The sequence below is a fragment of the Salmo trutta genome, chromosome 28 (assembly GCF_901001165.1).
Source record: "Salmo trutta chromosome 28, fSalTru1.1, whole genome shotgun sequence".
Classification (NCBI taxonomy): Eukaryota; Metazoa; Chordata; class Actinopteri; order Salmoniformes; family Salmonidae; genus Salmo; species Salmo trutta.
The window spans coordinates 12,521,579-12,646,232 of NC_042984.1; the positions used below are offsets into that span (position 1 = coordinate 12,521,579).

General features: G+C 46.4%; 3 protein-coding genes across 6 annotated transcripts; all 3 read left to right on the plus strand.

Moving 5' to 3' along the window:
- Positions 1-63,715: 63,715 nt before the first annotated feature.
- On the plus strand, positions 63,716-74,957 carry LOC115165498 (photoreceptor ankyrin repeat protein). 2 transcript variants are annotated; one of them, XM_029718662.1, is made up of 6 exons: positions 63,716-64,174; positions 69,282-69,674; positions 70,191-70,320; positions 70,585-70,725; positions 72,296-72,475; positions 72,775-74,957. In XM_029718662.1, the coding sequence occupies exons 2-6, from the start codon at positions 69,417-69,419 to the stop codon at positions 73,449-73,451; spliced, it is 1,386 nt and encodes a 461-aa protein (XP_029574522.1). In that variant the 5' UTR covers positions 63,716-64,174; positions 69,282-69,416; the 3' UTR covers positions 73,452-74,957. The 2 variants fall into 2 exon arrangements, with proteins under 2 accessions (XP_029574522.1, XP_029574523.1); XM_029718663.1 differs by lacking the exons at positions 63,716-64,174; positions 69,282-69,674 and adding an exon at positions 69,990-70,039.
- Positions 73,737-84,829, plus strand: LOC115166470 (paternally-expressed gene 3 protein-like). The gene is made up of 3 exons (XM_029720367.1): positions 73,737-73,852; positions 83,554-83,669; positions 83,832-84,829. Exons 1-3 carry the CDS (start codon positions 73,737-73,739, stop codon positions 84,524-84,526), a joined length of 927 nt encoding a protein of 308 aa, XP_029576227.1. The 3' UTR covers positions 84,527-84,829.
- LOC115165499 (serine/threonine-protein kinase receptor R3) lies at positions 81,690-121,683 on the plus strand. 3 transcript variants are annotated; one of them, XM_029718664.1, is made up of 11 exons: positions 81,690-82,407; positions 92,560-92,631; positions 94,319-94,348; positions 94,980-95,216; positions 103,025-103,224; positions 103,414-103,513; positions 104,697-104,843; positions 105,014-105,289; positions 108,528-108,725; positions 119,822-119,952; positions 120,698-121,683. In XM_029718664.1, the coding sequence occupies exons 2-11, from the start codon at positions 92,562-92,564 to the stop codon at positions 120,842-120,844; spliced, it is 1,536 nt and encodes a 511-aa protein (XP_029574524.1). In that variant the 5' UTR covers positions 81,690-82,407; positions 92,560-92,561; the 3' UTR covers positions 120,845-121,683. The 3 variants fall into 3 exon arrangements, with proteins under 3 accessions (XP_029574524.1, XP_029574527.1, XP_029574526.1); XM_029718666.1 differs by having other exon boundaries at positions 81,692-82,407; positions 103,028-103,224; XM_029718667.1 differs by lacking the exon at positions 94,319-94,348.
- The last annotated feature ends 2,971 nt before the right edge of the window (positions 121,684-124,654 follow it).

Sequence of the window (124,654 nt, forward strand, 5' to 3'; positions counted from 1 at the left end):
CCAGGTTCCCTTGGAGAGTTCATCAATGAGCTTGATGCCTTGATAAGTTCCTTTCCTGAGGATGGCTCACCCCTCACAATTCTGGGTGACTTTAACCTCCCTACGTCTACCTTTGACTCATTTCTCTCTGCCTCCTTCTTTCCACTCCTCTCCTCTTTTGACCTCACCCTCTCACCTTCCCCCCCTACTCACAAGGCAGGCAATACGCTTGACCTCATCTTTACTAGATGCTGTTCTTCTACTAATCTCACTGCAACTCCTCTCCAAGTCTCCGACCACTACCCTGTATCCTTTTCCCTCTCGCTCACCTCCAACACTACTCACTCTGCCCCTACTCAGATGGTATTGTGCCGTCGCAACCTTCGCTCTCTCTCTCCTGCTACTCTCTCCGCTTCCATCCTATCATCTCTTCCCTCTGCTCAATCCTTCTCCAACCAATCTCCTGATTCAGCCTCCTCAACCCTCCTCTCCTCCCTTTCTGCATCCTTTGACTCTCTATGTCCCCTATCCTCCCGGCTGGCTCGGTCCTCCCCTCCTGCTCTGTGGCTCGACGACTCATTGCGAGCTCACAGAACAGGGCTCCAGGCAGCCGAGCGGAAATGGAGGAAAACTAGCCTCCCTGCGGACCTGGCATCTTTTCACTCCCTCCTCTCCACATTTTCTTCCTCTGTTTCTGCTGCTAAAGCCACTTTCTACCACTCTAAATTCCAAGCATCTGCCTCTAACCCTAGGAAGCTCTTTGCCACCTTCTCCTCCCTCCTGAATCCTCCTCCCCCTCCTCCCTCTCTGCGGATGACTTCGTCAACCATTTTGAAAAGAAGGTTGACGACATCCGATCCTCGTTTGTTAAGTCAAACGACACCGCTGGTCCTGCTCACATTGCCCTACCCTATGCTTTGACCTCTTTCTCCCCTCTCTCTCCAGATGAAATCTTGCGACTTGTGACGGCCGGCCACCCAACAACCTGCCCGCTTGACCCTATCCCCTCCTCTCTTCTCCAGACCATTTCCGGAGACCTTCTCCCTCACCTCACCTCGCTCATCAACTCATCCTTGACCGCTGGCTACATCCCTTCCGTCTTCAAGAGAGCGAGAGTTGCACCCCTTCTGAAAAAACCTACACTCGATCCCTCCGATGTCAACAACTACAGACCAGTATCCCTTCTTTCTTTTCTCTCCAAAACTCTTGAGCGTGCCGTCCTTGGCCAGCTCTCTTGCTATCGCTCTCAGAATGACCTTCTTGATCCAAATCATTCAGGTTTCAAGACTGGACATTCAACTGAGACTGCTTTTCTCTGTGTCATGGAGGCTCTCCACACTGCTAAAGCTAACTCTCTCTCCTCTGCTCTCATCCTTTTAGACCTATCTGCTGCCTTTGATACTGTGAACCATCAGATCGTCCTCTCCACCCTCTCCGAGTTGGGCATCTCCGGCACGGCTCACTCTTGGATTGCGTCCTACCTGACAGGTCGCTCCTACCAGGTGGCGTGGCGAGAATCCGTCTCCGCAGCACATGCTCTCACCACTGGTGTCCCCCAGGGCTCAGTTCTAGGCCCTCTCCTATTCTCGCTATACACCAAGTCACTTGGCTCTGTCATATCCTCACATGGTCTGTCCTATCATTGCTACACAGACGACACACAATTAATCTTCTCCTTTCCCCCTTCTGATAACCAGGTGGCGAATCGCATCTCTGCATGTCTGGCAGACATATCAGTGTGGATGACGGATCACCACCTCAAGCTGAACCTCGGCAAGACGGAGCTGTTCCTCCTCCCGGGGAAGGACTGCCCGTTCCATGATCTCGCCATCACGGTTGACAACTCCATTGTGTCCTCCTCCCAGAGTGCTAAGAGCCTTGGCGTGACCCTGGACAACACCCTGTCGTTCTCCGCTAACATCAAGGCGGTGACCCGATCATGTAGGTTCATGCTCTACAACATTCGCAGAGTACAACCCTGCCTCACACAGGAAGCGGCGCAGGTCCTAATCCAGTACCTTCAGGCTCTGATCAGTCCCTACACCCAAAGAAGGGCACTGCGTTCATCCACCTCTGGCCTGCTCGCCTCCCTACCTCTGCGGAAGCACAGTTCCCGCTCAGCCCAGTCAAAACTGTTCGCTGCTCTGGCACCCCTATGGTGGAACAAGCTCCCTCATGACGCCAGGACAGTGGAGTCAATCACCACCTTCCGGAGACACCTGAAACCCTACCTCTTTAAGGAATACCTGGGATAGGATTAAGTAATCCTTCTAACCCTCCCCCCCCTACCCTCCCCCCCAAAAAATATATAGATGTACTATTGTAAAGTGGTTTTTCCACTGGATATCATAAGGTGAATGCACCAATTTGTAAGTCGCTCTGGATAAGAGCGTCTGCTAAATTACGTAAATGTAAATGTAAATGTAAGCACCCTGTCAGTCTGAACCTAGCTCCTGTCTGTCTGTACCTAGCTCCTGTCAGTCTGTACCTAGCTCCTGTCTGTACGTAGCTCCTGTCAGTCTGAACCTAGCTCCTGTCAGTCTGAACCTAGCTCCTATCTGTCTGTACGTAGCTCTTGTCAGTCTGAACCTAGCTCCTGTCAGTCTGTACCTAGCTCCTGTCTGTACCTAGCTCCTGTCTGTACCTAGCTCCTGTCAGTCTGTATCTAGCTCCTGTCAGTCTGTATCTAGCTCTTGTCAGTCTGAACCTAGCTCCTGTCAGTCTGTACCTAGCTCCTGTCTGTACCTAGCTCCTGTCTGTACCTAGCTCCTGTCAGTCTGTATCTAGCTCCTGTCAGTCTGTATCTAGCTCCTGTCAGTCTGTACCTAGCTCCTGTCTGTACCTAGCTCCTGTCTGTACCTAGCTCCTGTCAGTCTGTATCTAGCTCCTGTCAGTCTGTATCTAGCTCCTGTCAGTCTGAACCTAGCTCCCCTCTCTCTGTCTGTCTGTCTCTCTGTCTGTACCTAGCTCCTGTCTTTGTCTGTACCTAGCTCCTGTCTGTACCTAGCTCCTGTCTTTGTCTGTACCTAGCTCCTGTCTGTACCTAGCTCCTGTCAGTCTGAACCTAGCTCCTGTCTTTCTGTCTGTACCTAGCTCCTGTCTTTCTGTCTGTACCTAGCTCCTGTCAGTCAGTCTCTGTCTGTCTGTCTGTCTGTCTGTACCTAGCTCCTGTCAGTCTGTACCTAGCTCCTGTCAGTCAGTCAGTCAGTCAGTCTGTCTGTCTATACCTAGCTCCTGTCTGTACCTAGCTCCTGTCTGTACCTAGCTCCTGTCTGTAGCTAGCTCCTGACAAAAGGAAAACAAACAATGATACATTAGTCAATTCAATTCAAGGGGCTTTATTGGCATGGGAAACAAATATTAACATTGCCAAAGCAAGTGAAGTAGATAATACACAAAAGGGAAATAAACAATAAAAATGAACAGTAAACATTACACTCACAGAAGTTCCAAAAGAATAAAGACATTACAAATGTCATATTATGCATATATACAGTGTTGTAACAATGTACAAGTGGTTACAGTACAAAAGGGAAAATAAATAAGCATAAATATGGGTTGTATTTACAATTGTGTTTGTTCTTCTTTTCTTGTGACAACAGGTCACATCTTGCTGCTGTGATGTCACACTGTGGTATTTCACCCAATAGATATGGGAGTTTATGAAAATCAAGTTTGTTTTCAAATTCTTTGTGGGCCTGTGTAATCTGAGGGAAATATGTGTCTCTAATATGGTCATACATTGGGCAGGAGTTTAGGAAGTGCAGCTCAAATCAAATCAAATTTATTTATATAGCCCTTCATATATCAGCTGAAATCTCAAAGTGCTGTACAGAAACCCAGCCTAAAACCCCAAACAGCAAGCAATGCATGTGAAAGAAGCACGGTGGCTAGGAAAAACTCCCTAGGAAAAACTCCCTAGAAAGGCCAAAAACCTAGGAAGAAACCTAGAGAGGAACCAGGATATGAGGGGTGGCCAGTTCTCTTCTGGCTGTGCCGGGTGGATATTATAACAGAACATGGTCAAGATGTTAAAATGTTCTTAAATGACCAGCATGGTCAAATAATAATAATCATAGTAGTTGTCGAGGGTGCAACAAGCACGTCCGGTGAACAGGTTAGGGTTCCGTAGCCGCAGGCAGAACAGTTGAAACTGGAGCAGCAGCATGGCCAGGTGGACTGGGGACAGCAAGGAGTCATCATGCCAGGTAGTCCTGAGGCATGGTCCTAGGGCTCAGGTCCTCCGAGAGAAAGAAAGAAAGAGAGAATTAGAGAGAGCATATACAAATTCACACAGGACACCGGATAAGACAAGAGAAATACTCCAGATGTAACAGACTGACCCTAGCCCCCCGACACATAAACTACTGCAGCATAAATACTGGAGGCTGAGACAGGAGGGATCAGAAGACACTGTGGCCCCATCCGATGATACCCCCGGACAGGGCCAAACAGGCAGGATATAACCCCACCCACTTTGCCAAAGCACAGCCCCCACACCACTAGAGGGATGTCTACAACCACCAACTTACCGTCTTAAGACAAGGCCGAGTATAGCCCACAAAGATCTCCGCCATGGCACAACCCAAGGGGGGGGCGCCAACCCAGCTCAGTTTCCACCTCATTTTGTGGGCAGTGTGCACATAACCTGTCTTCTCTTGAGAGCCAGGTCTTCCTACGGCGGCCTTTCTCAATAGCAAGGCTATGCTCAAACAGTCTGTACATAGTCAAAGCTTTCCTTAAGTTTGGGTCAGTCACAGTGGTCAGGTATTCTGCTACTGTGTACTCTCTGTTAGGGCCAAATAGCATTCTAGTTTGCTCAGTTTTTTGTTAATTCTTTCCAATGTGTCAAGTAATTATCTCGTTGTTTTCTCATGATTTGGTTGGGTCTGATTGTGTTGCTGTCCTGGGGCTCTGTGGAGTCTGTTTGTGTTTGTGAACAGAGCCCCAGGGCCAGCTTGCTTAGGGGACTCTTCTCCAGGTTCCTCTCTCTGTAGGTGATGGCTTTGTTATGGAAGGTTTGGGAATCGCCTCCATTTAGGTGGTTGTAGAATTTAACGGCTCTTTTATGGATTTTGATAATTAGCTGGTATCTGCCTAATTCTGCTCTGCATGCATTATTTGGTGTTCTACGTTGTACACGAAGGATATTTTTTGCAGAATTCTGCATGCAGAATCTCAATTTGGTGTTTGTCCCATTTTGTGAATTCTTGGTTGGTGAGCGGACCCCAGACCTGACAACCATAAAGGGCAATGGGTTCTATATCGATCTGATTCCGTGTTGATAAGTCTCTCTCACACGCACTCTCGCGCAGTCTCTCTTGTTCTCTCTCGTGCTCTCTCTCTCGCTCTCTCTCTCTCTCGCTCTGTGTCTGTGTAAACATCAAACCATCAGCATACAACATCATATGCTACAGTACACATATAATATCACAACTAAAACTACAGTAATCTCTCAGTACATATCAGCTGTCAGCAAGGTTAAACAAAGTCCTGACCAACCACCCCATCTACAAACACTGTGGGAACACAGACTGCCGTTCTCCCTCTCTTTCTCTCCGTCTCGGCCTTTCTGTCTGTGTGTGTGTGTGTGTGTGTGTGTGTGTGTGTGTGTGTGTGTGTGTAAGCTTTAACGTTTTCTTACTGCCTTGTCTCTGTCTCTGCTTCTGTTGCTGCTATGAGATCCATCTAGAAAAGATAATGTGTTTAAAAACATTCATTCATTTACCTCAGCATTGCACTTTACCAGTTGACCAGCAGAGGGAGTTTAGACCTGTCAAACAGACTTATGGACTAAATGAACATTGACTTTGTCTTGAGAGCCGTGTGTGTAGAGTCGGGAATGTCAGTGGAAGTATGGAACAATTGCATTCTTACACTAAACTGCGTTTCCAGTAAAAAAGAGGGATGAAAGGAGGGATGAAAGGAGGGATGAAAGGAGGGCAGATGACAGGTGAAGCGTGCATTGACTCCCATACATCTTCCCATTTCCTTCTCTCTATCTCTCCTCTCTCTATATATATAACTCCCTCTCCATATAACACCCTCTCCTCTCTCTATATAACACCCTCTCCTCTCTACCTCACTCTCTCCATATAACTCCCTCTCCTCTCTCTATATAACTCCCTCTCCTCTCTCTATATAACACTCTCTCCTCTCTACCTCACTCTCTCTATATAACTCCCTCTCCTCTCTCTATATAACACCCTCTCCTCTCTACCTCACTCTCTCCATATAACACCCTCTCCTCTCTACCTCACTCTCTCTATATAACTCCCTCTCCTCTCTCTATATAACTCCCTCTCCTCTCTCTATATAACACCCTCTCCTCTCTACCTCACTCTCTCTATATAACTCCCTCTCCTCTCTCTATATAACTCCCTCTCCTCTCTCTATATAACACTCTCTCCTCTCTACCTCCCTCTCTCTATATAACTCCCTCTCCTCTCTCTATATAACACTCTCTCCTCTCTACCTCCCTCTCTCTATATAACTCCCTCTCCTCTCTACTTCCTTCTCTCTATATAACTCCCTCTCCTCTCTACCCCCTCTCTATATATCTCCCTCTCCTCTTCCTATATAACACTCTCTCCTCTCTTTATACAACTCCCTTTCCTCTCTCTATATAACACCCTCTCCTCTTCCTATATAACACTCTTTCCTCTCTACCTCCTCTCTATACATCTCCCTCTCCTCTCTACCTCCTCTCTATACAACTCCCTCTCCTCTCTCTATATATCTCCTCTCCTCTCTCTATATATCTCCCTCTCCTCTCTACCTGCTTCTCTCTATATATCTCCCTCTCCTCTATATAACACCCTCTCCTCTTCCTATATAACACTCTGTCCTCTCTACCTCCCCTCTCTATAAAACACCCACTCCTCTCTCTATATATATCCCTTTCCTCTCTCTATATATATATATAACTCCCTCTCCTCTCTACCTCCTCTCTATATATCTCCCTCTCCTCTCTACTTCCCTCTCTCTATATAACACCCTCTCCTCTCTCTATATAACTCCCTCTCCTCTCTAGTAACGCCCTGGCCATAGAGAGGGGTTTTTTGTTCTTTATTTTGGTTAGGCCAGGGTGTTACATTGGGTGGGCGTTCTATGTTCGTTTTCTAGGTTTTTTGTATTTCTTTGTTTTGGGCCGTGTGTGTGGCTCCCAATCAGGCACAGCTGAAGTTCGTTGTGGCTGATTGGGAGTCACACATAAGGAGCATGTTTTTCCTTTGGGTTTTGTGGGTAATTGTTTCTGTTAGTGTTTGCACCTGACAGGACTGTTTGGCTGTCAGTTTTCTCGTTTTGTTTTGTATAGTGTTCTTTCTGCTATTAAATATTCAATGATGAACACTAACTCCGCTGCACCTTGGTCTACTCTCTCTCTCACGACAGCCCTTACAAAATTACCCACCAAAAACGGACCAAGCAGCGGAGGAAGGAGAGGCACCAGGAGAAGAAAAGTTATCTGGAGTCGTGGACTTGGGAGGAAATCCTGGATGGGAAAGGACCATGGGCTCAAGCGGGGGATTATCACCGCCCGCAGTGGGAAATAGAAGAGTCGAGAGCTGAGAGACGCTGGTACGACAAGAGGGAGCGCAACGGACACGGGAGGCAGCCCCCCCCAAAAAAATTTTGGGGGGGCACACGGGGAGATTGGCGGAGTCAGGCGGTAGACCTGAGCCAACTCCCCGTGCTTACAGGAGGCAGCGCAGTTCTGGTCAGACACTGTGTTATGCGGTAAAGCGCACGGTGTCCCCAGTACGCGTTCAAAGCCCGGTGCGCTACATACCAGCCCCCCGCAAGTGCCATGCGAGGGCAGGCATCGAGCTAGGACGGGTTGTGCCAGCTCAGCGCGTCTGGTCTCCAGTGCGCCTTTTCGGGCCAGGGTATCCTGCACCGGCTCTGCGCACTGTGTCTCCAGGGCGCCGGGAGGTTCCAGTTCGCCCAATGCCTGCTCTCCGCCCGTGCCGGGCCAAAGTGGGCATTCAGCCTGGAGTATGGGTAAAGAGCGTCAAGTCTAGAACTCCAGTGCTCCCCCACAGCCTGGTTTATCCTGTGCCTCCTCCTCGGACCAGGCCTCCAGTGGATCTCTCCAGCCTGGTCCGTCCTGTGCCAACTCCCAGGACTAGGACTCCAGTGGGTCTCCCCATCCTGGTTAAGCCTGTGCCGCCTCCTAGGACTAGGACTCCAGTGGGTCTCGCCAGTCCAGAGCCGCCAGAGCTGCCCGCCAGTCCGGAGCCGCCAGAGCTGCCCGCCAGTCCGGAGCCGCCAGAGCCGTCAGAGCCGCCCGCCAGTCCGGAGCCGCCAGAGCCGCCCGCCAGTCCGGAGCCGCCAGAGCAGCCCGCCAGTCCGGAGCCGCCAGAGCCGCCCGCCTGTCCGGAGCCGCCAGAGCCGCCGGCCTGTCCGGAGCCGCCCGCCTGTCTGGAGCCGCCAGAGCCGCCCGCCTGTCCTGAGCAGTCAGAGTCTCCCGCCAGCCGATGAGTCCTGTGCCTGCGCCTAGGGCCAGGCCCCTTACATGTCTCCTCAGCCTGGTGCCGCCGGAGCCGCCAGGGACGCCCGCCAGCCGGGCGCAGCCAGGGTTGCCCGCTAGCCGGACGCAGCCATCACCGCCCGCCAGCCGGGCGCAACCAGGGTCGCCCGCCAGCCGGGCGCAACCATCACCACCCGCCAGCCAGGCGCAGTCAGGGTCGTCCACCAGACCTTCGGTGCGGCCAGGTGCGCCGCCTAAGATGGTGACGCCGAGGGTGGAGCAGAGGCCACGTCCAGCACCTGAGCCGCCACCGTAAGAAGGCCCACCCGGACCCTCCCCTTCAGTGTGAGGTTTTGCGGCCGGAGTTCGCACCTTGGGGGGGGTACTGTAACGCCCTGGCCATAGAGGGGTTTTTTGTTCTTTATTTTGGTTAGACCAGGGTGTTACATTGGGTGGGCGTTCTATGTTCGTTTTCTAGGTTTTTTGTATTTCTTTGTTTTGGGCCGTGTGTGTGGCTCCCAATCAGGCACAGCTGAAGTGCGTTGTTGCTGATTGGGAGTCACACATAAGGAGCATGTTTTTCCTTTGGGTTTTGTGGGTAATTGTTTCTGTTAGTGTTTGCACCTGACAGGACTGTTTGGCTGTCAGTTTTCTCGTTTTGTTTTGTATAGTGTTCTTTCTGCTATTAAATATTCAATGATGAACACTAACTCCGCTGCACCTTGGTCTACTCTCTCTCACATCTCTCTATATATCTCCCTCTCTACATAACTCCCTCTCCCCTCTACCTCCTTCTCTCTATATATAACACCCTCTCCTCTCTCTATCTCCCTCTCCTCTCTTTATATAACTCCCTCTCCACCTCCTTCTCTCTATATATATCTCCCTCTCCTCTCTATATAACTCCCTCTCCTCTCTACCTCCTCTCTATATATCTCCCTCTCTATATAACTCCCTCTCTACCTCCTCTCTATATATCTCCCTCTCCTCTCTCTACATAACTCCCTCTCCTCTCTACCTCCTCTCTATATATAACTCCCTCTCCACCTCCTCTCTATATATCTCCCTCTCCTCTCTCTATATAACTCCCTCTCCACCTCCTTCTCTCTATATATCTCCCTCTCCTCTCTCTACATAACTCCCTCTCCTCTCTATACAACTCCCTCTCCTCTCTATACAACTCCCTCTCCTCTCTATATATAACTCCCTCTCCTCTCTACCTCCCTCTCTCTATATAACTCCCTCTCCTCTCTCTATATATATCCCTCTCCTCTCTCTATATATCTCCCTCTCTTCTCTACCTGCTTCTCTCTATATAACTCCCTCTCCTCTCTACCCCCTCTCTATATATCTCCCTCTATATATCTCCCTCTCCTCTCTACCTCCCTCTCTCTATATAACACCCTCTCCTCTCTCTACATAACTCCCTCTCCTCTCTACATAACTCCCTCTCCTCTCTATATATAACTCCCTCTCCTCTCTACCTCCTCTCTATATAACTCCCTCTCCTCTCTACCTCCCTCTCTCTAAATAACTCCCTCTCCTCTCTACTTCCTTCTCTCTATAATATCTCCCTCTCTTCTCTACCTGCTTCTCTCTATATAACTCCCTCTCCTCTCTACCCCCTCTCTATATATCTCCCTCTCCTCTTCCTATATAACACTCTCTCCTCTCTTTATACAACTCCCTCTCCTCTCTCTATATAACTCCCTCTCCACCTCCTTCTCTCTATATATATCTCCCTCTCCTCTCTATATAACTCCCTCTCCTCTCTACCTCCTCTCTATATATCTCCCTCTCCTCTCTCTATATAACTCCCTCTCTACCTCCTTCTCTCTATATATCTCCCTCTCCTCTCTACCTCCTCTCTATATAACTCCCTCTCTCTATATAACTCCCTCTCCTCTCTACCTCCTTCTCTCTACATAACTCCCTCTCCTCTCTACATAACTCCCTCTCCTCTCTATACAACTCCCTCTCCTCTCTATACAACTCCCTCTCCTCTCTACCTCCTCTCTATATAACTCCCTCTCCTCTCTCTATATAACTCCCTCTCCTCTCTACCTCCTCTCTATATAACTCCCTCTCCTCTCTCTATATAACACCCTCTCCTCTCTACCTCCTCTCTATATATCTCCCTCTCCACTTCCCTCTCTATATAACTCCCTCTCCACTTCCCTCTCTATATAACTCCCTCTCCTCTCTACCTCCCTCTCTCTATATAACACCCTCTCCTCTTCCTATATAACACTCTCTCCTCTCTACCTCCTCTCTATATAACTCCCTCTCCTCTCTACCTCCCTCTCTCTATATAACTCCCTCTCCTCTCTCTATATAACTCCCTCTCCTCTCTCTATATAACTCCCTCTCCTCTCTCTATATAACTCCCTCTCCTCTCTCTATATCTCCCTCTCCTCTCTCTATATAACTCCCTCTCCTCTCTACCTCCTCTCTATATATCTCCCTCTCCTCTCTACCTCCCTCTCTCTATATAACTCCCTCTATATATAACACCCTCTCCTCTCTACCTCCTTCTCTCCTCTCTCTATATAACTCCCTCTCCTCTCTCTATATATATATAACACCCTCTCCTCTCTACCTCCCTCTCTCTCTATATATATATATAACTCCCTCTCCTCTCTACACATATACACACACACATATATATAACTCCATCTCCTCTAAACATGATTCATCCTTACACACATCGTCAAGCATGAACACAGACGTCTAGACGAAGCTGGCAAGCATGCTGAGCACGCTGAGGGAAGAAGGGAAAATCTATATAATGTCCATACTGGAACACACTACATATACACTAGTCCAAACTGGAATAGACACTACATATACACTAGTCCAAACTGGAATAGACACTAATATATATATACACACACACACACACACACACACACACACACTAGCCCAAACTAGCCCAAACTGGAATACACACTACATATACACTAGTCCAAACTGGAATAGACACTACATATACACTAGTCCAAACTGGAATATACACTAATATATACACACACACACACACACACACACACTAGCCCATACTGGAATATACACTACATATACACTAGCCTATACTGGAATATACACTACATACACAATAACCCATACTGGAATACACACTACATACAGTGCATTTGAAAAGTGTTTAAATTACTTCTTTCCCCTCTTCAATCTACACACATTACCCCATAATGACAAAGCGAAAACAGGTTTTATATTTTTTGGAAAATGTAAAAATAATATAAAACAGAAATACCTTATTTACATAAATATTCAGACCCTTTGCTATGAGACTCGATATTGAGCTCACACCACATATATTACATATACCCCATACTGGAATACAGACTACATATACCCCATACTGGAATACACACCACATATACTACATATACCCATACTGGAATACAGACTACATATACCCCATACTGGAATACACACTACATATACCCCATACTGGAATACACACTACATATACTACATATACCCATACTGGAATACAGACTACATATACCCCATACTGGAATACACACTACATATACACTACCCCATACTGGAATACACACTACATATACACTACCCCATACTGGAATACAGACTACATATACACTACCCCATACTGGAATACAGACTACATATACACTACCCCATACTGGAATACAGACTACATATACACTACCCCATACTGGAATACAGACTACATATAACCCATACTGGAATACAGACTACATATACCCCATACTGGAATACACACTACCCCATACTGGAATACACACTACCCCATACTGGAATACACACTACCCCATACTGGAATACACACTACATATACACTACCCCATACTGGAATACACACTACATATACCCCACCCCATACTGGAATACACACTACATATACCCCACCCCATACTGGAATACACACTACATATACACTACCCCATACTGGAATACACACTACATATACACTACCCCATACTGGAATACACACTACATATACCCTACCCCATACTGGAATACACACTACATATACACTACCCCATACTGGAATACAGACTACATATACACTACCCCATACTGGAATACACACTACATATACACTACCCCATACTGGAATACACACTACATATACCCTACCCCATACTGGAATACACACTACATATACACTACCCCATACTGGAATACGCACTACATATACACTACCCCATACTGGAATACGCACTACATATACACTACCCCATACTGGAATACACACTACATATACACTACCCCATACTGGAATACGCACTACATATGCACTACCCCATACTGGAATACGCACTACCCCATACTGGAATACGCACTACATATGCACTACCCCATACTGGAATACACACTACATATACACTACCCCATACTGGAATACACACTACATATACACTACCCCATACTGGAATACGCACTACATATGCACTACCCCATACTGGAATACAGACTACATATACACTACCCCATACTGGAATACACACTACATATACACTACCCCATACTGGAATACACACTACATATACACTACCCCATACTGGAATACGCACTACATATACACTACCCCATACTGGAATACAGACTACATATACACTACCCCATACTGGAATACACACTACATATACCCCATACTGGAATACACACTACATATACACTACCCCATACTGGAATACACACTACATATACACTACCCCATACTGGAATACAGACTACATATACACTACCCCATACTGGAATACACACTACATATACCCCATACTGGAATACACACTACATATACCCCATACTGGAATACACACTACATATACCCCATACTGGAATACAGACTACATATACCCCATACTGGAATACAGACTACATATACACTACCCCATACTGGAATACAGACTACATATACCCCATACTGGAATACACACTACATATACACCATACTGGAATACAGACTACATATACACTACCCCATACTGGAATACAGACTACATATACCCCATACTGGAATACACTGTAACGAGCGTCATATAGAGGGGACCAAGGCGCGGCGTGTTGAGTGCTCATGATTATTCGTTAATGAAAACTAAACACTTTTACAAAGAAACAAAAACGACAGCAAACAGTTCCGTCAGGCAACAGACAACAAAAGGGAAAACAAATACTGTTACGGATCCCTTTTTGGCCCTGCAGTCTAGGGGGGATGGATACGAGACCCGTAACATAACTCATGCAAATTACAATAGTGACAAGTAACAGTGAGAAAAGGGGCTGAGCTGGACCCAAGCAAAGAAACAATAATCGAAAACACCCCAATGCTAGACTAGCCTACCTCAAGAACAGCTAGCTAACTAACCAAAAATACAGTGGGTGGTCCGCCAAGTTCTAACTAGGGTACTTAGACAAAGTATTCCTACGGGTAATGTATGCCCATGGGCGACTTGTCTTGGTACCCCCTTTTCCCACCAAACAAACAAACAGTCAAACAATAAAACAATACTCACAGGTGGGATGGACAAAGTGACATGTAGTTGCAAAAACAAAAGGGATCAATACAGAGAGAGAGAGAGAGAGAGAGAGAGAGAGAGAGAGAGAGAGAGAGAGAGAGAGAGAGAGAGAGAGAGAGAGAGAGAGAGAGCGCTTGAGAGAGAATGAACACAGAGAGTGAGAATGAGCTACAGAGAGATTGATCTGGGGAGAAAACAACTGTCTGGGTTTTTAAACCAAGGGAAGGGGGATGTGATTGGTGGAGGGAAAAAGAACAGGTGTCTTCTGATTGGGGACTGATTGATGACTGATTGGGGAGTGATGATTGTCACCTGTGAGGAGGAGAAGGAGAGAAAAGATATACAAATACAGGATACACACTACCTGTATCCGTAACAACTACCCACAAAACACAATAGAAAAACCCCCAACTTAAATATGATCTCCAATTAGAGACAACGCGAACCAGCTGCTTCTAATTGGAGATCATCCCAAAACTCCAACCTAGAAATAGAAAAACAAGAACTAAACATAGAAACAGAAAACATAGAATGCCCACCCATATCACACCCTGACCTAACTAAACAGAGAAACAACAGCTCTCATTAGGTCAGAGCGTGACATACACACTACATATACCCCATACTGGAATACACACTACATATACACTACCCCATACTGGAATACACACTACATATACCCCATACTGGAATATACACTACAAATGTACACTAGCCCATACTGGAATACACACTACATATACCCCTACTGGAAAAAAACACTACATATACCCCATACTGGAATACAGACTACATATACCCCATACTGGAAAATACACTACATACACACTAGTCCATACACAGATCTGGGGAAGGGTACCAAAACATTTCTGCAACATTGAAGGTCCCCAAGAACACAGTGTCCTCCATCATTCTTAAATGGAAGAAGATTGGAACCACCAAGACTCTTCCTAGATCTGGCCGCCTGGCCAAACTGAGCAATCGGGGGAGAAGGGCCTTGGTCAGGGAGGTGACCATGTACCTGACACTCTGACAGAGCTCCAGAGTTCCTCTGTGGAGATGGGAGAACCTTCCAGAAGGACAACCATCACTGCAGCACTCCACCAATCAGACGGAAGCCACTCCTCAGTAAAGGCACATGACAGCCCGCTTGGAGTTTGCCAAATGGCACCTAAAGGACTCTCAGACCATGAGAAACAAGATTCTCTGGTCTGATGAAACCAAGATTGAACTCTTTGGCCTGAATGCCAACCATCATGTCTGGAAGAAACATGGCACCATCCCTACGGTGGAGCATGGTGGAGGCAGCGTCATGCTGTGGGAGATGTTTTCATAGGCAGGGACTGGGAGACTAGTCAGGATCAAGGGAAAGATGAACGGAGCAAAGCACAGAGAGATCCTTGATGAAAATCTGCTCCAGAGCGCTCAAGACCTCAGACTGGTTCGGTTCACCTTTCAACAGGACAACATGTGGAAAAAGTCAAGGGGTCTGAATACTTTCTGAAAGCACTGTATACACTAGTCAATACTGGAATATACAGCTACATATACACTAGCCCATACTGGAATATACAGCTACATATACACTAACCCATACTGGATTATACAGTTACATATACTCTAGCCCATACTGGAATATACAGCTACATATACACAAGCCCATACTGGAATATAAAGCTACATATTTTTTTATTTTTTTATTTTACCTTTGTTTAACCAGGTAGGCAAGTTGAGAACAAGTTCTAATTTACAACTGCGACCTGGCCAAGATAAAGCAAAGCAGTTCGACACATACAACAACACAGAGTTACACATGGAGTAAAACAAACATACAGTCAATAATACAGTACAAAAACAAGTCTATATACAATGTGAGCAAATGAGGTGAGATAAGGGAGGTAAAGGCAATAAAAAAGGCCACGGTGGCGAAGTAAATACAATATAGTAATTAAAAAACACTGGAATTGTAGATTTGCAGTAGGTGAATGTGCAAAGTAGAAATACTGGGGTGCAAGGGAGCAAAATAGATAAATAAATAAATACAGTAGGGGATGAGGTAATTGTTTGGGCTATTTATAGATGGGCTATGTACAGGTGCAGTGATCTGTGAGCTGCTCTGACAGCTGGTGCTTAAAGCTGGTGAGGGAGATAAGTGTTTCCAGTTTCAGAGATTTTTGTAGTTCTATCCAGTCATTGGCAGCAGAGAACTGAAAGGAGAGGAGAGGCGGCCAAAGGAGGAATTGGCCCTGGGGGGGACCAGTGAAATACACCTGCTGGTGCGCTTGCTACGGGTGGGTGCTGCTATGGTGACCAGCGAGCTGAGATAATGCGGAACTTTACCTAGCAGGGTCTTGTAGATGACCTGGAACCAGTGGGTTTGGCGACGAGTATAAAGCGAGGGCCAGCCAACGAGAGCATACAGGTCGCAGTGGTGGGTAGTATATGGGGCTTTGGTGACAAAACGGATGGCACTGTGATAGACTGCATCCAATTTGTTGAGTAGGGTGTTGGAGGCTATTTTGTAAATGACATCACCGAAGTCGAGGATCGGTAGGATGGTCAGTTTTACGAGGGCATGTTTGGCAGCATGAGTGAAGGGTGCTTTGTTGCAAAATAGGAAGCCAATTCTAGATTTAATTTTGGATTGGAGATGTTTGATGTTAGTCTGGAAGGAGAGTTTACAGTCTAACCAGACACCTAGGTATTTGTAGTTGTCCACATATTCTAAGTCAGCACCGTCCAGAGTAGTGATGCTGGGTGGGCGGGCAGGTGCAGGCAGCGATCAGTTGAAGAGCATGCATTTAGTTTTACTTGTATTTAGGAGCAGTTGGAGGCCACAGAAGGAGAGTTGTATGGCATTGAAGCTCGTCTGGAGGGTAGTTAACACAGTGTCCAAAGAAGGGACAGAAGTATACAGAATGGAGTTGTCTGCGTAGAGGTGGATCAGAGACTCATCAGCAGCAAGAGCGACATCATTGATGTATACAGAGATAAGAGTTGGCCCAACAATTGAACCCTGTGGCACCCCCATAGACTGCCAGAGTCCCAGACAACAGGCCCTCCGAATTGACACACTGAACTCTAAAAGTAGTTGGTGAACCAGGCGAGGCAATCATTTGAGAAACCGAGGCTGTTGAGTTTGCTGATGAGGATGTGGTGATTGACAGAGTCAAAAGCCTTGGACAGGTCAATGAATACAGCTGCACAGTATTGTTTCTTATCGATGGCGGTTAAGATATCGTTTAGGACCTGGCTGAGGTGCACCCATGACCAGCTCTGAAACCAGATTTCATACTGGAGAAGGTACGGTGGGATTCGAAATGGTCGGTAATCTGTTTGTTAACCTGGCTTTCGAAGACCTTAGAAAGGCAGGGTAGGATAGATATAGGTCTGTAGCAGTTTGGGTCAAGAGTCCCCCTCCCCTTTGAATAGGGGGATGACCGCAGCTGCTTTCCAATCTTTGGGATTCTCAGACGACACGAAAGAGAGGTTGAACAGGCTAGTAATAGGGGTGGCAACAATTTCGGCAGATCATTTTAGAAAGAAAGGGTCCAGATTGTCTAGCCCGGCTGATTTGTAGGGGTCCAGATTTTGCAGCCCTTTCAGAACATCAGCTGACTGGATTTGGGAGAAGGAGAAATGGGGAAGGCTTGGGCGAGTTGATGTGGGGGGTCCAGTGCTGTTGACCGGGGTAGGGCTAGGGGTAGCCAGGTGGAAAGCATGGCCAGCCGTAGAAAAATGCTTATTGAAATTCTCAATTATAATGGATTTATCGGTGGTGACAGAGTTTCCTATCCTCAGTGCAGTGGGCAGCTGGGAGGAGGTGCTCTTATTCTCCATGGACTTTACAGTGTCCCAGAACTTTTTTGAGTTTGTGTTGCAGGAAGCAAATGCGTGCTTGAAAAAGCTAGCCTTGGCTTTTCTAACTGCCTGTGTATATTGGTTTCTAACTTCCCTGAAAAGTTGCATATCACGGGGGCTGTTTGATGCTAATGCAGAATGCCACAGGATGTTTTTGTGCTGGTTAAGGGCAGTCAGGTCTGGAGAGAACCAAGGGCTATTTCTGTTCCTGGTTCTAAATTTCTTGAATGGGGCATGCTTATTGAAGATGGTGAGGAAGGCATTTTTAAAGAATAACCAGGCATCCTCTACTGACGGGATGAGGTCAATATCCTTCCAGGATACCCGGGCCAGGTCGATTAGAAAGGCCTGCTCGCTTAAGTATTTCAGGGAGCGTTTGACAGTGATGAGTGGAGGTCGTTTGACCGCTGATCCATTATGGATACAGGCAATGAGGCAGTGATCGCTGAGATCTTGGTTGAAAACAGCAGAGGTGTATTTAGAGGGCAAGTTGGTTAGGATGATATCTATGAGGGTGCCCGTGTTTACGGCTTTGGGGTTGTGCCTGGTAGGTTCATTGATCATTTGTGTGAGATTGAGGGCAACAAGCTTAGATTGTAGAATGGATATACATTAGCCCATACTGAAATATACAGCTACATATACACTAGCCCATACTGGAATATACAACTACATATACAGGAATACACACTTCTAAGCCCCCAGGAATGTCTGGTCGTCTGTCTTGTCTTTAGGAGTCTGAGAGGGAGAAGACATAATTTCCGTCTGAGGACATAGATTCTAGAAGGTAGTGATACAGTGATACAGGTTTAGAGGCAGATACAGTGCTTTTATGAGAAACCATCAATCTCTGTTACTACATGTTCCACTGTATGGGTGACAAGTGACAGGTGATTGGAATGTTGCACCCCCACCCACAACACACACGCTATTTCTACTCTGTGTCCTTATCTCTCTCATACAGACTAATGCCACTCTGCAAAGAAATCTGCACTCATTTGCTCTGTATGTTCTATGTCTGTATATTCTATGTCTGTATGTTCCATGTCTGTATGTTCCATGTCTGTATGTTCCATGTCTGTATGTTCCATGTCTGTATATTCTATGTCTCTATGTTCCATGTCTGTATGTTCCATGTCTGTATGTTCCATGTCTGTATGTTCCATCTCTGTATGTACCATGTCTGTATGTTCCATGTCTGTATGTACCATGTCTGTATGTTCCATGTCTGTATGTTCCATGTCTGTATGTACCATGTCTGTATGTACCATGTCTGTATGTTGTGTGTTTTTAACATGTATCACATGTACACACTGCAACCACACATGGGCAATGGCATACATGCATTATGAACATTACCACTAATCAAGCAAATGTAGTTTGTTATTCAGATTACGTCTCCTCACCCCTACCGTCAACCCCACCCCCTCTCTCCAATGCACAAGTCTCTCTCTCACTCTCCCTTCCTCCCACCACATTCCCCTGTTGAATGCCATCCAAGAAATGTGCCTTTTTATTATTAGATTTCATATTTTTACTCGGTATCTCATCACTTCACTCGCTGAATGTCTTTGGAGGGAGGGAGGAATGTGCTGTATATCTGTGTGTATGGAGGGAGGGAGGGAGGGAGGAGTGTGTACATGTCCTGTTCCATCCTGTACCTCCCCCTGCCCCTCCCACTGTCCTGTTCCATCCAGTACCTCCCCCTGCCCCTCCCACTGTCCTGTTCCATCCTGTACCTCCCCCTGCCCCTCCCACTGTCCTGTTCCATCCTGTACCTCCCCCTGCCCCTCCCACTGTCCTGTTCCATCCTGTACCTCCCCCTCCCACTGTCTTGTTCCATCCAGTACCTCCCCCTGCCCCTCCCACTGTCCTGTTCCATCCTGTACCTCCCCCTCCCCCTGCCCCTCCCACTGTCCTGTTCCATCCAGTACCTCCCCCTGCCCCTCCCACTGTCCTGTTCCATCCTGTACCTCCCCCTGCCCCTCCCACTGTCCTGTTCCATCCTGTACCTCCCCCTGCCCCTCCCACTGTCCTGTTCCATCCTGTACCTCCCCCTTCCCCTCCCACTGTCCTGTTCCATCCTGTACCTCCCCCTCCCCCTGCCCCTCCCACTGTCCTGTTCCATCCAGTACCTCCCCTGCCCCTCCCACTGTCCTGTTCCATCCTGTACCTCCCCCTGCCCCTCTCACTGTCCTGTTCCATCCAGTACCTCCCCCTGCCCCTCCCACTGTCCTGTTCCATCCAGTACCTCCCCCTGCCCCTCCCACTGTCCTGTTCCATCCAGTGCCGAAGGTTTTCAACCCCCCTTCACCGGCCCACATACTTCACTTCCTGTTGAAATCAGAACGAGAGAGAGCTCAGTTTGTTTTTTTGAAAGTGTATTGGAAAGTTTCTTTGTAGCTAGATAACTTTTTTGTTTGGATCCCGTGACGCAGTTGGCATCAGTTGCTGGGACTTCTAGTCTCTTTCCAGTTATCCTGTCAACCAAGACCGGGTCTGAGAAGCTATTTGACATAGCAGCTAGCCTAACTGCTAGCTAGCTGCCTGTCAAGCTAGCAGGGTTTTCTTGAGGGCTTGAACACAGCCCACAACGTGGTTAGCCATTGTGGCTGGGACCGCAGATTGTCCCGGGTTTGTCGCTGTCTGGATCCCTGCTGTTTGTTGTTTTTAATCTTCCCTGTGACCTGCCATGTCTGGAACTGTGAGGAGTAACAGCATAACCTACGTTGCTAGCTACCATGACAAAGACCAAAGCCAGCAGGACTACCGTTGAGGACAGTGGTGCCTCTCTATCACAATTGAAGGATCTTTAAAATGAACAAAAAGAGTTAAACAAGCAGTTGTTACAACAATAAAATAGCTTCAAGTGTTTTGTACAAATACTGGTGGATTCAACTAATAAAAGAATAGACACCCTGACCAGAGAGATCCAGGACCTGAAGAACAGTTTGCAGTTCTCCCAGGGTCAGCTCGATTATTTAAACAGGAAAACGGCAAGATGACAACAATCTTTAAGTCATTGAGAGAGGACATCATTTTTGTGTGTGAATCCATGATAACAAAGACGGATAAATCAGACTCGAGGGACAATCAATGCGGAATAACATGGTTGAGGATGGAATTGCAGAATCTCCACATGAGACCTGGACGGAGTCTGAGGACAAAGTGAGGGAAATTATCTCTGAGAAATTGAACATGGACCACAGGGAGACTGAGGTGGAGTGTGACAAGAGGACTGGAAAACCCACCACCAGCCCAGGTGACAGGCCCAGGTGACAGGCCCAGACTGATAGTGGTCAAGTTCCTGAGGTTCAAGGACAAGGTGGCTGTTCTGGAAAGAGCCAAGAACTTGAGAGGAACGTATATCTTCCTCAACAAGGTCTATCCTGAAGCTGTGCGCCAGAAGAGGAAAGAACTGATCCCAGCCATGAAAGCTGCCAGAGCGCGTGGGGACATTCCTTACATCCGCTATGACAGGCTCATTGTCCACCCTCCCTCCGAGAAGACTAGAAGGGATGAGAGCCAAGCCTATGAGTTTGTAGCTTCAACCCCGTAACACACACAAACACACACACACACCAATTGATTAATGGACTGCTGAATGTATATTTTTTTTATCTTTCTCTGTTTGCTCTTTTCCATATGATGTCTATCTCTAATAAACTAACCTGGAAAGGGCTGAAAATAGCCCATGTTAATAAATGTAGCCTTACAAATAAGGTTCATGAAATTAATAACTTGCTAACATCAGATAACATTCATATATTAGCCATTTCTGAGACTCACTTAGATAATTCATTTGATGATACAGCAGTAGCACTACAAGAATATAACCTATTTGGAAGAGACAGGAATGCATATGGGGGAGGTGTTGCTGTATATATATTCAGAACCATATCCCTGTAATTTTTTACATATATGTCACACCCTGACCTGAGAGAGAGGGTTTGTTTCTCTATGTGGTTAGGTCAGGGTGTGGGGTGGGCATTCTATGTTTTTGTATTTCTTTGTGTTGGGCCGAGTATGGTTCCTAACCAGAGGCAGCTGTCTATCGTTGTCTCTGATTAGGAACCATACTTAGGCAGCCTGTTTTTCCTTTGGGTTTTGTGGGTAGTTGCTTTCTGTTTAGTTGTAAGTACCTGACAGAACTGTCGGCTGTCATTTTTGTTTCATTTGTGAAGTGTTCATTTTTGCATTAAAACCTCTTGACGGTCGCCTAGGATAGGGGGCGCTACAGCGATTTTTGAAAAAAATTCGTGCCCATTTTAAACGGCCTCCTACTCAAACTCGGAAGCTAGGATATGCATATAATTAATACTTGTGGATAGAAAACACCCTAAAGTTTCTAAAAATGTTTGAATGGTGTCTGTGAGTATAACAGAACTCATATGGCAGTCAAAACCCCGAGACAGATCGCAACAGGATGTGGAATTCTGAATTGCGGACTCAACTTCATCACTTTGCCTATAAATCACACCGTGAGCAATGGTTCATTGAGCACTTCCTATTGCTTCCACTAGACGTCCCCAACCTTTACAAAGTGGTTTGAGTCTCCTACTGTGAAACTGACAGAATGAGAGGCTGTGGAAAGTGGTCACATGAGGAGGGCCATCACCATTATGACGCCGGCGCCCCTGGCTACCCTCCCCTTTCGAAACGTTTAGAAAGACAATGCAATCGTCCCCCTTGAATCTTATTCGAGCTCTGGTTGAAAAAGGCCCTAAAGATTCATGTTATACAACGTTTGACATGTTTGAACGAACCTAAATTTAAAAAAATGCATTTTATTGAAAGAGGAGTCCCGCGGCCGACGGAACTTTTGGAGCAGCCTTCAGAACGCGCTAACAAGAACAAGCTATTGGGACGTAAAGGATGAACTTTTTCGAACAAAAATACATTTGTTGTGGACCTGGGATACCTGGAAGTGCCTTCTGACGAAGATAATCAAAGGTAAGGGATTATTGACAATAGTATACAAGAGTAGATTTGATATGCGATTGTTCCAAGATGGCGCTGACCTGTAACGGTAGCCTATTTTTCTGAGTATCGCATCCCCTTTTATCGCAAAGTGTGATTACCCAGTAAAGTTATTTTTAAATCTGGCATTACAGGTGCTTTCAAGAGATATTCATTTATAAATCTTAGATTGACAATATTACATTTTAAAAATGTTTTCGAATAGTAATTTAGTAAATTGTAGCGCTGTTTCACCGGATGCATTTGAGGGAACATAGTTAGTCAACGTCACGCGCCGATGTAAAATGCTGTTTTTATATATAAATATGAACTTTATCGAACAAAAGAATGCATGTATTGTGTAACATGATGTCCTAGGAGTGCCATCTGATAAAGATTGTCAAAGGTTAGTGCTGCATTTAGCTGTTTTTTGGTTATTTGTGATGCATGTGGTTGGTCGGAAAATGGCTATGTGGCTACTTTTATGATATACTCCTCTAACATAATCTAATGTTTTGCTTTTGCTGTAAAGCCTTTTTGAAATCGGACAACGTGGTTCGATTCAGGAGAGGTGTATCTATAAAACGATATAACATAGTCCTATATTTGAAAAAATATATATTAAATTTCGTTATGCTAATGGCGATAGGATTTTTCGCTGGATGTCCTTCCCGCATACGGGACGAGCCCGTCAAGAGGTTTTAAACGACAAGATGAACATATTCCATGCTGCACCTTGGTCTACTCATTCTGACGCCCGTGACAATGTATTTATTTAACCTTTAACACACACACACACACACACACACACACACTGCCTCTGGAACACACACACACACACACTGCCTCTGGAACACACACACACACTGCCTCTGGAACACACACACACACACACACTGCCTCTGGAACACACACACACACACACAGCCTCTGGAACACACACTGTCTCTGGAACACACACACACACACACACTGTCTCTGGAACACACACACACTGTCTCTGGAACACACACACTGTCTCTGGAACACACACACACACTGTCTCTGGAACACACACACACTGCCTCTTGAACACACACAGACTGCCTCTTGAACACACACACACTGCCTCTTGAACACACACACACTGCTTCTGGAACACACACACACTGCCTCTCTGACAGTCTGTGGAACATGGCTGTGTAGCGTACATACACCAGAGCTGTGTTTGAGTGATGAATGTGTCGAGGGTTTAAATCTGAACTAAAACATCTCCCTGAAGGAGTGAACATTAGCTAAACACTGTTATAATGTTCAGCCGCCTAACGTTGACCACACATGAAGTGTAAAGACCTAGGCAGCCCTTGTCATTTACTTTAACCAGAACCTTTTCTACAAACTGTTATAAAAGGGAAATTAGTCAATAGGTGTTTTTCCTTCACTCTCTGCCATTAATAATGTATTTGTTCCAAATCTTGCTCTGGTAGATAAAGTTTATGTTGAGGGTAATTTTTTAAAATTATAATCATGAGTTGGAACCGGTTCAGGGAACAGAACAGAAAACCAGAAAAAAAACAGAATTCTTCGAGGAACAGAACCAGAACCGAGAACGAAAGTGAGCTATACTGTTCCAGAGCAGAACCGTTATTTTAAAAGCATGGGAACCGGTTAATAACATGCTTTTCGTTTCTAGGGGGGGGGCAACAAAGTGCCTAGGCAAAGCCCTCACTGTCACTCAGAAACGTATTCCAGTGTCTGCCTGCCGGCTGAAAATATTTGCCATTGTGTGGAGGCTACCTAACCCTCCCCCTCACCCTGAAGCATGCATAGTCTACTGTAGCTACTGACGTTACAGGAGTGATTCAGAAATTAGGGAGAGAGATTTTTTATTAGAGAACAATGGATAAACTTTTTCAATGCTAGTTAAGGATACTATATTTATCACGTTTCACTTTGGATTTATTAACTACAAAAAGGCAAGACGTTATTTTCTGGTGCTGCTCTGCACACAAGCTTGTTAGCTAGCTCTGGTTTAGCTCTCGAAAACTCTAGGCGGCATTATGTGTAATGGAACTGAGAGTCATGATCAAGGGCTAGCTCTGGTTCAACGTTAGTTAAGCCAACTCTCTGAAGTTCAAAGACATTCAAAGTTACTTCATAGAAGCCACTTCTCCATAGGTATAATTCTGTGGGCCTAATTCAGATAACGCATGTCATAACAACAAGATGCCCAGCGCTTCATGCTCAGCCCCCTCCTTACCCGCAAAATTTCCGTAAAATGTAAAATGTCGCACACTTACACTTGTCTGTCCAATGCATATACATAGCTTGCTCGCTCAATAGCAAGCTTCTCTATCCATTAATGAAGTAATTTAATGTTGAGCTAAATTAAAAAATGTATATATTTCAGAGGTTTAAAAAGGAACAGAAAGTAACGATATAAACTGTTACTTTTTTGGGGTTCGAATCAGTTCAGAACTTTATTTTGCTGGTTGGAACAGTGGAATGTAACAAATAAAATTGGTTCTGTTCAGAATCAAAACGATGTAAAAATGATTTCAGTTCTAGCCCCTGATTACAATGCAATCAGCTGAAAAAGTTACGTTTTTTTTCTTTACTTCCCATTAAAGAAATGCAGATCTAAATGTCAGCCGTATTCTGGAGCTCTGGATAAGTGGTCTGTAAGGAGGTATTTTCTCCAATCAGCTGAAAAAGTGTAACTTTTTCAGCTGATAAATAATTCATCCACCTGACAGGTGGGGCATTTCAAGAAGCTTATTCAACAGAATGATCATTACACAGGCACACCTTGTGCTAGTGACAATAAAAGGCCACTCAAAAACGTTTGGAGGGAGTGTGTAATTGGAATGCTGACTGCAGGAATATCCATCAGAGCGTTTACCAGAGAATTGAATGTTCATTTCTCTACTATAAGCCACCTCTAAATTTGGCAGTACATCTGTGATGGAACATTTTATCATGTGAAGAGACAGCCTTGAAAATGTTCATATTTTCTTAGTGTCAAAAATTAACCTTGGCTCCTGCCTGTGCTTGGGGGGGAGGGGGGGTCGGCATGACCCCATCCTTAGGACCATCTGGCAGAACGCCTATGTTCTATAAGTTAAGATAGGAGACGATGCCAAACACACACAGGAACCAACCGTATGTAACTTGTCTGTGTAAGCAGTATATAAGAGCTCTAACGGGACTGAGTTCACTTCAGACCGGTACTTTATGCATCTAAAGTTTGACTGTGACCTCTCCAGCTTGCTGTTAATAAACAATGATTAATTTAAGATTGACTTTGATTGTCCCAAGTGTAGAATTTACACGACAATTTGGCATCAACGAACAGGATGATTGATTCTGCCTGCGGTGCTTTCAAGTGACAGTCTGCGAGGAAAACCAGTGGCGCATTTCATGAAGCGTAAGGGAAATTCCCATCAAACCAAAAGAGGAAGAGGACCCGCTCAGACCAGACCCTTACTGTGAGCTGCCCAAGAGGAGACGAATCATCCGCGAACAATTGAGGGACATGTCTTCCTAACTTCAGTAAGTTAATTTAAATGAATTTGTATAAAAATGTTTAAATAACATGATAAAACCAATAAAATTAAAGCGAGTAACACATAAAAAGGTACCCATAGTCTTATAAGAGAAAGCTATTTACTAGTCTAATGAGAAGACTAGAGCGAGAGTGTAATGGTACTATGGAAAGCCCCGCTGACAGCTGTCTGTTGGCATTTATAAGAGAAGTGTCTACGTGGTCTGCAGCCACTACTAATAGCACGTGGTGTTATTATATATGTATGTGAAAGATACTTCCTATGCACCATATGTAATGACAGAGAGTCATTGAAGATGCACATCGTGTAACAGGGGAGATTATGGAATGTGGTTGAGAATAGTACTAAGTGAATGAAGATATGAAAGTTGTGTGAGTGTGGAAAGGATTGGATATTAAGATGATTGAAATTTGGATAATAAGAGATTTGAAATGTACCTATTTAGTACTGAGTGAATGAGAGCTGTCAGGGCACTAGCTCTGGTGTGGAAGAGGTCTGAATGAATACCCAAACCAGTTCTGTATGAGCTGAGTTTTCCAGTTCTGTGTGAGCTGAGTTTTTCGATCTCTAACATTATCTATGGTTCTGTTATCTAGAGGTTCCGTCCACCACCTCCTATTGTAGTCTGGGACTACTAGCACGAGGTGTTATTGAGCACGGGATATTTTATATGTATAGGAAGTAGTGGCAAGAACCATTGAAGATACATATGGTGCATAGGATGTAACGATAGAAAAGTCTACGTGGTCTGAACCACTTATAATAGCACAAGGTGTTATTGTAGGCGTTTAGAATCGTTGAAGATGCACATTGGGTGGTGTGGATGTAAATACCGAAGTCCACCACCGCCCGTCGGATCTACAGGTAGAGGATAACATGTCTCAGGATCTCAATCGAGGGTAACGTCTCAGAGGATAACATGTCTCATTAGTAATGAGGATAACATGATAACATGTCTCATTAGTAAGGAGGATAACATGAAAACATGTCTCATTAGAGGATAACATGTCTCATTAGAGGATAACATGTCTCATTAGTAACAAGGATAACATGATAACATGTCTCATTAGAGGATAACATGTCTCATTAGAGGATAACATGTCTCATTAGTAACAAGGATAACATGATAACATGTCTCATTAGAGGATAACATGTCTCATTAGTAACAAGGATAACATGATAACATGTCTCATTAGAGGATAACATGTCTCATTAGTAACAAGGATAACATGATAACATGTCTCATTAGAGGATAACATGTCTCATTAATAACAAGGATAACATGATAACATGTCTCATTAGAGGATAACATGTCTCATTAGAGGATAACATGTCTCATTAGTAACAAGGATAACATGATAACATGTCTCATTAGAGGATAACATGTCTCATTAGTAACAAGGATAACATGATAACATGTCTCATTAGAGGATAACATGTCTCATTAGTAACAAGGATAACATGATAACATGTCTCATTAGAGGATAACATGTCTCATTAGTAACAAGGATAACATGATAACATGTCTCATTAGAGGATAACATGTCTCATTAGTAACAAGGATAACATGATAACATGTCTCATTAGAGGATAACATGTCTCATTGGTAATGAGGATAACATGTCTCAGAGGGTAACATGACTCATTAGAGATAATGAAGATAACATGTCTCATCAAATCAAATCAAAAATCAAATCAAATTTATTTATATAGCCCTTCGTATATCAGCTGAAATCTCAAAGTGCTTTACAGAAACCCAGCCTAAAACCCCAAACAGCAAGCAATGCATGTGAAAGAAGCACGGTGGCTAGGAAAAACTCCCTAGGAAAAACTCCCTAGAAAGGCCAAAAACCTAGGAAGAAACCTAGAGAGGAACCAGGCTATGAGGGGTGGCCAGTCCTCTTCTGGCTGTGCCGGGTGGATATTATAACAGAACATGGTCAAGATGTTAAAATGTTCATAAATGACCAGCATGGTCAAATAATAATAATCATAGTAGTTGTCGAGGGTGCAACAAGCACGTCCGGTGAACAGGTCAGGGTTCCGTAGCCGCAGGCAGAACAGTTGAAACTGGAGCAGCAGCATGGCCAGGTGGACTGGGGACAGCAAGGAGTCATCATGCCAGGTAGTCCCGAGGCATGGTCCTAGGGCTCAGGTCCTCCGAGAGAAAGAAAGAAAGAGAGAAAGAGAGAATTAGAGAGAACATATTTAAATTCACACAGGACACCGGATAAGACAAGAGAATACTCCAGATGTAACAGACTGACCCTAGCCCCCCGACACATAAACTACTGCAGCATAAATACTGGAGGCTGAGACAGGAGGGATCAGAAGACACTGTGGCCCCATCCGATGATACCCCCGGACAGGGCCAAACAGGCAGGATATAACCCCACCCACTTTGCCAAAGCACAGCCCCCACACCACTAGAGGGATGTCTACAACCACCAACTTACCGTCCGAAGACAAGGCCGAGTATAGCCCACAAAAATCTCCTCCACGGCACAACCCAGGGGGGGGGCGCCAACCCAGACAGGAAGATCACGTCAGTGACTCAACCCACTCAAGTGACACACCCCTCCCATGGACGGCATGGAAGAGCACCAGTAAGTCAGTGACCATCAAACTCATCAGTGGAGTTTGATGGTATAACGTTATTATGTATGAGGAGATATGAAAGGAGAAAGTACTATTCCCGAATATGCTGTTACTAGAGAACACTAGAGTAAATATTTAAACGCTTGTATGAATAGAACACCAGTGTAAAGGAAGTATAATGGGTTATTAGAGATAAAGTAGCATATGAAGAGTATAATGAGTTACTAGAGATTTGATGAAGTAACAATAGAAAAAATTATAATAGTATACAACTTGAACACCCACACATAGACGTGGGTAAGTGGTATAAAAAGTATTAAGAGAAATGAATAGTATAATGGGTTACTATATTTGATAAAGTAACAATGTATGAATGTATAATGGTTACTAGAGTTGAACTAGAGTTGAAATTACTAGGTAACCCGCCATCTCGGTAACTTGCTAGGTAACCCGCCATCTACAGGGGACTGATAGACAGTGCCAGCACAGTTTTAATGCATGTTGATCCAAGAAAGTGTCTCTCTTCCATTCTGAATTGGCCGATGCATTTTATAAATTCAGCGCATTACATATGAATCTAAAAAAAAAAATAGACATTTAATACATGTGAATCAGAAATTGAATGTCCAACAGAAATAGAATAAGATTGAAGACTAAAATGAAAACAATGCCTTCCAATACAGAGAAAGTTCTCATGTTTGTTTTGTTTTTAAGCCTTGCAATAGGGGGGAAAGTGGAACATTGTTTGGGAGTGATCCGTGTGTATTAGCAGTAGTGATTGAGAAGGTCTAACTATTGGGAAGAAGGGTCCTAGTTGAAGGAAACAGATATGGAGACTAGTGAAAGTAACAACATGAATGGAAATATTAGTGGCTTTCAGATTGCACTCAATAATGCAATATCTTAGTATTTTGAAGATGTAAATGTTTTATACAAGGTCACATGACGAACAGAGGGACTGAGCATTTGAACTGATATTAAATTAGAGATACGTTTGGTGTGGAATAATAGATTGCAGCAAGTACTCACTGAACTCAAACAGACACCATTTGATGTCGACATCCACTGGCTACGCTAACTGTGATGTCGACATCCACTGGCTATGCTAACTGTCTTTCTTTGATCTATGTTGCTTCTTCTGACTCACCATTATTATTATGTTGTTATTCCACCCAGGGTTGTGTTGTAATGTGTTGCAGGGTAGCTGAGACTATTACCATAGTATTTTATAATCTATCATATTCAAACCAGAGAGGAATCCTAAGATGAAAGACAACAGAGGGCCCAGATGTTTTAAGTACTTTGTAAAGTATAGAAGTCTTTATAAAGTTGCATGGATTTAAAATCAGTGGAGGCTGGAGCTATAGGAGAATGGGATTTGTGTACTGGCTGGAATGGAATTCATGGAACGGAGTCAAACATGTGTTTTACATATGTTTGATGTGTTTGATACCGTTCCATTTATTTCATTCCAGCCATTACAATGAGCCTGTCCTCTTATAGCTCCTCCCACTACCCTCCACTGATTTAGATAGAAGAATTCCCCAGACTACCATTGACAACATGTCTTGATACTACTCTGTAGCATACATATTCAATGGCTCTGTAGCCCATATTAAACATCTGATGAAAATAGGTTATAGGAGTCTGTGTATTCTCTGCTGCTGTTGTAACTCTCCACCATTACTCTGTGCTATACAGATCTATCTACCATAATACTACTTGTTACATATCAGTTTGGCCTTCATACGTCCTGTATGTCATCACTATGTCTGTTCTGCTGGACCTTAAGCTACATGAAGTCATGTGTGCTGTATCTGTGTGTGTGAACACTTTGCACTGGCTACAGGTCGACTGTGAGCACTTTGCCATGGTTACGGTTCAGGAAGAGGACATGGAGGAAAAGAGAGGAAGGAAAGGAGGGAGAGAAGGAAGATGAGAGAGAGGAAGGATAGGAAAGAGAGGAGGAGTTAATGGTAGGAAGGAAAAGAAGAAGTGGAAAGGGAAGGAGAGTGAATGTCTCTTCCTCCTATGTGCTGCGTCATGTGATTGTGGTTCCTGTGAAGCCACCAGATGCTTCTCATGTCCTCTCCTTTCCTGTCCTCTCTCCTCAACTCCAGTCCTCTCCATCCTCCTCTCCTGTCCTCTCCTGTCCTCTCCCGTCCTCTCCCCTCCTCTCCCCTCCTCTCCTTTTCTCTCCTCTCCTCTCTCATCCTCTCCCGTCCTCTCCTGTCCTCTATGACCTCTCCCCTTCTCTCCCGTCCTCTCCTTTTCTCTCCTCTCCTCTCTCATCCTCTCCCGTCCTCTCCTGTCCTCTCCTGTCCTCTCCTGTCCTCTATGACCTCTCCCCTCCTCTCCCGTCCTCTCCTTTTCTCTCCTCTCCTCTCTCATCCTCTCCCGTCCTCTCCTGTCCTCTCCTGTCCTCTCCTGTCCTCTATGACCTCTCCCCTCCTCTCCCGTCCTCTCCTTTTCTCTCCTCTCCTCTCTCATCCTCTCCCGTCCTCTCCTGTCCTCTCCCGTCCTCTCCTGTCCTCTATGACCTCTCCCCTCCTCTCCCGTCCTCTCCTTTTCTCTCCTCTCCTCTCCCATCCTCTCCCGTCCTCTCCTGTCCTCTATGACCTCTCCTCTCCCCTCCTCTCCTCTCTGTTCTCTGAAACCCCACATAACTAGAGCACACACACAAAGGGTGAATGGGCAGAGGGACACACGTCACTAAGAATGTAATCTTTATAATGCCAAGGTGTAAATATGGGATATTGTGTCAGTTATAAAGAATCAGGTGACAAAAACTATACAATGGACCAGACCGGGGTTCAAATAGTATTGTTCCGTGCTGTGATTGAGTTTACCTGGATCAATGGAGCCAATGGAATAGTTACAAAAGTGCAAACCCTACCAATCTGACACCCCAGACAAGGTCAAGCAAATGCCCAGTACTTAAAATTATATTTGACCACAGATCTGCAATGGACCAAAACAGGACTGGCACAAACAAGCAACCACCCAGCTCTAACTGTCCTCCACACATCCATCCATGGACTATGAAGCCATGCATTTCTGCCCTCTCCTGAGGGGGGGCTACGATAATATTGGGCTGCATTAGCTTCGCCAGCACAATCCGTGTAAGTACAGCCATAACATATAAACATCGCTGACAGCTTCCTCCTCTGTCTCTCACACACACACACACACACACACACACACACACACACACACACACACACACACACACACACACACACACACATGCACACGCATAAACACACACACACACACAAACTCGCACACACACCAAACAAACGTCATGTTCTGCTCTGCACAGGACTTAGTGGTTTGGTTTCAGCCACATGGTAGTACGGTAGACAGCCACCCACCCCACACACCCCAATCCTCCATCCAGCTACAAAGCTCCTTTTGTTCGGTTGCACTCAAGGAAAATGGGAATGCATACAAACCTTCTCGGATCTAAGTCAACCAAGAATGGCTGCCTGCAACCAATAGTGGGATTTTCCTCAACATTTTCCCACATCTGGAAACAGTTGGCCACACATCCTCACTACTCTGGCACACACAAACACATGCTGGCACGCAAACACAAACACACTGATTCCAACTTTCCTATATGGTACATTAACCGGGTTAACTAGGCTCCGATCCTCCCATTGGTCAGATTAGGTCCTCTATCGTCCTATCAGTGCTAACACTGCAGATACAGGGAGGTAGTTCATTACCTGCTAACCACCAAGCTTCAGGAAGCTTCGGGTGACTCCCATCTGATTACACACCTGCTCATTATGTAAAAGGAGGTCAGATAGATGTATTTTGGGTACACTTACAAGCAGGGATGTAATGGAGGGTAAACACGCGAACGTAGTACAAGACGTGCACACAAGACAAGTGGGTGGCAGAAATTAAATCCTAAGAATATTCTAGTATTTCTCAACAGGCCAGGCATACTTTATGAGGTGATTGTTTGGTCAACCAACTTGCTTTTTAATGTCACTGAAAGGACACCTGAAACCCTACCGCCCTGGGCATTGGAACAAGGAGCAGACCAGAACATGGTTGGATGGAGCTAGACAGGTTAGGTGAGGCCACTGTTTGGCCTGGCAATTGTCTATAACACTGTGTGCCATAGACAACTGCCAGGCGACACAGAGACTGACTTCAAAGGACAGAGACAGTCTGTCAGGTCTCACCTGTTCTGTCTCGTCCTTCTTTCCTCTCCAGGTTGTCTTGGGAGGAGGACCCCTGCTCCCAGTCCTCTAGCCCAGCCGGTTTCCACTGTGCTGGACCTGAACCTGAACCTGCTAACCCCTCTTCTTCCCTTGGCTCACTGTGGGCTCTGCTGCTACATCACTGTTCTCTGCAAACTGGACATGGAGAGACACAGTCAGGAGTATCCCTAATAAAGAAGACTCAACAACTAGCCTGGTGACAGATGGTGTCATGCCAACATTTGACAACCATCGTAGGAGTTGGCTATGCAGAACAAACAGATCTGGGACCAGGCTGGAAAATAATTGCAAGACTGTAAAAATGTGTACATTGAGATTTTACTGTTACCTGTCGATCGACGATGGTAAGACTGTACAAAGTGCTTTAAAACACATATCCCTATTCTATACAGAACTTTGTTGAACCTAGGGAAAGCATTTTCTAAGGCACATTCTTATTGGTCCTGGCAGAGCCTACTGAAGGTTAATGGAGATGGACACCATGAGGTATCACTCCTCTTCAGCGAGAGAGAGAAAGGAGGAGGAGTGAGAAAAGGGCAGCGAGAGAAGAGGGGTAGAGCGATACAGAGAGAGGAGGAGAGAGAAAGAGGGAGATCGAAGGGGAGAGACAGAAGGAGAGAGAGGAAAAGAGAGAGAGAGAGAGAAAGAGAAAGAGAGAGAGGGATCATAATCATGTAGTCAGTCACCACACCCGCGAGAAAAGAACAAGAGGAGAGAGGGAGGAGAGGAGGGAGAGAGAGAAGGAGGGAGGGGAAGAAAGAGGGATCATAATTACTGATGTATTTTTTGTACCATCTCTAGGGGAGGAAATAATTTATCTGAATAGATAGATAGCCACTTTGTGTTCTCACTAAACACATGCTCTGTTTCTAAATTATGGCTGAGGTTGGAGCGTGCCCCTGGCTATCCGTAAATAAAATAAAATTATGCCATCTGGTTTGCTTTATATAAGAAATTTGAAGTTATTTATACTTTTACATTCACTTTTGATACTTAAGTATATTTAAAACCAAATACTTTTAGACTTTTACTCAAGTAGTATTTTACTGGGTGACTTTCACTTTTACTTTAGTCATTTTCTGTTAAGGTATCTTTCATGCACCGGCAGAACAGAGACGCTACCTCGAGTAAGACGAGGGGTGGGAATGTGTGTCTATTTGTCAATAACATCTGGTGTGCGATGTCTAATATTAAAGAAGTCTTGAGGTATTGCTCGCCTGAGGTAAAGAACCTTATGATAAGCTGTAAACCACACTATCTACCAAGAGAGTTCTCATCTATTTTATTCGTAGCCGTCTATTTACCACCACAGAATGAATCTGGCACTAATGTTGCTCTCAACCAACTCTATAAGGAAGAAAATGCTCACCCAGAAGTGGCGCTCCTAGTGGCCGGGGACTTTAATGCAGGCAAACCTAAATCAGTTTTACCAAATATTTTCCAGCATGTCACATGTGCAACCAGAGAAAAAGAATCCACGACCCCCTTTACTCCACACACAGAGATGCATACAAAGCTCTACCCCGCCCTCCATTTGGCAAATCTGACCATAATTATATCCTCCTGATTCCTGCTTACAAGCAAAAAACTAAAGCAGGAAGTACCAGGGACTCGCTCAATACGGAAGTGGTCAGATGACGCGGATGCTACGCTACAGGACTGTTTTGCTAGTACAGACTGGAATATGTTCCGGGATTCATCCAATGACATTGAGGAGTACACCACCTCAGTCATCGGCTTCATCAATAAGTGCATCGACGACGTCGTCCCCACAGTGACTGTACGTACATATCCCAACCAGAAGCCATGGATTACAGGAAACATCCGCATCAAGCTAAAGGCTAGAGCTGCCACTTTCAAGGAGCGGGAAACTAATCCAGGCGCTTATAATAAATCCCGCTATGCCCTCAGATGAACCATCAAACAAGCAAAGCGTAAATACAGGATTAAGATTGAATGGTCATGACTCACATCAACAGCATCCTCCCGGACACCCTAGACCCACTCCAATTCACATACTGCCCCAACAAATCTACAGATCTCGATCGCACTCCACACTGCCCTTTCTCACCTGGACAACTGGAACACCTATGTGAGAATGCTGTTCATTGACTACAGCTCAGCATTCAACACCATAGTGCCCACGAAGCTCATCACTAAGCTAAGGACTCTGTGACTAAACACCTCCCTCTGCAACAGGATCCTGGACTTCCTGATGGACCGTCCCCAGGTGGTAAGAGTAAGTAACAACACGTCTGCCATGCTGATCCTTAACACTGGGGCCCATCAGGGGTGTGTACATAGTCCCCTCCTGTATTCCCTGTTCACCCACGACTGCGTGGCCAAACACGACTCCAACACCACCATTAAGTTTGCTGACGACACAACAGTGGTAGGCCTGATCACCGACAACGAAGAGACGGCCTATAGGGAGGAGGTCAGAGAACTGGCAGTGTGCTGCCAGGACAACAATCTCTCCCTCAATGTGAGCAAGACAAAGGAGCTGATCATGGACTACAGGAAAAGGTGGGCTGAACAGGCCCCCATTAACATCAACGGGGCTGTAGTGGAGCGGGTCGAGAGCTTCAAGTTCCTTGGTGTCAACATCATCAACGAACTATCATGGTCCAAACATACCAAGACAGGGGTAAAGAGGGCACAACAAATTATTTTCCCACTCAGGAGACTGAAATGATTTGGCATGGGTCCCCAGATCCTCAAACGGTTCTACAGCTGCACCATTGAGAGCATCCTGACCGGTTGCATCACCACCTGGTATGGCAACTGCTCGGCATCTGACCGTAAGGCGCTACAGAGAGTAGTGTGAACGGCCCAGTACATCACTGGGGCCAAGCTTCCTGCCATCCAGGACCTATACAATAGTTGGTGTCAGAGGAAAGCCCATAAAATTGAGACTCCAGTCACCCAAGTCATAGACTGTTTTCTCTGCTACCGCACGGCAAGCAGTACCGGAGCGCCAAGTCTAGGACCAAAAGGCTTCTCAACAGCTTCTACCCCCAAGCCATAAGACTGCTGAACAATTAAGAAAATAGCCACCGGACTATTTACATTGACACCCCCCCTCCGCCCCCTCCCTTTTTGTGCACTACTGCTACTCGCTGTTTATTATCTATGCATAGTCACTTCACCCCCACCTACATGTACAAATTACCTCAACTAACCTTTACCTCCGCACTGACTCAGTACCGGTGCCCCCTGTATATAGCCTCGTTATTGTTATTTTATTGTGTTACTTTTTATTATTACTTTTATTTTAGTCTACTTGGTAAATATGTTTCTTAACTCTTCTTGAACTGCACTGTTGGTTAAGGGCTTGTAAGTAAGCATTTCATGGTAAAGTCTACACTTGTTGTATTCGGAGCATGTGACTAATAACGTTTGATTTGATTTACTTTTACTCAAGTATGAAAATTGGGTACTTTTTCCACCACTGCTTGTTTCATTGTAAATAAGAATCTGTTCTTAACTGACTTGCCTAGCTAAATAAAAGTTACATAAAAACATTTTTTTTAAATCTAAATAAAGGTGAACAAAAAATATTAAACAAATATAAACAAATACTGGGCTATATTGTATGACCATGTTTCTGTTGTTGTGTCACGTATCCTCCCTCTTCAGCCTCTAGGTCATCAGGCTGCTGATTATACTCCCTCTTCAGCCTCTAGGTCATCAGGCTGCTGATTATACTCCCTCTTCAGCCTCTAGGTCATCAGGCTGCTGATTATACTCCCTCTCCAGCCTCTAGGTCATCAGGCTGCTGATTATACTCCCTCTTCAGCCTCTAGGTCATCAGGCTGCTGATTATACTCCCTCTTCAGCCTCTAGGTCATCAGGCTGCTGATTATACTCCCTCTTCAGCCTCTAGGTCATCAGACTGCTGATTATACTCCCTCTTCAGCCTCTAGGTCATCAGGCTGCTGATTATACTCCCTCTTCAGCCTCTAGGTCATCAGGCTGCTGATTATACTCCCTCTTCAGCCTCTAGGTCATCAGGCTGCTGATTATACTCCCTCTTCAGCCTCTAGGTCATCAGGCTGCTGATTATACTCCCTCTCCAGCCTCTAGGTCATCAGGCTGCTGATTATACTCCCTCTTCAGCCTCTAGGTCATCAGGCTGCTGATTATACTCCCTCTCCAGCCTCTAGGTCATCAGGCTGCTGATTATACTCCCTCTTCAGCCTCTAGGTCATCAGGCTGCTGATTATACTCCCTCTTCAGCCTCTAGGTCATCAGGCTGCTGATTATACTCCCTCTTCAGCCTCTAGGTCATCAGGCTGCTGATTATACTCCCTCTTCAGCCTCTAGGTCATCAGGCTGCTGATTATACTCCCTCTCTGACCTCTAGGTCATCAGGCTGCTGATTATACTCCCTCTTCAGCCTCTAGGTCATCAGGCTGCTGATTATACTCCCTCTCCAGCCTCTAGGTCATCAGGCTGCTGATTATACTCCCTCTTCAGCCTCTAGGTCATCAGGCTGCTGATTATACTCCCTCTCCAGCCTCTAGGTCATCAGGCTGCTGATTATACTCCCTCTTCAGCCTCTAGGTCATCAGGCTGCTGATTATACTCCCTCTTCAGCCTCTAGGTCATCAGGCTGCTGATTATACTCCCTCTTCAGCCTCTAGGTCATCAGGCTGCTGATTATACTCCCTCTCCTGCCTCTAGGTCATCAGGCTGCTGATTATACTCCCTCTTCAGCCTCTAGGTCATCAGGCTGCTGATTATACTCCCTCTTCAGCCTCTAGGTCATCAGGCTGCTGATTATACTCCCTCTTCAGCCTCTAGGTCATCAGACTGCTGATTATACTCCCTCTCCAGCCTCTAGGTCATCAGGCTGCTGATTATACTCCCTCTCCAGCCTCTAGGTCATCAGGCTGCTGATTATACTCCCTCTTCAGCCTCTAGGTCATCAGGCTGCTGATTATACTCCCTCTTCAGCCTCTAGGTCATCAGGCTGCTGATTATACTCCCTCTTCAGCCTCTAGGTCATCAGGCTGCTGATTATACTCCCTCTCCAGCCTCTAGGTCATCAGGCTGCTGATTATACTCCCTCTTCAGCCTCTAGGTCATCAGGCTGCTGATTATACTCCCTCTTCAGCCTCTAGGTCATCAGGCTGCTGATTATACTCCCTCTTCAGCCTCTAGGTCATCAGGCTGCTGATTATACTCCCTCTAGGTCATCAGGCTGCTGATTATACTCCCTCTTCAGCCTCTAGGTCATCAGGCTGCTGATTATACTCCCTCTTCAGCCTCTAGGTCATCAGGCTGCTGATTATACTCCCTCTCCAGCCTCTAGGTCATCAGGCTGCTGATTATACTCCCTCTCCTGCCTCTAGGTCATCAGGCTGCTGATTATACTCCCTCTCCTGCCTCTAGGTCATCAGGCTGCTGATTATACTCCCTCTCCTGCCTCTAGGTCATCAGGCTGCTGATTATACTCCCTCTCCTGCCTCTAGGTCATCAGGCTGCTGATTATACTCCCTCTCCTGCCTCTAGGTCATCAGGCTGCTGATTATACTCCCTCTCCTGCCTCTAGGTCATCAGACTGCTGATTATACTCCCTCTTCAGCCTCTAGGTCATCAGGCTGCTGATTATACTCCCTCTTCAGCCTCTAGGTCATCAGGCTGTTGATTATACTCCCTCTCCAGCCTCTAGGTCATCAGGCTGTTGATTATACTCCCTCTCCAGCCTCTAGGTCATCAGGCTGCTGATTATCCTCCCTCTTCAGCCTCTAGGTCATCAGGCTGCTGATTATACTCCCTCTCCAGCCTCTAGGTCATCAGGCTGCTGATTATCCTCCCTCTCCTTCCTCTAGGTCATCAGGCTGCTGATTATACTCCCTCTCCAGCCTCTAGGTCATCAGGCTGCTGATTATCCTCCCTCTCCTTCCTCTAGGTCATCAGGCTGCTGATTATCCTCCCTCTCCAGCCTCTAGGTCATCAGGCTGCTGATTATACTCCCTCTCCTGCCTCTAGGTCATCAGGCTGCTGATTATACTCCCTCTTCAGCCTCTAGGTCATCAGGCTGCTGATTATACTCCCTCTTCAGCCTCTAGGTCATCAGACTGCTGATTATACTCCCTCTCCAGCCTCTAGGTCATCAGGCTGCTGATTATACTCCCTCTTCAGCCTCTAGGTCATCAGGCTGCTGATTATACTCCCTCTCCAGCCTCTAGGTCATCAGGCTGCTGATTATACTCCCTCTCCAGCCTCTAGGTCATCAGGCTGCTGATTATACTCCCTCTCCAGCCTCTAGGTCATCAGGCTGCTGATTATACTCCCTCTTCAGCCTCTAGGTCATCAGGCTGCTGATTATACTCCCTCTTCAGCCTCTAGGTCATCAGGCTGCTGATTATACTCCCTCTCCTGCCTCTAGGTCATCAGGCTGCTGATTATACTCCCTCTTCAGCCTCTAGGTCATCAGACTGCTGATTATACTCCCTCTCCTGCCTCTAGGTCATCAGGCTGCTGATTATACTCCCTCTTCAGCCTCTAGGTCATCAGACTGCTGATTATACTCCCTCTCCAGCCTCTAGGTCATCAGGCTGCTGATTATACTCCCTCTCCTGCCTCTAGGTCATCAGGCTGCTGATTATACTCCCTCTCCAGCCTCTAGGTCATCAGGCTGCTGATTATACTCCCTCTCCAGCCTCTAGGTCATCAGGCTGCTGATTATACTCCCTCTCCTGCCTCTAGGTCATCAGGCTGCTGATTATACTCCCTCTCCAGCCTCTAGGTCATCAGGCTGCTGATTATACTCCCTCTCCAGCCTCTAGGTCATCAGGCTGCTGATTATACTCCCTCTCTGACCTCTAGGTCATCAGGCTGCTGATTATACTCCCTCTCCTGCCTCTAGGTCATCAGGCTGCTGATTATACTCCCTCTCCAGCCTCTAGGTCATCAGGCTGCTGATTATACTCCCTCTCCAGCCTCTAGGTCATCAGGCTGCTGATTATACTCCCTCTCCTGCCTCTAGGTCATCAGGCTGCTGATTATACTCCCTCTCCTGCCTCTAGGTCATCAGGCTGCTGATTATACTCCCTCTCCTGCCTCTAGGTCATCAGGCTGCTGATTATACTCCCTCTCCGGCCTCTAGGTCATCAGGCTGCTGATTATCCCACACACCTGTCACCATCATCTCGCACACCTGTCACCATCGTCTCGCACACCTGTCACCCTCATCTCGCGCACCAGCGCTTCATGACACTCACCTGGACTCCATCACCTCCTTTATTATCTTCCCTATATCTGTCACTCCCCTTGGTTCTTTCCTCAGGTGTTATTGACTCTGTTTTCATGTCGGTGCGTTGTTTGTGTTAATCGCAGGATTTGCTGTGATTAAATGTGATTAATCACAAATTCTGAATTTGCTCAACTTAAGCTGTAATTGAAGATTTTTCATACAAACAAGATTACAAGAATATTGACAACTTGATTTTGTCTAAAGTAATGTTTAGCAAAATTGGGTACATTTAGTAAGCACACTTTCTTTAACCTCCATGCTAACTTTTCAAGACCTCATTGCACTGTTGTATTTAGCTGTATAGATTATGTATTTGGATGTTTTCAGTGTATTTTGAATGCTTTCAATCAATGCAATTCATCACAGCCCTAATTATTTAATATAAAATGTTATACTAATACTAAGACCTCTTCTCCCTCCTACGTTCCTGTAGCCGTTCATCGATCCGGATGGTTAAGGCGATGAGTGAGTCGAGATCCGTTGGTAGTTCCCGGGCTGCAAGCTCGTCCTTTACTTCCTCCGATAAACCATGCAGGAACGTGTCAAACAGCGCTTCCGGGTTCCAGGTACCCTCCGCTGACAGAGTGCGGAACTCTACCGCATAGTCTGCCACACTGAGGGAGTCCTGCCGAAGCTAGAGTAACTTCCGGGCAGCCTCTCTCCCGAACACCGGAGCCTCAAAAACCTTTCTCACCTCCGCCACGAATACCTCCAGACTGAGGCAGACGGCGGGATGGCAGGCAGGCTCAGGGTCAGGGGCAGGCAGAGTGGTCAGGTGGGCAGGCTCAGGGTCAGGACAGGCAAGGGTCAAAACCAGGAGGACGAGAAAAGAGAGACTGGGAAAAAGCAGGAGCTGATACAAAAACCGCTGGTTGTCTTGACAAACAAGACAAACTGACCACAGACAAACAGAGAACACCGGTATAAATACCCAGGGGATAATATGGAAGATGGGCGACACCTGGAGGGGGGTGGAGACAAGCACAAGGACAGGTGAAACAGATCAGGGCGTGACAAAGACAGATATTTTGTTGGTCACAGATACCTTAAAAAAAGCAGGAGCGTGGATCAGAAAACCAGTCAGTATCTGGTGTGACCACCATTTGCCTCATGTAGCGCGACACATCTCCTTCGCATAGAGTTGATCAGGCTGTTGATTGTGGCCTGTGGAATGTTGTCCCACTCCTCTTCAATGGCTGTGCGAAGTTGCTGGATATTGATGGGAACTGAAACTCGCTGTCGTACACGTAGATCCCAAACATGCTCAATGGGTAACATTTTCAACTTCCAGGATTTGTGTACAGATTCTTGTGACATGGGGCCGTGCATTTCCATGCTGAAACATGAGGTGATGGCAGCGGATGAATGGCCTGACAATCGCCCTCAGGATCTCATCACGATATCTCGTGCATTAAAATTGCCATCTATAAAATGCAATTGTGTTTGTTGTCTGTAGCTTATGCCTGCCTATACCATTATCCTACCACCATCATGGGGCACTCTGTTCACAACGTTGACATCATCAAACCCCTCGCCCACACAACGCCATACACGCTGTCTGCCATCTGCCCGGTACAGTTGAAACCGGGATTCATCTGTGAAGAGCACACTTCTCCAGTGTGCCAGTGGCCATTGAAGGTGAGCATTTGCCCACTGAAGCCGGTTACGATGCCAAACTGCATTCAGGTTCCTGGTGAGGACTATGAGCACGCAGATGCGCTTCCCTGAGTCGGTTTCTGAAAGTTTGTGCAGAAATTCTTTGGTTGTGCTGTCCGGGTATCCGGGTGGCTGGTCTCCGACGATCCCGCAGGTGAAGGAGCTGGATGTTGAGTTCCTGGGCTTGCGTGGTTACACATGGTCTGCGGTTGTGAGGCCTGTTGGACATACTACCAAGTTCTCTACCATGCTCCCTCAAAACTTGAGACATCTGTGGCATTGTGTTTTGTGACAAACATACTCATTTTAAAGTGGCCTTTTACTGTCCCCGGCACAAGGTGCACCTGTGTTATCATCATGCTGTTCAATCAGCTTCTTGATATGACACACCTGTCAGGTGGATGAGAACTGCTCACTAACAGGGATGTAAACACATTTGTTCAGAAAATGTGAGAGCTCATGAAACATGAGACCAACACTTTACATTTTTGTTCAGTGTATGTTGTATTTTTTGGGGTTGATTCTTCATCAAGGGTGCCAGAGGGGTTGGGTTAAATGCAGAAGACACATTTCAGTTCAAGGCATTCAGTTGTACAACTGACTTTGTATCCCCCTTTCCCTTTCCTTTCCAATAATTGTGGAGGTGACTGTATAGCATCGTAGTTACAGTGTTCAGCTATCTCCTTTTTCTTTTTCAGCTCATTATCTGCCTTGTTAGCATCACAAGACTATTTTAGGACTTCACTTCCACCCTCATAAAACAGTACTTGATAAATATGTGGGTGGGGGGGGGGGCTGGCGCCTTAAAGAAGTGTCCAGACCACTCGGGAGTTTGGTGTATCCGGAATGACATCCTCAAGAGGACATCTAGTTAGAATGTAATAAGTGGCGCCAATGGCAAACATGTGTTTTAAGGATATACAATAAACAATCTTAGGTAGTCTTTCAGGGCTTATACAGGTGGGTAATTATTGTGGGTTTAAAAAGAAAGTTGAAACCATCAACAAATCCCCTTTCTTGGTTCAATCTCAATGGAACCTTCTCTTGATTTACTGTGTCAAATTTTTCGACTGAGCTGACAGGTTTCTATGTAGAGACCTAAAGCAGTTGTGTGTTTATAAAATAGTCATGTTGCTAGGTGTGTCAGAGAGGGAAAGAGGGAGAGAGAGGGGGAAGATGAGAGAGAGGGACAGTGAAAGGCTAAGAGAAGGAAGGAGGTAGGTGTCAGGCCCTCATGAGTTTGTTTATGGTGAGATGTCTTAATCAGTGCTACTCCACTTCCTGTGTCTGAGACACATGCAAGATTCCTCCTAACTAACGCTTTGTTTACAATCACTCTCTATCACTGTCAGTCTCTCTTGCCCTTTCTCTCTCTCTCTCTCTCTTTCTCTCCCTCTCCTCTCTGCTTGCTCTCTCTCCCTCTCTCTGTTCTCTCTCTTACTGTCCCTTTTCTCTCTCTCTGCTTGTTTGACTAGAGTTATGATATGTCTAATTTTAGCTTGATGTTCCTGTTGAGAATGTAATATGACCGATGTCATTGACTGATCCTGATGGGGTCACACACACAATCTCATCTGTGGAATGTGTTTGTCAACAGTCCATTTGATGTTGTCTGTGTTGATCGCTATACAGATGAGGGTTAGGGGTCGTGCCAATATGGTTCCTGGAAACTTTGGACACCATACCCGCTAGTATTGTTCTAAATAAAGTCTCCACTGTTATCTCCTTTCACATGAACAGGGGTTTTATGTTTCTGATATGAAAGAAGTGAGGTCCTCATCTTTATTGTCTTTTGATGAACTTGTATGACCTAGTCGATCATTTTAAGATAGAACGACGGATATTTCCAAAACCATAAGAAACAAATAACGCATTATAACTGTGCTCTGCTGGACTAAAACATTTCTATTTCAAACATTTCTATTCTACCTTATCTCTAGGAGGCACCAAAGAAGTGCTGAATGTGAAGAGACTAATTCAACAAAATAAAACAACATCAATTAAAAACACTGCCACCAACCAAAACTTTGTGTCACTCACCCACAGTTGATTGGACAATGCCAAGTAAGTCAGCATTTCAGCAACAGCACCCAACATCTGGTCTGTCCGTCCCTGGATCTTCTGAAGAGCGTTCATCCTTCCTTCAAAACCTCTCTTATTCTACTTCTCCCTCTCGTTCTTCCTTTCCCCTCCTGAAAGTCCTCTGTTTTTGCCCATCTCTCTCCTCATTCATTCTCTCTTGTTTTCTCCTCCTCTCCTCCACAGTGTCACTATTTCTCTCCTCCTCTCCTCCACAGACCGTATCAAACATATAGAAATCCACGTTTGATTCCATTCCATTTCTTCCAGTCATTACAACCAGCCCGTCCTCCTATAGCTCCTCGCACCAGCCTCCTCGGTTCAAATGAAAACCGAGATGACTGCATTCAAACATGAATAAAGTGGATCTACTTCAATAATATTGAGTTCTATTTTGCTACTTGTAGGCTACTGTATAATTTGTCTCACTATATTTCATAATGTGTAGGCTAACATGACGCAAATCTGGGATTTGGGGCATTTTTGTTGGATAAGCATTAGAATAAGCCACCTCAATATTTGCAGCCGTATGTGGTAATATGTCTCTAGGAGCTGATCCATCGTCAGTATTGTGAAATCATTATAATGTTAAGGTCAGATGTGAATGGATAAAGCTGATCTGAGAGCAGCGCTCTCTTTCTTTCGATCCTATCAGTATCAACACATGTTCCAACGACGCACTTAGCGACCGTTCTCTCTGCATGCTATTTTGAAAAACGCCTTCAGCCGTTGTTGGAAAGATGCATCGTTAAAACACAAGTAAGCCTGAATTCCATCGCTGTCGGGAAACCAGGCCCAGGACCAGTAACGTAGCTTAATCATGACGGGCCCAGGTGCCCAAAACAATTACGGGCCCCTATCACCACCCATATTTCCCTTCAAATTAAAATAATGTTGTTGGTAAGGCTGTGTGTTAATATTACTAAGCATTGTAACAGCAGAGTAGAACCTAATCTAAGGGCACATTTGAAGTTGTTACCAGAGAATCCGCAATATAGCCAATAGATTCAGCACCATGGACGGCGGTCAGAAATTGACCCGTATAAGTCGATCAGCACCAAGGAAAGCACAAAGCAGTCAAAAAACATCCTATTTTATCTGCAAATAATAGGCAATAGCCTATATTATAAAACATAAATATATAGATCAATCTCTTGACAGAAACACCGAAACACAGCTAATGACCCAGAACATTTTTAATTTTTATTTGACCTTTATTTAAACAGGTTTTTCTCATTGAGATAACATCTCTTTTCCAATAGAGACCTGGTCCAATAGCAGCAGGGGGAACAACGTTTCAGACAAAACGTTTCAGACAAAACAACTTACATACACTAACACAACATTAAACACAACTATAAACACACATACAATACAACAAAAACATTTGATGTTAAAAACACAAAAGTCTTGACAAAAACAGCTGGCCTAAAAACAATTACACTCTTCTATGATATATACATCGATCAAGTCTTTGATTTGATTTAACGTTACTTTAGCCTACATGCTACACTAGTATAGTTATAAATTATATAGCTGTCGGCTATATTAGCCACGACTTACCGTTCTTTGTGCAGCTTCAAATGAAGACACAAAGTTGGAAATTGTTCCGGCTCCGTCTGTCATTTTCTTCCCGCATGTTTTGCAAGTTGCAATCCATTTTTTGTTGATACAGCGTCATCTTTATATCCAAAAATAATAATTTTGTGTGTATGTCATGACGTTGGCCTGTGGGTAAGGTTTATGGACCCCCCCATAAATACCTTTCTCCCTTCCCGTCTCGCTCTGACCCTACTGAAGGACTGTTGAATTGCCTTTGTTAAATATAGAGAGTCTGGAAACATCAAACAAGTGGGTGAAAGGAACCATATTTCGGTAATAGAACCAATTGGAAATATGCGTTGGAACTTAATGAGTATGGATGTCTGTTCGGTTGTCATCTGAGACATTATGACTGATGACAGGACGACATAAACTGTACCTGGGAAAGTTCCAACATTCTAGTTATCAAAGTCACATGGAATTGTTGTGCAATTTAAATGTTTGATATTGAGATAGTTTGTTAGGAGATTAAAAGTAATTTTAGCTTCCAAATGAGAGAATTGGGTTTTCATAAGGAAAGAGCCCTGCTTAATCAGTGGCCCTCCCCTGTGAAGAGACATGGGTTATAAACGATGAAACACACCCTTCTCCCCTCTCCACTATATAAGACAATGACACAATGTAACCAGGGTTCCACTACCTGAGGTCTGCAGCCTCTGCGTTAAAAGGACACACATGTCAAGTACAGAACTAAGCCAACCTCTGTGTGAGCTTTGGTTGTGAATGGTATGAACTTTGAACTTATTCACTACAGAAGTGATACTTCCTAGCCGTTGAGTTAGCAGCGGCCGCTGTAGATGTGGGCTAGGAAAGGACGGACGACGGATCCAGTCTAACACACAACGAAGATACTACAAAGTATCCAATTTACCACCAGAGACATTCTTCCGAGGACAGGAAGATCTCTGTTGGCCAATACGGCCAACATCTACGACCAACCTACCGAAGCGCAGCTCAGAGTAAATATTTATTGCATTTTCCTTTACCAATTGGGCGGTGATTTAGAATGCATAAGATACTGTATTTACGATGGCATAGCTGCTTTCTTTGTTCCTCAGTCTTCACGCTCTTTGATTCAAGCCCAACCCCCTTTCTTTGTGTAACAAGCCGCCATGTCGGCTCCGTCCACCAGGGCCGTTTTCTGTATGACATAATTTGCATTCTGTGTATATGGAATTCTGTGTGATTAGTTTAGGTATTTGGTAAATAAATAATTAAACCCAATTGTGTCTTGCTGATTCAACTTGTTAGCCAGACAACCAAGAATTTACAACTTTCATTATGAGACTGAAAATAAGACGACTATCGATGTGAAATATTACTACGTTTTTAAGAGTTTATTCGGAAGATAACGGCTCTATAAACACTCTTCCGTGGTGTCCCGACATTCTAGTTATCATTTACATGATTAGCTAATCAGGTGATATTAATTACAGAGAAAGGATTTTATAGGATAGCATGTCATATCACTTAATCCGGCATAGCCAAAGACACGACAGGTATCATCTTTCCAAGGGTTCCGTCTGAATTCACCCACCGACATTCCTCTGCACTGCCACGCACAACTTTTTCTCAGCTGGCACAATTTGATTGACTGTTGTCCGATTTAAACTATAATCTGTTAAGGAGAAGTATATCTATAATTCTTTCAATAACTGTTGTAAATTTTATCAACGTTTATGATGAGTATTTTTGTAAAATGATGTGCTCATTCACCGGAAGTTTTTGGTGGGAATACTTTTTCTGAACATCACGTGCCAATGTAAAATGGGTTTTTTGGATATAAATATGAACTTTATCGAGCAAAACATACATATATTGTGTAACATGAAGTCCTATGAGTGCCATCTGATGAAGATCATCAAAGGTTAGTGAATATTTTAGCTGTATTTTTGGTTTTTGTGATGCATGTCCTTGCTTGGAAAATGGCTGTGTGGTTTTTCTTGTGAAGTTTATGTCCTAACATAATCTAATTTTATGCTTTCGCCGTAAAGCCTTTTTGAAATCGGACAATGTGGTTAGATTAACGAGAAGTTTATCTTTAAAATGGTGTAAAATAGTTGATTGTTTGAGAAAATGAAATTATGAGATTTTTGCTGTTTTGTATTTCGCGCCATGCTATTTCGCTAGCGTCCCACCTAGCCCATAGAAGTTAACAGGTGTGCCTTGTTAAAAGTTCATTTCTGGAATTTCTTTACTTTTCAATGCTTTTGAGCCAATCAATTGTGATTGCCCTATTTGGTAAAAGACCAAGTCCATATTATGGCAAGAACAGCTCAAATAAGGAAAGAGAAATGACAGTCCATCATTACTTTAAGACATGAAGGTCAGTCAAGTCGGAAAATTTCAAGAACTTTGAAAGTTTCTTCAAGTACAGTCACAAAAACTATCAAGCGCTATGATGAAACTGGCTCCTATGAGGACTGCCACAGGAAAGGAAGACCCAGAGTTACCTCTGCTGCAAAGGATAAATTCATTAGAGTTACCAGTCTCAGAAATTGCAGCCCAAATAAATGCTTCACAGAGTTCAAGTAACAGACACATCTCAACATCAACTGTTCAGAGGAGACTGCGTGAATTAGGCCTTCATGGTCGAATTTCTGCAAAGAAACCACTAGAAGAAGAGACTTGTTTGGGCCAACAAACACGAGCAATAGATATTAGACAAGTGGAAACCTGTCCTTTTGTCTGATGAGTCCAAATTTTAGATTTTTAGTTCGAACTGCCATGTCTTTGTGAGACGCAGAGTTGGTGAATGGATGATTTGTGCATGTGTGGTTTCCACAGTGAAGCATGGAGTAGGACCTGTGATGGTGTGGGGGTGATTTGCTGGTGACACTGTCAGTGATTTATTTAGAATTCAAGGCACACTTAACCAGCATGGCTACCACAGCATTCTGCAGCGATATGCCATCCCATCTGGTTTGCACTTAGTGGGACTATCATTTGTTTTTCAACAGGACAATGACCCAACACACCTCCAGGCACTGTATGGGCTATTTGACCAAGAAGGAGAGGGATGGAGTGCTGCATCAGATGACTTGGCCTCCACAATCACCCGACCTCAACCGAATTGAGATGGTTTGGGATGAGTTGGACCGCATGAAGGAAAAGCAGCCAACAAGTGCTCAGCATATGTGGGAACTCCTTCAAGACTGTTGGAAAAGCATTCCTCATTAAGCTTGTTGAGAGAATGCCGAGAGTGTACAAAGGCAAAGGGTGGTTACTTTGAGGAATCTAAAATCTAAAACATTTTAATGTAACACTTTTTTTGGTTACTACATGATTCCATATGTGTTATGTCATAGTTGATGTCTTCACTATTATTCTACAATGTAGAAAATAGTAAAAATAAAGAACAACCCTTGAATGAGTAGGTGTGTTCAGGGAGGGACCAGGAAATCTGGTCACAATGCAGAGAGAGTGGACGGAGACACTTCAGAGTTTCCTAGTTCCAACTAGCATGTGAATGCGGCAACAATTATATTTTAATACCATGTGTAAATGCAACAAACCTTGATCAGATAGCTGTTCGCCTACTAATCTCAATGCAACCCCTCTCCAGGTCTCTGATCACTACTTTATTTCCTTCTCTGTCTCCTTTCCTCCAACCCTAACCACTCAGCCCCTAACCAGATGGTCATGTTGTTTCCTTCTCTGTCTCCTTTCCTCCAACCCTAACCACTCAGCCCCTACCCAGATGGTCATGTTGTTTCCTTCTCTGTCTCCTTTCCTCCAACCCTAACCACTCAGCCCCTACCCAGATGGTCATGTTGTTTCCTTCTCTGTCTCCTTTCCTCCAACCCTAACCACTCAGCCCCTACCCAGATGGTCATGTTGTTTCCTTCTCTGTCTCCTTTCCTCCAACCCTAACCACTCAGCCCCTAACCAGATGGTCATGTTGTTTCCTTCTCTGTCTCCTTTCCTCCAACCCTAACCACTCAGCCCCTACCCAGATGGTCATGTTGTTTCCTTCTCTGTCTCCTTTCCTCCAACCCTAACCACTCAGCCCCTACCCAGATGGTCATGTTGTTTCCTTCTCTGTCTCCTTTCCTCCAACCCTAACTACTCAGCCCCTACCCAGATGGTCATGTTGTTTCCTTCTCTGTCTCCTTTCCTCCAACCCTAACCACTCAGCCCCTACCCAGATGGTCATGTTGTTTCCTTCTCTGTCTCCTTTCCTCCAACCCTAACCACTCAGCCCCTACCCAGATGGTCATGTTGTTTCCTTCTCTGTCTCCTTTCCTCCAACCCTAACCACTCAGCCCCTACCCAGATGGTCATGTTGTTTCCTTCTCTGTCTCCTTTCCTCCAACCCTAACCACTCAGCCCCTACCCAGATGGTCATGTTGTTTCCTTCTCTGTCTCCTTTCCTCCAACCCTAACTACTCAGCCCCTACCCAGATGGTCATGTTGTTTCCTTCTCTGTCTCCTTTCCTCCAACCCTAACCACTCAGCCCCTACCCAGATGGTCATGTTGTTTCCTTCTCTGTCTCCTTTCCTCCAACCCTAACCACTCAGCCCCTACCCAGATGGTCATGTTGTTTCCTTCTCTGTCTCCTTTCCTCCAACCCTAACCACTCAGCCCCTACCCAGATGGTCATGTTGTTTCCTTCTCTGTCTCCTTTCCTCCAACCCTAACCACTCAGCCCCTACCCAGATGGTCATGTTGTTTCCTTCTCTGTCTCCTTTCCTCCAACCCTAACCACTCAGCCCCTACCCAGATGGTCATGTTGTTTCCTTCTCTGTCTCCTTTCCTCCAACCCTAACCACTCAGCCCCTACCCAGATGGTCATGTTGTTTCCTTCTCTGTCTCCTTTCCTCCAACCCTAACCACTCAGCCCCTACCCAGATGGTCATGTTGTTTCCTTCTCTGTCTCCTTTCCTCCAACCCTAACCACTCAGCCCCTACCCAGATGGTCATGTTGTTTCCTTCTCTGTCTCCTTTCCTCCAACCCTAACCACTCAGCCCCTACCCAGATGGTCATGTTGTTTCCTTCTCTGTCTCCTTTCCTCCAACCCTAACCACTCAGCCCCTACCCAGATGGTCATGTTGTTTCCTTCTCTGTCTCCTTTCCTCCAACCCTAACCACTCAGCCCCTACCCAGATGGTCATGTTGTTTCCTTCCCTGTCTCCTTTCCTCCAACCCTAACCACTCATCTCCTACCCAGATGGTCATGTTGTTTCCTTCTCTGTCTCCTTTCCTCCAACCCTAACCACTCAGCCCCTACCCAGATGGTCATGTTGTTTCCTTCTCTGTCTCCTTTCCTCCAACCCTAACCACTCAGCCCCTACCCAGATGGTCATGTTGTTTCCTTCTCTGTCTCCTTTCCTCCAACCCTAACCACTCAGCCCCTACCCAGATGGTCATGTTGTTTCCTTCTCTGTCTCCTTTCCTCCAACCCTAACCACTCAGCCCCTACCCAGATGGTCATGTTGTTTCCTTCTCTGTCTCCTTTGCTCCTACCCTAACCACTCAGCCCCTACCCAGATGGTCATGTGCCATCACAATCTTCACTCTCTCTCTCCCACTACTCTCTCCTCTTCTATCCTATCATCTCTACCTTCTGCTAAATCCTTCTCCCTCCTGTCTCCTGATTCTGCCTCTTCAACCCTACTCTCCTCCCTTTCCGCATCCTATGACTCGTACTGTTCCCTTTCCTCCCGGCCTGCTCGGCCCTCCCCGTGCTCTGTGGCTGGGTGACTCATTACGAGCTTACAGAACAGGGTTGCAGCTGAGCGGAAATGGAGGAAAACAAATCTTCCAGAGGACCTATCATCCTTTCACTCCCTCCTCTCTACCTCCTCCTCCTCTGTATCTGCTGCTAAAGCCACTTTCTATCACTCTAAATTCCAGGCTTTTGTCTCTAACCCTAGGAAACTATTTTCCACCTTCTCCTCACTCCTTAATCATCTTCCCCCTCCCTCCTCCCTCATTGTGGACAACTTTGTCAACCACTTTGAAAAGAAGGTTGACGACATTCGCTCCTCCACACACAGACTCACTCCTAATAGTTTGAAGATTATCCAAATGTATGTCACATCACTGATTCCTTCCTCTTTGCATCTGGGCTGGAGTCAGGAAGGCACATACTTCCTCACATAACTCTACACAGACACAGAGCTCCAAAACCCTAGTTTGTTTACATCACCCTTCCACTGCCAGAGCCTCCTTGACATTGACAAATGTGGGTCTGATTTCTCTAACAAACCGATTCTCCACTGGTGATGCTGTAGAACACTAGACTTGTGGCTCTGCTCTTCAGAACCAGAGGATGAGTAATGAGGGTGGAGGGGAAGGAAGATGAGGAGGGGAGGGGAGAAGGAGAGTATGGGAAGAGTGGGATGAGGAGAAAAGGTGAAGGGAGGAGGATGAGAGGGTAAAGGAGGGAAGGGGATCGGGAGAAAAGAAGAGAAGGGGAGGATGAGAGGACAGGAGAGATGTGGGTGAGGAGAGGAGAAGAGAAAGGGGGAGTCTGTCAGCCAGGCACATAGCTGAAAATACTCTAGCAGATCCCTGGAAGCCCGAGGCTGGCAGAGTTAAGATCGGTCCTGGACACTGCCAAGAGTCTAATGTTAGCCCTGCACATGGCTCTCTTAACAACCAGTTCTGTGACACTAAACTTAGTTCTCCCATCCCAGGTCTCCTCTTCTAAATCTCCCCCTATTTCTGTCATCTCCTTCTATCTCTCCCCCTCTCTCTGTCGCCTCCTTCTATCCCTCCCCATCTCTCTGTCACCTCCTTCTATCCCTCCCCCTCTCTCTGTGGTCTCCTTCTATCCCTCCGCCTCTCTCTGTCACCTCCTTCTATCCCTCCCCCTCTCTCTGTCACCTCCTTCTATTCCTCCCCCTCTCTCTGTCGTCTCCTTCTATCTATCCCCCTGTCTCTGTCATCTCCTTCTACTCCTGCCCATCTCTCTGTTGCCTCCTTCTATCCCTCCCCCTCTCTCTGTCACCTCCTTCTATCCCTCCCCCTCTCTCTGTTGCCTCCTTCTATCCCTCCCCCTCTCTCTGTCGCCTCCTTCTATCCCTCCCCCTCTCTCTGTAGCCTCCTTCTATCCCTCCCCCTCTCTCTGTCGCCTCCTTCTATCCCTCCCCCTCTCTCTGTCGCCTCCTTCTATCCCTCCCCCTCTCTCTGTCGTCTCCTTCTATCCCTCCCCCTCTCTGTCATCTCCTTCTATGCCTCCCCCTCTCTCTGTCGTCTCCTTCTATCCCTCCCCCTCTCTCTGTCGCCTCCTTCTATCCCTCCCCCTCTCTGTCGTCTCCTATCCCTCCCCCTCTCTGTCGCCTCCTTCTATCCCTCCCCCTCTCTCTGTCGCCTCCTTCTATCCCTCCCCCTCTCTGTCGTCTCCTTCTATCCCGCCCCCTCTCTCTGTCATCTCCTTCTATCCCTCCCCCTCTCTCTGTCGTCTCCTTCTATCCCTCCCCCTCTCTCTGTCGCCTCCTTCTATCCCTCCCCCTCTCTGTCGTCTCCTTCTATCCCTCCCCCTCTCTCTGTTGCCTCCTGCCTCCTTCTATGCCTCCCCCTCTCTCTGTCATCTCCTTCTATTCCTCCCCCTCTCTCTGTCACCTCCTTCTATCCCTCCCCCTCTCTCTGTCATCTCCTTCTATCCCTCCCCTTCTCTCTGTCGCCTCCTTCTATCCCTCCCCCTCTCTCTGTCGCCTCCTTCTATCCCTCCCCCTCTCTCTGTTGCCTCCTGCCTCCTTCTATGCCTCCCCCTCTCTCTGTCATCTCCTTCTATTCCTCCCCCTCTCTCTGTCGCCTCCTTCTATCCCTCCCCCTCTCTCTGTCGTCTCCTTCTATCCCTCCCCCTCTCTCTGTCGTCTCCTTCTATTCCTCCCCTCTCTCTGTCGCCTCCTATTCCTCCCCCTCTCTCTGTCGCCTCCTTCTATCCCTCCCCCTCTCTGTCGTCTCCTTCTATCCCTCCCCCTCTCTCTGTCGTCTCCTTCTATCCCTCCCCCTCTCTCTGTCGCCTCCTTCTATCCCTCCCCCTCTCTCTGTCGTCTCCTTCTATCCCTCCCCCTCTCTCTGTCGCCTCCTTCTATCCCTCCCCCTCTCTCTGTCGTCTCCTTCTATCCCTCCCCCTCTCTCTGTCGTCTCCTTCTATCCCTCCCCCTCTCTCTGTCACCTCCTTCTATCCCTCCCCCTCTCTCTGTCGCCTCCTATCCCTCCCCCTCTCTGTCATCTCCTTCTATTCCTCCCCCTCTCTCTGTCGTCTCCTTCTATCCCTCCCCCTCTCTCTGTCGCCTCCTTCTATCCCTCCCCCCTCTCTGTCGTCTCCTTCTATCCCTCCCCCTCTCTCTGTCGTCTCCTTCTATCCCTCCCCCTCTCTGTCATCTCCTTCTATTCCTCCCCCTCTCTCTGTCGTCTCCTTCTATCCCTCCCCCTCTCTGTCGTCTCCTTCTATCCCTCCCCCTCTCTCTGTCGCCTCCTTCTATCCCTCCCCCTCTCTGTCATCTCCTTCTATCCCCCCATCTCTCTGTCGTCTCCTTCTATCCCTCCCCCTCTCTCTGTCACCTCCTTCTATATCTCCCCCTCTCTCTGTTGCCTCCTGCCTCCTTCTATGCCTCCCCCTCTCTCTGTCGTCTCCTTCTATCCCTCCCCCTCTCTCTGTCATCTCCTTCTATTCCTCCCCCTCTCTCTGTCGTCTCCTTCTATCCCTCCCCCTCTCTCTGTCGCCTCCTTCTATCCCTCCCCCTCTCTCTGTAGCCTCCTTCTATCCCTCCCCCTCTCTCTGTCGCCTCCTTCTATCCCTCCCCCTCTCTCTGTCGCCTCCTTCTATCCCTCCCCCTCTCTCTGTCGTCTCCTTCTATCCCTCCCCCTCTCTGTCATCTCCTTCTATGCCTCCCCCTCTCTCTGTCGTCTCCTTCTATCCCTCCCCCTCTCTCTGTCGCCTCCTTCTATCCCTCCCCCTCTCTGTCGTCTCCTATCCCTCCCCCTCTCTGTCGCCTCCTTCTATCCCTCCCCCTCTCTCTGTCGCCTCCTTCTATCCCTCCCCCTCTCTGTCGTCTCCTTCTATCCCGCCCCCTCTCTCTGTCACCTCCTTCTATCCCTCCCCCTCTCTCTGTCGCCTCCTATCCCTCCCCCTCTCTGTCATCTCCTTCTATTCCTCCCCCTCTCTCTGTCGTCTCCTTCTATCCCTCCCCCTCTCTCTGTCGCCTCCTTCTATCCCTCCCCCTCTCTGTCGTCTCCTTCTATCCCTCCCCCTCTCTCTGTCGTCTCCTTCTATCCCTCCCCCTCTCTGTCATCTCCTTCTATTCCTCCCCCTCTCTCTGTCGTCTCCTTCTATCCCTCCCCCTCTCTGTCGTCTCCTTCTATCCCTCCCCCTCTCTCTGTCGCCTCCTTCTATCCCTCCCCCTCTCTGTCATCTCCTTCTATCCCCCCATCTCTCTGTCGTCTCCTTCTATCCCTCCCCCTCTCTCTGTCACCTCCTTCTATATCTCCCCCTCTCTCTGTTGCCTCCTGCCTCCTTCTATGCCTCCCCCTCTCTCTGTCGTCTCCTTCTATCCCTCCCCCTCTCTCTGTCATCTCCTTCTATTCCTCCCCCTCTCTCTGTCGTCTCCTTCTATCCCTCCCCCTCTCTCTGTCGCCTCCTTCTATCCCTCCCCCTCTCTCTGTCGCCTCCTTCTATCCCTCCCCCTCTCTCTGTCGCCTCCTTCTATCCCTCCCCCTCTCTCTGTCGCCTCCTTCTATCCCTCCCCCTCTCTCTGTCGTCTCCTTCTATCCCTCCCCCTCTCTGTCATCTCCTTCTATGCCTCCCCCTCTCTCTGTCGTCTCCTTCTATCCCTCCCCCTCTCTCTGTCGCCTCCTTCTATCCCTCCCCCTCTCTGTCGTCTCCTATCCCTCCCCCTCTCTGTCGCCTCCTTCTATCCCTCCCCCTCTCTCTGTCGCCTCCTTCTATCCCTCCCCCTCTCTGTCGTCTCCTTCTATCCCGCCCCCTCTCTCTGTCATCTCCTTCTATCCCTCCCCCTCTCTCTGTCGTCTCCTTCTATCCCTCCCCCTCTCTCTGTTGCCTCCTGCCTCCTTCTATGCCTCCCCCTCTCTCTGTCATCTCCTTCTATTCCTCCCCCTCTCTCTGTCACCTCCTTCTATCCCTCCCCCTCTCTCTGTCATCTCCTTCTATCCCTCCCCTTCTCTCTGTCGCCTCCTTCTATCCCTCCCCCTCTCTCTGTCGCCTCCTTCTATCCCTCCCCCTCTCTCTGTTGCCTCCTGCCTCCTTCTATGCCTCCCCCTCTCTCTGTCATCTCCTTCTATTCCTCCCCCTCTCTCTGTCGCCTCCTTCTATCCCTCCCCCTCTCTCTGTCGTCTCCTTCTATCCCTCCCCCTCTCTCTGTCGTCTCCTTCTATTCCTCCCCTCTCTCTGTCGCCTCCTATTCCTCCCCCTCTCTCTGTCGCCTCCTTCTATCCCTCCCCCTCTCTGTCGTCTCCTTCTATCCCTCCCCCTCTCTCTGTCGTCTCCTTCTATCCCTCCCCCTCTCTCTGTCGCCTCCTTCTATCCCTCCCCCTCTCTCTGTCGTCTCCTTCTATCCCTCCCCCTCTCTCTGTCGCCTCCTTCTATCCCTCCCCCTCTCTCTGTCGTCTCCTTCTATCCCTCCCCCTCTCTCTGTCGTCTCCTTCTATCCCTCCCCCTCTCTCTGTCACCTCCTTCTATCCCTCCCCCTCTCTCTGTCGCCTCCTATCCCTCCCCCTCTCTGTCATCTCCTTCTATTCCTCCCCCTCTCTCTGTCGTCTCCTTCTATCCCTCCCCCTCTCTCTGTCGCCTCCTTCTATCCCTCCCCCTCTCTGTCGTCTCCTTCTATCCCTCCCCCTCTCTCTGTCGTCTCCTTCTATCCCTCCCCCTCTCTGTCATCTCCTTCTATTCCTCCCCCTCTCTCTGTCGTCTCCTTCTATCCCTCCCCCTCTCTGTCGTCTCCTTCTATCCCTCCCCCTCTCTCTGTCGCCTCCTTCTATCCCTCCCCCTCTCTGTCATCTCCTTCTATCCCCCCATCTCTCTGTCGTCTCCTTCTATCCCTCCCCCTCTCTCTGTCACCTCCTTCTATATCTCCCCCTCTCTCTGTTGCCTCCTGCCTCCTTCTATGCCTCCCCCTCTCTCTGTCGTCTCCTTCTATCCCTCCCCCTCTCTCTGTCATCTCCTTCTATTCCTCCCCCTCTCTCTGTCGCCTCCTTCTATTCCTCCCCTTCTCTCTGTCGCCTCCTTCTATCCCTCCCCCTCTCTCTGTCGTCTCCTTCTATCCCTCCCCCTCTCTCTGTCGCCTCCTTCTATCCCTCCCCCTCTCTCTGTTGCCTCCTGCCTCCTTCTATCCCTCCCCCTCTCTCTGTCGTCTCCTTCTATCCCTCCCCCTCTCTCTGTCACCTCCTTCTATCCCTCCCCCTCTCTCTGTCGCCTCCTATCCCTCCCCCTCTCTCTGTAGCCTCCTTCTATCCCTCCCCCTCTCTCTGTCGCCTCCTTCTATCCCTCCCCCTCTCTCTGTCGTCTCCTTCTATCCCTCCCCCTCTCTGTCATCTCCTTCTATGCCTCCCCCTCTCTCTGTCGTCTCCTTCTATCCCTCCCCCTCTCTCTGTCGCCTCCTTCTATCCCTCCCCCTCTCTGTCGTCTCCTTCTATCCCTCCCCCTCTATGTCGCCTCCTTCTATCCCTCCCCCTCTCTCTGTCGCCTCCTTCTATCCCTCCCCCTCTCTGTCGTCTCCTTCTATCCCTCCCCCTCTCTCTGTCATCTCCTTCTATCCCTCCCCCTCTCTCTGTCGTCTCCTTCTATCCCTCCCCCTCTCTCTGTTGCCTCCTGCCTCCTTCTATCCCTCCCCCTCTCTCTGTCGCCTCCTTCTATCCCTCCCCCTCTCTGTCGTCTCCTTCTATCCCTCCCCCTCTCTCTGTCACCTCCTTCTATCCCTCCCCCTCTCTCTGTCGTCTCCTTATATCACTCGACCTCCCTCTGTCATCTCTTTCTATCTCTCCCCCTCTCTCTGTCACCTCCTTCTATCCCTCGACCTCCCTCTGTCATCTCCCCCTATTTTGTAACCTCAATATTCATTAGGACTCTGAAAATAATTTTTATCCAGACAATTGAATCTGCATGAATGGGAACATCAGGAAATATCTGGTTTGGAAGATGTTTGCAAAAATGTCCTCCCTTGGAAAAATATAGAATAGAATTCACATGCTGAACTGTATTTAATTTTCTTCTCAACCAGTAAAATCCCCAATTTTCAGTTAGTTTCCACTGTGAAAATGTTAACATAGACTATATGGTTAGTGCAGGTGGACTATACTCTGCTGCCACCATCTGGTACTGGTTGGAATTGCAGTATGTAGTGAATAGGGTGCCGTTTGGGACTCATTTCATGTGTATTTTGGCCTCTTCACTGCTCCCACTTCATTATATGCAAAAGCCAGGCTGGTCCTACCTAGATTTACACTTGGATTGCTAGATTCAGAGTCCATAGTTCTAACCATTAGGCCATAGAACCAGTTGGTGATAGTATCCAAATAGTACCTCTGTCCATAGGGACTACCTCTGTCCATAGGGACTACCTCTGTCCATAGGGACTACCTCTGTCCATAGGGACTACCTCTTATTGTGGTATGGAATTTTTAGTTTACTGAAAATAACAGCATTATGTTATTTTGAAAATTGATCTGACAGAACAGCAAAGGCAGCTTTTTATAAGCTGTGGAACATCTTCAATGCGGTGACATCACCTGGTTTAAATGTCTGTAGAGACAATATCTCTCTCATCATTACTCAATGCCTAGGTTTACCTCCAATGTACTCACATCCTACCATACCTTTGTATGTACATTATGCCTTGAATCTATTCTACCGCGCCCAGAAACCTGCTCCTTTTACTCTCTGTTCCGAACGTACTAGACGACCAGTTCTGATAGCCTTTAGCCGCACCCTTATCCTACTCCTCCTCTGTTCCTCTGGTGATGTAGAGGTTAATCCAGGCCCTGCAGTGCCTAGCTCCACTCCTACTCCCCAGGTGCTCTCATTTGTTGACTTCTGTAACCGTAAAAGCCTTGGTTTCATGCATGTTAACATTAGAAGCCTCCTCCCTAAGTATGTTTTATTCACTGCTTTAGCACACTCTGCCAACCCGGATGTGCTAGCCGTGTCTGAATCCTGGCTTAGGAAGACCACCAAAAACCCTGAAATTTCCATCCCTAACTATAAATATGTTCCAACAAGATAGAACTGCCAAAGGGGCAGTGTTGCAATCTACTGCAGAGATAGCCTGCAGAGTTCTGTCTTACTATCCAGGTCTGTACACAAACAATTCGAGCTTCTACTTTTAAAAATCCACCTTTCCAGAAACAAGTCTCTCACTGTTGCCGCTTGCTATAGAACACCCTCTGCCCCCAGCTGTGCCCTGGACACCATATATGAATTGAATTCCCCCATCTATCTTCAGAGCTCGTGCTGCTAGGTGACCTAGACTGTGACATGCTTAACACCCCGGCCATCCTACAATCTAAGCTTCATGCCCTCAATCTCACACAAATTATCAATAAACCCAGCGAGCAGGCGTTTCTAATCGACCTGACCCGGGTATCCTGGAAGGATATTGACCTCATCCCGTCAGTAGAGGATGCCTGGTTATTCTTTAAAAGTGCCTTCCTCACCATCTTCAATAAGCATGCCCCATTCAAAAAATGTAGAACCAGGAACAGATATAGCCCTTGGTTCTCTCCAGACCTGACTGCCCTTGACCAGCACAAAAACATCCTGTGGCGTTCTGCATTAGCATCGAATAGCCCCCGTGATATGCAACTTTTCAGGGATGTTAGGAACAAATATACACAGGCAGTTAGGAAAGCTAAGGCTAGCTTTATCAAGCAGAAATTTGAGCACAAACTCAAAAAAGTTCTGGGACACTGTAAAGTCCATGGAGCACCTCCTCCCAGCTGCCCACTGCACTGAGGTTAGGAAACACTGTCACCACCGATAAATCCACTATAATTGAGAATTTCAATAAGCATTTTTCTACGGCTGGCCATGCTTCCACCTGGCTACCCCTACCCCGATCAACAGCCCTCCACCCCACACAGCAACTCGCCCAAGCCTCTCCCATTTCTCCTTCACCCAAATCCAGATAGCTGATGTTCTGAAAGAGCTGCAAAATCTGGACCCCTACAAATCAGCCGGGCTAGACAATCTGGACCCTCTCTTTCTAAAATGATCTGCTGAAATTGTTGCAACCCCTATTACTAGCCTGTTCAACCTCTCTTTCGTATCATCTGAGATTCCCATAGATTGGAAAGCTGCCGCGGTCATCCCCCTCTTCAAAGGGGGAGACACTCTAGACCCAAACTGCTACAGACCTATATCTATCCTACCCTGCCTTTCTAAGGTCTTCAAAAGCCAAGTTAACAAACAGATGACCGACCATTTCGAATCCCACCGTACCTTCTCTGCTATGCAATCTGGTTTCAGAGCTGGTCGTGGGGCACCTCAGCCATGCTCAAGGTCCTAAACGATATCATAACTGCCATCGATAAGAGACATTACTGTGCAGCCGTATTCATCAACCTGGCTAAGGCTTTCGACTCTGTCAATCACAACATTCTTATTGGCAGACTCAACAGCCTTGGTTTGTCAAATGATTGCCTCGCCTAGTTCACCAACTACTTCTCTGATAGAGTTCAGTGTGTCAAATCGGAGGGCCTGTTGTCAGGACCTCTGGCAGTCTCTATGGGGGTGCCACAGGGTTCAATTCTCGGGCCGACTCTCTTCTCTGTATACATCAATGATGTCGCTCTTGCTGCTGGTGATTCTTTGATCCACCTGTACGCAGACGACCCCATTCTGTATACCTCTGGCCCTTCTTTGGACACTGTGTTAACTACCCTCCAGACGAGCTTCAATGTCATACATCTCTCCTTCCGTGGCCTCCAACTGCTCTTAAATGCAAGTAAAACTAAATGCATGCTCTTCAACCGATCGCTGCCCGCACCTGCCCGCCCGTCCAGCATCACTACTCTGGATGGTTCTGACTTAGAATATGTTGACAACTTCAAATACCTAGGTGTATGGTTAGACTGTAAACTCTCCTTCCATACTTAAACATCTCCAATCCAAAATTAAATCTAGAATCGGCTTCCTATTTCGCAACAAAGCATCCTTCACTCATGCTGCCAAACATACCCTCGTAAAACTGACCATCCTACCGATCCTCGACTTTGGCGATGTCATTTAGAAATTAGCCTCCAACACTCTACTCAACAAATTGGATGCAGTCTATCACAGTACCATCCGTTTTGTCACCAAACCTCCATATACTACCCACCACTGCGACCTGTACACTCTCGTTGGCTGGCCCTCGCTTCATACTCATCGCCAAACCCACTGGCTCCAGGTCATCTACAAGTCTCTGCTAGGTAAAGCCCCGCCTTATCTCAGCTCACTGGTCACCATAGCAGCACCCACCCGTAGCACGCACTCTAGCAGGTATATCTCACTGGTCACCCCCAAAGCCAATTCTTCCTTTGGCCGCCTCTCCTTCCAGTTCTCTGCTGCCAATGACTGGAACGAACTGCAAAAATCACTAAAACTGGAGACTCTTATCTCCCTCACTAGCTTTAAGCACCAGCTGTCAGAGCAGCTCACAGATCACTGCACTTGTACATAGCCCATCTGTAAATAGCCCATCCAACTACCTCATCCCCATACTGTGTTTATTTATTTATCTTGCTCCTTTGCACCCCAGTATCTCTACTTGCACATTCATCTTCTGCACATTCTACCATTCCAGTGTTTAATTGCTATATTGTAATTACTTCACCACCATGGCCTATTTATTGCCTTACCTCCCTTATCTTACCTCATTTGCACATGCTGTATATAGACTTTTTCTACTGTATTATTGATTGTATGTTTGTTTATTCCATGTGTAACTCTGTGTTGTTGTATGTGTCGAACTGCTATGCTTTATCTTGGCCAGGTCGTAGTTGCAAATGAGAACTTCTTCTCAACTAGACTACCTGGTTAAATAAAGGTCAAATAAAAATAATTTAAAAAATGGGCAAATGACATTTGATAGGATTGACAGGGATTGGAAGCCAGAAACAGCAGTGGGGTGTTGCTAGCATCAGCAGTTGTCTGTCTAATTAACTGTTAATACGAGATCAGCTGACAGATCTCAACCTGTCACAGTGTTGACAGGATGTTAGTGCAGGGGCTTCGATTGGCGAAATCTGACATACTTTTATTGTTCATTTTACGAGTATAGCTACAGGGTTTTTGAAAAGAAAAAGCTTTGCCCTTCCATCGCTCTATGATAGGCATAGTTATGTAAATGTAGTTGTTGGTGCATTAGTATTGTCCATGTGGTCACCTCAGTGAGAGGAGGGCCAGAGAGCTCAGAGAGCACAGGTACCTTCGGTTGTGGCTAATGTCCTTAGGCCTGTTTTAAAAGGCTCAGCTTAACAGTGCCCTGAAATGTACACTCAGTCTATTTCAGTTATCCTAAGACATGGACCCTTCTGTTGCTGTATGGTAAAGTTGGTAGAATATTCCACTTTCAACGTCAGGATTGTGGTATAATTCCCTCTCGGGCCACCTATGCGAAAATGTATGCAGGCGCTACTGTTAGTCGCTTTGTATAAAAGTGTCTGCTATACGGCATGTATATATTACACTTTGAACACCTGTAGCACCTGATAGAATGGACAGGAATGTACTGGGGACGTAGTGATTCTCTTTAAAACCAGCAGGGGTCAGAGTGCTCTCTCTCTGTTACTTGGTAACTGGAGCTCTGTGTTAAACTGGTGTGTACCCTGATCATGGCATAAGGCATAAAGCTAAAGAACTCAGTCCCGTCTCAACTTACTGTTGAGAGATAGAACAGTAGAATACAGCAGGTGAAATTTCTAAATGTGGTTGTGCATCAGCAGTTTTTCTCTTAAATCAGTCAGACAGTCACACAATTCGCCATGCCGACTAACAATTTTTAGATTGGAAAGTTTGTCTAGCCAGCTATCTAAAGTTGTAGTAATCATGGCCGAATACCAACTGGGCACACAGGGCATGTGCCCAGGGGCCCTGACCTCCAAGGGGCCCCCATTGATTTTGTTAGTGACTCTCATTTAGATATCATTAACATGGCATAAGTCATGGCAAAATGGGTAGAATGGCAGGAAATTTGTCATAAAATTACAAAAACTTGTCCCTGCCCCATGGCAAAATGTGTAGAATTACAGGGAATTACCTTTAAAACTAAAATGTTTCTCTCCGTCATCAAGAGAGGGGCCACTAAAATGTATTTCCCGCGAGGTAGGGGGTCCAACTAAATCACGCTTATGGCCCCCAAAAGACTGACCCCGATTACACATTGAGATGTCTAAAGATGTCTTTATGTGAACATGTTGTGTGTGAATGTGGATGGACATGTGCCTCTACCTTCCTGTGTGTGCGCGTGTGTGTGTGTGTGTGTGTGTGTGCGTCCGTCCTTTACATGCCATCATGGGAACAATTAACTGACTAGGCCCCTGTCTCTCAGTAACAGGTTAGTTTGTTTCCCTTCCAATGGCTTTACATGGTAAAACAGCTAGGCTAACAGGCTTCAGGCTGTGTGTACTTCTCTGGAGCTGTTCACACTCACAAAAAAACTGGGAGTGGGATTATACAACCGGACAGGGGGACAGGGGATCGGAGCGTACACCCACACATACACACACCCACACACACCCACACCCACACACCCACACACACACACACACACCGGGTCCATTCCACTACAACAGACTGACTTACATAATGTGTGATTAAATCATCGGACTAATCTTAGACCTTTAGAGAGGTTGGCTCTGACAGAAGAAGAGATATGGAGAATGACTGATAGAGGTAGAAGAGTAGGAAAGAGAAAGGGAGGAGAGAGAGGGAGAAAGAGAGAGAAAGGGGGAGAGAAAGAGGGAGGGCGAGAGAGATTGACAATGACTTGGAGAGACAGAGGGAGAGAGAGCACAGTCCCTCCTGCTCAGCTTCTAGCCAGCCTGTCAGGTGAAATGCTCTCCTTCTGCTGTTTCTTGCCTTCTAATCCTCCTGTAAATCTCCTGTAATCGGGTGAGAGCATGCTGCCTCCTGACAAACTTACAGCTACAGGCTGCCTGCTGCCTGACTTTGCGTTCATTGTCTATGTAAAGACCAGGGAGGAGGATTGTGTGGCGGTGGTGATCCATCGGACAGCCTAGGCACACGGTAAGGAGGGAGTTAGAGCAAGTTAGCTGGAGCAGCACGGGTCTGTTGTTGCTGGTACTTAGCCAGACAAACCCAGAGGAATAGAGGAAGAAGGGATGCATATGCTGTATTGACCCAGGAAGACGGAGAAAGGGAGTAAACAGAGGGAGAGAGAAGAGGACAATACCCTCCATTGGATAGACAACCGTTTTATGGTGAGACTTATTGGCATGTATGGGTTTGTAACTCTGTCAAAGTTCATGGTCCCACTACTTTCTGTACAGGATCTTATCAGAGGCACATGCTGTGGATTGATAGCACCGTTTATAATGTTCTCCTTCCACACTTTGTTGTTCGGAGAAACAACAGAGACTTGTGAAATCAGATTTTCAGGGAAAGTTGTTCGAGAACAAGTTGTTGTAATGTGACCCAGTAGCACAGGAGGTTGGTGGCACCTTAATTGGGGAGGATGGGCTTATGGTAATGTCTGGAGCGGAATAAGTGGAATAGTATCAAATACATCAAACACATGGTTCCCATGTGTTTATTACCATTCCATTTGCTCCGTTCCAGACATTATCATGAGCCGTCCTCCCCTCAGCAGCCTCCACTGCTCAGTAGTATATTGTCCAAGCCGGGGAAGTTAGAGGAAGAAACACATGGTTATGCAACCAGGCAGAGAGGATGCGTTGTAGTGATAGCGATCTTCATTCTTCTAAGAGGAACAGCAAAGGAATGAAAACAAAGGCTTGTGGGACTTTAAGAGGTTGAGTGTTCCTATCTGTGGTTAAACTAGATCCTACATGATCCTACTTAAAGGAAGCTTTTAGACTAATGAGTAGGCTAAGCTGTAGTCATGTAGGTAGTTAAAAACAAGTGGTAAGGCTAATTCTTTGGGAAGAGATTGGAAAACGTTGCTGTGTGATTCTGTAGGGAAAAGCAGGGCCAAGTCAAGTAGCTAGAGAGATAAAATCACATCAATGCCCCTGTGTGGACGACAGCTTTGTTTATGTTGCGGTGAAAAATAAGGTTTTCCCATCCCTGCCCCTTCACACACAAACAGGCAGGCGTGCACACACACACACACACACACACACACACACACACACACACAATGGCGCGCAGAAACACATTCACACACAAACACATGCACACACACACACACATGCACATAAAAAACACATGCACACACACACATATAAACACATTGTTTTTCTGTCAGCAAAAGACAGAGAAGCAGCATCAAGGATTGCTAAAAATAGCAGTCAGTCCTTGGAGCGAAATAGCCATTCTTTTTCTGTCTGTGCACAGAGATGCATTTGGGAATTCTGTTTTACGCAACGTGAGAAGTTACAGAAAACTTTCTCAAACAATATTGTTGCTCATTGTTACCAGTTCAGTTACCAACATTGTTGCTGATTGTTACCAGGGCAGTTACCAACATTGTTGCTGATTGTTACCAGGGCAGTTACCAACATTGTTGCTGATTGTTACCAGCTCAGTTACCAACATTGTTGCTGATTGTTACCAGCTCAGTTACCAACATTGTTGCTGATTGTTACCAGGGCAGTTACCAACATTGTTGCTGATTGTTACCAGCTCAGTTACCAACATTGTTGCTCATTGTTACCAGGGCAATTACCAACATTGTCACCAGGGCAGTTACCAACATTGTTGCTGATTGTTACCAGGGCAGTTACCAACATTGTTGCTGATTGTTACCAGCTCAGTTAACAACATTGTTGCTGATTGTTAGCAGGGCAATTACCAACATTGTTACCAGGGCAGTTACCAACATTGTTGCTGATTGTTACCAGCTCAGTTACCAACATGGTTGCTGATTGTTACCAGGGCATTTACCAACATTGTTACCAGGGCAGTTACCAACATTGTTGCTGATTGTTACCAGTGCAGTTGGTAACAGTGTTGCTGATTGTTACCAGTGCAGTTGGTAACATTGTTGCTGATTGTTACCAGTGCAGTTGGTAACATTGTTGCTGATTGTTACCAGTGCAGTTGGTAACATTGTTGCTGATTGTTACCAGTGCAGTTGGTAACATTGTTGCTGATTGTTACCAGTGCAGTTGGTAACATTGCTGCTGATTGTTACCAGTGTAGTTGGTAACATTGTTGCTGATTGTTACCAGTGCAGTTGGTAACAATGTTGCTGATTGTTACCAGTGCAGTTGGTAACATTGTTGCTGATTGTTACCAGTGCAGTTGGTAAGATTGTTACCAGTGCAGTTGGTAACATTGTTACTGATTGTTACCAGGGCAGTTGGTAACATTGTTGCTGATTGTTACCAGTGCAGTTGGTAACATTGTTACTGATTGTTACCAGTGCAGTTGGTAACATTGTTACTGATTGTTACCAGTGCAGTTGGTAACCTTGTTGCTGATTGTTACCAGAGCAGTTACCAACATTGTTGCTGATTGTTACCAGAGCAGTTATCAACTTTGTTGCTGATTGTTACCAGGGCAGTTACGAACATTGTTTCTGATTGTTACCAGCTCAGTTACCAACATTGTTGCTGATTGTTACCAGTGCATTTGGTAACATTGCTGCTGATTGTTACCAGGGCAGTTACCAACATTGTTGCTGATTGTTACCAGAGCAGTTACCAACATTGTTGCTGATTGTTACCAGTGCTGTTACCAACATTGTTTCTGATTGTTACCAGGGCAGTTGGTAACAGTGTTGCTGATTGTTACCAGTGCAGTTGGTAACATTGTTGCTGTTTGTTACCAGTGCAGTTGGAAACATTGTTACTAATTGTTACCAGGGCAATTGGTAACATTGTTACTGATTGTTACCAGTGCAGTTGGTAACATTGTTACTGATTGTTACCAGTGCAGTTGGTAACATTGTTGCTGATTGTTACCAGGGCAGTTGGTAACATTGTTACTGATTGTTACCAGTGCAGTTGGTAACATTGTTGCTGATTGTTACCAGTGCAGTTGGTAACATTGCTGCTGATTGTTACCAGGGCAGTTGGTAGCATTGTTGCTGATTGTTACCAGGGCAGTTGGTAACATTGTTACTGATTGTTACCAGGGCAGTTGGTAACATTGTTACTGATTGTTACCAGGGCAGTTGGTAACATTGTTTCTGATTGTTACCAGGGCAGTTGGTAACATTGTTGCTGATTGTTACCAGGGCAGTTGGTAACATTGTTTCTGATTGTTACCAGGGCAGTTGGTAACAATCTTACTGATTGTTACCAGGGCAGTTGGTAACATGGTTACTGATTGTTACCAGGGCAGTTGGTAACATTGTCCAGCAACGTTTACATCGCAGATCTTTCCGTGCACCATGGCGTTTTACTTCATGACCTTATCTACATCTAAATGTTAATGCTACTTCATCTTTAAAGAGAAAAGGATTCATGTTGAGTGTGATTTCTGTGAATGGTGTGTGTGTGTGTGTGTGTGTGTGTGTGTGTGTGTGTGTGTGTGTGTGTGTGTGTGTGTGTGTGTGTGTGTGTGTGTGTGTGTGTGTGTGCGCACAGATTGGTTGATTAGTACCCAGCAGGCTACTCTACTCTAGTTGAAGGTGAAGCCCCATGCAGTGACAGATGCTGTAGCCGGCCTGGCCCAGCCTGGCTTCCCAGACATGATAGCAGGCAGGCAGTCTGCACCATATGCCCTGTCTATACCCATTACACACACCCTATCACTTAGCCTACATAGGCTGACTCACTGAGAGAGAAGTCAAAGCTTTTTGTTGAATTTCTTATTCCTGAAAACATAATTCTTGTTAGTCTGTGTTCAGCAGCAGTAGACCTCCCTTTTCATGTTCTTTAGATAATTGCTTTAAACGTAAATGCATTGAATGCTTATTAAACTCTCCCTGATAGTTTATGCAATGCGTATAAAGCAGGCTTACAGTGTGTGCTCTGTATAGACATTAGAAAACCTCCCAAGATGCTTTATTTATACGCAAGGTTTATCTATTAATCCTGGTATTGACCTCCAGATACAGACTAGACCATCACGTTCAGTGTGTCTCTGAGTAGGGCGTCCTGGTGTCCAGTAGGGTGTCCTGGTGTCCAGTAGGGCGTCCTGGTGTCCAGTAGGGCGTCCTGGTGTCCAGTAGGGCGTCCTGGTGTCCAGTAGGGCATCCTGGTGGTGTCCAGTAGGGCGTCCTGGTGTCCAGTAGGGCGTCCTGGTGTCCAGTAGGGCGTCCTGGTGTCCAGTAGGGCGTCCTGGTGTCCAGTAGGGCGTCCTGGTGTCCAGTAGGGCGTCCTGGTGTCCAGTAGGGCGTCCTGGTGTCCTGGCCTCAATCCAGTTACAAAACGTCTATCTGTAGCACGTTGGTTGCACCGTGACGAGGCTGAGAGGGCAGATTATTTCTGACTGCTGTAATTGTTCAGATTTCAATACCTCCTCCTGTCAACCACACATGGCTGGGAGGGGCTAGGTTCTCCTCAGACTGATTCACACTATAGGACCTAAGCTACCCAACCCTAGCCGAGCTGTAGTAGGCTGGCCTGGTTACGAATCCCCCATAGTTGATAGAACCGTGCTGAAAAGGACAACGTAAAAAATAAAATATCGGAGCAAACACTATACAGGTTGCATCGGCCCTAGAAGGTAAATCGGTCATTAAGGCTCTCCTCAGGTCTGGGGGGATTGAGGCTCATCTACTTTACAACCTCCCTCACTCACACTGATTAAGACCAATCAGTGGACCAGACCTTACACTCAGACCAGGCTGGAAATAGAAAACATAGGAGTTACGAGCGTGCCGTCTCAGGTCAATGGGAACCTCAGGAGGCTGTTCAGGAGCAACTTACTTGACAGATCAACATGGACTGAAAGATGTGGACATGAGAGGGTCAACCAACTATGTAGGTTAATGATTCTAAAATGTTTTGTCACATTGGTAATTGAATGTAGTGTAAATCCAGACTCTAAAGGATTGTTTGATGGCTATTCTTATACAATATATGCATGTTTCATGCCAACTAGATCCATGCTGGTTTATTTCAGTTGGTTTACTGTGAGCCAGAGAAGGTTTAGAGACGCTCTATCAGCTATTGATAAACACTCTTTGATAAAAAAAAAGGATCATATTTTGGGGAAATGGAAGAGAAGGGAACCAAAATAGGGTACAAACAGGACGTTTGATTCATCACATCCATAATTGAGTTGCCAGTTGTTTCACAATGTGTAATTGAATTAGAACTATCTCTGTGGTGTAAGAGTGTGACAGTCATATTGTGTGTGTGCATGTGTGTGTGTGTGCGAACGCGCTCTTGCTGTTCTGTGTCTGTTTATCTGTGTCCCTCCAGTCATGTATGTCTGTGTCTATTCTTCCAGGGAGCAGCTGTGATGTGGTAATCATCAGCAGGGTCCAGACAGGGTCCTCTCCACATCTCATCCTCCCGTGGGCAGAGGAGGCCTCTTGGTCGGGTGTGATCCCCTCCTCTCGGTGGTCCACCTGGAGGTCCAGTGATGGCTCATGCACAAGATGATCCCCAACTAGGCGCTGGCCCGTCCGAGGATTCTGAACTCTCTGAGAATGAGTCCGAAACGGCGAGCTTAGTGTCGGAGGACTCTATCATGCCAGACTATGAGATGGAGCGGGGTAGAGGAGGCACCACCTCTACGCTGTACGAGGTCTGTAACAGGAACGAGGCGCTGACGCTACGGAGGGTCCTGGAGAGGGGGGTTACTAAGGAAGAGGTTATGGAGCTGGACATCAATGGCATGGTAAGGACTATGTCATGTTTCCCTCAGGTGGTTCTGGGTTCAATAAGTATTTGATTTCTTTCAAATACTTGAAGCGTAGGATGGGACTATTCTAAGAAAATCTTATGGCCTCAGATGTTGTACCTTAGAGCAGGGTTTCCCAAACTCTGCCCCCCTGAGTGCACGTCTTGGTTGTTGCCCCAGCACCACACAGCTGATTCAAATAATCAGAGCTTGATGATGAGTTGCTGATTTGAATCAGCTGTGTAGTGCTAGGGCAAAAACCTGCCTTAGAGCAGTGTTTCTCAACCTTTGGCCTGCGGACTGGCAATGATTCCTGGGATGATACTGACTGGTCTTTGAGATGGTTGGCTTATACTTTTTTAGTGAGTTACTCAAATGTTCATTTTAATGTAAGAGGTCCCACAAGGAGGAAGAACAAAAGCTTGCCGGTTTCTGGTACATAAAAGGTGGAGAAACACTGCATTAGAGCATATTGAATGACCACATCTGGGTTCTGCTTTGTTTCCATGTCAGAATGGTCTGATGCTTGCTGTCTCCAGAGGCTATGTGGACATGGTCTACGGTCTACACACGTGCCCACTGATCGACATTAACCATCAGGACAATGAAGGCAACACAGCACTGATGATCGCTGCCCAGGCCGGTAAGCATTGCAATAATATGCTGGCTAGCTTTGGTGAGCATATCATATCAATAGAAGCACCTATTCCATGATCTGGTAGGGGTCAAAGCATTATACTCAGGGGTGTAACTGGAACAAAATCAACTGGGAACTTAATCACAGTCATCGGCCATTCAGTTACAATACTTGTTAAAATTTTCCCCTGAAGATTCCCACCTAATTCCACTGATGATAACAACTATGGCAACTTAAACCTTCCTAATAACAGCCCTTCTCTCCACTCAGGCTACATCTCCATTCTAAACTTCATCCTGAACTACTACCCTAAGATAGACCTGGAGGTGAGGGACAACCGGGGCTTCACTGCCCTCATCAAGGCAGCCATGCAAGGCAGGGTAGACTGTGTGTCTTCCCTCCTCATGGCCGGTAAGTGGCTATAGTCAGTCAAATCAAGATTTGGAGTAGTCATTGAACAGAAGTCTTTGAGTGCAGGGTTGGAAGGACTTCTAAAGACTATTTCCAGGGGTTTTCCTTTTCCAAGTGGCACAAATCCTCCCTCTCCATACTGACAACTTCCTAACTGATATCTTATGTTTATTCTCGAATTAGTAGAAGCACAGTTACTATGGTGAAATGGGTTATCAACTTATCATCATAGAACTAGAATGACTATTGTATTATTCATTATGTTTCTATGGTTACCGTGAATGTGTTAAAGAGAAAAAAAAGTAGTGCACTATATAGGGAATAGGGTGCTATTTCAGACACAGACCAAGTGTATGATTATGACAGCCATTTAGGTGGAGAAGGATGATGACGCACATCTATCTGAGTTCAAGGGTCAAATCTGAGGACGTTGGTTTTCTATTCTCATGTTCTTGTCTTATCTGGGACTAGCTGTTTTGGGTTGCAGGCTGGATTAGCTTTGTGTGGATTTACCAGGACTGATATAGACATGGCTGTGGTAACACCTATTAACGGTACATAAGTCAAGACAGGTCACCATCAAGTCACCCTACTACCTATTCTTATCTGTAACATAGGAGGCTGCTGAGGGGAGGACGGCTCATAATAATGGCTGGAATGGAGTAAATGAAATGGTATCAACCACATGGAAACCGTGTATTTGATGTGTTAAATACCATTTCATTATTTCCGTTCCAGCCATTACAATGAGCCCGTCCTCCCTAATTAAGGTGCCAATGGCCGCCTGTGATCTGTAGGCACAAAAAAACCGCTTTGGGTGTGGTGTAATTTGTGTTATGTCCACATGCCTTATAATGCATTCCTCTTCAGCTGAGTAAATGCTTGAGGACAAACCTCTGAAATAGACACTAGTGCGAGTCCGTCTCCATCCAATAATGCATCCATTTAAATAATTAAGAACTAATTAACCAAATAACCTAAAAGCAGCAATCAGCACTAGAAACATTGTTTCAACTGCTGATTGTCCCCTTTAATTGAAACCCTTGATTCTCCTGCTTCAAACTGGAGATGTTCATAAACACATACTGTCTCATTATTAGTCAATCAAATAGTGACAGTTCTCCTTTCCGTAGCCGCGGACTATTCAATTCTGGCCCTGGCAGGCCAAAGCATTTCTGTTTTTTTGTTTCTACCTGGTAGTTAATTGGAATCACCTGGTGTCCCAGGTCTGAATTGGTCCCTGATTATAAGGAGGTGAAAAATGGAAGTGTTTCGATCCTACAGAACCAGAATTGAATAGCCCACCTCATAGTGTATTGCTGTTTATGTTTATATCCTCTATCTCCCTCCACATTTTACAGTTCCTTCACTGGCCACATAGTAGGACGATTACACTGACATGAATTTTCTTTCAACTGTCAGAGTACATGCCTCACACATTACATTATAAAAATCTAATCTTGATCAGTTTCCCTCATTTCTTTAGTGCCTAACCTTTTTGCCTAGCTCCTATGATCATTTTGGATGTGCGTTCCTGTTTCTCTGTCTCCCTGCCTATCCCGATGTCCAGGTGCAGATATCAATGTAGTGGATGAGGTCAGAGGGAAAAGCATCACGGACTGGGCACTGAAGACGGGTCGCTTCGAGGTCCTGCAGCGTCTCCGTGTTCTCCAGGCGCACCCCATCGCCGAGCAGTTCTGCGACAGCTACGTGATTGAGTGGCCCAAGCTGAAGGAGCTGGTTGCCAAAGGTTAGAGAGGCCGGCCAGCAACCAGAGGGTTGCCGGTTCCAATCCCTGCCCTGGCTGGTAAAAAGCTGGTGGGCAGTGGTCCAGTAGCCTGCTGTTGTAACCTATAAACTGCTCCAAGGGGGCTGCACTGCGGCTGACCCATTTATCCAACCTCTCCATTGGGCGTGCGTAGGCTATGTGTGTTTCTCTGTAGTGTGTCTTTGTGACAATAAATCTGAATCAAACTGTATTGCAATGCAACAAATGTTACTAGGTGTTCTACATAGAAGTAATCTTCTATCTTCTGTCTTCTTCTAAAGCCATGATCCCCAAAACACTGACTCAACGTCTGAAGGACAGCCTGACCATTAGCTTACCCAGGGACCCTCAGGACAACGGAGTGATGGACCACCTGGTGAAGATGACCACATCCATCCACAGCCCTCTAGTCTCCACTGGCTGCCGGCCCCTCTGCCCCACAAGCCCCCCCGAGCTCGGGAAGCGGCGCCTGGCCGTGCCGGAACTGATGGAGAAGCACAGCAGCAAGGACCTGGAGGAAAGCTCTGTGTGTCATAGTAACGGTGTGAAATGTTCCTTCACGCCTGCGCCAGTGTCGTCGAGCTCCTTCTCGCTCGCCAACTGCTGCTCGAACGCGGAGCGGAGCGATAGTGTTCTCTCGATGGCTGCCAGCGGCATCCGATACTTCATCCCTTGTTCCATGGCCCACCGGAACTCTGTATTCCCGTCTGGTTGCATCCCCAAGATCACCTTCACCAAGTCTCAGGACAAAACACCAAAGAAGGCGAAGAAGGTGAAGAGGCACAAGGGCCACCTGGAGCCTCCGGTCTGGAAGTACAAGTCAGAGAAGCAGGAGAAGAAAAAGGAAAAGGAGAAGTTGGAGGAAGAGAAGCAAGCGCAAGAGAAGGCACGTAAAGAAGCTAAGAAAAAGGCAGCCAAGGCGGCGGCCAAGTCAAAAGAGCCTGCCAAGGCAAGTTAAATTGCTGTCTGTAAAGTGCCACAGAGTGAGAGCACAGAACCCTGGGAAAATAAAGCGACCTCTGTGCTGTCATCATACGGAAGAGGAAGCGAGACACCCCACTCACAGTTTTGTTTACTGGTTGAATGAAAGTCAAATAACTAAGTAGACCAGACCCAGTTGCTATTGCATTGGTGTCTATGGGAGACAATTTTTTTCAATGATAAACGGCCTGAGAGAACTATCTTGATTTATCCACCATCTTTGCTGTCATCTCCTACTAACTCCATTGTATCCACTGTGATGATGTCATATAAGACGGACAAGGGGACGGCTCCCCTGTGGTGGCACCTGCCTGGGGTCATCATGGAGGCCCAGTTGCAGCCCTACAGTGGGGCCTCCAATAACATGGGTGGAAACTAGTATCTGAGCCGGACTAAGTCTAATAGATGGACTGTTTTTCCTCTCTGCCGGGATATGCTGCTGTAAGGACTGTAATGGCCTGGACATTCCTAGACATTATTATTCATGTATCTTTCATGTGGAATTCTCTTTCTGTTTTAAATTATTTTGATGATTTATTTATTTTTGAGAGTTCAGTCGTTAAAAAGATCAGTAGAGTTTGTTTGGTCTTCCATGTTCTTAACTAACCAATCGAAACTGAAGGAACCAGAGCCATAGCAAAGAAATATCTAATTTCTGATAAGCAAGGTACTTCCTGAAAAAGAAACAGGACATTAACATGAGTTAGGCAAATGATGAGGGAGGATTATGAACAAGTTTTCAGAGTTGCCTGTTTGATAAACCTCATGGTCAGATATAGCACACCCAGACCTGGCTTCAAATACAATTTAAAAGCATTTCAAATGCTTCAGCTGTGCTTGAGAGAGCTTGCCTGTTGATATGGAAACAATAGAAAAGTCCCAAAAGTGCAAACCACACCCACCTGGCACTCCAGGCAAGCTAAAGCAAACGCTAAATGTTTTTGTAAGATTGTGAATAGTATTTGAACCCAGGTCTGACCGCAACGCAAATCTGAGTTGCAATCTGCTCTATGCTTTGTTTTCCTATGTACTCCAATTAGCTGTCTTCCAAAAGAAGTAGATTGTACACTGTTACCGATGAGAGGACTTTTGACTTTTATCAAGAGTAGTAATATAATATCAGGGATCCCCTGAGTTTTGATGAGGCTCAGGTACTTAAAGATAAACCTGAGTGGCTTATTATTACGGTGCACAAACCTGCTCAGTTAGAATACATTGTTTGTTGATCCAGTTCACATGTTGTGATGGAGCTGAAATTTGATGTTATTCAGTAGGAATCCATTTCTGTCCTAATAGTATGTCCTGTTTTTTTTTAAATAACACCATCATCCTCGTCAAAGATCCAGAAAATCGTATGTGTAGTGGCTATAGCCAGTCAAAAACCATTGAGACGTCAGATACGGCTCCTACAATATGAAAAGATACGCTAGGCCTAATGAATATTCTATTACGAAAGCAAACATTAAAACGTTTAAAAACACAACATCCATGTGACTTAGTGATGATCCTTCTTCCCCCTATATCCGATAGATTTAGCAGCTTTGGCTATAGGTTAAGCTGGGTTAGTGTGTAAGCTCAGTGAGCTTGTTAACTGGTGCTATTATAGTCACAGTCAGATCAGACAATAACCATACAGCCTAACCATAGATACAGCTGTAACCATGGGGTGTAACCATACAACCTAACCATAGATACAGCTGTAACCATGGGGTGTAACCATACAGCCTAACCATAGATACAGCTGTAACCATGGGGTGTAACCATACAACCTAACCATAGATACAGCTGTAACCATGGGGTGTAACCATACAGCCTAACCATGGATACAGCTGTAACCATGGGGTGTAACCATACAGCCTAACCATAGATACAGCTGTAACTATGGGGTGTAACCATACAGCCTAACCATAGATACAGCTGTAACCATGGGGTGTAACCATACAACCTAACCATAGATTCAGCTGTAACCATGGGGTGTAACCATACAGCCTAACCATGGATACAGCTGTAACCATGGGGTGTAACCATACAGCCTAACCATAGATACAGCTGTAACCATGGGGTGTAACCATACAGCCCAACCATAGATACAGCTGTAACCATGGGGTGTAACCATACAACCTAACCATAGATTCAGCTGTAACCATGGGGTGTAACCATACAGCCTAACCATAGATACAGCTGTAACCATGGGGTGTAACCATACAGCCCAACCATAGATACAGCTGTAACCATGGGGTGTAACCATACAACCTAACAATTGATACATCTGTAACCATACAACCTAACCATAGATACAGCTGTAACCATGGGGTGTAACCATACAGCCTAACCATAGATACAGCTGTAACCATGGGGTGTAACCATACAGCCTAACTATACAGTACCTTCAGAAAGTATTCACACCCCTTGAATTTTTCCACATTTTTTGTGTTACAAAGTGGGATTCAAATGGATTTAATAGTCATTTTTTTTGTCAACGATCTACACAAAATACTCTAATGTCAGTGTGGAAGACCTGAGTCAACACATGTTAGAATCACATTTGGCAGCGATTACAGAGACTTTCTGGGTAAGTCTCTGAAAGCTTTGCAAACCTGGATTGTATATATTTTATTATTCAAGCTCTGTCAAGTTGGTTGTTGATCATTGCTAGACAGCCATTTTCAAGTCTTGCCATAGATTTTCAAGACGTTTTAAGTCCAAACTGTAACTAGGCAACTCAGGAGCATTCAATATCGTCTTGGTAAGTAACTCCAGTGTATATTTGGCCTTGCGTTTTAGGTTATTGTCCTGCTGAAAGGTGGATTTGTCTTCCAGTGTCTGTTGGAAAGCAGACTGAACCAGGTTTTCCTCTGGGACTTTGCCTGTGCTTAGCTCTATTCCTTTTCTTTTTATCCTAAAAAACGTCCAAGTCATTGCTGATGACAAGTATTCCCATAACAGGATGCAACCACCACCATGCTTGAAAATATGAAGAGTGGTACTCAGTGATGTGTTGTGTTGGATTTGCCTCAAACATAACACTTTGTATTCAGGATAAAAGTTAATTTCTTTGACACATTTTTTGCAGTATTACTTTTGTGTGTTATTGCAAACAGGATGCATGTTTTGGAATATTTGCAATATGTACAGGCTTCCTTCTTTTCACTCTGTCATTTGGGTTAGTATTGTGGAGTAATTACAATGTTGTTGATCCATCCTCAGTTTTCTCATATCAGCCATTTAACTCTGTAACTCGTTTAAAATCCCCATTGGCCTCATGGTGAAATCCTTGAGCAGTTTCCTTCCTCTCTGGCAACTGAGTTAGGAAGGATGCCTGTATCTTTGTAGTGACTGGATGTATTGATACACCATCCAAAGTGTAATTATTAACTTTACCATGCTCAAAGGGATATTCAGAGTTGACTTTTTTTTACCCATATATTATACAGCCTAAATATAGATACATCTGTAACCATGGGGCGTAAACACACAGCCTAAATATAGATACATCTGTAACCATGGGGCGTAACCATACAGCCTAAATATATATACATCTGTAACCATGGGGTGTAACCATAAAGACTAACAATACGTCTGTAACCATATGTCTGTAACCATAGCAACTAACTATAGATATGTCTGTAACCATGGGGCGTAACCACACGACCTAACCATAGGTAGCGGCATAAGCCAAAGGACGCAATACATGGGAGGGGTAATGTCCACTGGGCCAATAATCCTCCAAGTCATTGTGCAGATGTCTTTTGTAATACTTAATGGGGCTTTTTTGTATTTTACCCCCTTTTTTCTCCCCAATTTCATGATTTCGATCTTGTCTCATCGCTGCAACTCCCCAATGGGGTCGGGAGAGGGTTGAGTCATGCGTCCCCTGAAACATGACCCACCAAACCGTGCTTCTTAACACCCGCCCACTTAACCCAGAAGCCATTTGCACCAATGTGTCAGAGGAAACACCCCAAGTAAAGCCCCCCAGGCCAAACCATCCCCTAACCCGGATGACAATGGGCCAATTGTGCATCACCCTATGGGACTCCCGGTCACGACCGGTTGTGACACAGCCTGGGATCGAACCCAGGTCTGTAGTGACGCTTCAAGCACTGCGATGCAGTGCCTTAGACCACTGCGCCACTCAGGAGACAATACTTAATGTTTTAGATCGGATTTTCGTCCGTTTGGGTAAAGGTACCTGTACCTCCAGCTATATTGCAGCCAGTGTTTAACCTCCACTGACCCCAAGTCAGATCTAAAAGTTCAGTTACTTACGACCTATCAAAAGAATAGGAATGATTTGTTTGAATAAAGCTATTTTTATAAGATGCTAAGAACTATCTCCAGACCATAAATATCAGTCTATAAAATAAACAAACAAGATCAATTAGGTAAAACAAACAGACAAATAGGAGGAATAAGATCAAAACTAAAGCAAGAATTTCTAAATTTACAAAAGACACTCATCAACTTTTCATGTAAGTAGATCAACCTACCAAGATAAACCCAATGAAACTTTCTCAAAGTATCTCTACAATATTTGTCTCAGTTCCCCTTTGCAGTTGGGGAACTAGTCAATATACAGTCTACATCAAAATAAAAGCCCTATAGATGTCAGAGAGAAAATGGCAACCTATTCCCCACGTATTCCCCACGTAGCGCACTACTTCTGACCAGAGCCCTTATGGGCCCTGTTCAATAGGGAATAGGGTGCCATTTGTGACTGGGAGTCCTCAGACAGGAGATACATACTGTATATCACAGAGAGTTTATGCATTTCCATGATGACTCATGTTTTCTATAACTTAGAAAAATGGCTGCATGGCACATTATGTTACTGTACACAAGTACATTTATTTTTCACAGGTATTTTCATTCAGGATGTGCTCTTTAGTTTAAAATTAGAAAAGTGCTCAACTTCTTTTTGAAGCAGACATTGCCTGTCTCTCTATTCTATTGAATAAAATCCTAAACAGGTTTTAATTCTCCCTCCTCTCTCTGTGAGATTATTGCACAACAACAAAACAAACTGTGCTGTCCTTAGAAATAGAATGATATCATTCTATTTTTCTGGTGCTGCCTAGCTGGTGCTGAAAGAATGTCGGAAGCTACCCGGATCTCAACATCTCACAGATTCATTTTGGGAAGGAAAAATAACAGTTTGCTCTCTCTTTGCTAAAACAGTTGATTTGAGGGTTACCAGCTGTGTGTGTATCTGTACACAGCCCAAGAGGATAGATTAAGGGCCATGAGAACAAGAAATTCACATTACTGAGAAGAAAATATCTCACCCACGCTTCAATGTAATTCAGCGTTCCCATAAAGGAGGCAGCCATATTTGGATCATGGTGGAAGATTAACAGTTCAGTATTAGATAAAGTGTTCCACTGGATCTAGATAGCTGCATTTATTAGATTTAGACTGTAGGCCTTGCAGACTTCCTTTTCTAGGATATTTCATAATAACCAAAGCTGGCCAAAATGGTGCAATATTTCCCAAAGCTCTAGGTTCGAGCCCTGAATGCTGATTGGCTGACAGTCGTGGTATATCAGACCGTATACCATGGGTATGACAAAACACGTATTTTTACTGCTCTTATTACGTTGGTAACCAGTTTATAATAGCAATAAGGCACCTCTGGGGTTTGTGGTGTATGTGTGTGTTCAAAAATAGTTTTCATATTTGTTTCTGTAACACTAAAGGGGATGGTGACCGGACACCAATTGCAGTACCATGGACAGTGAGTGTGTCATCGCCCATGAGTCAGATCTGCAACCAGTGAAGTGTTACGTCCAATGGGTAAGAGTAGGGATTGATGTGGGACTGGCTTACTCAGTCAGAGCTGCGTCCTGAATGGCACCCTATTTACTATATATTCCACTACTTGCTCAGTGGGCAAGAAGTACCCTATTCCCAAAAGTATAGTGCACTAAATAGCTAATATGGTGCCATTTGGGATGGACCTCTGTCTGTCTTGGGGTCCAGTCAGCGTCCTCAGGAAGCGCCATGCCGTTGGACAGCTGCTCTTCTAACGTCCCACTGGGAACAACAACCTCAGGTCAATATTACTTTGTTAATGATACCAAGACAGTGAGCATTACCCCCCCCCCCCCCCCCCCACACACACACACACACACATAGGCCTAATAATCAAGTTATAATTTAAGTTCAAGAGCAAAAATGTCTGCTTGATGCTTTATGTGCTGTAGTTAAAGCATTTACAACAGTCTATCTTCGACTCCCATCATTGAGAGACACCAAAGCCACATCTGTAACCCTTTAATTGCAGTATTCAGAGAAGCCAGGTTACATGGGGAGAACCAGAGGAGTAAATAACAGGTTTGCCAGAAACAGGAAAACCACTATGAGAGCACGATCCAGCCAGACTCCGTTCAAAACAATCATCTCTGTAGGGCTTATCTTACACTTGAATCAGGAACAAGTTAGGTTCATAGGCAGGCTACGTACTTTATTGAGAGGGGGCGATGGGGTTGTTTGTGAAGTTATTTCAAAGTGGTAGACTGACGCCTAGTGTTCCAGACCCAAACTTAGTGTTTTCGGTTTTCAGTGAAAGATTTTTTGCCCGAGATAAAGCGTCACTGCGCCACTCTTGAGACGAGACAAATCTGGTCAACTTGGAACATATCTCTGACATATTTAGGAGGGTTCCCATCAATGTTTCTTGGATATTCAGTTCAGTTTTTTTTATTGGAGCAGAACAGTCTTTTTTTAACAAAAAGTTAAGAGAAGCACCAAAGCATAAATAGCCCACTGAGCTTGATCCCCATGGAAAGAGTAAAGGATCGAGACAATGAAAGATTTTAGGATTCAGTGTTTTTTACGTCTGACTTGGGATCAGTGGACGTAAAAGTCCAGTTACTTCCGAGCTGTGTCATAAGAAGGAGAAAAAATAGAAAGGGTTTGATTGAATAAATGATGAATTAAGCTATTTTTATTAGATGCTATCTCCAGACCATAAATAACAGTCTAGAAAATAAACTAACAAGACCAATTAGGAAAAACAAACAGACAAACGAACAGTCAAACACCTGTGACTAAAGACTGAGGTTACCTCCCAAATGGCACCCTATTCCCTATGTAGTGCACTACTTCTGAGCAGAGCCCTATGAGCCCTGTTCAATAGGGAATAGGGTGCCATTTGTGATGCACTCTGAGACTGGGAGTCCTCAGACAGGATGTACATACTGAATATCACAGACTGTTTATGCATTTCCATGATGACTCGTGTTTTTTATGACTCAGAAAATGGTTGCACAGCGCATTATGAAACTGTACAGAAGCATATTTATTTATGACAGGTATTTTCATCAGGATGTGGTCTTCAGTTTAAAATTAGAAAAGTGCTCAACTTCTTTGGAAAGAAATGACTGTTGGCTGTCGAAGGAAAACAGATTACTCAGACTTTCTCTATTCTGTTGAAGTTCATCATATTAACAGGATTTCTCCATCCTCTCTCTGTGCGATTATTGCACAAATAACAAAGACTTTCAGCATAGCCTGGAAAGAAAAGAGACAAACTGGGCAGCCCAAAGAAATAGAATGAGATGTCCTTCTGATATCTGTGGTGTTGCCTGGCTCTGAAAGAATGCTGAGAACAACCTGGATCTCAACCTCTCACAATTGTAATGGGCAGAAGGAAACATACATGCTGCCGATGAAAAGAAGAAGAGCAAATTGCTCTATCTTCCCTTAGACTGCTGGTGTGAGGCCTCCCAGCTGTGTAGCAGCTGTACATAGGCCTAGCAGATAGATTAAGGGCCATCCATGCGAACAAGGAAGGGAATTTATATTACACCAATGAAGAGAGATATCACTCAGAGTTTTTTGTTAGCCAGGGTGACCTGGTTAAAATAGTGAAATATTCCCCTAGAGCTCCGACTGTCCTTTTGAGGAGGATATGAGCCTAATATAGTAACATATTCGATACAATGTGTGTTCAAAAATAGTATTTGTTGGTGTAACACAACAGAGGAAGGAGGCCGGATACCAGCTGTAATACCACTGACATCATCATCCATGGGGGTAACAGTAGGGGTAGGGAGCAAATTTACATATTATGTCCCAAATGGCACCCTATTCCCTATATAGTGCAGACCCAAAGCCACATCTGTAACTCTGTAATTGCAGTATTCAGAGACGCCAGGCTACAAGTGCGAAAACCAGAAGAAAAAATCGATGCTTTGCAGAAACAGGAAAAGTGCTCTGAGAGCACATTCCAGCCAGATCCCTTCCAGGACAATGAGGGGTGGGACGAAATAGTGTATTTAAAATCTCCGTAGGCTTGATATTGCGCATGAATCAGGAACAGAGCAGAGTTAGGTTCCTAGGCATTCTACGTAGGATACTTTATCGAGATGGAGATATTAGCCGTTTGAGAAGTTATTTAATTGTGTTCGTTAAGTTCTTTAAAAGCAGAAGACTATGTTCCAGCTTTCGTGCTTTCGGTTTATCAGTGGAAGATTTTAGCCCGAGATACAGGGTCATTGTGTCGCGCTTCAGACGAGACAAATATGTTCAACTTGGACGGACTATATCTCGGACATAAGGATCGCTCATTTTTCGTCAGATATTTTGGAGTTTCAGTTTAGAATCGTTTTTATTGGATATGTGACATAGTTTTAAGAGCCCGAAACGGTTCAGAGGAACAGTCGGTGTAGTGGCTGATCAGCATCGAAAGGGGAAAGGATGTGGGGAGATTTTAGGGTTGAACATTTGGAACTAAAAGCGTTCACTGAACTCAAAGGTTGACACACGAGTGAAGACGTATCTAATACATGACTTTTGGGTGTCTTTTAAAACTTTAAAATATATATTTCGTTTTTAATATGGGACAAACGTGGTGCATTTCCATGGTACACCATTTGGCTTCCTCGTGAAAAGCAAGAGGAAAGAGAGCTGCGCATAGAAGGAAAAAACTGGTAAAAGTCACATTCAATCTGACATTTGTGAGAGCTGTTGCCTATTCGTTTACATTTTGTCTCGGTGTGGATTGCTTTTCTAATAACTGGGAACATTTAGTTATTACAAGTATCTGTTGTAGGCTAGGATTTCCTAATATTGTGAGAATGAACAGGTGGATGCTGGTAAATCACGTATGCTACCTCTAATTAAGCAATAATGCCCGACGAGGTGTGGTATATGGACAATATACCACGGTTAAAGTCTGTTCTTATGTACGACGTAACGCAGGAGTGCCTGGATACAGCCCTTAGTCGTGCTATATTGGCCATATACCACAAATCCCCAAGGTGCCTTATTGCTATTATAAACTGTTTACCAACGTAATTACAACAGTAAACAAGTAATTGTGTGTGATACCCGTGGTATAAGGTCTAATATACCACGGCTTTCAGCCCAACAGCATTCAGGGCTCAAACCACCCGGTTTATAATGGCTAACTGACATATGTCACACCTGGACCACAACGGACAACTCTGAACCACAGCGGCGCTTATTGGATAGAACACCTTCAAATCTTTCCACTCTAGAATGTCTCCAGCAGTGACATTGAGCATTATCCTTGTCATTTATGGACTAAGTTAGTGTACAAACGGGCTTTTCAATTAAGAAAAATGTCCTGATAAAACCATGTTATCATACTTTAATAATATAGTTGGACATTTACCAGTTTCTCAGTATTTAAAAAATATCTGGATATATCCTTTGAGAACTAAATATTTATTTGAGAACTTCTCTTTCGAATTAAAGGAGTGGAGGACAAAGAGAAGAGAAGAAATGTGTTAGATAAACATGACTTCTACATATTAACTATTCATACCAAGATAAAGCATGGTTCAGGTTACAGAATAGAACATTTCAAAACATGGGCCGTTATTGAGTCTATTGAAAGCAAAACCCAGAGCCCATATTCATAAGGCAGTGTCAGAGTAACAGTCATGCCGATCTAAGACCAGGTTTGCCTTTTAGATAATAATGAATATGATTATATGAGCGGGGGACATGATCCTAGATCAAGGGCCTCATTCATAAGGGGTTTCAGAGTAGGAGTGCTGATCTAGGATCAGGTCCCCCGTCCATGTAATCTTATTCATTAAGATATAAAGTCAAAACTGTTCCTTGATCATCACTCGTACTCAACACTTTATCTTCCCCATCATCAGTAATCTTTTTAAGTGTTATGTGGGCTATTATGATGAGCCATCTGTAGTAGAGGAGCCAGGTGTGGTTAACTGTACCAGGGAGCCAGGTGTGGTTAACTGTACCAGGGAGCCAGGTGTGGTTAACTGTACCAGGGAGCCAGGTGTGGTTAACTGTATCAGGGATCCCGGTGTGGTTAACTGTACCAGGGAGCCATGCGTGGTTAACTGTCCCCGGGAGCCAGGTGTGGTTAACTGTACCAGGGAGCCAGGTGTGGTTAACTGTACCAGGGAGCCAGGTGTTGTTAACTGTACCAGGGAGCCAGGTGTGTTTAGCTGTACCAGGGAGCCAGGTGTGGTTAACTGTACCAGGGAGCCAGGTGTGGTTAACTGTACCAGGGAGCCAGGTGTGGTTAACTGTACCAGGGAGCCAGGTGTGGTTAACTGTACCAGGGAGCCAGGTGTGTTTAGCTGTACCAGGGAGCCAGGTGTGGTTAACTGTACCAGGAATCCAGGTGTGGTTAACTGTACCAGGGATCCAGGTGTGGTTAACTGTACCAGGGAGCCAGGTGTGGTTAACTGTACCAGGGAGCCAGGTGTGGTTAACTGTACCAGGGATCCAGGTGTGGTTAACTGTACCAGGGAGCCAGGTGTGGTTAACTGTACCAGGGAGCCAGGTGTGGTTAACTGTACCAGGGATCCAGGTGTGGTTAACTGTACCAGGGAGCCAGGCGTGGTTAACTGTGCCAGGGAGCCAGGTGTGGTTAACTGTACCAGGGAGCCAGGTGTGGTTAACTGTACCAGGGAGCCAGGTGTGTTTAGCTGTACCAGGGAGCCAGGTGTGGTTAACTGTACCAGGGAGCCAGGTGTGGTTAACTGTACCAGGGAGCCAGGTGTGGTTAACTGGAGCCTGGTCAAAAGTAGTGCACTAAATTTGTAATAAGGTGCCATTTGTGATGCACTCAGTAATTGAACCTTACAGACAGACCACTAAGCCTTGCTTTGCCATGTCTGTCTAATGCAGATACAATTAGACATACCAGACTCCCAGTCTCTCTCTCATCATAACAAGCCGAGTCACAACAATCACAGGGTTAAAGCTGTAAAGACTTTACTAATCAACAGATACTGTGGGGAAAAATATTAGCTGAATAACAAAGATTCTGTAATCTGATCCTATACAGTAAATTGTCTTACAAAGTTAAATACATCGGGCCAGTTGTTTAGGCCTATAGTGGCTCAATGGAGGAAAATGCAGCTGTTCCTTTCCTTCCCACCACCACAACATCTACACTGTGTAATCCAGATGGAACTTTCCTTCCCACCACCACAACATCTACACTGTGTAATCCAGATGGAACTTTCCTTCCCACCACCACAACATCTACACTGTGTAATCCAGATGGAACTTTCCTGCCCCCACCACCACAACATCTACACTGTGTAATCCAGATGGAACTTTCCTTCCCACCACCACAACATTTACACTGTGTAATCCAGATGGAACTTTCCTTCCCACCACCACAACATCTACACTGTGTAATCCAGATGGAGCTTTCCTTCTCCCACCACCACAACATCTACACTATGTAATCCAGATGGACCTTTCCTGCCCCCACCACCACAACATCTACACTGTGTAATCCAGATGGACGTTTCCTTCCCCCACCACCACAACATCTACACTGTGTAATCCAGATGGACCTTTCCTTCCCCCACCACCACAACATCTACACTGTGTAATCCAGATGGACCTTTACTTCCCCCACCACCACAACATCTACACTGTGTAATCCAGATGGACCTTTCCTTCCCCCACCACCACAACATCTACACTATGTAATCCAGATGGAACTTTCCTTCCCACCACCACAACATCTACACTGTGTCATCCAGATTGAACTTTCCTTCCCACCACCACAACATTTACACTGTGTAATCCAGATGGAACTTTCCTTCCCACCACCACAACATTTACACTGTGTAATCCAGATGGAACTTTCCTTCCCCCACCACCACAACATCTACACTGTGTCATCCAGATGGAACTTTCCTTCCCACCACCACAACATTTACACTGTGTAATCCAGATGGAACTTTCATTCCCCCACCACCACAACATCTACACTGTGTCATCCAGATGGAACTTTCCTTCCCACCACCACAACATTTACACTGTGTAATCCAGATGGAACTTTCCTTCCCACCACCACAACATCTACACTGTGTAATCCAGATGGAACTTTCCTTCCCACCACCACAACATCTACACTGTGTAATCCAGATGGAACTTTCCTGCCCCCACCACCACAACATCTACACTGTGTAATCCAGATGGAACTTTCCTTCCCACCACCACAACATTTACACTGTGTAATCCAGATGGAACTTTCCTTCCCACCACCACAACATTTACACTGTGTAATCCAGATGGAACTTTCCTTCCCACCACCACAACATTTACACTGTGTAATCCAGATGGAACTTTCCTTCCCACCACCACAACATTTACACTGTGTAATCTAGATGGAACTTTCCTTCCCCCACCACCACAACATCTACACTGTGTCATCCAGATGGAACTTTCCTTCCCACCACCACAACATTTACACTGTGTAATCAAATCAAATCAAAATCAAATCAAATTTATTTATATAGCCCTTCGTACATCAGCTGAAATCTCAAAGTGCTGTACAGAAACCCAGCCTAAAACCCCAAACAGCAAGCAATGCATGTGAAAGAAGCACGGTGGCTGGGAAAAACTCCCTAGGAAAAACTCCTGAGAAAGGCCAAAAACCTAGGAAGAAACCTAGAGAGGAACCAGGCTATGAGGGGTGGCCAGTCCTCTTCTGGCTGTGCCGGGTGGATATTATAACAGAACATGGTCAAGATGTTAAAATGTTCGTAAATGACCAGCATGGTCAAATAATAATAATCATAGTAATTGTCGAGGGTGCAACAAGCACGTCCGGTGAACAGGTCAGGGTTCCGTAGCCGCAGGCAGAACAGTTGAAACTGGAGCAGCAGCATGGCCAGGTGGACTGGGGACAGCAAGGAGTCATCATGCCAGGTAGTCCTGAGGCATGGTCCTAGGGCTCAGGTCCTCCGAGAGAAAGAAAGAAAGAGAGAAAGAGAGAATTAGAGAGAGCATATTTACATTCACACAGGACACCGGATAAGACAAGAGAATACTCCAGATGTAACAGACTGACCCTAGCCCCCCGACACATAAACTACTGCAGCATAAATACTGGAGGCTGAGACAGGAGGGATCAGAAGACACTGTGGCCCCATCCGATGATACCCCCGGACAGGGCCAAACAGGCAGGATATAATCCAGATGGAACTTTCCTTCCCCCACCACCACAACATCTACACTGTGTCATCCAGATGGAACTTTCCTTCCCCCACCACCACAACATCTACACTGTGTAATCCAGATGGAACTTTCCTTCCCACCACAACAATAATTACACTGTGTAATCCAGATGGAACTTTCCTTCCCTCCACCACAACATCTACACTGTGTAATCCAGATGGAACTTTCCTTCCCACCACCACAACATCTACACTGTGTAATCCAGATGGAACTTTCCTGCCCCCACCACCACAACATCTACACTGTGTAATCCAGATGGAACTTTCCTTCCCACCACCACAACATTTACACTGTGTAATCCAGATGGAACTTTCCTTCCCACCACCACAACATCTACACTGTGTAATCCAGATGGAGCTTTCCTTCTCCAACCACCACAACATCTACACTATGTAATCCAGATGGACCTTTCCTGCCCCCACCACCACAACATCTACACTGTGTAATCCAGATGGACGTTTCCTTCCCCCACCACCACAACATCTACACTGTGTCATCCAGATGGAACTTTCCTTCCGACCACCACAACATTTACACTGTGTAATCCAGATGGAACTTTCCTTCCCACCACCACAACATTTACACTGTGTAATCCAGATGGAACTTTCCTTCCCCCACCACCACAACATCTACACTGTGTCATCCAGATGGAACTTTCCTTCCCACCACCACAACATTTACACTGTGTAATCCAGATGGACGTTTCCTTCCCCCACCACCACAACATCTACACTGTGTAATCCAGATGGACCTTTCCTTCCCCCACCACCACAACATCTACACTGTGTAATCCAGATGGACCTTTCCTTCCCCCACCACCACAACATTTACACTGTGTAATCCAGATGGAACTTTCCTTCCCCCACCACCACAACATTTACACTGTGTAATCCAGATGGAACTTTCCTTCCCCCACCACCACAACATCTACACTGTGTAATCCAGATGGAACTTTCCTTCCCACCACCACAACATCTACACTGTGTAATCCAGATGGACCTTTCCTTCCCCCACCACCACAACATCTACACTATGTAATCCAGATGGAACTTTCCTTCCCACCACCACAACATCTACACTGTGTCATCCAGATGGAACTTTCCTTCCTCCACCACCACAACATCTATGTAATCCAGATGGAACGTTCCTTCCCCCACCACCACAACATCTATGTAATCCAGATGGAACTTTCCTTCCCCAACCACCACAACATCTACACTGTGTAATCCAGATGGAACTTTCCTTCCCCAACCACCACAACATCTACACTGTGTAATCCAGATGGAACTTTCCTTCTCCAACCACCACAACATCTACACTGTGTAATCCAGATGGAACTTTCCTTCCCCCACCACCACAACATCTACACTATGTAATCCAGATGGAACTTTCCTTCCCCCACCACCACAACATCTACACTATGTAATCCAGTTGGAACTTTCCTTCCCCCACCACCACAACATCTATGTAATCCAGATGGAACTTTCCTTCCCCCACCACCACAACATCTATGTAATCCAGATGGAACTTTCCTTCCCCCACCACCACAACATCTATGTAATCCAGATGGAACTTTCCTTCCCCCACCACCACAACATCTATGTAATCCAGATGGAACTTTCCTTCCCCCACCACCACAACATCTATGTAATCCAGATGGAACTTTCCTTCCCCCACCACCACAACATCTACACTGTGTAATCCAGATGGAACTTTCCTTCCCCCACCACCACAACATCTATGTAATCCAGATGGAACTTTCCTTCCTCCACCACCACAACATCTATGTAATCCAGATGGAACTTTCCTTCCCCCACCACCACAACATCTATGTAATCCAGATGGATTGAGAGATGGGACTGAGATGCTTCCCTGTGTTTTCCCATAGGTCTGAGTAAAGACCGTGGTGTTGTGAACAGAGTGGAGACAAACAAGAGGAAACAGAGAGAGAGGAAGTGTGTGTGTGTGTGTGTGTGTTTGGTTTTACTATCCTTTACTATCCTAGTAAAATAAGGACAATTCAGACAAGTGGGGACATTTTGCCGGTCCCCACAAGGAAAAAGGCTATTTTAGGATAGTAAAACAAACTTGCGTGTGTGACTGGGCTGCCTCTGACCTGTCTGCGGTGGAGGAGGGAGATCTGAACTAGAGAAGGAATCAGAGACAGTAGGGGTAGTGCTCCTCCATAGAGAATAGGCCAATTCAATGGGTGGAGCTGTGTTTACACAATGTTTGTCTTCCTAAAGGCCCTCAGATTAAAACACAGCTGATATGTCGGTTGCTGCATGATACAGTAATGAATGGGGTGCATGCATATCCCAAAAACTTAACAGTTACTATTCAATTAAATGTAAGGTAGCCCTGAGGTTTCATCTGCTGGGCTTTTCTCAAGGGATGCGTCATACAGGAAATGCTAACAAACTCTCTGCTAGCCAGTGTGTAGTGATGCACCACGGATTGGCTTGGAGACGTATTGTGGTAGGGCTGTGGAACTCAGAACCCTTTGTGGCCTTGTACCTTAATGCCAAACCGGGACTCCTTGGTGTTCTAGAATTGACATTACTGGATTTGTATCATGTGAAGGTGCTTGAGTTGAGCTAGAGCCCCACAGATCAAATCAAATGATTTATTGGTCGCGTACACATATTTGCAGATGGTATCGCAGGTGCAGCGAAATGCTTGTGTTTCTAGTAATACCTAGCAATACAAAACAATACACACAAATCCCACAAATTTATTTTAAGAAATATCAGAACAAGCAATGTCAGAGTCCGGAATATTCAGACCCCTTGACTTTTTACACATGTTGATATGTTACAGCCTTATTCTAAAATTGATTAAATTGTATTCTTTCCTCATCAATCTACATACACACAATACCCCATAATGACAAAGCAAAAACAGGTTTTTAGACATTTTTACACATGCATTACAAATAAAAAAATGAAATATCACATTTACATAAATATTCAGACCCTTTACTTTGTTGAAGAGCCTTTGGCAGCGATTACAGCCTGGAGTCTTCTTGGATATGACACTACAAGCTTGGCACATCTGTATTTGGGGAGTTTCTCCAATTCTTCTCTGCAGATCCTCTCAAGCTCTGTCAGGTTGGATGGGGAGCGTCACTGCACAGCTATTTTCAGGTCTCTCCAGAGATGTTCGATCGGGTTCAAGTCCGGGCTCTGGCTGGGCCTCTCAATGACATTCAGAGACTTGCCCCGAAGCCACTCCTGCGTTGTCTTGGCTTTGTGCTTAGGGTCGTTGTCCTGTTGGAAGGTGAACCTTCACCCCAGTCTGAGGTCCTGAGTGCTCTGGAGCAGGTTTTCATCAAGGATCTCTCTGTACTTTGCTCCGTTCATCTTTGCCTCATTCCTGACTAGTCTCACAGTGCCTGTCGCTGAAAAACATTCCCACAGCATGATGCTGCCACCACCATGCTTCACTGTAGGGATGGTGCCAGGTTTCCTCCAGACGTGACAGGCCAAAGAAACCCATTCCCCAGCCTCTAGCCTCTCTAGCTTGCGTGACCCACAGAAGTGCCCCCCCCCCCCCACACACACACACACACACACACACAATGAGCTGACCTGAGTCTCCCTCTGTGACGGGCCAGCCAGGGTGTGGCCTCTCAATGGCAGCAAGCATTGCAACTGTGAGCCGGGCAGCCATGGAGCTGACTGGCCTGAGTCTGGGCCGGGGCAGCTACACACACACACATACCTAGACACACACACTCAAACAGACAGACACACACAGACACACACATAGACACACACACACAGACCCACAGACACACTCACACACAGACACATGGGCTGGACACACACAAAGCCCCCTCTCCTCTCCCATCACCTACTGTAATTACAGAGCAGGCAGACTGACTGGACCCTGGGCCTGGCGCTCGCTCTGTTATTGTTTTTCACAACTTCCTCTGCTGACAGACTGGGGTCTAACTGACTGGGGCTGTATGACTCCGACCACCAGCTGGGGCCCATGTTGTCATAGCGTTAGCTGGAAACCAAATTGGGGACTCCATTGGAAGGCTGTAGGTAAGTTGACTGTTTGCTGGGCTAGAGCTGCATGGATCTGGCTGCATCTGGTTCCATTTGGTGTTCTTTTTGGCAGACATGCCCACTCAGCTCAGCCACCACAGCCAGGCCTGGCTGTCACACTCAGACAGTGAGAGTGGGAGGACAGATTGATAGGAGCTAAGACAGAGAGGGAGAGAATAGAAATAGATATAGAGAGAGCGAGAGAGAGGGGAGATGAGAGGAAACCTGGAAGTTGACGTTAGTTATGAAGCTGCGTAGGAGCTTATGAAACTGCATGTGAGAGAGAACTGTGTTCCAACATTCTTTCTTTGAGTCTCTAAAAGCCTTAAGCAAAGCATAATCACTGCAGCTCTAATTGAGTTTCTAAAAGCCTTAAGCAAAGCATAATCACTGCAGCTCTAATTGAGTCTCTAAAAGCCTTAAGCAAAGCATAATCACTGCAGCTCTAATTGAGTCTCTAAAAGCCTTAAACAAAGCATAATCACTGCAGCTCTAATTGAGTCTCTAAAAGCCTTAAACAAAGCATAATCACTGCAGCTCTAATTGAGTCTCTAAAAGCCTTAAGCAAAGCATAATCACTGCAGCTCTAATTGAGTCTCTAAAAGCCTTAAGCAAAGCATAATCACTGCAGCTCTAATTGAGTCTCTAAAAGCCTTAAGCAAAGCATAATCACTGCAGCTCTAATTGAGTCTCTAAAAGCCTTAAACAAAGCATAATCACTGCAGCTCTAAATGAGTCTCTAAAAGCCTTAAACAAAGCATAATCACTGCAGCTCTAATTGAGTCTCTAAAAGCCTTAAACAAAGCATAATCACTGCAGCTCTAATTGAGTCTCTAAAAGCCTTAAACAAAGCATAATCACTGCAGCTCTAATTGAGTCTCTAAAAGCCTTAAACAAAGCATAATCACTGCAGCTCTAATTGAGTCTCTAAAAGCCTTAAACAAAGCATAATCACTGCAGCTCTAATTGAGTCTCTAAAAGCCTTAAACAAAGCATAATCACTGCAGCTCTAATTGAGTCTCTAAAAGCCTTAAACAAAGCATAATCACTGCAGCTCTAATTGAGTCTCTAAAAGCCTTAAACAAAGCATAATCACTGCAGCTCTAATTGAGTCTCTAAAAGCCTTAAACAAAGCATAATCACTGCAGCTCTAATTGAGTCTCTAAAAGCCTTAAACAAAGCATAATCACTGCAGCTCTAATTGAGTCTCTAAAAGCCTTAAACAAAGCATAATCACTGCAGCTCTAATTGAGTCTCTAAAAGCCTTAAACAAAGCATAATCACTGCAGCTCTAATTGAGTCTCTAAAAGCCTTAAACAAAGCATAATCACTGCAGCTCTAATTGAGTCTCTAAAAGCCTTAAGCAAAGCATAATCACTGCAGCTCTAATTGAGTCTCTAAAAGCCTTAAACAAAGCATAATCACTGCAGCTCTAATTGAGTCTCTAAAAGCCTTAAACAAAGCATAATCACTGCAGCTCTAATTGAGTCTCTAAAAGCCTTAAACAAAGCTCTAATTGTTGTCTTGTCTCTCTGACAGAGATGGGGGGTGCTGCCATGCTCACAGTGCTGCTAGCTGGGATGTGCCTGTGGACCTCCACCACTCATGCAGGTAATTCAACAAAGGTGATGTGTGTGTGTTTGTATCTTTAGGTGTGCTACCTTACATAATCACAAGTGTGTTTGTGTTTTTTTTAACCTTTGTGTATTTGTGTCTGTCCTTTTGTTTGTGTGTTTATGTGTATCTGAGTGTAAGTGAGTGTGTTGCTGCTGGGGAATCAGCTGGGTACAGATGTGTGTGTACTGTAGATGAGAAGTGCTCGTTGTCGTACGCTAGTGAAACAACAGAGAAAAGGAAGTGTGAGTGTTCCTGCTTTGTCCGTGTACGAGTGATGCTGCTGAGACCCCTGACCTGTTGTTCTCAGGGAGAGAGAAACCCCCCTCAGGGAGAGAGAGAAACCCCCCTCAGGGAGAGAGAGAGAAACCCCCCTCAGGGAGAGAGAAACCCCCCTCAGGGAGAGAGAAACCCCCCTCAGGGAGAGAGAGAAACCCCCCTCAGGGAGAGAGAGAAACCCCCTTCAGGGAGAGAGAAACCCCCCTCAGGGAGAGAGAGAAACCCCCCTCAGGGAGAGAGAGAAACCCCCCTCAGGGAGAGAGAGAAACCCCCCTCAGGGAGAGAGAAACCCCCCTCAGGGAGAGAGAAACCCCCCTCAGGGAGAGAGAGAAACCCCCCTCAGGGAGAGAGTAACCCCCCTCAGGGAGAGAGAGAACCCCCCTCAGGGAGAGAGAGAACCCCCCTCAGGAAAGAGAAACCCCCCTCAGGGAGAGAGAAACCCCCCTCAGGGAGAGAGAAACCCCCTCAGGGAGAGAGAGAAACCCCCCTCAGGGAGAGAGTAACCCCCCTCAGGGAGAGAGAAACCCCCCTCAGGGAGAGAGAAACCCCCCTCAGGAAAGAGAAACCCCCCTCAGGGAGAGAGAGAAACCCCCTCAGGGAGAGAGAGAAACCCCCCCAGGGAGAGAGAAACCCCCCTCAGGGAGAGAGAGAAACCCCCCCTCAGGGAGAGAGAGAAACCCCCCTCAGGGAGAGAGAGAAACCCCCCTTAGGGAGAGAGAAACCCCCCCTTAGGGAGAGAGAAACCCCCCTCAGGGAGAGAGAGAAACCCCCTTAGGGAGAGAGAAACCCCCCTCAGGGAGAGAGAGAAACCCCCCTCAGGGAGAGAGAGAAACCCCCCCAGGGAGAGAGAAACCCCCCTCAGGGAGAGAGAGAAACCCCCCTTAGGGAGAGAGAGAAACCCCCCCTCAGGGAGAGAGAGAAACCCCCCTTAGGGAGAGAGAGAAACCCCCCCTCAGGGAGAGAGAGAAACCCCCCTTAGGGAGAGAGAAACCCCTCTGGTCTCCACTGAGGTTTCTCTAGTGCTCCAGTCAGGCCCAGCCTCAGGCCCAGGCCCAGTCTCAGCCCCAGGCCCAGCTCCATCCTCAGGCCCAGCCTCAGGCCCAGCCCCAGCCTCAGGCCCAGGCCCAGCTCCATCCTCAGCCCCAGGCCCAGTCTCAGCCCCAGGCCCAGCTCCATCCTCAGGCCCAGCCCCAGGCCCAGTCTCAGCCCCAGGCCCAGCTCCATCCTCAGGCCCAGTCTCAGGCCCAGTCTCAGGCTCAGCCCCAGGTCCAGCTCCATCCTCAGGCCCAGCCTCAGGCCCAGCCTCAGGCCCAGCCTCAGGCCCAGTCTCAGGCCCAGCCTCAGGCCCAGTCTCAGGCCCACCAGACCTGGACTTTCTCTCACCACTGTCTTTTATGTTTTGCAGATCAGTCATCCGTGGGGTCATCATCAGAGGGTAAATTTGTTTCTGTGTAATATTGTGAACCACAGTTACTCTATAGAGCTGTGTTACTGTTTATTCTAAATCTGTCCTGTGCCTTTATGTTCACGTTTGTGTGTGTACGTGCGTGTGTGTGTGCGAGCGTGTGTGTGTACGTGCGTGTGTGTGTGTGCGAGCGTGTGTGTGTACGTGCGTGTGTGTGTGTGCGAGCGTGTGTGTGTGCGAGCGTGTGTGTGTACGTGCGTGTGTGTGTGTGTGTGCGAGCGTGTGTGTGTACGTGCGTGTGTGTGTGCGAGCGTGTGTGTGTGTACGAGCGTGTGTGTGTGTGCGAGCGTGTGTGTGTGTGCGAGCGTGTGTGTGTACGTGCGTGTGTGTGTGTGCGAGCGTGTGTGTGTACGAGCGTGTGTGTGTGTGTGTGTGCGTGTGTGTGTGCGAGCGTGTGTGTGTACGAGCGTGTGTGTGTGTGCGAGCGTGTGTGTGTGTACGTGCGTGTGTGTGTACGTGCGTGTGTGTGTGTGCGAGCGTGTGTGTGTACAAGCGTGTGTGTGTGTGTGCGAGCGTGTGTGTGTGCGAGCGTGTGTGTGTGCGAGCGTGTGTTTGTGCATACTTACACAGCACACAAACTGAATGGTTCCCACTCCTCCAGGCCCGGACGACAGCACCAACCTTCTGTGTACATGTGAGAACAACAAGGGGACGTGTAGGAACGGCACCTGTAGGGGAGACTACTGCTTCTACACCAAGGTGCACGGCAGAGAGGAGAGGGGCTGCTTCCAGAGGGACCACTATAAGGAGCAGTGTTACACCAACTTCCTGGGACTGTACGTCCTCTGCTGCTCCAACAACCTCTGTAATGTCAACAGCTCTGCTCCACCAGACCCAGGTCAGAACACTGGAGATACATGTTCTATAGTCTAGAACCCTCTCTCTGTAATGTCAACAGCTCTGCTCCACCAGACCCAGGTCAGAACACTGGAGATACATGTTCTTTAGTCTAGAACCCTCTCTCTGTAATGTCAAAGGCTCCGCTCCACCAGACCCAGGTCAGAACACTGGAGATACATGTTCTATAGTCTAGAACCTTCTCTCTGTAATGTCAACAGCTCCGCTCCACCAGACCCAGGTCAGAACACTGGAGATACATGTTCTTTAGTCTAGAACCCTCTCTCTGTAATGTCAACAGCTCCGCTCCACCAGACCCAGGTCAGAACACTGGAGATACATGTTCTTTAGTCTAGAACCCTCTCTCTGTAATGTCAAAGGCTCCGCTCCACCAGACCCAGGTCAGAACACTGGAGATACATGTTCTTTAGTCTAGAACCCTCTCTCTGTAATGTCAAAGGCTCCGCTCCACCAGACCCAGGTCAGAACACTGGAGATACATGTTCTATAGTCTAGAACCTTCTCTCTGTAATGTCAACAGCTCCGCTCCACCAGACCCAGGTCAGAACACTGGCGATACATGTTCTATAGTCTAGAACCTTCTCTCTGTAATGTCAAAGGCTCCGCTCCACCAGACCCAGGTCAGAACACTGGCGATACATGTTCTATAGTCTAGAACCTTCTCTCTGTAATGTCAAAGGCTCCGCTCCACCAGACCCAGGTCAGAACACTGGAGATACATGTTCTATAGTCTAGAACCTTCTCTCTGTAATGTCAAAGGCTCCGCTCCACCAGACCCAGGTCAGAACACTGGAGATACATGTTCTATAGTCTAGAACCTTCTCTCTGTAATGTCAAAGGCTCCGCTCCACCAGACCCAGGTCAGAACACTGGAGATACATGTTCTTTAGTCTAGAACCCTCTCTCTGTAATGTCAAAGGCTCCGCTCCACCAGACCCAGGTCAGAACACTGGAGATACATGTTCTATAGTCTAGAACCTTCTCTCTGTAATGTCAACAGCTCCGCTCCACCAGACCCAGGTCAGAACACTGGAGATACATGTTCTTTAGTCTAGAACCCTCTCTCTGTAATGTCAAAGGCTCCGCTCCACCAGACCCAGGTCAGAACACTGCATCTAGTCTAGAAGCCTCTCAAACAGTGTAGAACCCCTTCTGTCTGGTCTCATATGAGGTCCATACTTCCCCTCTAGCATCAGAAACTGATTCAGAACCGAGACACTCTCTCTTCAGTCAGTGACTTGAATCAATCAATTAACTACCAGGTAGAAAATGAGACCAGCAGTCAAACTTGATGCTCATATTTCAGTAGTTCTATTATGGAACAACTCCTCTGGGAGTCTAGCTAACAGAGCAGTGTCATACAGAACTCTCTGGGAGTCTAGCTAACAGAGCAGTGTCATACAGAACTCTCTGGGATTCTAGCTAACAGAGCAGTGTCATACAGAACTCTCAGGGAGTCTGACTAACAGAGTAGTGTCATACAGAACTCTCTGGGATTCTAGCTAACAGAGCAGTGTCATACAGAACTCTCTGGGAGTCTAGCTAACAGAGCAGTGTCATACAGAACTCTCTGGGAGTCTGACTAACAGAGCAGTGTCATACAGAACTCTCTGGGATTCTAGCTAACAGAGCAGTGTCATACAGAACTCTCTGGGAGTCTAGCTAACAGAGCAGTGTCATACAGAACTCTCTGGGATTCTAGCTAACAGAGCAGTGTCATACAGAACTCTCTGGGAGTCTAGCTAACAGAGCAGTGTCATACAGAACTCTCTGGGAGTCTGACTAACAGAGCAGTGTCATACAGAACTCTCTGGGAGTCTAGCTAACAGAGTAGTGTCATACAGAACTCTCAGGGAGTCTGACTAACAGAGCAGTGTCATACAGAACTCTCTGGGAGTCTAGCTAACAGAGTAGTGTCATACAGAACTCTCTGGGATTCTAGCTAACAGAGTAGTGTCATACAGAACTCTCTGGGAGTCTAGCTAACAGAGTAGTGTCATACAGAACTCTCTGGGAGTCTAGCTAACAGAGTAGTGTCATACAGAACTCTCTGGGATTCTAGCTAACAGAGCAGTGTCATACAGAACTCTCTGGGAGTCTGACTAACAGAGCAGTGTCATACAGAACTCTCTGGGAGTCTAGCTAACAGAGCAGTGTCATACAGAACTCTCTGGGAGTCTAGCTAACAGAGCAGTGTCATACAGAACTCTCTGGGAGTCTGACTAACAGAGCAGTGTCATACAGAACTCTCTGGGAGTCTAGCTAACAGAGCAGTGTCATACAGAACTCTCTGGGAGTCTAGCTAACAGAGTAGTGTCATACAGAACTCTCTGGGATTCTAGCTAACAGAGTAGTGTCATACAGAACTCTCTGGGAGTCTAGCTAACAGAGTAGTGTCATACAGAACTCTCTGGGAGTCTAGCTAACAGAGTAGTGTCATACAGAACTCTCTGGGATTCTAGCTAACAGAGCAGTGTCATACAGAACTCTCTGGGAGTCTGACTAACAGAGCAGTGTCATACAGAACTCTCTGGGAGTCTAGCTAACAGAGCAGTGTCATACAGAACTCTCTGGGAGTCTAGCTAACAGAGCAGTGTCATACAGAACTCTCTGGGAGTCTGACTAACAGAGCAGTGTCATATAGAACTCTCTGGGAGTCTAGCTAACAGAGCAGTGTCATACAGAACTCTCTGGGAGTCTGACTAACAGAGCAGTGTCATACAGAACTCTCTGGGAGTCTAGCTAACAGAGCAGTGTCATACAGAACTCTCTGGGAGTCTAGCTAACAGGGCAGTGTCATACAGAACTCTCTGGGAGTCTAGCTAACAGAGCAGTGTCATACAGAACTCTCTGGGAGTCTAGCTAACAGAGTAGTGTCATACAGAACTCTCTGGGAGTCTAGCTAACAGAGCAGTGTCATACAGAACTCTCTGGGAGTCTAGCTAACAGAGTAGTGTCATACAGAACTCTCTGGGAGTCTGACTAACAGAGTAGTGTCATACAGAACTCTCTGGGAGTCTGACTAACAGAGTAGTGTCATACAGAACTCTCTGGGAGTCTAGCTAACAGAGCAGTGTCATACAGAACTCTCTGGGAGTCTGACTAACAGAGCAGTGTCATACAGAACTCTCTGGGAGTCTGACTAACAGAGCAGTGTCATACAGAACTCTCTGGGAGTCTGACTAACAGAGCAGTGTCATACAGAACTCTCTGGGAGTCTGACTAACAGAGCAGTGTCATACAGAACTCTCTGGGAGTCTAGCTAACAGAGTAGTGTCATACAGAACTCTCTGGGAGTCTGACTAACAGAGTAGTGTCATACAGAACTCTCTGGGAGTCTAGCTAACAGAGCAGTGTCATACAGAACTCTCTGGGAGTCTGACTAACAGAGCAGTGTCATACAGAACTCTCTGGGAGTCTAGCTAACAGAGCAGTGTCATACAGAACTCTCTGGGAGTCTAGCTAACAGAGCAGTGTCATACAGAACTCTCTGGGAGTCTAGCTAACAGAGCAGTGTCATACAGAACTCTCTGGGAGTCTAGCTAACAGAGTAGTGCCATACAGAACTCTCTGGGAGTCTGACTAACAGAGCAGTGTCATACAGAACTCTCTGGGAGTCTGACTAACAGAGCAGTGTCATACAGAACTCTCTGGGAGTCTAGCTAACAGAGCAGTGCCATACAGAACTCTCTGGGAGTCTAGCTAACAGGGCAGTGTCATACAGAACTCTCAGGTAGTCTGACTAACAGAGCAGTGTCATACAGAACTCTCAGGTAGTCTGACTAACAGAGCAGTGTCATACAGAACTCTCTGGTAGTCTGACTAACAGGGTAGTGTCATACAGAACTCTCTGGGAGTCTAGCTAACAGAGCAGTGTCATACAGAACTCTCTGGGAGTCTAGCTAACAGAGCAGTGTCATACAGAACTCCCTGGGAGTCTAGCTAACAGAGCAGTGTCATACAGAACTCTCTGGGAGTCTAGCTAACAGAGCAGTGTCATACAGAACTCTCTGGGAGTCTAGCTAACAGAGCAGTGTCATACAGAACTCTCTGGGAGTCTAGCTAACAGAGCAGTGTCATACATAACTCTCTGGGAGTCCAGCTAACAGAGTAGTGTCATACAGAACTCTCTGGGAGTCTAGCTAACAGAGCAGTGTCATACAGAACTCTCTGGGAGTCTAGCTAACAGGGCAGTGTCATACAGAACTCTCTGGGAGTCTAGCTAACAGAGCAGTGTCATACAGAACTCTCTGGGAGTCTAGCTAACAGAGCAGTGTCATACAGAACTCTCTGGGAGTCTGACTAACAGAGCAGTGTCATACAGAACTCTCTGGGAGTCTAGCTAACAGAGCAGTGTCATACAGAACTCTCTGGGAGTCTAGCTAACAGAGCAGTGTCATACAGAACTCTCTGGGAGTCTAGCTAACAGAGCAGTGTCATACAGAACTCTCTGGGATTCTAGCTAACAGAGCAGTGTCATACAGAACTCTCAGGGAGTCTAGCTAACAGAGTAGTGTCATACATAACTCTCTGGGAGTCTAGCTAACAGAGCAGTGTCATACAGAACTCTCTGGGAGTCTAGCTAACAGAGCAGTGTCATACAGAACTCTCTGGGAGTCTAGCTAACAGAGCAGTGTCATACAGAACTCTCTGGGAGTCTAGCTAACAGAGTAGTGTCATACAGAACTCTCTGGGAGTCTAGCTAACAGAGCAGTGTCATACAGAACTCTCTGGGAGTCTAGCTAACAGAGCAGTGTCATACAGAACTCTCTGGGAGTCTAGCTAACAGAGTAGTGCCATACAGAACTCTCTGGGAGTCTGACTAACAGAGCACTGTCATACAGAACTCTCTGGGAGTCTGACTAACAGAGTAGTGCCATACAGAACTCTCTGGGAGTCTGACTAACAGAGCAGTGTCATACAGAACTCTCTGGGAGTCTGACTAACAGAGTAGTGCCATACAGAACTCTCTGGGAGTCTAGCTAACAGAGCAGTGTCATACAGAACTCTCTGGGAGTCTAGCTAACAGAGCAGTGTCATACAGAACTCTCTGGGAGTCTAGCTAACAGAGCAGTGTCATACATAACTCTCTGGGAGTCCAGCTAACAGAGTAGTGTCATACAGAACTCTCTGGGAGTCTAGCTAACAGAGCAGTGTCATACAGAACTCTCTGGGAGTCTAGCTAACAGGGCAGTGTCATACAGAACTCTCTGGGAGTCTAGCTAACAGAGCAGTGTCATACAGAACTCTCTGGGAGTCTAGCTAACAGAGCAGTGTCATACAGAACTCTCTGGGAGTCTGACTAACAGAGCAGTGTCATACAGAACTCTCTGGGAGTCTAGCTAACAGAGCAGTGTCATACAGAACTCTCTGGGAGTCTAGCTAACAGAGCAGTGTCATACAGAACTCTCTGGGAGTCTAGCTAACAGAGCAGTGTCATACAGAACTCTCTGGGATTCTAGCTAACAGAGCAGTGTCATACAGAACTCTCTGGGAGTCTAGCTAACAGAGCAGTGTCATACAGAACTCTCTGGGAGTCTAGCTAACAGAGCAGTGTCATACAGAACTCTCTGGGAGTCTAGCTAACAGAGCAGTGTCATACAGAACTCTCTGGGAGTCTAGCTAACAGAGTAGTGTCATACAGAACTCTCTGGGAGTCTAGCTAACAGAGCAGTGTCATACAGAACTCTCTGGGAGTCTAGCTAACAGAGCAGTGTCATACAGAACTCTCTGGGAGTCTAGCTAACAGAGTAGTGCCATACAGAACTCTCTGGGAGTCTGACTAACAGAGCACTGTCATACAGAACTCTCTGGGAGTCTGACTAACAGAGTAGTGCCATACAGAACTCTCTGGGAGTCTGACTAACAGAGCAGTGTCATACAGAACTCTCTGGGAGTCTGACTAACAGAGCAGTGTCATACAGAACTCTCTGGGAGTCTAGCTAACAGAGCAGTGTCATACAGAACTCTCTGGGAGTCTAGCTAACAGAGCAGTGTCATACAGAACTCTCTGGGAGTCTAGCTAACAGACCAGTGTCATACAGAACTCTCTGGTAGTCTGACTAACAGAGCAGTGTCATACAGAACTCTCAGGTAGTCTGACTAACAGGGCAGTGTCATACAGAACTCTCTGGGAGTCTAGCTAACAGGGCAGTGTCATACAGAACTCTCTGGGAGTCTAGCTAACAGAGCAGTGTCATACAGAACTCTCTGGGAGTCTAGCTTACAGAGCAGTGTCATACAGAACTCTCTGGGAGTCTGACTAACAGAGCAGTGTCATACAGAACTCTCTGGGAGTCTAGCTAACAGAGCAGTGCCATACAGAACTCTCTGGGAGTCTAGCTAACAGGGCAGTGTCATACAGAACTCTCAGGTAGTCTGACTAACAGAGCAGTGTCATACAGAACTCTCAGGTAGTCTGACTAACAGAGCAGTGTCATACAGAACTCTCTGGTAGTCTGACTAACAGGGTAGTGTCATACAGAACTCTCTGGGAGTCTAGCTAACAGAGCAGTGTCATACAGAACTCTCTGGGAGTCTAGCTAACAGAGCAGTGTCATACAGAACTCCCTGGGAGTCTAGCTAACAGAGCAGTGTCATACAGAACTCTCTGGGAGTCTAGCTAACAGAGCAGTGTCATACAGAACTCTCTGGGAGTCTAGCTAACAGAGCAGTGTCATACAGAACTCTCTGGGAGTCTAGCTAACAGAGCAGTGTCATACATAACTCTCTGGGAGTCCAGCTAACAGAGTAGTGTCATACAGAACTCTCTGGGAGTCTAGCTAACAGAGCAGTGTCATACAGAACTCTCTGGGAGTCTAGCTAACAGGGCAGTGTCATACAGAACTCTCTGGGAGTCTAGCTAACAGAGCAGTGTCATACAGAACTCTCTGGGAGTCTAGCTAACAGAGCAGTGTCATACAGAACTCTCTGGGAGTCTGACTAACAGAGCAGTGTCATACAGAACTCTCTGGGAGTCTAGCTAACAGAGCAGTGTCATACAGAACTCTCTGGGAGTCTAGCTAACAGAGCAGTGTCATACAGAACTCTCTGGGAGTCTAGCTAACAGAGCAGTGTCATACAGAACTCTCTGGGATTCTAGCTAACAGAGCAGTGTCATACAGAACTCTCAGGGAGTCTAGCTAACAGAGTAGTGTCATACATAACTCTCTGGGAGTCTAGCTAACAGAGCAGTGTCATACAGAACTCTCTGGGAGTCTAGCTAACAGAGCAGTGTCATACAGAACTCTCTGGGAGTCTAGCTAACAGAGCAGTGTCATACAGAACTCTCTGGGAGTCTAGCTAACAGAGTAGTGTCATACAGAACTCTCTGGGAGTCTAGCTAACAGAGCAGTGTCATACAGAACTCTCTGGGAGTCTGACTAACAGAGCAGTGTCATACAGAACTCTCAGGGAGTCTAGCTAACAGAGCAGTATCATACAGAACTCTCAGGGAGTCTAGCTAACAGAGTAGTGTCATACAGAACTCTCAGGGAGTCTAGCTAACAGAGCAGTATCATACAGAACTCTCAGGGAGTCTAGCTAACAGAGTAGTGTCATACAGAACTCTCAGGGAGTCTAGCTAACAGAGCAGTGTCATACAGAACTCTCAGGGAGTCTGACTAACAGAGTAGTGTCATACAGAACTCTCAGGGAGTCTAGCTAACAGAGCAGTATCATACAGAACTCTGATTCCCCATGGTGGCTGTTGGTGGGTTTTATATCAAAATCATGTTGTGTTTCTGCTATTCCGTCTTTCCTGTATGACTCTGTGTGTTTACTGTTTAGCAGTTGAGCCTACGAGGGAGGGCAACGGTGTGATTCTGCTGGTGGCTGTCCCCCTGCTGCTGCTGCTCATCCTGTCTGTGGGTGTGTGTGGCCTGGTGTTGTGGCTCCGCTCCAGATCACAGCACCACAGGCTTGGCTACAGCAAGGACCATGACGTCACCATGCTCAAGGTCCCCAGTGGGGCAGATCCCACCTATGGGGTAAGAATGGAATTGAATGGAATTGTATTGATACACAAGAGGACATTTAGATGTCACAGAATCACTACCAAGATCACTGCCCCTTTAACAATAATATTGGTACTTATTGTATATTATGAAATTGCTACATGACAACTAGTGGCAGGTGACTGTGATCCTTGATGTGTGTGACTCTCTCTGTGTCTGCAGGATGTGTTTGATGAGTTCTGTACCTCAGGCAGTGGGACTGGACTGCCATACCTGGTACAGAGGACCATGGCTCGACAGATCTCTCTGGTCGAGTGCATCGGTAAAATACTCTTCTTCATTCTCACTCCCTCATTTATGTCTCTCAGTGCCTTACTCAAACTCACTCGTTCATGTACCAAAATGTTATGGAGTTCATGTACCAACATGTTATGGAGTTCATGTACCAATATGTTATGGAGTTCATGTACCAATATGTTATGGAGTTTATGTAACAATATGTTATGGAGTTTATGTACCAATATGTTATGGAGTTCATGTACCAATATGTTATGGAGTTTATTTACCAATATGTTATGGAATGTATGTACCAATATGTTATGGAGTTCATGTACCAATATGTTATGGAGTTTATGTACCAAAATGTTATGGAGTTTATGTACCAAAATGTTATGGAGTTTATGTACCAAAATGTTATGGAGTTCATGTACCAACATGTTATGGAGTTTAAGTACCAAAATGTTATGGAGTTTATGTACCAACATGTTATGGAGTTTATGTACCAACATGTTATGGAGTTTATGTACCAATATGTTATGGAGTTTATGTACCAATATGTTATGGAGTTTATGTATCAATATGTTATGGAGTTCATGTACCAATATGTTATGGAGTTTAAGTACCAATATGTTATGGAGTTTAAGTACCAATATGTGATGGAGTTTATGTACCAATATGTTATGGAGTTCATGTACCAATATGTTATGGAGTTCATGTACCAATATGTTATGGAGTTCATGTACCAATATGTTATGGAGTTCATGTACCAATATGTTATGGAGTTCATTTACCAATATGTTATGGAGTTCATGTACCAATATGTTATGGAGTTCATGTACCAATATGTTATGGAGTTCATGTACCAATATGTTATGGAGTTCATGTACCAATATGTAATGGAGTTTATGTACCAATATGTTATGGAGTTCATGTACCAATATGTTATGGAGTTTATTTACCAATATGTTATGGAGTTTATGTATCAATATGTTATGGAGTTTATGTACCAAAATGTTATGGAGTTTATGTACCAAAATGTTATGGAGTTTATGTACCAAAATGTTATGGAGTTTATGTACCAAAATGTTATGGAGTTTATGTACCAACATGTTATGGAGTTTATGGACCCTTTGGGTTCATTTCCAGTCTTACTAGTGTGATGACATCCTTACACCAACCCACTCCATCTCTGCTGTGTGCCTGTTCCTCTGTCCCTCTCTACCCAGGTAAGGGCAGGTATGGAGAGGTGTGGAGAGGCACCTGGATGGGAGAGAGTGTTGCAGTGAAGATCTTCTCCTCCAGGGATGAGCAGTCTTGGTTCAGGGAGACAGAGATTTACAACACTGTACAGCTCAGACATGACAACATCCTGGGTGAGTCAGCATAATCCTGTTAGTTCACTTTTAAAATAATTCCTCAATTTCTACCAATTCCCCTGGAATCAAAATAGTGTTTGTTTTCTTTCAATGACTTCTGGTACACTTGGTTTAGCTTGCCTGGCCTGGTCTGACGATCACAATACCTTCTGTCTTCTCTCCCCCAGGCTTCATAGCATCTGACATGACGTCTCAGAACTCCACTACTCAGCTGTGGCTGATCACCCACTTCCACCAGCTGGGTAGTCTCTACGACTTCCTCCAGTACAGCAGCGTGGACCCAGAGGGCTGCCTAAGGATGTGCCTGTCTGTAGCCTGTGGTCTGGTCCACCTTCACACAGAGATACTCAGCTGCCAGGGCAAACCCGCCATCGCCCACCGAGACCTGAAGAGCCGAAACATCCTGGTCAAGATGAACGGACAGTGCTGCATCGCTGACCTGGGTGAGAGGAGGATGAGGTGGGAGAAAAGGAGAGAGGGATAGAGAGGAGAGGGCTGAAAGAGAGAGGGCTGAAAGAGAGAGGGCAGAAGGAGAGGGCTGAAGGAGAGGGCTGAAGGAGAGGGCTGAAGGAGAGAGGCTAGAGGAGAGAGGCTAGAGGAGAGAGGGCTGGAGGAGAGGGCTGAAGGAGAGAGGGCTAGAGGAGAGAGGCTAGAGGAGAGAGGCTAGAGGAGAGAGGGCTAGAGGAGAGAGGGCTAGAGGAGAGAGGCTAGAGGAGAGAGGCTAGAGGAGAGAGGGCTAGAGGAGAGAGGGCTAGAGGAGAGAGGGCTAGAGGAGAGAGGGCTAGAGGAGAGAGGCTAGAGGAGAGAGGGCTAGAGGAGAGAGGCTAGAGGAGAGAGGCTAGAGGAGAGAGGGCTAGAGGAGAGAGGCTAGAGGAGAGAGGCTAGAGGAGAGAGGGCTAGAGGAGAGAGGCTAGAGGAGAGAGGGCTAGAGGAGAGAGGCTAGAGGAGAGAGGCTAGAGGAGAGAGGGCTAGAGGAGAGAGGCTAGAGGAGAGAGGCTAGAGGAGAGAGGGCTAGAGGAGAGAGGCTAGAGGAGAGAGGCTAGAGGAGAGAGGGCTAGAGGAGAGAGGCTAGAGGAGAGAGGCTAGAGGAGAGAGGCTAGAGGAGAGAGGCTAGAGGAGAGAGGCTAGAGGAGAGAGGGCTGAAGGAGAGAGGCTAGAGGAGAGAGGGCTAGAGGAGAGAGGCTAGAGGAGAGAGGGCTGAAGGAGAGAGGCTAGAGGAGAGAGGGCTAGAGGAGAGAGGCTAGAGGAGAGAGGCTAGAGGAGAGAGGCTAGAGGAGAGAGGCTAGAGGAGAGAGGCTAGAGGAGAGAGGCTAGAGGAGAGAGGCTAGAGGAGAGAGGCTAGAGGAGAGAGGCTAGAGGAGAGAGGCTAGAGGAGAGAGGCTAGAGGAGAGAGGGCTGAAGGAGAGAGGGCTAGAGGAGAGAGGCTAGAGGAGAGAGGCTAGAGGAGAGAGGGCTAGAGGAGAGAGGGCTAGAGGAGAGAGGCTAGAGGAGAGAGGGCTAGAGGAGAGAGGGCTAGAGGAGAGAGGCTAGAGGAGAGAGGGCTAGAGGAGAGAGGGCTAGAGGAGAGAGGCTAGAGGAGAGAGGCTAGAGGAGAGAGGCTAGAGGAGAGAGGCTAGAGGAGAGAGGGCTAGAGGAGAGAGGCTAGAGGAGAGAGGGCTAGAGGAGAGAGGGCTAGAGGAGAGAGGCTAGAGGAGAGAGGCTAGAGGAGAGAGGCTAGAGGAGAGAGGGCTAGAGGAGAGAGGGCTAGAGGAGAGAGGCTAGAGGAGAGAGGGCTAGAGGAGAGAGGCTAGAGGAGAGAGGCTAGAGGAAAGAGGGCTAGAGGAGAGAGGCTAGAGGAGAGAGGGCTAGAGGAGAGAGGCTAGAGGAGAGAGGCTAGAGTAAGGAGGCTAGAGGAGAGAGGGCTGAAGGAGAGAGGCTAGAGAAGAGAGGCTAGAGGAGAGAGGGCTAGAGGAGAGAGGCTAGAGGAGAGAGGCTAGAGGAGAGAGGCTAGAGGAGAGAGGGCTAGAGGAGAGAGGCTAGAGGAGAGAGGCTAGAGGAGAGAGGGCTAGAGGAGAGAGGCTAGAGGAGAGAGGCTAGAGGAGAGAGGGCTGAAGGAGAGAGGGCTAGAGGAGAGAGGCTAGAGGAGAGAGGCTAGAGGAGAGAGGGCTAGAGGAGAGAGGCTAGAGGAGAGAGGGCTAGAGGAGAGAGGCTAGAGGAGAGAGCCTAGAGGAGAGAGGGCTAGAGGAGAAAGGCTAGAGGAGAGAGGCTAGAGGAGAGAGGGCTGAAGGAGAGAGGCTAGAGGAGAGAGGGCTAGAGGAGAGAGGGCTAGAGGAGAGAGGCTAGAGGAGAGAGGGCTGAAGGAGAGAGGGCTAGAGGAGAGAGGCTAGAGGAGAGAGGCTAGAGGAGAGAGGCTAGAGGAGAGAGGGCTAGAGGAGAGAGGCTAGAGGAGAGAGGCTAGAGGAGAGAGGCTAGAGGAGAGAGGGCTAGAGGAGAGAGGCTAGAGGAGAGAGGCTAGAGGAGAGAGGCTAGAGGAGAGAGGGCTGAAGGAGAGAGTCTAGAGGAGAGAGGCTAGAGGAGAGAGGGCTGAAGGAGAGAGGCTAGAGGAGAGAGGCTAGAGGAGAGAGGGCTGAAGGAGAGAGGCTAGAGGAGAGAGGGCTAGAGGAGAGAGGCAAGAGGAGAGAGGGCTGAAGGAGAGAGGGCTAGAGGAGAGAGGCTAGAGGAGAGAGGGCTAGAGGAGAGAGGCTAGAGGAGAGAGGCTAGAGGAGAGAGGCTAGAGGAGAGAGGCTAGAGGAGAGAGGGCTAGAGGAGAGAGGCTAGAGGAGAGAGGCTAGAGGAGAGAGGCTAGAGGAGAGAGGGCTGAAGGAGAGAGGCTAGAGGAGAGAGGCTAGAGGAGAGAGGGCTGAAGGAGAGAGGGCTGAAGGAGAGAGGCTAGAGGAGAGAGGCTAGAGGAGAGAGGCTAGAGGAGAGAGGGCTGGAGGAGAGAGGCTAGAGGAGAGAGGCTAGAGGAGAGAGGCTAGAGGAGAGAGGGCTGAAGGAGAGAGGCTAGAGGAGAGAGGCTAGAGGAGAGAGGCTAGAGGAGAGAGGCTAGAGGAGAGAGGGCTGGAGGAGAGAGGGCTGAAGGAGAGAGGGCTAGATGAGAGAGGCTGGAGGAGAGAGGCTAGAGGAGAGAGGCTAGAGGAGAGAGGCTAGAGGAGAGAGGCTAGAGGAGAGAGGGCTAGAGGAGAGAGGGCTGAAGGAGAGAGGCTAGAGGAGAGAGGGCTAGAGGAGAGAGGCTAGAGGAGAGAGGCTAGAGGAGAGAGGGCTAGAGGAGAGAGGGCTAGAGGAGAGAGGGCTGAAGGAGAGAGGCTAGAGGAGAGAGGCTAGAGGAGAGAGGGCTAGAGGAGAGAGGGCTAGAGGAGAGAGGGCTAGAGGAGAGAGGCTAGAGGAGAGAGGGCTGAAGGAGAGAGGCTAGAGGAGAGAGGCTAGAGGAGAGAGGCTAGAGGAGAGAGGGCTGAAGGAGAGAGGGCTGAAGGAGAGAGGGCTGAAGGAGAGAGGCTAGAGGAGAGAGGCTAGAGGAGAGAGGGCTAGAGGAGAGAGGCTAGAGGAGAGAGACTGGAGGAGAGAGGCTAGAGGAGAGAGGCTAGAGGAGAACTAAAATCTGTTATTATTGCGCAAATTCATAATGTTTTCTCCCCAGTGAACATGACCCTGTTCTGTCTCCAGGTCTGGCTGTGATGCATTCCCAGACCAGTGACTATCTGGATGTGGGGAACAACCCCAGAGTGGGAACCAAACGTTACATGGCCCCGGAGGTCCTGGACGAGAGCATCCGCATGGACATCTTTGAGTCGTACAAGCAGACAGACATCTGGGCCCTGGGCCTAGTCCTCTGGGAGATTTCCAGAAGAACCATAGTAAATGGTAACACACACACACACACACACACATGCAACTATGAGGTCAACAAAAATGCTCTGTCGCCTTTAATTGGAACATGAACTATGGTCCAGTTGGTAAGAGTGTAGTGCTGGTAACGTTAAGGTCATGTGTTCAATTCCCGCAGGGATCACATAAACGTGTACTGTACTCTCTGTATAAAAGCTTCTGTCTGAATGCATATGAAGCCATTCTAACCAAAGGGACCTGGGGTGTGTTTCTCATGATTGAAAAATTGAATACACTTACCCACATACTGGACCACAACATCCAGTCAAGCATACAGGGGGCAAAAAAGTATTTAGTCAGCCACCAATTGTGCAAGTTCTCCCACTTAAAAAGATGAGAGAGGCCTGTAATTTTCATCATAGGTACACTTCAACTATGACAGACAAAATGAGAAGAAAAATATCCAGAAAATCACATTGTAGGATTTTTTATGAATTTATTTGCAAATGATGGTGGAAAATAAGTATTTGGTCAATAACAAAAGTTTCTCAATACTTTGTTATATACCCTTTGTTGGCAATGACACAGGTCAAACGTTTTCTGTAAGTCTTCACAAGGTTTTCACACACTGTTGCTGGTATTTTGGCCCATTCCTCCATGCAGATCTCCTCTAGAGCAGTGATGTTTTGGGGCTGTCGCTGGGCAACACGGACTTTCAACTCCCTCCAAGGATTTTCTATGGGGTTGAGATCTGGAGTCTTACGAAGCCACTCCTTCGTTGCCCGGGCGGTGTGTTTGGGATCATTGTCATGCTGAAAGACCCAGCCACGTTTCATCTTCAATGCCCTTGCTGATGGAAGGAGGTTTTCACTCAAAATCTCACGATACATGGCCCCATTCATTCTTTCCTTTACATGGATCAGTCGTCCTGGTCCCTTTGCAGAAAAACAGCCCCAAAGCATGATGTTTCCACCCCCATGCTTCACAGTAGGTATGGTGTTCTTTGGATGCAACTCAGCATTCTTTGTCCTCCAAACACGACGAGTTGAGTTTTTACCAAAAAGTTATATTTTGGTTTCATCTGACCATATGACATTCTCCCAATCCTCTTCTGGATTATCCAAATGCTCTCTAGCAAACTTCAGACGGGCCTGGACATGTACTGGCTTAAGCAGGGGGACACGTCTGGCACTGCAGGATTTGAGTCCCTGGCGGCGTAGTGTGTTACTGATGGTAGGCTTTGTTACTTTGGTCCCAGCTCTCTGCAGGTCATTCACTAGGTCCCCCCGTGTGCTTCTGGGATTTTTGCTCACCGTTCTTGTGATCATTTTGACCCCACGGGGTGAGATCTTGCGTGGAGCCCCAGATCGAGGGAGATTATCAGTGGTCTTGTATGTCTTCCATTTCCTAATAATTGCTCCCACAGTTGATTTCTTCAAACCAAGCTGCTTACCTATTGCAGATTCAGTCTTCCCAGCCTGGTGCAGGTCTACAATTGTGTTTCTGGTGTCCTTAGACAGCTCTTTGGTCTTGGCCATAGTGGAGTTTGGAGTGTGACTTTTTGAGGTTGTGGACAGGTGTCTTTTATACTGATAACAAGTTCAAACAGGTGCCATTAATACAGGTAACGAGTGGAGGACAGAGGAGCCTCTTAAAGAAGAAGTTACAGGTCTGTGAGAGACAGAAATCTTGCTTGTTTGTAGGTGACCAAATACTTATTTTCCACCATAATTTGCAAATAAATTCATTAAAAATCCTACAATGTGATTTTCTGGATATTTTTCTTCTCATTTTGTCTGTCATAGTTGAAGTGTACCTAGGATGAAAATTACAGACCTCTCTCATCTTTTTAAGTGGGAGGACTTGCACAATAGGGAATAGGTCAGTACTACAGTGGGGCAAAAAAGTATTTAGTCAGCCACCAAGGCTGACTAAATACTTTTTTGCCCCACCCTAGTACTGAGAGTAGAATTTCAATTGTCTAAATACTAGTGCACCAGGACTATTGGACCTCTAGAACATGTAGGCTCCGTCCCAAATGGAACCCTATTCCCTATGTAGTGCACTGCTTTTGACCCCTTTGGGTCTTGGCCAAAAGTAGTGCACTATATAGGGAAGAGGATGCCATTTGGGATGCAGTTGAGCAGTGTAGGAAGTTCTATCTGGCCGCCTGTGTCTGTCTCTATCCTCTCCCATGATTAACCCTCTAGTAATTATAAACACTCTTATCTGGTGTCAGCACCCTTCCACCTCACATAGTCCAGATGCTCTCGCTCGCTCTCTCTGTCTCTCTGTCTCTCTCTCTCTCTCTCTCTCTCTCTCTCTGTCTCTCTCTCTCTCTCTCTCTCTCTGTCTCTCTCTCTCTCTCTCTCTCTGTCTCTCTCTCTCTCTCTCTCTGTCTCTCTCTCTCTCTCTCTCTGTCTCTCTCTGTCTCTGTCTCTCTTTCTCTCTCTCTGTCTCTCTCTGTCTCTGTCTCTCTCTCTCTCTCTGTCTCTGTCTCTCTTTCTCTCTCTCTCTCTCTCTCTCTGTCTCTCTCTCTCTCTCTCTCTGTCTCTCTCTCTCTCTCTGTCTCTCTCTGTCTCTGTCTCTCTCTCTCTCTCTCTCTCTGTCTCTCTCTCTCTGTCTCTCTCTCTCTGTCTCTCTCTCTCTCTCTCTGTCTTTCTCTCTCTCTCTGTCTCTCTCTCTCTGTCTCTCTCTCTCTCTGTCTCTCTCTCTGTCTGTCTCTCTCTCTCCCTCTGTCTCTCTCTCTCTCTGTCTCTCTCTCTCTCTCTGTCTCTCTCTCTCTCTGTCTCTCTCTCTCTGTCTCTCTCTCTCAATTCAATTCAATTCAATTCGCTTTATTGGCATGACGTAACAATGTACATATTGCCAAAGCTTACTTTGGATATTTACAATATAAAAAATAAATAAAAATGAGAATCAAAAATTGTCAACGGGACAACAGTAACAACAATAACCAACGGTCAATATAACCATACATTCAACAATAACAATAATCATACAGTTGAGGACATGTGCAGGTTTATTGGTCTGTCAGACACTGTCCCTCAACTTATGGCAGGCAGCAATGTAGTGCGCTGCCAACCCACAGCTCTCTGCGTCCTCCCCCAACAGGACGGGTAGCCTATCCTCATCAGAGAGGTCTTTAAAACCTTGAATAAGGATTTCAAATTTGGGGAAATGACACTCTCTAATTGTTTTATATTTTTGACATTTTGTCAGGAAATGCAGCTCCGTCTCAGGTTCTGCTGTTGTGCAGTGGTTGCACAGCCTTTCCTCTACAGGGAGCCAGGTTTTCCTGTGTCTACCCTTCTCAATGGCAAGGCTGTGCTCACTGAGCCTGTACTTTGTCAAGGTTTTTCTAAGGTTTTGATCAGTAACCATGGTCAAATATTTAGCCATAGTGTACTGTCGATTTAGGGCCAGATAGCACTGCATTTTGCTTTGTGTTTGTGCTTGTGTTTCCCAATAAGCAATGTAGTTTTGTTTTGACTGTGTTGTAATTTGGTTTATTCTGATTGATTGGATGTTCTGGTCCTGAGGCTTCAGTGTGTTAGTAGAACAGGTTTGTGAACTCAGCCCCAGGACCAGCTGGATGAGGGGACTCTTTTCTTTGCTCAGCTCTTGGCATTGCAGGGCTTGGTAATGATATGAGAGGGGGTCACTGTATTTTAGATGTTTCCAAAACTTAATTGCTCTTTTTTGAGTTTTTATTATTAGTGGATATTGGCCTAATTCTGCCCTGCATGCATTGTTTGTAGTTTTCCTCTGGACACGTAGGAGAATCTTACAGAACTCTGCATGTAGGGTTTCAATGGGGTGTTTGTCCCATTTGATGAAATCTTGTTTTGCAAGTGGACCCCACACCTCGCTGCCATAAAGTGCAATTGGTTCAATGACATATTCAATTAGTTTTAGCCAAATTTTAATAGGTATTTCAATTTGAATTTGCTTTTTAATGGCGTAGAATGCCCTGCGTGCTTTCTCTCTCAGTTCATTCACTGCCTCATTAAGGTGTCCAGTTGAGCTTATTTTTAAACCTAAGTAATTGTAGTGTGTACAGTACTCTATATATTTTGTACCAATTGAGAACTTTGGTCTAATTCCCTGAGATCTGGATCTTCTCTGGAAAATCATTATTTTAGTCTTTTTGGGGTTTACTGCCAGGGCCCAGGTCTGGCAGTACTGCTCTAGCAGGTCCAGGCTCTGCTGTAGGCCAGGTGCTGTGGGTGACAGCAGGCATAGGTCATCTGCGAAGAGTAGGCATTTAACTTCTGAATTGTGGAGACTAACACCAGGGGCTGAGGATTTTTCTAGAATAGTGGCCAATTCGTTAATGTAAATATTGAAGAGTGCAGGGCTCAGATTGCAACCCTGACGAAGGCCCCGCCCCTGGTTAAAGAATTCTGTCCTTTTCTTACCAATTTTAATGCTGCACGTATTGCCAGTATACATTGATTTAATTATGTCATATGTTTTACCCCCTACACCACTTTCAATAACTTTGTAGAACAGTCCTGTATGCCAAATAGAATCAAATGCTTTTTGGAAGTCGATAAAGCAAGTGTATATTTTGGTATTATTTTGGTGGACATGTTTATCTATCAGGGTGTGTAAGGTGTAAATATGATCAGTTGTGCGATGTTTTGGTATAAATCCAATTTGGCTTTTACTCAAGACATTGTGCTTATTAAGGAAGTTTAGAACTCTTACATTGATGATACTACAGAAAACCTTCCCCAGGTTACTGTTCACACAAATGCCTCTGTAATTGTTAGGGTCAAATTTGTCTCCATTCTTAAAGATTGGGGTTATGAGTCGGACTTCAGGTGTGCAGGTTAGAACACAGGTTTATTCCTAAACTGGGCTATTGTTGTGGCCACAACCCACGCCGCTAAATACCGAACGTACACAATTACACCATGTCGGGTTAAGGGTCACCCCCATAAGAAGAGATCAAGGCCCGAACAGAAAGAGAGAAAGAGATGAGACAGTAATCCCTATTTATGCATTTCCAAATCCCGCGGGATTACCCATCATACCCCCCACCCCTTCCCTCTGTCCTGACACATTCAACCCCTGCTAGTAGCCATGAGAACCATAACACACCCACGAACACAGAACACAATACCGGGTCGTTACATAGCCCCCCCCTTTCTAAACCCTAGCCCCTAGGGTTACACAACAAAATCCTTAAAACGACCCGGAGGTCGCATCAGTCTCTTGGGCCTCCCCGTGGCTCTCACCGGTGAACCCCCAGAACACTCATCTGCCCCCATGTCATTTCCAGCGCCCTCTGAAGAAGCAGCCCCCATCCCAGGCTCAGGTTGCGCTAGAGTCTCCTCGTTAGACTGTTCCCGTGGGCTCACATCAGAGACCTCACTCCCATTTCCTATCGTTTTCCTCCCTCTGTAGGGTGCCAATCTGTCCCGGTGGACCACCACCTTCCTGCTCCGTGGGGGGACCTCCACCCGGTACGTCACCTCCCCCACTCTCTCTATCACCAGACACGGCCCCACCCATGCACTGTCCAGCTTTGGGCACCGCCCCTTCTTGCGCGTGGGGTTGTGAAGCCACACACATTCTCCCGCTCCAAAGTGCCTCCCCCTAGCGCGCGAGTCGTAGTGGCGCTTTTGGCGGACCCCTGCGTTCTCGAGTTGCTCTCTTGCGAAGGTGTGAGCCGCTTCTAACCGGTTCTGCAGACGACACACATAGTTCGGGCCAGGCAAAACCCCGTCGTCATTATCAGGAGGGTGACCAAACGTCAGTTCGGCTGGGGTGCGCAACTCACGACCTAACATTAGTAGCGCTGGGGAGCACGCAGTCGATTCTTGAACAGCCGACCTACATGCCATAAGAATAAACGGTAAGTGGGTGTCCCAATCTCTCTGGTGTTTTGAGGTAACGATGGCCAGCTGCTGTGCTAACGTTCTGTTAAATCTTTCCACCAGCCCATCACTCTGGGGGTGAAGTGGCGTAGTGCGCGTCTTCTCCGCGCCTAACCGTCTACACAACTCTGAGAACACCCGTGACTCGAAGTTTCTCCCCTGGTCGCTGTGAATAGACTGTGGCACCCCAAACCGACTGATTATTCCCCCCACCAACGCATCAGCTACTGTCGCTGCCTCCTGGTCTGGGAGAGCGTAAGCCTCCGGCCACTTGGTGAAGTAGTCCATAGCGGTTAGAATCCACCTGTTACCGCTGTCTGTGGTTGGAAATGGCCCCACTATGTCTACCCCCAGTCTCTCCATGGGCTCCCCTACTGGGAATTGTTGTAGGAGGGCGTGTGACTGACCTGGAGGTCCTTTTTTAGCAGCACACTCGTCGCACTGCCTACAAAAGTCCTCAACATCCCTCCTGTGCCTGGCCCAATAGAAGCCTTTACGCACGCGCTTTAACGTTTTGGAGACCCCAAAATGCCCTGCGCCAACTCCCCCGTGAAGCTGCTGTAACACGCTCCCCTGCAGCCTTTTGGGCACCACTACCTGCCACGTAATTTCTCCAGTCGCTGGCTTTTTCCACCCCCTCTGGAGCACTCCCTCAGCCACTCTAAGGACTGTGAATTTAGCCCACAGACCCTTGGTGACTGGTGATAGAGGGGCTACTTCCCCCCACGGCGGTCGTCTTCTCTCTTCCACCCACCGCAGCACAGGACGCAGCTCTGCGTCCTCCTCCTGGCGACGCCTCCACTCCCCAACGTCCACAGCCTCAAGCTCTCGGCACTCTGTCACCCTCAGCTGACTCACCGTGGCGGTGACTCCCTCCTCCCTGCACAGTTCTCTCTCTCGCTCCACCCGTTTGGCGCAGTACCCACAGCCATCCTCAGCACACGGGCGGCGGGACAAGGCGTCTGCATTGCTGTGGCGAAGGCCGGCTCTGTGCTCCACCTGGAAGTCGTAGGGTTGCAGCTCCTCCAGCCAGCGGGCAATCTGACCCTCTGGCTCCTTGAAGGAGAGAAGCCACTGCAGGGCGGAGTGATCCGTCCGGACCACAAACGGCAGGCCCCCCAGGTAGTACTTGAAATGGCGTACTGCTGCCACGACAGCCAAAAGCTCTCTCCTTGTCACGCAGTAGCGTTTCTCAGCCTTATCAAAAGTTCTGCTGTAATAAGCTACTACGTGTTCCCCATCAGGACCACGCTGAGCCAGCACAGCCCCCAAACCCTCATTGCTTGCGTCGGTGTCCAGGATGAACGGACGGTTCGGGTCTGGTGAGGCCAGGACAGGAGCCTCCATCAGGGCACGTTTGAGGGCCTCAAACGCCCGCTGGTGCTCTTCGGTCCACTGAAAAACAGTGTCCTCCTTGAGAAGGTGGTTCAAAGGAGCCGCCACCCCCGCAAACCCCTTCACAAACCTACGATAGTAGGATGCCAGCCCCAGGAAGCTCTTAACCTCTTTTTTCCCCCCTGGAACTGGCCACCCCCTCACAGCCTCTACCTTGTCTGGCATCGTACTGATGCCCTCACCACCCAGCTGATGCCCCAGGAACGCCACCTCCCTTTGCATAAAATGGCACTTTCCCGGATGCAATTTTAGCCCTGCCCCCGAGATCCTCTCCAACACTCGCCGAATTGCCCCCAGTGCCCCCTCAAACGATGTGCCGTGCACCAATATGTCGTCTAGGTACACAACACACTCGTCTCTCGGAACCCCCGCCAGCACTCTGTCCATGAGCCTCTCAAAGGTGGCAGGAGCATTACAGAGCCCGAAGCACAGCACCTTGAACTGCCAATGGCCCCTATCTGTGGAGAAGGCCGTTTTTTCACGTGCCCCTGGCGAGAGGGGCACCTGCCAGTAGCCACTGCGCAGATCAAGGGAGGAGAACCACGAGGACCCTCTCACGTGGTCTAGCGACTCATCAATCCTCGGTAGGGGATAAGAGTCTTTAGTGGTGATAGAATTTAGGCCCCTGTAGTCAACACAAAACCTAAGTTTACCCCCTTTCTTAGGCACCATGACGACCGGCGCGGACCATGGGCTATCTGATGGCTCAATGAAATCAGCCCGCAACATGTCAACAATAGCTGTGTCTGCTGCTTCCCTCCTGGCAAGGGGAATACGACGGGGCCGAATTTTAATGGGTCGGGCGTCCCCAGTGTCTATTTCGTGCTGAACTAGGTGCGTTTGTCCTACCTCATCTTCCCCCCAAGCGAAGCTATCTTTAAAGTCCAACAGCAGCTGCTTTAACTGTCTCTGTTGTCCCTCATCCAGCCCCTGACAGTTCTTCAGCCACACAGCCTCAACGGCGTCTATAGCTTCCTCCTTCCCCCCGTCGGGCTGATGGGGTGAAGGAGCCAGTGTGTTTTGGGCTACTGAGCTGCCTGTGCTTGCACCATGATGGGGAGTGAAGGCCGTCGCCGCCGGAGACAGCTGCTGGAATGGCACAACGACCAAGGGAGCAGCCGGGATGACCGGTGGAGTTTCTGCAAGCTTGGAGGAAGACGGAGGGACAGCCCTGCCCCCTGCTGGCCCTCCCGAAGTCGACATTCCCACTGTGGGCCCCCCCGACAGCCTCAAAGTGCCCGACGCTAAGTCCAACTGAGCCCCACAGTTTTTCAAAAAGTCCATTCCCAGTATACAGGGGTCCTGCACCGCTGCTACCCATGCCGGACACCCCACAGTTCTCCCCCCCACAGTCACAGATAGCTGACACTTCCCTAACATGGGGGCTAGCTCCCCCGTGACAGTCCGTAGCTGGACAAGGGTCGGCTCCACCCGCACCCCAACAGGTAGTATGTCTGGTCTCACCAGGGTTACTGTAGAGCCCGTGTCGACCAGGGCCAAACATTCCACCCCCTCCACCTTGACGATGACATTACAGAAGTCCCCAACGGTGGTACGTCCCACCACAACTACCGGACTAGGAAACACGGCGGCAGCTACACCCTGGGGGAGCAGGTCCCCACCCTCTTGTCTGCGCTGCTGGGTACCTCTTTTGCTTACAGTGGGTTTGGGGGCGGGGGGGTGGGTCCGCGCTGCCCCCTGCGCGAGAACCCGCCGTCGTTTCCCTGGTGACGGGGTAATCTGCCACACTCCCGCTGAATGTGGCCAGGCTGGCCACAACCCCAGCATACAATAGGAGTTGAGCTGACACTGCGACGCTGCCTGGAGCCCCTCTCCATGACAAGCGAAGCAGTCTTGACTAGCCCGCACAACTCGTCGGCCCACTCTGGTTTCGTGACCCCTGGCACCCCAGCCACCGCTGCTCTCACCTCTGGTTGACTGGCGACTTCCACTCTCACTCCCTCCCCCCAGATCAGCTCCCTCTTCCTGGCTATCTCCACTGCAGCCCGCAGAGATGGTGGGTCCGCCATCTGAACATGCTTACCCAGTTCGGTGGAAGAGAGCGCTCTAATAAAACTGTCCCGTGCCAGCTCGTCTTGCACCCCAATCGGCATAGTTGCATAAGCCCGCCTGGTCAGGCTCAGAATACCACTTGCCAACGCCTTTAATGATTCCCCCTGAAGTCTCTTTTTGTTACTCAGTTCAATCCGCAGCATGTTGGGCTGCGCGTCGCTGCCGAAACGGCCCCCCAATGCCTCCACTAGCGCACCGTAGTCGCCCCTCTCGTCCGGGGCTAGCGTTAACAGACATTCCGACGCCTCCTCTGCCAGGCTCAGGGCAAGCTGTAACGCTTTCGTCTCGTCAGACCACCTCCCGGCTGCAGCCAACAACTCGAATTGAGTGAAAAAAACTTCCCATTTACCTTGTCCATTGAACTTTGGTAGTTTAGCCGCTACCGTGGCTAATGGCAATAGGCCGCCGCCATCTCTGTTTACATACGCAGGCCCCGCCATTTCCGCACCCGGTGACGTCGATATCCCCGTCGCCGTGACGTCTGCTCTCGAGCGGAGTGAAGGAAAACCCGCCAGTTCTGCCATCTTGCTGACTGACAATTTAACTCCCGCCATGTGGCCCGACCCTCCCGACCGGGTACCCCCGAGCCCACAACGGACACTTTGTCCGACTCTTCCTTAATTTTCTGCCTCGCCCCAAGCATCATGACCGTAGATGCGAGTTACGCTAAATCCAACCCGGCCTATACTGAACAGCTAACTCGCCTAGTCTCAATCCCGTAGTTCGAAAGCACTTCTGATGACACCATGACACTACAGACACCATGACACTACAGACATCATGACTCCATGACACTACAGACACTGTGACACTACAGACACCGCAACACTACAGACACCATGGCACCATAACATCATGACACTACAGACATCATGACACTGCAGACACCATGACATTACAGACACCATGACACCACAGACACAATGACACTACAGACACCATGACACCACAGACACAATGCCACTACAGACACAATGACACTACAGACACAATGACACTGCAGACACCATGACAATACAGACACCATGACACTACAGACATCATGACACTACAGACACTGTGACACTACAGACACCATGGCACCATAACACTACAGACACCAGTAGTGTCATGGTGTCATGGTGTCGGTAGTGTCACGGTGTCATGGTGTCGGTAGTGTCATGGTGTCGGTAGTGTCATGGTGTCTGTATTGTCATGGTGTCTGTAGTTCATGGTGTCTGTAGTGTCATGGTGTCGGTAGTGTCATGGTGTCGGTAGTGTCATGGTGTCTGTAGTTTCATGGTGTCTGTAGTGTCATGGTGTCTGTAGTGTCAGGGTGTCGGTAGTGTCATGGTGTCATGGTGTCGGTAGTGTCATGGTGTCGGTAGTGTCACGGTGTCATGGTGTCGGTAGTGTCATGGTGTCGGTAGTGTCATGGTGTCTGTAGTGTCATGGTGTCGGTAGTGTCATGGTGTCGGTAGTGTCATGGTGTCGGTAGTGTCATGGTGTCGGTAGTGTCACGGTGTCTGTAGTGTCATGGTGTCGGTAGTGTCATGGTGTCGGTAGTGTCATGGTGTATGTAGTGTCATGGTGTCGGTAGTGTCATGGTGTATGTAGTGTCATGGTGTCGGTTGTGTCACGGTGTCTGTAGATTTCCCACAAAATCCTTGCCACCTCAGTCATCAGTATGTAAGATGGAATGTTGGCTGACTCTTTTAGAATGAAGACGTAGATGTACTGGTACTGTCTGTATATGTAACATGTGTTCCTCAGTTGTGATTGTGTTTGTTCTCCCAGGGATAGTGGAAGAGTACCGTCCGCCCTTCTTTGACATGGTGCCCTCTGACCCCAGCTTTGAGGAGATGAAGAAGGTGGTGTGTATGGACAAGCAAAGACCCAGTATGCACAACAGGCTGCACTCCCACCCGGTGAGACACACACATGCACATACTCTGAGTGCACAAAACATTAGGAACACCTTCTCTTTCCATGACATAGTTTGATCAGGTGAATCCAGATTAAAGCTATGGTCCCTTATTGATGTCACTTGTTAAATCAACTTTAATCTAATCAAAATCTAATTTTATTGGTCACGTACACATGGTTAGCAGATGTTATTGCGAGTGTAGCGAAATGCAGGTGAGGAGACGGGTTAAAGAAGGATGTTTAAGCCTTGAGACAATTGAGACATTGATTGTGTATGTGACCATTCAGAGGGTGAATGGGCAAGATAAAAGATTGAAGTGCCCTTGAACGGGGTATGGTAGTAGGTACCAGGCGCACCGGTTTGAGAATGTCAAGAGCTGCAATGCTGCTGGGTTTTTCACGCTCAACAGTTTCTTGTGTTTATCAAGAATGGTCCTCCACCCAAAAGACATCCTGCCAATTTGTTACAACTGTGGGAAATATTGGAGTCAACATGGGCCAGCATCCCTGTGGAACGCTTTCGACACCTTGTTGTCCATGCCCCAACGAATTGAGGCTGTTCTGTGGGCAAAAGGGAGTGCAAGTCAATATTTGGAAGGTGTTTCTAATGTTTTGTACAGTCAGTGTATAGACACACGCACACACACCACCAATAGTAAAGGTATAATAGTGACTTTCTACTGTACGTACAGTGATAGAACAGTGTGATTTTATGGTGGGTCTCTCTCTCTCTTTCTTTGTGTACAGATCCTGTCTTCCATTACCAAGATAATGAAGGAGTGTTGGTTCCAGAGCCCTCCAGCCCGCCTAACAGCTCTCCGTGTCAGGAAGACCCTCTCCAAGCTGGACCAGGACCATGACTACCCCACAGAGAAACTCAAAATGGATCTGTAGGCCTCAACTCCAGACTACAAGCAGGACGTCTAGACCATAACATAAGACTATAACCAGCACACCAAAAATAGGGCTGATAGTCTTTTATAGAGACTATCTATATCCTTTGCTACTATGTAAGACTCTCAGTGTCCCATATTTCTGGTGCCTCTTCCTAAAAGGCCCTCACCAACCTTCTGTATACTGCCTGGTTCATTTAATCAGGAATACGATAGAAGAATTGTATGCATTTGCTTTGGCATATTAATTTGGCGAGATCGGGAATGGGACAAGCATAAGCATAGACAAATAAGGACTTGTATTTTTGAAGAGTTTACTGAAAGGACTTCCATAGAACATGGACATTGTTTTCTCCTAGCGACCCACAGAGATCATCAGAGTTTGGTCCTTGTTATAGCCTTATCCTGTGATGCTTTGGATCAGTGAGGCGTTGTGATGTATGATCAGAATGATCATTGCAAGCGGTCGTTAATGTCTTGCTAGTGCCTTATTTGTTTTGATGCACTATACAGAATCTATACATATTCATTGATTTTGTATATCCTGGAAGCCTTTAGAGCTGACCATAAACAGTACCCTGATAATGTGTTACTCATGATCATAGTATAAGCCCAGAGATAATGAATTAGTTGTATCTAACAATAGAATAATGTATCTTTCACCAGCATTGAATTTACTGTAAAAGCTGCTCAAAGTTAAAGTACCTATGTATATTAAGATATTTATGTATTTCTATTTGTCTTTTATCTGAAATGATATATGCAATACTTTCAGCGTAGAAATACTATCATTATCATCACTACCATTCAACATTAAGGGAATAAAAAACATTACATCGATTACAGGGTATTTCATTTATCCATAGATACATGTTTATTAACCTAAAATGGTTGCAATGTGTTTGTATGCTGCTCACCTCACACTGAAATTACATTTGAATTAGGCTACTAAAAGATGAGCTGTTAAGCTGGTAGGAAAAAGGGCATAATTGTCCACCAGAGGGCACCAGACACTATATAGATCATCTTTGACTCAAATGAATGATCTCTTTGGTTCAGTGGCGTAGTCTTCAGCTATTTTTTTCAGCATTGGCCTACAATCCAAAACAATCAAAAATATTTTTTGCATATTCACTTTGTCTTTGATTTTAATTTGTTCTATTCAGATGTTATTTGTAAGTGTCAGTTGGCACTGTGAATGCCTGGATTTATATCAGTCTTAATTGCCGGGGTAGGATGCCACTCTACAAGGAGCTATCAGCAGATATTTCACCCAGACCTACTGTATATTTACTTTTCCAGAGAAATGCATAATGGGACAAACTCCTGCTCATACATAAACAGATACTCTTACATTCATGCATGCACCCACACAGGCGTACAGTACCAGTTAAAAGTTTGGACACACCTACTCATTCAAAGCATTTCCTTTAGTTTTACTATTTTCTACATTGTAGAATAATAGTGAAGACATCAAACTATGAAATAACACATATGGAATCATGTTGTAACCAAAAAAGTGTTAAACAAATCAAAATATATTTTATATTTGAGATTCTTCAAAGTAGCCACCCTTTGCCATGATGACAGCTTTGTGTACTCTTGGCATTCTCTCAACCAGCTTCATGAAGTAGTCACCTGGAATGCATTTCAATTAACAGGTGTGCCTTGTTAAAAGTTAATTTGTGGAATTTCTTTATTTCTTAATGCGTTTGAGCCAATCAGTTGTGTTGTGACGTGGTAGGGATAGTATACAGAAGATAGCCCTATTTGGTAAAAGAACAAGTAAAATTATGGTAAGAACAGCTCAAATAAGCAAAGAGAAACGACAATCCATCATTATTTTAAGACATGAATGTCAGTCAATACGGAACATTTCAAGAACTTTAAAAGTTTTGTCAAGTGCAGCCGCAAAAACCATCAAGCACTATGATGAAACTGGCTCTCATGAGGACCGGCATAGGAAAGGAAGACCCAGAGTTACCTCTGCTGCAGAGGATAAGCTCATTAGAGTTAACTGCACCTCAGAATGCAGCCCAAATAAATGCTTCACAGAGTTCAAGTAACAGACACATCTCAACATCAACTGTTCAGAGGAGACTGTGTGAATCAGGCAAAAGAAACACTATTAAAGGACACTAATAATAAGAAGATACTTTTTTGGGCCAAGAAACACGGGCAATGGACACTAGACCGGTGGAAATCTGTCCTTTGGTCTGATGAGTCCAAGTTTGATTTTTGGTTCCAATCGCCGTGTCTTTGTGAGACGCAGAGTAGGTGAACGGATGATCTCCACATGTATGGTTCCCAATTTGTAAGTCGCTCTGGATAAGAGCGTCTGCTAAATGACTTAAATGTAATGTAAATGTTGTGATGGATGGAGGAGGAGGTGTGATGGTGTGGGGGTGCTTTTCTGGTGACACTGTTAGTGATTTATTTAGAATTCAAGGCACACTTAACCAGCATGGCTACCACAGCATTCTGCAGCGATACGCCCTCCCATCTGGGACTATCATTTGTTTTTCAACAGGACAATGACCCAAAACACACCTCCAGGCTGTGTAAGGGCTATTTGACCAAGAAGGAGAGTGATGGAGTGCTGCATCAGATGACCTGGCCTCTACAATCACCTGACCTCAACCCAATTGAGATGGTTTGGGATGAGTTGGACCGCAGAGTGAAGGAAAAGCAGCCAATAAGTTCTCAGCATATGTGGGAACTCCTTCAAGACTGTTGGAAAAGCATTCCTCATAAAGCTGGTTGAGAGAATGCCAAGAGTGTGCAAAGCTGTCATCAAGGCAAATGGTGGCTAATATTTAAAAAGTATATTTTCATTTGTTTTTTGGTTACTACATGATTCCATATGTGTTATTTCATAGTTTGATGTCTTCACTATTATTCTACAATGTAGAAAATAGTAAAAATAAAGAAAAAGCTTTGAATGAGTAGGTGTGTCCAAACTTTTTATTGACACATGCATGTGTGTGCATGCATGCATGCATTAGTGTGTGTGTGGTGTGTGTATATATATGTGTGTGTGTGTGTGTGTGTGTGTGTGTGTGTGTGTGTGTGTGTGTGTGTGTGTGTGTGTTTTTGTGTCCCTGCATACCTGTGTGTGTGACCGTGTTTGTATCTCTTTGTGTTACAATGAGAGATGTATTTCTCTCCCAGATATTTACTGTTTTGACCTAGTTACAAAATGCCAAAGTGTGGTGTTAGTGAAGTGTGAAAGAAGCAGGTCTAATTTGGTCAGCACATGTTTCTATTACGTCTGGAGGCTCTCCTTTTATTTCCACAAAGAGAAGACAAGTAAAGGTTTTCAAAGTTAATCAGTGTCTATTCAACATGAGCTTAGAACACTGTGTGTGAGTGTGGATGGAAATTGATTCCAGTCTATCTGCCCATTCATCTACAATATCGATTCTTCAGCCTGTGTGTGTGTGTGTGTGTGTGTGTGTGTGTGTGTGTGTGTGTGTGTGTGTGTGTGTGTGTGTGTGTGTGTGTGTGTGGCTGGTGTTGACCAAACTCCAGAGAGATAATACCTTCCATGCCGCAGTCTGTCTGTCTGGCCATGCAGTCAGATTAAGAGCTGGTTATTTTTAACACTGTAGAAGGGGGTTGTTCAAGTATCAAAAGCCAAGCTCCGCTCTCCTTTAGAGAGAGAGAGAGAGAGTGAGCTGAGCCCCTCTCATGTCTTTCTCCCTGTCCAATTCCAAATGGCTCGGCTGGCTTTGATAGAAGGAGGATTTGACCAGCAGACGTGTGTGTGTGTGCACGCTAGCGTACACTGAAGAAATGAGCAGATTAATTG

Excerpts from the sequence above, each read along its gene's own strand:
- LOC115165499 (XM_029718664.1), top strand. The coding sequence starts at position 92,562 with ATGGGGGGTGCTGCCATGCTCACAGTGCTGCTAGCTGGGATGTGCCTG. Across the intron at positions 94,349-94,979 it reads CGTGGGGTCATCATCAGAGG|GCCCGGACGACAGCACCAAC; the intron begins GTAAATTTGTTT and ends CCACTCCTCCAG. Across the intron at positions 103,514-104,696 it reads CTCTCTGGTCGAGTGCATCG|GTAAGGGCAGGTATGGAGAG; the intron begins GTAAAATACTCT and ends CTCTCTACCCAG.
- LOC115166470 (XM_029720367.1), top strand. The coding sequence starts at position 73,737 with ATGTCATATAAGACGGACAAGGGGACGGCTCCCCTGTGGTGGCACCTG. Across the intron at positions 73,853-83,553 it reads AATAACATGGGTGGAAACTA|TCAAAACTGTTCCTTGATCA; the intron begins GTATCTGAGCCG and ends TAAGATATAAAG. Across the intron at positions 83,670-83,831 it reads ATCTGTAGTAGAGGAGCCAG|GTGTGGTTAACTGTACCAGG; the intron begins GTGTGGTTAACT and ends CCCGGGAGCCAG.
- LOC115165498 (XM_029718662.1), top strand. The coding sequence starts at position 69,417 with ATGGCTCATGCACAAGATGATCCCCAACTAGGCGCTGGCCCGTCCGAG. Across the intron at positions 70,321-70,584 it reads GATGATCGCTGCCCAGGCCG|GCTACATCTCCATTCTAAAC; the intron begins GTAAGCATTGCA and ends CTCTCCACTCAG. Across the intron at positions 70,726-72,295 it reads GTCTTCCCTCCTCATGGCCG|GTGCAGATATCAATGTAGTG; the intron begins GTAAGTGGCTAT and ends CCCGATGTCCAG.